This window comes from Schistocerca serialis, chromosome 3 (assembly GCF_023864345.2).
Source record: "Schistocerca serialis cubense isolate TAMUIC-IGC-003099 chromosome 3, iqSchSeri2.2, whole genome shotgun sequence".
Classification (NCBI taxonomy): domain Eukaryota; kingdom Metazoa; phylum Arthropoda; class Insecta; order Orthoptera; family Acrididae; genus Schistocerca; species Schistocerca serialis.
This window is the reverse complement of record NC_064640.1, coordinates 208,122,061-208,266,239: the sequence shown is the minus strand read 5'-3', so window position 1 is coordinate 208,266,239 and position 144,179 is coordinate 208,122,061. Positions and strand designations below refer to the sequence as shown.

At 42.4% G+C, this 144,179-nt stretch overlaps 1 protein-coding gene across 1 annotated transcript; it reads left to right on the top strand.

The window, feature by feature from the left end:
- Positions 1-47,465: 47,465 nt before the first annotated feature.
- On the top strand, positions 47,466-127,426 carry LOC126470750 (segmentation protein even-skipped-like). Its single transcript, XM_050098756.1, has 4 exons — positions 47,466-47,628; positions 105,579-105,772; positions 119,682-119,920; positions 127,207-127,426. Exons 1-4 carry the CDS (start codon positions 47,466-47,468, stop codon positions 127,424-127,426), a joined length of 816 nt encoding a protein of 271 aa, XP_049954713.1.
- Positions 127,427-144,179: the final 16,753 nt, after the last annotated feature.

Sequence of the window (144,179 nt, the reverse complement as noted above, 5' to 3'; positions counted from 1 at the left end):
AGTCGAGGATTATCTAATTCCACAAATTCACCGAGTCAACGCACCTAACAAACCCTACAATCCTGCTGCTGCGATGTGTTCTTACTATGTTATGTTATGTTAACCGGGGACCTAGAAACGACGGAGACGCCACGTCCCCGCCGCAGCCGCAGTGGTCCACAACCCCACGACGATTACCGCAGTCCACTTCACCCCTCCGCCGCCCCACACCGAACCCAGGGTTATTGTGCGGTTCGGCCTCCGGTGGACCCCCCAGGGAACGTCTCACACCAGACGAGTGTAACCCCTATGTTTGCGTGGTAGAGCATTGGTGGTGTACGCGTACGTGGAGAACTTGTTTGCGCAGCAATCGCCTACACAGTGTAGCTGAGGCGGAATGAGGGGAACCAGCCCGCATTTGCCGAGGCAGATGGAAAACCGCCTAAAAACCATCCACAGATTAGGCGGCTCACCGGACCTCGACACAAATCCGCCGGACGGACTCGTGCCGGGGACCAGGCGCTCCTTCCCGCCCGGAAAGCCGTGCGTGAGACCGCACGGCCAACCGGGCAGGCTATTCTTACCATAGTCAGAAAGCACCCTGCGTCCCTCCTCGGAGCCTGGAGCCTAGATGTAGTGGCCACTCCAAAGTGCACATCCCAGGTCTACTGGCCGCAACCAGAGTGTTTCTCTCTTTCGAGTCTGCCACTGTAATCATCTCTCTCTTCCGTGTCGCAAGCCAAAGCTCTCTATCCTCTCCAATGGCCTAAACCGAAGTGCCCCAAACACACAGCTTCCCTTGTTCTGGCAGCTGTTTTCCACACGTCCAAAGCTTTTCGAGCAATCGCTAAATTTACCGCCAATACTGCCCAACGGTATATTTTTGAAAGGATTGCGATCCCCACTCCAGAGGCTCCATAACACTATTCCACCAATCCACTGAATTACCGCCCCGCCCCCATCAGTCTAAAATATGTGCCACAGAATCTACATCACAGGACATCCATCAGTGAGTGCTAGTGTTCGCCAATGTGGTAAAACAAAAATGAATAATTCGTCGCACTTCCCCTGGCGTCGGCTTGGTGGGCCACCGGCAATACGATAATAATTCCAGCTAGGAGGTGTTTTCATACGATTTCTAATATTATCTGTGGCAGGAGCCTCTTCTTTCACAAATTCACTGATACCGACAGTGTTTGTTCAGCCGGCCGGGGTGGCCGAGCGGTTCTAGGCGCTTCAGTCTGGAACCGCGCGACCGCTAGGGTCGCAGGTTCGAATCCTGCCTCGGGCATGGGTGTGTGTGATGTCCTTAGGTTAGTTAGGTTTAAGTAGTTCTGATGACCGCAGAAGTTAAGTCCCATAGTGCTCAGAGCCATTTGAACCATTTGAAATGTTTGTTCAAATTCAAATCAAATGGCTCTGAGCACTATGGGACTTAACATCTGAGGTCATCAGTCCCCTAGAACTTAGAACTACTTAAACCTAACCAACCTAAGGACATCACACACTTCCATGCCCGAGGCAAGATTCGAACCTGCGACCGTAGCGGTCGCGCGGTTCCAGACTGAAGCGCCTAGAACCGCTCGGCCACATCTGCCGGCACAGTGTTTGTATGAAGTCTCTCACTTCATTAGGAAAGTTTTTCACATCATCCTGTGTGCACGTGCTACGACCAGACGACCAGCATGGTAAATTTGGGGGAACATCGTGGTGAGGGTGGTAGGAGGGGCTGCATTGTAATGCAGTGACGGAGTCTCAGTAGGCCTATATTGTCCCGTGGCTCTGGAGGCCCCGTTGCCGGCCTTGTGGTCCCTATCTGGCCGCAGATGCAGTGTCCAGTCTGAAAGCAAGCCGCCTCCCGCGTCCCTTGGGCCCATCCCGTGGTGCAGTTGGCGTCCTTCCCTGAGCAAGCGCTCACCCTGAATGGACTCCACAATTAAAATAGCATGCAGGGAACCCCATCAGAATGTAAAAAGTACAGAGAGTTAACAGTACCACCGCAATCACTGGCATATCCATCTTCTGCATGGCAAATCCAGTTGTCGAGTCTAATTGTCATTAACACGCTCATCCGACCCATCATTTCATACATGAAAGAGATGTGGCTAGCCGGAACAAGTAGTCACGCCTCATCACTCCCTCCTCCCAAATAAAATTTTGCACAGATGTCTACACAAAATTTTCTAGTGTGACATATTGAAAGCAAAATTTGGCAGTTCCTTACTTCCTCGTGATCTTTTGGTGCTACCTTCCTATATAGAAATGGTGGAGGATAGGAGAAGCGGTACAAAATAATTTCCTCGCCAACTCACAAACACAAATGTGCACGCAAAATATCCATTCATATTGTTGGGAACCACCCTTTTAATTCAGACTTATAACGTGGCATGATGCTGATGGCCAATTACTTGATGCTGCGGAGCTCACAACTGTGGTGTGCGTACTGTAAGAACTTCGGTACACACACCATCAGATTATTTGACTTCTCGCTCTAACGAAGTAGGCGAGTGTCAGCAATATGTCTCGTGGTCTTATCGTGGCGTGTTTATCTTCTGCCGTTAGGTCAGACGATAGAAATGCCACTTGCAAGCTTAGAGTAGCAGACTGAAGGTGACCAACTTTAAACAGAACTTGATTAATTTTCACACACATTTATTAAAATAATAAAAAGCATAGAAATAACTTAACTTGGTTCTGGATGCTATTTACAATTGACAATCTGAAGTTCCTTTGGTCTTGGTACATTAATCTTATTCTCACATATCTCTGATACTTGACAAAGTGTCTGCACATTTTTCTTCATGGCTATGTACAGGAATATGATAATCTTACTAGGCGGAGACTGAAACTGGACTGCAGACTGATGCAGACTAAGGCAGACTGATACAGACTGATCGGAGGTCTGTACACTCGTTGTAATACCTCGAGCGTTCAGGTATCACTGCGCGAGTGTCATCCGCGAGGAGAAAAGGTTCTACGTTAGCAGCAATCTCATTGACTGCGTTACATATTAACACGCGGATCGGCGGAAGCAGAATTTGGTCCGTCTTTATGGCAGCGCCATCTCGTAGAGCGGAGACGGACGAGCGCTGCGCCTGCGCTGTTGTGCTTAGCGGGGATGCCTATTGGGAAAGTTGTGTACGCGCTGACTACGCGGAACTATGTACACAATAACAACCTTCATGTAAACATCAATCACAAAATCTAAATAATAAACAAAACTAGAAATAAAATGCTGCTCAGTTCTTTGACAAAGACATTCACCCTGCAATGGAAGGAAAAATCTCAATCACAACATATCTACGCACTCATCTTCGTCAACGTAATTTATAGTCCCCAATGTCATGAATCATTTACCTGTTTCAGCAGAAAAAAGGTTGGTGTCGTAATGTTCAGCCATACTAACAGTTTATCTTACACGTTCATAGAAACAACAAATCAATATACACACTTTATTACTGTATTATACAGAAACTAAGACCAGTACAATAATTATTCTTACTTAATCAAAACACACAAATGTATAACTAAAAACAACGAGCAGAATATGAACTAGAACATTATATCGACACTACGACAGTGTGGTAATATTAGAGACCAAAATCGAGATAACCATATATACACACACATATCTACACAAGAACATTTCATCAGTCTAAATCTTGCATATTGTGCACAAGTGCAATAATAAAAACAATATGCAAGCACTGTGCAATTATTTTCAGTAAGAATAGTGCCCAAAAATGGTAAGATACAAAACACAAATCCATATGCAAGAACATCTCATCGTACTCAGTGTTTTATATTTTTCCGCAGTAAAAATTTAATCACACTTTCCAAGTGTTTCGTATTGACATCCAAGTGCCATGATAATCTGAATAAAAATATCTATGACATTTATAGTTACTAATTATGCTGGTGTTGGTACCAAATCTGAGTGTCTGTGTATCTTGGGAAAATAAATAATTTAGATAAAATGTGGTAAATGAATGGAGTAATGAAGTACCAACAAATCATACAACAACACGTGATACATACAATGAGTCAGGTCATAAGTTACCTAGAAAATCCTAGCCACACTAACAACAAATGAATGATAGTTTTCTGTGCTGATGTAGAATAAGTTACATTTGTCTCTGTCATTTGTGTCTGTCACGTTGTATTTATGGAGTGTTCACTTTCACTTGCGAAACTATTATGCGGTAATGGCATGTGAATTCATGTGGAGGCACAGAGTTCAGTTTGGGAGGAGAGCAGAGATTCGCCACTCATCGCCAGCTGTGCTCCTCGAACCTAGTCGCCTCGGCAGCATGGATGTGGATGGGTCGCGGCCTGCCTAGGAGTCAGGCTTTCTCCACTTCATAGGGCGACAAATGGGGGATGTGAGGGTCTCGTGGTTCAAAAATGGCTCTGAGCACTATGGGACTTAACATCTGTGGTCATCAGTCGCCTAGAACTTAGAACTACTTAAACCTAACTGACCTAAGGACATCACACACATCCATGCCCAAGGCAGGTTTCCGGACTGAGCGCCTGAACCGCTAGACCACTGCAGCAGGCAGTGTCTCGTGGGTGGTGATATACCTTCTGGGTCTTTACGGTTCGTGAGTGCCTCTAGCAAGGCAGCGTTTTGGCCAGGTTGGTTTCCCTTGTGTAATGCGACTACAGGAGTCCATCTACACTCTGTGGCCCGTTACGGTTGACATCTACGCTACGTAAACGCAGAATGGCTCACAGAAGAGCAAAAAACATGCGATAATAACAGAGTAGTGCTACCTGGAGTTTTATACACTACTGTCCATTAAAATTGCTATACCACGAAGATGACGTGCTACAGACGCGAAATTTAACCGACAGGAAGAAGATGCTGTGATATGAAAATGATTAGCTTTTCAGAGCATTCAAACAAGGTTGGCGCCGGTGGCGACACTTACAACGTGCTGACATGAGGAAAGTTTCCAACCGATTTCTCATACACAAACAGCAGTTGACCGGCGTTGCCTGGTGAAACGTTGTTGTGATGCCTCGTGTAAGGAGGAGAAATGCGTACCATCCCGTTTCCGACTTTGATAAAGGTCGGATTGTAAGCTATCGCGATTGCGGTTTATCGTATCGCGACATTGCTGCTCGCTTTGGTCGAGATCCAATGACTGTTAGCAGAATATGGAATCGGTGGGTTCAGGAGGGTAATAGGGAACGCCGTGCTGGATCCCAACGGCCTTGTTTCACTAGCAGTCAAGAAGACAGGAATCTTATCCGCATGGCTGTAACGGATCGTGCAGCCACGTCTCGATCCCTGAATCAACATATGGGGACGTGTGCAAGACAACAACCATCTGCACGAACAGTTCGACGACGTTTACAACAGCATGGACTATCAGCTCGGAGACCATGGCTGCGGTTACCCATGGCGCTGCATCACAGACAGGAGCGCCTGCGATGGTGTACTCAACGAAGAACCTGGGTGCACGAATGGCAAAACGTCATTTTTTCGGATGAATCCAGGTTCTGTTTACAGCATCATGATGGTCGCATCCGTGTTTGGCGACATCGCGGTGAACGCACATTGGAAGCGTGTATTCGTCATCGCCATACTGGCGTATCACCCGGCGTGATGGTATGAGGTGCCATTGGTTACACGTCTCGGTCACCTCTTGTTCGCATTGAGGGCACTTTGAACAGTGGACGTTACATTTCAGATGTGTTACGACCCGTGGCTGTATCTTTCATTCGATCCCTGCGAAATCCTACATTTCAGCAGGATAATACACGACTGCCTGTTGCAGGTCCTGTACGGGCCTTTCTGGATTCAGAAAATGTTCGACTGCTGCCCTGGCCAGCACATTCCCAAGATCTCTCACCAATTGAAAACGTCTGGCCAATGGCGGCCGAGCAACTGGCTCGTCACAATACGCCAGTCACTACTCTTGATGAAGTGTGGTATCGTGTTGAAGCTGCATGGGCAGCTGTACTTGTACACGCCATCCAAGCTCTGTTTGACTCAATCTCCAGGCGTATCAAGGCCGTTATTAAGGCCAGAGGTGGTTGTTCTGGATACTGATTTCTCAGGATCTATGCACCCAAATTGCGTGAAAATGTAATCAGATGTCAGTTCTAGTATGATATATTTGTCCAATGAATACCTGTTTATCATCTGCATTTCTTCTTGGTGTAGCAATTTTAATGGCCAGTAGTGTAGTTATCCGCGTTTACGTAGGGCAGACTATGGGTTGCTGTTCAAAGCTACCTTGCATGGTTGCAAGCGGAGGATCATAGATGTTTACTTCTTATCAGAGTGCTACTGTGAGTTGCAGTATGGCTCTTTCGACATCCAAGGAAAAAGTAAATCGTCTGTCTTTGCCCTGCAGGGTTCCTCGAGCCGGCCGGAGTGGCAGAGCGGTTAAAGGCGCTACAGTCTGGAACCGCACGACCGCTACGATCGCAGGTTCGAATCCTGCCTCGGGCATGGATGTGTGTGATGTACTTAGGTTAGTTAGGTTTAAGTAGTTCTAAGTTCTAGGGGACTTATGACCACAGCAGTTGAGTCCCATAGTGCTCAGAGCCATTTGGTTCCTCGAGGTATGTATGCAGAGCCTTAGCTTTGTATCGCCCTGTCGCAAGAGTGTAGCGTCACCTTGCGGCGCGGGCCAACGTTGTGTTGCAGGTGGCCGCTTGCTTGACCAGGTAAGCTGGCGGTGCCAACATGTCCCGCACTGCTCCCAAAGGTCCGTCGTAGTCGCAGTGTTGTGGCGCGGCCACCGTTGAGCCGCCCGAGGCGTGTGCCGGACAATAGGGCGGCTGACTGCCCACATTCTACCCCTCACAAGGCCCACACCAGCAGCCAGGCACCCTGCTGTGTGGCCATCAACTGGTTGTCGTTTCACCTCAGCTGGTCCCGCGCGTAGCTCTCTCACTCGAGTGTGCCACAGCAGCATCGTCAAGTACAGAGCTTTTCTCATTCTCATCAGTCCATATCTGCGCAATCTTCATACAGGGTGTTTCAAAAATGACCGGTATATTTGAAACGGCAATAAAAACTAAACGAGCAGCGATAGAAATACACCGTTTGTTGCAATATGCTTGGGACAACAGTACATTTTCAGGCGGACAAACTTTCGAAATTACAGTAGTTACAATTTTTAACAACAGATGGCGCTGCAAGTGATGTGAAAGATATAGAAGACAACGCAGTCTGTGGGTGCGCCATTCTGTACGTCGTCTTTCTGCTGTAAGCGTGTGCTGTTCACAACGTGCAAGTGTGCTGTGGACAACATGGTTTATTCCTTAGAACAGAGGACTTTTCTGGTGTTGGAATTCCACCGCCTAGAACACAGTGTTGTTGCAACAAGACGAAGTTTTCAACGGAGGTTTAATGTAACCAAAGGACCGAAAAGCGATACAATAAAGGATCTGTTTGAAAAATTTCAACGGACTGGGAACGTGACGGATGAACGTGCTGGAAAGGTAGGGCGACCGCGTACGGCAACCACAGAGGGCAACGCGCAGCTAGTGCAGCAGGTGATCCAACAGCGGCCTCGGGTTTCCGTTCGCCGTGTTGCAGCTGCGGTCCAAATGACGCCAACGTCCACGTACCGTCTCATGCGCCAGAGTTTACACCTCTATCCATACAAAATTCAAACGCGGCAACCCCTCAGCGCCGCTACCATTGCTGCACGAGAGACATTCGCTAACGATATAGTGCACAGGATTGATGACGGCGATATGCATGTGGGCAGCATTTGGTTTACTGACGAAGCTTATTTTTACCTGGACGGCTTCGTCAATAAACAGAACTGGCGCATATGGGGATCCGAAAAGCCCCATGTTGCAGTCTCATCGTCCCTGCATCCTCAAAAAGTACTGGTCTGGGCCGCCATTTCTTCCAAAGGAATCATTGGCCCATTTTTCAGATCCGAAACGATTACTGCATCACGCTATCTGGACATTCTTCGTGAATTTGTGGCGGTACAAACTGCCTTAGACGACACTGCGAACACCTCGTGGTTTATGCAAGATGGTGCCCGGCCACATCGCACGGCCGACGTCTTTAATTTCCTGAATGAATATTTCGATGATCGTGTGATTGCTTTGGGCTATCCGAAACATACAGGAGGCGGCGTGGATTGGCCTCCCTATTCGCCAGACATGAACCCCTGTGACTTCTTTCTGTGGGGACACTTGAAAGACCAGGTGTACCGCCAGAATCCAGAAACAATTGAACAGCTGAAGCAGTACATCTCATCTGCATGTGAAGCCATTCCGCCAGACACCTTGTCAAAGGTTTCGGGTAATTTCATTCAGAGACTACGCCATATTATTGCTACGCATGGTGGATATGTGGAAAATATCGTACTATAGAGTTTCCCAGACCGCAGCGCCATCTGTTGTTGAAAATTGTAACTACTGTAATTTCGAAAGTTTGTCTGCCTGAAAATGTACTGTTGTCCCAAGCATATTGCAACAAACGGTGTATTTCTATCGCTGCTCGTTTAGTTTTTATTGCCGTTTCAAATATACCGGTCATTTTTGAAACACCCTGTAGCACGTCTGTTCCTTATTTACAGCAACATATTTATTCTAATATCCATTAATTTAAACTCCAAGACGCTACTCCAGGCGGGTGTAAAATAAATGTGCGCAACGGAAAATATTGAACGCGAAAATCAAGATTTATCCCTGTCTGACTACCCCCTGAAGCAGATCTTAGTATCTCTTAGTTGTGATATTATTTCCTCCTTCTTGCTCTTTAACATATAAATTACAACATAAATGAATGATTAAGGGAAATAGCAACTACTAAATGATAAATGTTGTTTCTGTTTATACATTTACTGTAGATTAAAACCCCTGTATATTACAAATGTTGGTATTTCCTAACAAATATTACTGATTATTTGCACAAATCTGCCCCTTTTTATGGCTATGCGATCTAATATAAATAACGCGAGATGGCTGACATCATCCACGTACCAAACACTAGGAGACACTACTTTCAAAGATGATCTACAGTGGTGTGCAACCTCAGTGGAAATAAAACTTACGTAATCACAGCTGTTTAGTCTTATAATCCTAATAAGCCGAAGCAATTAACAATATCACCGTATGTACTGCTTCCGGCGCATCGGAGTGATGGTTCCCGTACACGTCTGTGATAATGGAAGAAATCCAGCCACAAAATAAACTCTTTCAAACAGTAGGATGGCAGAAGGCGGTCCTCTGACTAGTATACTCTAATACTGTCTTCTCCTCTCTGTGTTTTACAGACAAGAAGCGTTAACTCCTAGCCACAAGGACGGAATTCAGGTAACGTCTCTACGTGAGTATAGACAGAAGAAGTGCTCTCAATCATTGAACACTGCGTACTCAACGACAACACCCTACACGGAGGCGAAGTCCAGAAGCGTATAAGTTCGCAACAGTACAGTGCCTAACCGTTCTAACTATAAAATCTCCTGAGAGCAAAGAAAGTAAGTCCGTCTGTACCAATAAGAGCTGATACTGAGCGACCAACAAACATGGGCGCTCAAAACAGAAAACTTTTCTCTCCATTGCTGGCTTCCCAGAAAAGCTCGGCTCCCCTCCCTCGTAACTGCAGAAAGCAAATCATATTCTCGAAACAACGGAATATTATCTCGTTCTACAGATTCTTCCGAACGCCGACCAACCATATTTTAGTCTTTTGTCGTCCAGCGCGGAAAGTTTGCGAAGAAATACCTATCCCCATTAATTAGGAATACATACGATGGTATACTTCTCAGAGTAAAAATCCTCGGAAATAACCCAGCCTGAATGATTTCCGAGGCAACGCTTCCTCGTTCCTCTCTGCTGCATCCACGATTTTCAGAGTTTCCGAACTATTATCCGGTTATCCTTCCGGCATCGCTACAAAACCGGCCGGCCGGCACTGTATTGTGCTTCAGCGCTCAGATGCCCCGACCGTCTGTCTTAGTTACTACCTGTCTCAAGCAGGACCAACACACCTGTGCGGGCTTTTCCACCCAGGCCTTAAGTTACGTCTGCTGTTTCATTTCCATTGGCGTTCCAACCTCTACTAGTATAGGCAAGCATTCATTACGCCGTTTTGATAATGAAGACACTCCGTCACCTTTGACGCAAAAAGCGTTAACAAGTATTTACAAGGTGTCAGTCTTCTTTAAATATTCATATATATCGTGTACAACCTATCAAATGATACCTAATTCCGGTTGTAAAGCACGGCAAAGTATGTAGATGAGTGCTTGTAAGGTTCAGGATTATAGCCACCTTACAAAACTAGTTTCTTTTACATTCATTCAGGTACACTTTAATGTGAAACTTATCTCTGTTAGGTTTACATTCTTTTTAGTATATAGGGGGTTAGGAGATTCCCGTTACAGAGTTTTAGGCTCGTAGAGAGGAGTAAGTATATAATATTTTGACTGGAAATCCATGTCTGGAAACATCATCCAACACGGTCAAAATTATAGGCGCCGTTACCTGTCAATGTATGTATATACAGGGTGACTCCGTGATAATGTTACAAATTTTCTAGGATTATGGAGAAAGATAAATGTATCAATTTGAGGTAACGGTCCCTTTACTGGAAGCGAACGAGTCGAAAATTAGAAGCTTCTGACACTTCTTACAGTGGAATACATGGAGTGGTATTGTTGTTGCTAAGATTGTAGAGTGGACAACTTTCAGAGGTGGTAGTATGGACCAAAACAAGAACATATATGGATTCTAAAACGCGTACCCGAGGAGCTGTGAGCATTTGTTCTTAATCGTTACTGTGAAACACATCTCCCCTATTGAACAAGTGCTCATAGCTCTTAACTTACGCGTTTTACAGTTCATGTGTAGTAGATCTTTTTCTTGTTTTGGCCCATACCATCACCTCTAAAAACTGCCCATCCTACAATCTTAGTAACAATAGTACAAGTCCGTGTATTCCACTGTCAGAGATATGAGAAGTGTTTTCGCTTCTAATTTTCGAATCGTTCGTTTCCGGTACAGGGGCCAATACCTCAGATTGATACATTTATCTTTCTGCATCATCCTAGAAAGCCTGTGATATCATCAGGGAATTACCTTGTATAAACGAACATTTACAGGCACCAGCGCCTATTACTTTGACGCTCTGTAGATCGTTGGATGACGTTTCCGGACATGGGTTCCTATCCAAAATATTATGTACTCACTCACCGCTACAAGTACTAGAAGTTTGTAAGGGGTTTCCGAACACCTTGTGTTTTAATAGCATGACTTAGTACTTTATACAAAATGTATTAATTCATATCTTATCTATCTTCTTATAATGGAGCATACGCTGACAGGTTTCAGATAGACTACATAATGGTAAGACAGAGATTTAGGAACCAGGTTTTAAAATGTAAGACATTTCCAGGGGCAGATGTGGACTCTGATCACAATCTATTGGTTATGAACTGTAGATTAAAACTGAAGAAACGGCATAAAGGCGGGAATTTAAGGAGATGGGACCTGGATAAACTGACAGAACCAGAGGTTGTACAGAGTTTCAGGGAGAGCACAAGGGAACAATAGACAGGAATGGGGGAAAGAAATACAGTAGAAGAAGAATGGGTAGCTTTGAGAGATGAAGTAGTAGTGAAGGCAGCAGAGGACCTAGTAGGTAAAAAGACGAGGGCTAGTAGAAGCCGGCCGCGGTGGTCTAGCGGTTCTAGGCGCTCAGTCCGGAACCGCGCGACTGCTACGGTCGCAGGTTCGAATCCTGCCTCGGGCATGGATGTGTGTGATGTCCTTAGGTTAGTTAGGTTTAAGTAGTTCTAAGTTCTAGGGGACTGATGACAACAGATGTTAAGTCCCATAGTGCTCAGAACCATTTGAACCATTTTTTGGCTAGTAGAAATCCTTGGGTAACAGAAGAAATACTGAATTTAATTGATGAAAGGAGAAAATATAAAAATGCAGTAAATGAAGCAGGCAAAAAGGAATACAAACGCCTCAAAAACCAGATCGACAGGAATGCAAAATGGCTAAGCAGGGATGGCTAGAGGACAAATGTAAGGATGTAGAGGGTTATCTCACTAGGGGTAAGATAGATACTGCCTACAGGAAAATTAAAGAGACCTTTGGAGAAAAGAGAACCACTTGTATGAATATCAAGAGCTCAGATGGAAACCCAGTTCTAAGCAAAGAAGGGAAAGCAGAAAGGTGGAGGGAGTATATAGAGGGTCTATACAAGGGCGTTATCTTGAGGACAATATTATAGAAATGGACGAGCATGTAAATGATGATGAAATGGGAGATATGATACTGCGTGAAGAGTTTGATAGAGCACAGAAAGACCTAAGTCGAAACAAGGCCCCGGGAGTAGACAACATTCCAGTAGAACTACTGACAGCCTTGGGAGAGCCAGTCCTAACAAAACTCTATCAACTGGCGAGCAAGATGTATGAGACAGGCGAAATAGCCTCAGACTTCAAGAAGAATATAATAATTCCAATCCCAAAGAAATCAGGTGTTGACAGATGTGAAAGTTATTGAAATATCGGTTTAATAAGCCACAGCTGCAAAATACTAACACAAATTCTTTACAGACGAATGGAAAAACATGTAGAAGCCGACCTCGTGGAAGATCAGTTTGGATTCCGCAGAAATGGTGGAACACGTGAGGCAATACTGACCCTACGACTTAATTTGGAAAATAGATTACTGAGAGGCAAACCTACGTTTCTAGCATTTGTAGACTTAGAGAAAGCTTTTGACAATGTTGACTGGAGTACTCTCTTTCAAATTCTGAAGATGGCAGGGGTAAAATACAGGGAGCGAAAGGCTATTTACAATTTGTACAAAAACCAGGTGGCAGTTATAAGAGTCCAGGGGCATGTAAGGGAAGCAGTGGTTGGGAAGGGAGTGAGACAGGGTTGTAGCCTATCCCCGATGTTATTCAATCTGTATATTGAGCAAGTAGTAAAGGAAACAAAAGAAAAATTTCGCCGATGACATTGTAATTCTGTCAGAGACAGCAAAGGTCTTGGAAGAACAGTTGAACGGAATGGACAGTGACTTGAAAGGAGGGTATAAGATGAACATCAACAAAAGCAAAACGAGGATAATGGAATGTACTTGAATAAAGTCGGGTGATGCTGAGGGAATTCGATTAGGAAATAAGACACTTAAAGTAGCAAAGGAGTTTTGCCATTTGGGGTGCAAAATAACTGATGACGGTCGAAGTAGAGTGTATATAAAATGTAGACTGGCAATGGCAAGGAAAGCGTTTCTGATGAAGAGAAATTTGTTAACATCGAGTATAGATTTAAGTGTCAGGAAGTCGTTTCTGAAAGTATTTGTATGGAGTGTAGCCATGTATGGAAGTGAAACGTGGACGATAAATAGTTTAGACAAGAAGAGAATAGAAGCTTTCGAAATGTGGTGCTACAGAAGAATGGTGAAGATTAGATGGAAAGATCACATAACTAATGAGGAGGTATTGAACAGAATTGTAGAGTAGAGAAATTTGTGGCACAACTTGACTAGAAGAGGGGATCCGTTGGTAGGGCATGTTCTGAGGCATCAAGGGATCAACAATTTGGTACTGGAGGGCAGCGTGGAGGGTAAAAATCGTAGAGGGAGACCAAGAGCTGAATACACTAAACAGATTCAGAAGGATGTAGATTGCAGTAGGTACTGGGAGATGAAGAAGCTTGCACAGGATAGAGTAGCATGGAGAGCTGCATCAAACCAGTCTCAGGACTGACGACCACAACAACAACACGCTGTCATGTCGCCTGTCCTTTTTATGCATGCAACCTCTCCTTCGTGCTTCTCCTGTTAGTTCGTCTATACATTTACCTTCTAGTTATTTATGGTTTAATAGAAAAGAGCGAAGAGAAGATACCATCAACCTGAGTTACCCCGCATTTCCAAGCTTGGCTTTTCTCCTCCGCATTCTTATCCCTGTACGTTCATATTTTTTCATTTCTTTCATCATTCCGCAATTTTTACACTATCAGGGGTACCAAGCCCGAGACTGTCCCTTTCCTGTCGTCGTTACTCCAGCGCATTCCCTCGGTCAGACGCTCATTCGCGCACTTTCATAGTAGTACACTTATAAATTTGCCCTTCACCTCTATCGACTACTTACTTTTAAGGCAACATCTGCACCGTAATCTTCAACCCACTCTCGTACAAGATCACCGCCTTCTTTCCACACCGAGGGAGGTGACGCAGTGGTTAGCACACTGGACTCGCATTCGGGAGGACGACGTTTCAATCCCGGGTCCGGCCATCCTGATTTAGGTTTTTCGTGATTTCCCTAAATCGCTTCAGGCAAATGCCGGGATGGTTCCACAGAAAGGGCAAAGCCGATTTCCTTCCCCATCCTTCCCTAATCTGAGCTTGTGCTCCGTCTCTAATGACCTCGTTGTCGACGGGACGTTAAACAGTAATCTCCTCCCCTTCTTTCCACAATATACACAAAAATACTACACACATTCTGACCATGGACCACCACATTCAATCTTACACATTACGAAACACAAGTTTTCCGGAAGTCACTTACTTTCCTAAACATCGTGGTCTCCATGCCCTCTCATAACGCACTTTCTTCCCTTCTGTTAAGTCTCCTTGCAAAACATATGCACTTGATTAATATTCATCGTCCTTATTAACACTATTCCAACTTTACCATGTATCCGAAGCTGCGCACTGTAATCCCAACCACTTACATTTACGTAATTTGAAGTATCGTGTGTTTCGCTGTCTCCTGATTTCACTTAGCACCGACTCGATTTCATCACTCATTCCTGCCCCGAAGGCCCTGCACACATTTTTAAGTTATTCCGTCAAATGTTTAATATTGCTGATACGATGCTTTCCCCCATATTTACATGTCTTGAGCGTCTCCACCTCTATTACATACGCATGAATAATGCGCAGAATCCTCAGTGACCCATAACATAGCGGGAAAAATTTATGACACACCGCTTTCTGTCTGATTAATAGTCCCATATCAGAATCTTCTGACCTACTTCATAGCTCGATATTTTCGTGTTCGTATCCATCCTTCCTTTCCTCTTTGCCGCCATTGGTCGGTCTCATGTACTTTATGGATGATTCAGTCACTTCTTCGTGCTATTGGTGTTATCTACTCTGGAACTCTACCATCTCTGTAAGCTTTTCCGCTGCTGGCTTATTCTTCAGTACCGTGTAAATTTTGTGTCCAGGTAGCCTCTTTCTCCTCTAACTGTAACTCCAATAATTCTTCATGTTCGCCGGCCGGAGTGGCCGAGCGGTTCTAGGCGCTACAGTTTAGAACCGCGCGGCCACTACGGTCGCAGGTTCGAATCCTGCCTCGGGCATGGATGTGTGTGATGTCCTTAGGTTAGTTAGGTTTAAGTAGTTCTAAGTTCTAGTGGACTGATGACCACAGCAGTAAGTCCCATAGTGCTCAGAACCAATCCTTCATGTTCTATATAATTTATACATTCTTTTCCGAGCTTTACCACGAGTCTCATATTTCTCATGCCCGTGAAGTTCATGAGTCATTCTCGAGATGACAGACCTGGAGTCCGTATCGTATGCTGATCAGGACCCCGCAAATCAGTGACTTGCGTGTCCCTAACTAATCCCAGCAATTCTACAAGTGAAAGGGGACCTACAGTTTAACGTGGAATGCGAACCAACTATCAATCCTGAACACTCTGCACATCGTTGGGTAGTAAAAGTTAGATTAAATCAGACCGAAAATTTCGGCCGGGATTCGATCCCGCGAGCTCTCGGTTTCCACGCACGCGTTTTACCTCTCCACCACCAACACCAATCTCCACAGCAATTCGGTTAGTTGCTGTCTAATAACAACTTATTACCCATTGCTCACAAATCACAATTGAATTCTGTACAATCTCCTTAGCTCACTGACCTTCGAATTCCACTGTTCGGGCGCCACATCAAGATCTAACTGACCTCGATGTCCGCTGGGAGTAGCTAGCTAGGAAAACTGTACTTTCCTGTCTATTCCTAGCTTAGGGGATACCGGGACAGGTTGGCCCTCTTTTTCTTCTGGATTTTTTCCAGTTTGCATTTTATATGTTTCCGTTAACCTTTTTGAGTGTAAACATTGGTGTATTGTTTCAGAAGATTTAATTTAATAATTAAGGCTTATGACTGTTTGTCTTATCAAAAAAAAATTGGTGCGGTATTACTAACTGGGCCAACCTACCCCACCCACGGGGCAAGTTGGCCCATATGAGACGAGGGTAATCCCAAAAGTAAGGTCTGCTATCTTTTTTATAAGTACAGAACTCTGTTTGGGTGGCAATGGGTCACACTGTTATGAAAAGTGCTTCACGCGCCTCGTGTAAACACGCGCACGCCGCGCTGAGGCGCTCAGTCTTGGCTTGGCAGCCGTTGAGGATGGAGCTCCCGTTGGACGTTACCGCCAAGTGCGAATTGCGCGCAGTTATTCGGTTTTTGAACGCAAAGGGCACTGCGCCGATTGAAATCCATCGCCAATTGACGGAAGTGTACGGTGAATCGTGCATGGATGTCAAAAACGTTCGTAAGTGGTGTAGAGAGTTTGCATCTGGTCGGCCGGCCGGTGTGGCCGAGCGGTTCTAGGCGCTTCAGTTCGGAACCGCGCGACCGATACGGTCGCAGGTTCGAATCCTGCCCCCGGCATGGATGTGTGTGATGTCCTTAGGTTAGTTAGGTTTAAGCAGTTCTAAGTTCTAGGGGACTGATGACCTCAGATGTTAAGTCCCATAGTGCTCAGAGCCATGTCAATCATTTTTTGCATCTGGTCGGAGTGAAATTCACGACGAACAGCATGGCGGCGAGCTGGTATGACATGGGCATCAAAATCTGCCACAGCGTCTACAGAAATGCATCGACAGAAATGGTGGTTCTGTCGAAAAATAGCTAAATGTTCAAGCTGTAAACTGACATAAATCAGTGTAGAAATAAACAGGTCTATGTACTTATAAAAAAATAGGAGACCTTACTTTTGGGATTGCCCTCGTAGTATCATTTAATTTAGTTAAGTGCGCCCCCGGTAGCTGAGTGGTCAGCGCCACAGAATGTCAATCCTAAGGGCCCGGGTTCGATTCCCGGCTGGCTCGGAGATTTTCTCCGCTCAGGGACTGCTTGTTGTGTTGTCCTAATCATCATCATTTCATCCCCATCGACGCGCAAGTCACCGAAGCGGTGTCAAATCGAAAGACTTGCACCTGGCGAACGGTCTACCCGACGGGAGGATATAGTTACGATATTGGTTGTTTAAATGAAAATATATCGACGTTAATACTCACAGTTTATTTTAATATTAATTCCTACAGTTTTATGACTAAAACTATTGTCATAAATTGTGTTACCATGGTTGTAATAAGTGCGACAGAAAAGGATGTCTAGAATTTTTATGTCTCCGTCTCAGTGCACGATAGGGTCTCCACAGTTGAAACATAATTAAAAAATTCAACTTTCATTCCAATTTTAACACATGACAGATGTGCCCACTGCGTACAACTTGTACACTGTTTCAATTCATCTCCTGGCTTGCTGTGAGAAAATGGTTTAAGACACCTAACAGCTGGCCGCAGTGGCCATGCGGTTCTAGGCGCTTCAGTGTGGAACCGCGCGACCGCTACGGTCGCAGGTTCGAATCCTGCCTCGGGCATGGATATGTGTAGTGTTTAATTAATTCTAAGTTCTAGGGGACTGATGACCTCAGATGTTAAGTCCCATAGTGCTCAGAGCCATTTGAACCAAGCCATTTTAAGACACCTAAGACACAGAGCATCCGCATCTTTATCTTGAAGAACCTTCTTAAAAATACATGTTTTCTTTTATTGTTTTATTTGAAGAATTTTATCGTGTTATCTAGCTTGATCATGACCACTTTTCTAGAAAATAGTTTTTACGTAGAAAATCCTTATTTCTGTTTAAAGCGTTTTCTTTTCTGTCTGTGGAGGTTCGTTGTTCGTATTGTAACGCGTGTTTCACTGCAGTGTCTGCCAATATTACTAAAGCTATTCTCTCTCTCTTCTTTTCTTGGCAGCGATTTCTCAAATGGCGTGACTTCTTCAAGCGTTGGGAAGCACGGTGGGTTGGATGATGGGACGTTTAACTAAACAGGTGCTCTTACTGACAACACAGGGCTACAGTGGTTTTCTTGAGCTGTTGAAGGGCCAGCTGCAGCAATTAAACCACAAGCAACAGCATTAGGATGGAATTTGTCTGTTATGTACGATGGAATAGGTAAAAATCAAAAACTCGAAACGAAAAAAAAAAAAAATTAAGCTTCGCATAGATGTTATCAGTTTCAAGCCAGTGCAGGACAGAATTTGCTTACGTAAATGTTGCATTGGTTACGATCTACACTTCGGCTGTGTTGGACATACTGAACTGAGTAAGAGTACTTACAAAATGAAAGCGGGGCGGGTTGGCCATGCCGGCCGACGTGCCCCTGTTTAAGTGGACCATTGCGTCCCATACCCACACTGGAATTATTTTAGCTCATTTATGAAAACGTTTTATACATTTATCACTGTAATTTTCTTTGGTAACAGATTTTTCTTGGAGTATACAATAAAATATCTTGAACAAGCAATATTTACTTTCTTTAATAACAAATCATAAAACACATGCTCTTCCACGCTCGACAATCTGACTGCACTGACGCGTTTGTGGAAAGACGACCGTATCGTTGCTAGCAATCTCCTTAGTTGGTGGCGTATTCTAACGGTGGTTTAAGGAAATAATACCAGTTCCCCATCAAGCCCCTCAGGGCAATGTGGCCCGGCCTCCCCTACTTCTTTTAAAAGCGATTTCTTGTCGTCAGTTATCTTTACAACACCTCCCAGACAGTCAGCTGTATATGGTGAAGAACAGACATACTGTTTCCTGTGCACATACTAACTGCGAAACAAATACGTACTTCAAAATAGTCACATTGTAAAATGTCCCGTGGATCATTTGCACGATTTCTTTCGAAATGAAATGGAACGAGACAATTTACAGATAACGTACACATAATTTGTTTGGCTGTACAGGTGCAATTTGTCCGTTTACAGACTACTGAATAGCTTAGAGGCTTAATTTGATAAACATGAACATTTTAGTGTTTGATGAATGAAGCCCGTGGGTGTTTATGATCCAAATGAAGTTTTCTTGTTCCTATTTCAAGTGAAGTCATGATTGTAACATGCGTTCTGGCTGGTCCTTGTGTCTGCTACAACCTTCACTTATGAATGCATACAAAAAATCGGTTAGGTTTTAAAAGGTTTTAGGAGAAAGGTTGCTTACTATTTGTGCTGATGTAATACAGAAAAACGGTGGCGAATTCCTTTGCAGTCTGGGACAAAGTCAGCCTTCTGAAATAGTCCACAATTACTGAATAGAATTCAGATCAGAATACTTAGCATATTAGGCTGCACACATTATGTTTTACTTTTTAATCATAACGTTACTCTCAGGTAAACTATAGAGTATGAACGACTGCTTCTTCCCACTTCCCAGCCGGCTGGAGTGGCTGAGCGGCTGTAGGCGCTTCAGTCTGGAACCGCGCGACCGCTACGGTCGCAGGTTCGAATCCTGCCGCGGGCATGTATGTGTGTGATGTCCTTAGGTTAGTTATGTTTAAGTACTTCTAAGCCCTATGGGACTGATGACCTCAGATTTTAAGTCCCATAGTGCTCAGAGCCATTTGAACCATTTTTTCCCCACTTCCCACTGGTGACTGCTATTGACAGGGGATGTCAAACAGTTTCCACAGTTATAGATTTCTAGAAGCGTTTTACCACTTTAAAAATGAGCACAGTCTCGGCCGCAACAAAAAGAAAGAAAATGAAAAAAAAACATTTATTTTGTAGTAACCGGTTTCAGTCTGTTTTTGACTATCTTAAGACCTCATTACACGATGGTAGGCGGTGGCAATGAATGTAGCGGCTGTTTGAACTCCACGAACGTCCAGTGATACCACAAAATAAATGTTTTTGCGGTCGAGACTGTGCTCATTTTTAAAGTACTTTTTGCCAAATCGCTGCTCTCCACGAGAAATGTTCTCATAAATTACGAATTTGACACTGTTCCTCAAAAGCGACTTCTGATCAAATTTCGTGTCTAAGGAGTATCGTCTCAACTGTGCTACCGAATTCGTGACTTCCTTTCAGATAGGTCACCGTTCGTAGTAACTGACAGAAAATTATCGAGTAAAACAGAAGTAATATCTGGTGTTCCCCAAGGAAGCGTTATAGGCCCTCTGCTGTTCCTGATCTATATGAACGATTTATGAGACGGACTGAGTAGCACTCTTAGATTGTTTGCCGATAATGCTGTTATTTACCGTCTTGTAAAGTCATCAGAGGAAATATCATACTGATCTAAAGGCTGTAAATTCAATTAAATTCTTAGGGATTACAGTTACGAATAACTCAATCACACAGATCCCAATAACATAGATCGGGGAAAGCGAACCAAACACTGATTTATTGGCAGAACACATAAAAAGGTAACGGGTCTATGAAAGAAACTGCCTAATCACGCTTGTCCGTCCTCTTCTGGAGTAATGCTGCCGGTGTGGGATCCGCATCAGACAAGATTGACGGAGGGTATCGAAAATATCAAAGAAGGGCAGGTCGTTTGGTATTATCGCGAAATACGGGACAGAGATCCACGGATATGATACTCGAATTGGAGTGGCAATCATTAAAACAAAGACGTTTTTCGTTGTGCCAGGGCCTTCTCACGAAACTTCAATCACCAGCTTTCTCCTCCAAATACGAAAATATTTTGTTGGCGCCCTCCTGCATAGAGAGAAGTAGTCACTGTAATAAAATAAGATAAATCGGAGCTCTCACGGAAAGATTTAAGGGTTCAGTTTTTCCGTCAATGGAACGCTAGAGAAATAACTTGAAGGTGGACCATCTGCCACACACTTAATTGTGAATTTCAGAATAGTCATGTGGACGTAGGCACGTGTAGTGCTCACTTTTTATCCGTTCTTCACTAGCAGGCAGCAACTAAGCAGTCTGTAAGACCCTATAGCGCTCTGAATTTTTGTATTATGACATAACAAATCTGCGACTCACAATTTCTCTCGAAGAAGTCCAGGATCCTACTGTAACTCATCCACGTAGAACTTTCATTTTTTCTGTTTTATGGCGTCACTCATTATTTCATGCTTTATCAAACGTTTCTTAATTTTATGCGACACTTGCGAGTTGTCAGAAATACTTGTTTGATGCTGGAAGTCCTTCGCATGTCAGACAGAGTTGTCGGTCCTAGGGCTGCTAAATGTGTGTCACTAATCAAATCCAAAACAGATTAGTCGTCTCGAGACTTGATTCTTTTGATCTCAAGTCGGAATTTATCCTCTGGAAACCATCCTTCCAGTCTCAGTGACGTACTCTCATATTCTGCATCTACACTGTGCATCTGTACTACGCAAGCCGCATGATGATAGTTGGCGGAGGGTACTTTGTGTACCACTATCACTTTCCCCCTTCACTGTTTCAGTTGTCAATGGTGCCCAGGAAGAACTATTGTTGGTAAGCCTTTGTAAGAGCACGAATGTCTCTCATTTAATCTTCATGGTCTTTTCGCGAGTTGTAGGTAGGGTAAGGCCCATGGTCTAGGGGTGCCGGTACGATAACTCAGCGTGTTAGGCCGGAGAGCTAGTTGCTCTCTGTAATAAAAAAAACTGAGTGAAGGGATCAACGATGAACTTCAACGGGTGTCATGTGAAACCCGCTACGACGAAATGCAACAAAGAATAGCGAACAACATAAAAAAAGGTGGTAGCGTCTTTGATTAGTTAATCTGAACGTCCTCGGTCCCAGGTTCGAACCCTGCCACCGCTGAATTTCGAATAAAAACCATCAACATTGGCGGTCGAAGACTTCCAGCACGAGAAGTCATCCTCATTCTGCCAAGGATCTTCTCAAAGAGGGCGGAGGAGCGGACAGAGGTTCAGGGCTCTCTCTTGCCCATGGGTTGGGAAAATTCCCCTACAGGCGGAAGTGATGATCAACGGCATGAGGATGCAGCAGGCAATGGAAACCACTGCGTTAAAAACATATAGCATGTATCCATAGGACACGTGGGCTGTAACTCAAAAAGTGTCATGATGATCTCTCCACTGGTAAAAGATTCATAAATAGTCCCCCATTCGGACCTCCGGGAGGGGACTGCCAATAGGTGACCATGAGGAAAAGACTGAATAACCAACGAAAGGAAACAGCAAAACGTTCTACGAGTCAGGTCGTGGAATGCACGAAGTTTGAACGGGGTAGGGAAGGTATAAAACCTGAAAAGGGAAATGCAGAGGCTCAATCCAGAAATAGTGGAGTTCAGTGAAGTGAAATGGAAGGAAGACAATGTTTTCTGGCCGGACGAGTATAGGTTAATATCAACAGCATCAGAAAAATGGTATAACGGGATTAGGATTCGTTATGAACAGGAAGGTAGGGTAGAGTGTGTTTTACTGTGATCAGTTCAGTAATAGGTTTGTCCTCATCAGAATTGACAGCAAATCGGCACCGGCAACGATATTTCAGGTATAAATGCCGACGTCGCAAGCTGAAGATGAAAAGACAGAGAGAGAATATGAGGATATTGAACGACTAATTCAGTAGATAGCCGGCTGCGGTGGTCTAGCGGTTCTAGGCGCGCAGTCCGGAACCGCGCGACTGCTACGGTCGCAGGTTCGAATCCTGCCTCGGGCATGGATGTGTGTGATGTCCTTAGGGTAGTTAGGTTTAAGTAGTTCTAAGTTCTATGGGACTGATGACCACAGATGTTAAGTCCCATAGTGCTCAGAGCCACTTGAACCAATTCAGTAGATAAAGGGAGACGAAAATCTAACAGTCATGGGGAACTGGAATACGGCTGTAGGGGAAGGAGTAGAAGTATGGGTTACGGAAGAATATGGGCTAGGTACTAGGAATGAGACAGCAGAAAGACTAATAGAGTTCTGCAATAAATTTCAGACAGTTATAGCGAATACTCTGTTCAAGAATCACAAGAAGAGGAGGTATACGCAGAGAAGGTCGGGAGATAAGGGGGGATATCAATTTGATTACATCACTGCCAAGCAGAGATTCTGAAATCAGATACTGGACTGTAAGGCGTGCCCAGGAGCAGATACAGACTCAGACCACAATTTAGTAAAGATGAAGAGCAGGCTGAAGTTCAAGAGACTAGTCAGGAAGAATCAATCAGCAAAGAACTGCGATACGAGAATATTAAGGAATGAAGAGATACGATTGAAGCTCTCTAAGACTATACATATTACGATAAGGAGTAGCTCAGTAGGCAGTTCAGTTGAAGAGGAATGGACGTCTCTAAAAAGGGCAATCACAGAAGTTAAAAGATAACATAGGTAGAAAGAAGGTAACTACAAAGAAACCATCGGTAACGGAAGACATACTTCAGTTGATTGATGGAAGAAGGAAGTACAAAAATGTTCAGAGAAATTCAGGAATGTAGAAATACAGTTCACTTAGGAATGAGATAAACAGGAGAAGCTAAGGTGCAATCGCTGCATGGAGAATGTGAGTTAATCGAAGAAGAAATAATTGTTGGAAGGAAAGACCCAGCACGTAGGAAAGTCAAAACAACTTTCGGTGAAATTAAAAGCAAAGGTGGTAACACTAAGAGCGCAATGGTAATTCCTCTGTTAAACGCAAAGAAGAGAGGTGATAGGTTCAAAGAGTACATTGAATGCCTCTATGAGGCGGAGGACATGCCTGCTGACGCGATAGAAGAAGAAAGAAGAGTCCATAGGGAAGAAATAGGGGATCCGGTATTAGCATCAGAAAGTAGAAAAGCTTTGGAAGAAAAAACTAAGTAGGTGAAGGCAATATATTGACTGACTCTTCTAGGAAAGCACTTCCTCGTAATTTTAAGTGTAAACCACATCGCGATGCACAACGCGCTCTTGTAGCGACTGCCACTGAAAATGGACGAGTATCGCCGCAACGCTTTCGCGCTCACTAAAGGAACGTGTCACAGATAGCGTTGGTCTTCTGTGGATTCAAATGGTTCAAATGGCTCTGAGCACTATGGGACTTAACATCTGTGGTCATCAGTCCCCTAGAACTTAGAACGACTTAAACCTAACTAACCTAAGGACATCACACACATCCATGCCCGAGGCAGGATTCGAACCTGCGGCCGTAGCAGTCCCACGGTTCCGGACTGAGCGCCTAGAGGTCTTCTTTGGATCTTATTCAAAGAGTGCTTATAATTAAACTTCTTTCGTTACTTAAGCCAATGTAGACGGAAAGCCATTTGTCGTATGGGTACCCAACTCAATAGGAACAACCTCTCTTTTTCGAACCTCATTCTGCAATCGAACAGAGTCTTACAGGGTGACCCAACGAGCCCTTTGCTGTACATCCTTGCCACTGAAGCAGTACTCCGAATTGGAGAAAATGAAGAAGATGTATACGCATATACATACGCTGACGACATAGCCGTAGGTTCAACAGATATACAGAAGCTGCAGAAAATCATTGAGAAAACAGGCAAATGGTGCGGTGAACACAAACTACACATAAACATAACAAAGACAGAAATGGTGATTTTCAGAAAAGGGGGCAAAACACCCAAGAATGTGGAAATCAACATCAGAGGACAAAAAATAAAAATCTCATCAGACTTTAAACACCTAGGGGTGACATTGCAACCAACAGCCAAATGCTTCACAAAACTTACAACAGAACGTGCAGTCCAAGCGATAATAGCAATAATGGACATCAAAAACATCCGCCTACTCAGTCTAGAAACAGCCATGAAATTATTCAACGCAAAAATCTTGCTAATCCTGGGCTATGAGATGGAGGTTATTTGGGACCACCTGACAGAAAAAAAGTCTAGAAACACTAGAAAAGGCAAAATCGACTTATCTAAAAAGAGCACTAGGTCTCTCAAAGACAACAAGATCTAGACTAGTGTGCCTGCTAGCGAGAGAGAGATTCCTAATTGAAGACATCAAACTTCGATATATGGTGCCACACACCAGGGCTTTCAGAAATCAACTGAAGATCATGGAGGACAAACGAGAAAAAGTATGTCCGGAGATTTATGGCACCGAAGCAATGACGAACAGCCCATGGACAGCACCAAACTTCGAGCTGCGACATGTCGTAACTAGATTTTCTATTCACGGCTTTCATCATCTAATTTGCAAAAACAAAACTTATCACGACCCAACCACAACATGTGTATGTGAACTGTGTAACGTAGCCTGTGAACGATATCACATAGAAATGTGCAGTGAAAGAGTGAAATCGATAAATGAATATGCAAAAATGTAAAATGTAAATGTAAAATGTTAAGCAAAGTAACTGTATATGGCTATTTGGCTGCAATTTTATTAAATAAAAAAAATAACACTATAGGAATGATGTTCAGACTGTGTGCTGCAGAATTTTCGTTGTTAGTAGTGTTAGGCACCGGTACTGACACGGCGACGTAGGGTGAAACGCAAGCATCCGTGTTCATTACCGTCGCAGACAGGCAGCATGGGTCTGGACAAGATGAGCAAAATTGTTTCGTCAAACTTTTATAAGAAGGCATAAAACACCGTTCTGGCTGAAGCAAGTTTCTTTTATAAAAATCGCGACCGATTTCACGCCAATTTAGGCGCATTCTGATTTCAGTGTTCCTTATGGCCGTGACCACATTGCCACCAGCTGATAATATAGGACACCCCCTCCCTTTTTCATTTGTCAGTGACATGAAGGATAGCGCAAAATAATGTTGTAGACACAATTTACATCACCTGAGGATGCGCCAAAAATGGCGTAAAACCGGTCGTGGTTTTAATTAAAAAAAATTCTACACCCAGAGCGATATTTTTTGCCTTCTTGTAGAAATTGGCATTTGGCTGCGGTTGCCAGCAATTCAAAATAATATGTTTTATCAAAACGAAAGCAATAGAGCTGCTGCTCTTCGTGAGTATCGACGTATGAAAGGAGTACAGGGAGGTCCCCTTTCCTCACAAGGGTTGAAGAACTCGATTCGTAAGTTCTAATTAACTGGAGATTTAGAAACTGCTGACTGGAGAGGCCGACGGCCAATTGCACCACAAATTATTGCAGAAATTACGATTGCCATGGCCGAGAATTCTAGACGCTATGTACGATCTTCAAGCAGTCTACGAACTCTGCCACGACAGCTGAACATTCCATGATCCCCCTTTCGAAAAGTGCTGCGAACAACTCTGAACTGGTATCTCTACTGCGGTTGCAGGCTGTCGTGGATGCAGACTGTCGTCACACTTAGCAACGTTTGTAACTTGAAACATAAACACTGTATGTCACCCTCTCATGTGGAAATAAAAATGATTTATTCGTTATTTATCTCTCGCATGTCCTTACAAATGCTTCCACAAAGTTTTATTGTCATACGATAACTCGGGGGCCTCTCAAGTTTCATTATAACCTATCGGTCCCATCCGGTACGCGTCACAGACTGATGAGCAAGGTAGTGTTATAGCCCCTTTGCTATTCCTTATCTATATAAACGATTTCGGAGACAATTTGAGCAGCCGTCTTCGGTTGTTTGCAGATGATGCTGTCGTTTATCGACCAATAAAGTCATCAGAAGATCAAAACAAACTGCAAAACGATTTAGAAGAAATATCGGAGTGGTGTGAAAAGTGGCAGTTGACCTTACATAACGAAAAGTGTGAGGTCATCGACATGTGTGCTAAAAGGAATGCGTTAAACTTCAGTTACACTATAAATCAGTCTAATCTAAAAGCCGTAAATTCAACTAAATACCTAGGTATTACAATTACGAACATCTTAAATTGGAAGGAACACATAGAAAATGTTGTGGGGAAGGCTAACCAAAGACAGCGTTTCATTGGCAGGACACTTAGAAAATGAAACAGGTCTACTAAGGAGACTGCCTACACTACGCTTGTCCGTCCTCTTTTAGAATACAGTTGCGCGGTGTGGGATCCTTACCAGGTAGGACTGACGGAGTACATCGAAAAAGTTCAAAGAAAGACAGCACGTTTCGTATTATCGCGAAATATGGGGAAAGTGTCACAGAAATGATACAGGATTTGGGATGGACATCACTAAAAGAAAGGCGTTTTTCGTTGCGACGGAATCTTCTCACGAAATTCCGATCACCAACGTTCTCCTCCGAATGCGAAAATATTTTGTTGACACCGACTTACATAGGTAGGTACGATCACAAAGATGAAATAAGGGAAATCAGAGCTCGTACGGAAAAATATAGGTGTTCGTTCTTTCCGCGCGCTATACGAGATTGGAATAATACAGAATTGTGAAGGTGGTCCGATTAACCCTCTGTCATGCACTTAAATGTGATTTGCAGAGTATCCATGTAGATGTAGATGTAGATGAATATTCCAGTAACGGTCTAACGTTGTTAAACTCCATCTGGCATCTGCATTACCTGCAATTTCTCTTACGTGGTTGCTCCACTTTGAATGGTTCCCTACACACACTCCAGAATATTTCATGGATGTGACGTCTTCCAGTGATTATTGTGTAAGAGTGTAATCATACAACAATGGATCTATCCACTTATTTATGCGCAAAACGCTACATTTGTTTATTTTGAGGATCAACTGCCAATCTCTGCACCTACTGCCGATTCTCTAGAAGTCTTCCTGCATTTCGCTACGGTCCTCTAGCGTTGCAACCTTTCTGCGTATAACAGTATCGATTTGGAAGTATGCTGGCCATGCATTACGTGAAAGCTGGTGAAAGTTTCATTGTAGCTAACAAAACATTGTGATTCCTTAATCCCACTGCGATTACATTGCTTCACTGCAGGCAGAAGAAGACGCTGAGGGGTGGCGGCTGCCGTCGTATAAGAGCGTCAGCCAGAGCGCAGACTCATTTGGGCGGAGACGGGCCGTCCCCCTGGGACCACTAAATGCTCGGCTACGGCTCCACCCAGATGTCGCGCCGCCGTCTGCTGCCGGCGCGGTCCGTCTGCTGGTATTACGAGCTGCTGCAGCTCACTCTGTCGCACTACAGCGGTTGCTTACTTCATCATTACTGCAATATGACGGCTGAGACAGAGATGCAAAATTTCTAATGCAACGCGAGCCGAACTACACTACTGGCCATTAAAATTGCTACACCACGAAGATAGCGTGCTACAGATGTGAAATTTAGCCGACAGGAAGAAGATGCTGTGATATGCAAATGGTTAGCTTTTCAGAGCATTCACACAAGGTTGGCTCCGGTGGCGACACCTACAACGTGCTGACAAGAGGAAAGTTTCCAACCGATTTCTCATACACAAACAGCAGTTGACCGGCGTTGCCTGGTGAAATGTTGTTGTGATGCCTCGTGTAAGGAGGAGGAAAAACGTACCATGACGTTTCCGACTTTGATAAAGGTCGGATTGTAGGCTATCGCGATTGCGGTTTATCGTATCGCGACATTGCTGCTCGCGTTGGTCGACATCCAATGACCGTTGGCAGAATATGGAATCGGTGGGTTCAGGAGGGTACTACGGAACGCCGTGCTGGATCCCAACGGCCTCGTATCACTGGAATACCGTGTCGTGAAGAATTATAAGTAACACGTTCCTATACTTTTAACACTTAGGAATTATGTGGCTAAACTAAAACATCACAGTGTATCTCCAGAAGGCGGTCGATCTTAAGAAGGTATCAAAACTAAAGACCATAGATGGAGACATCCAGAAAGCACACAAGTGGTATTATATGAATTGCGATGTAACACTGGCGAAGCTGCTGCCTTTGTAGTCATATTGTAAGAGCATAATTAATTATAAGTGGGTGTTTCGTAAGATGGGTGCTACATTTGTTGAACGCTTATCAAAGGAAAATGTAGAAAAGAATTTCTCAACAACTTTTGGACTGTTTTAAACATAATCCAGCCGTTTTTACTTACTGTATGAGACATGGATGTATCATTTTACGCCAAAAACGAAACAGAAACCGAAGAGATGAGTGGAAGCCGGTGGCCATGCGCAAATAAACAAAAATTCTTTTCATTTGCTGGAAAGACTAGTGATTTCTAGGCTGTAAATGGATTCTAGTGACTCATCGCTTTTAAGTGAATGAGACAGTAACTGATAAATAGTGCGAAAGTCTACTGGACCAATAAAATGTAGAAGAGACGAAGCCTGGATTGTACGAGGGAAACAATCATCTTTCATCGCGGCAATGCATCTGACAATACAGTTCGTTTGGTAATGGGAAAAGGAGGATTTCGAAATACGAATTGTTGATTCATTCGCCCTACTGCCCAGACTTGCACCCTGTGAATGTGGTATTTGACTGTCTTCTGTAAATCGTCTTAAATGCTTAATTATGTCATTTTTTGCTCATAACATGCCTTTTTTCCTCTTGAATTTCGGTATTTAAAAAAAATTAAATGAAATTCAAATAATTTGAAAGCCCGCAAAAACGCTCCATTTGCGTTATATGATGCCTGTGACGTCACTGGCTAGCTCCCTGCTCCTTATCTTATATCGCAAAGCTCATTCACAGTGATATCTTGTTTTGAAACTCACGCTTCGAAAAATGGGTTACAGATGGTGTGTAGTCCCACACTGTAAAAATACATCTATAAAAAATTGTTCTGAGTGTTCCAAAGAAAAGGAAATACGTAAAATCTGGTTGCACTGTACCGGTAAAATGCCATCACATCGATATCAGATTCCCTAACTTAATTAAAAACCTCTTGTACTCTGAAATTAACGTGTAGTTTTCTCCGAGATATGCTTTCCCGCTGTTGCAAAGAAGGACAGCGACATTCAACGAAATTAAACTCATAGTGAAAATTTTCGTTATATCTTATGTTACATACGCTCTTCGGTTGCTAACTGGGTGCCGGGACGGTAACTAAGCGTGTTTCGTACTGAGTGGAGCACTCATCTATCAACTTGAATAGATGTCATGTGACGTCCGCCCAGGCCAAATGCCGAGAAAGCTAACACAAAAAAAAAATATTTTAACTTATTCTTAAAACGACTCAACAGTACTGTCATATGAAAACTAAATCAAAATTACAAAACTTCACCACATTGGCCAGAAACAGAGTAGTGTTGTGTTTTCCCTGCCGTTTACATGCGTTTACGTTTGCAATAGCTGTTCACACCAGTCATTTTCAAGTAATGTGACCACACACTCTTCACATTTTTGGAAACAATGCTTTTTTTGTCTTCGCACTGTCCACCTAGGATCCTTATTGTTTAAGCTTTTCGAGTTTAATCGTTTTACATAAAGATGAGATGAGACTGTTTCAGACACTGACGTTAGTTTCCACTCACAAACATCACAGCCCTTACGTTTGTGTTACCTGCATGTTATAATTACTTTATATCTCTCCACATACAAAACCTCATCGTCCTGTATCTCGTTGTACTGTGGGCGTATGGTGAAACCTTCACCACTAGCAATGCTTTCCAAAAAAAGTGAATTGTTTGTACGCACATTAAACGCATTTATCCTGTGTTATCCATTTCTCAGTCTACGATTAAAGTGAAGCTGTATGTAATATTTCCCACATTGAAACAACTGCCACCATGAATTACTGCTAGCTCTATTTCCGTATTTCGTGTGAAGCTTTTAAAATTTTACGACCATAACAGGATTCTAACCTGAAAAAGTCCCGATTCTTTGTCATAATCGCTATCCGTCGCGCCAGAGAGCGCTTTTTACCTGCGGTCTCTCTGCTAACTGTGTTATAAACGAGGAGACGAGCACTAAGATTTTCCAAGGATAATTCTATTGTGCTGAGGGTCTTAGTTCATGAGTGTTAGTCGACAAACCACATGTAAGATACGGACCTACTTGCAAAACGTTCTACAGTCCCTTAGTTTTGAGCGAGTTTGATGGTGCTGCAGGGAGCAGGGAAAAGAGTGTCCGTCGTTGCACGTACGACCGCTCTAAATCGGTGGAGCATAAACGCATGAACTTTCGTAAGGTTTCCACTATATGTTTTCACAAAATTCCTTTCCAGAGTTACTTAAATATTGTAAATGCGTTTTCCGTCACTAACCAGCTAAACTGTTGGCAAAAAAGTACGTAAAACCCTAGTAACTTCGGCTAACACTCCTACTACACACATGTAGCTTCGTCTTGCTCCTAGTCTGTGACATCACCAGAGCTTCAGCCAGTAACAGAGATTTTTCAACCACGTGGCAAAATCTTGAAATTTAATGACTTTTATGCTTTAATTACATAAAAACAACAAATATTTTGTGAGAATAGTCACTGTAAATGCTTTTTGAATATTATTATCACACAAAATAACAACAATCCGAAGCACATTTATAACATATGAAAGTAGCCTATTTCATCTGTTCACACATTTAAAGAAACTTGTGGTTGGAACTTGGTTTGAACTTAATAGTCAAGTAAAAGTAGACAAAGAAGCTTTTGAAATTTTGGGAAGTGTGAGAGACATTCTGAAAAATCTGAAGTGGAAGACACTCGAAGAATGATCGTACAAAAATTTACTTCTTTCTTAATCACTTTTTTGTGGTACTAGAAGAAACCTCAATGTATGGTAGGATCAAAGGAACCTTCTGCCATACGCGTAACGGTATACCGAGTATACGTCTAGATGCTCATGTAGAAGCTAATATCTTCTCACTGGAGATGAGGCATCAGTACAGAGACGATATCAGTTCTGTTTCCAAATTCAGAGAGACTAGCAGGTAAAACTAGGGAGGAGTGACCGAAATTCAAAAAATTTAACAAACGACTATTTCTTGAAGTGTTTTACGCTCTTTGAGATTAGTTTATTCCCAACAGGAATTAAAACCCGAATTATTGATGTTCACGTGCAATAGTCTTACCGACTAAGCCATTCTGACTCGTTCTACGCGGCGTCTTAACAATTTCACTCCACTAGTTTCCAAATTCCTTCGAAGCTCTTATGAAGACCTTGCTGGATTAGCAGTCCTGGGAGAATCGGTATGGTTTCGAAATGGCTTTGTTACATCATAAGGGTTGTTTGCAGAATGAACTATTCACTCTGCTGTATAGAGTATTCTGCTTTGTCTTATCCGACACTGTCAGTTTATCTGAATAACCGTCTAACAGGCTTTGAATTTTACACATAGCGTTCCCACACGAGAAATCTCACTGCTGAGTTTTCTGTAACAGCGCTTATAAAAAGCCAGATGTATAAATCAGTTAAACACATGTTACCTCACACCAAGCGAACAGCAACGAAAAAATTATTCATTTTTTATCTGAACCACTCAAACAGAACTGGAGTCAACTCAGGATTCGCTGCGTTCACATCAGACAGCATTAACTCCGAAGAACAGGACGCCTTTATAATCTTTGAAAATGGAAAAGTTCACGTGTACGACAACTGAAAGGCGTTAGTAAGACGCGCGGCATTCTAGGAACAAGACGCCAGGGATAAAATCACGCACACAGGACCTTTCGAGTGCATTAGTAACCAGAATGGCATTCTAGGAACGGACCGCAGCTCACGGGCTAGCAGTAGTGAGACATGACAGCGACCATCATTTGAGACGACCCAGGCGCCATTGCTGTGCGCTCCTGCATTCCGGTCGATAACGACATTAGACTCGTCGCCGCTACCACCAGTTCTTCGAATTTTCTGCGAACAGAGTTACGATCGTATGAGCCAGAAAAAGTGACGGAATGTTCACAAAGGAAGCTTCCTTTCTGCTCCTGTATTTTCCTGGCGTTGTAATCGTTTCAAGGAAACTTACTTTCTGCTTCTGTATTTTCCTGGAGTTGTAATCGTTTCTGTGTGCCTTCAGCATCGGTTTGACACTTACTTCTGTGCTCAGGATATCCTGCCTGTCATCTGCCAGCCTAACTTGAAACAAAGATGGATTTAGGATGTAGGTGAAGAGGGGGATTTCTTGAACGTCTCCCGTTTGTGAACAGTGGAATCTCTTCTTTCTAAGTTGAGAGAATTAATTATTGAACAAAACCTGCGTTAGTTTTTAGGCTGTAGGTGCAAAATAAATCAAATAAATCAGTAAACGAAAACTGGAATGCCTGGACGGTGAAAAGTGCTGTGTATGGAAAAGCTGAGGAAGAAAAGTTTTTCAGTTATGTTTGAAAGAGCAATGGACATTCAACGTGCTATGTGGTTACGCTATCATCTCCTTAGAATGTAGCTAGCAGAATGCTAAACGAAGCCTGCGTCTTTCTCATGTACAACTCCTCTGAAGGGATGGCTGCTGTTCGGGGTACGCCCAATCCCAGACTGTAACAGTTATGGTCGTCTGTGATACCCGAAGTCCATACGACAGGCACGCACATAACTATACATCTACATACACATCTACATCTACATGGATACTCTGCAAATCACATTTAAGTGCCTGGCAGAGGGTTCATCGAACCACCTTCATAATCCTCTATTATTCCAATGTCGTATAGCGCGCGGAAACAATGGACACCTATATATTTCCGTACGAGGTCTGATTTCCCTTATTTTATCGTGGTGATCGTTACTCCCTACGTAGGTCGGTGTCAACAAAATATTTTCGCATTCGGAGGAGAAAGTTGGCGATAGGAATTTCGGAAGAAGATTCCGTAGCAACGAAAAACGCCTTACTTTTAATCATTTCCAGCCCAAATCCTGTATCATTTCTGTGACACTTGCTCTCATATTTCGCGATAATACAAAACATGCTGCCTTTCTTTGAACTTTTTCGATGTACTCAGTCAGTCCTATCTGGTAAGGATCCCACACCGCGCACCAGTATTCTAAAAGAGGACGGACAAGAGTAGCGTAGGCAGCCTCCTTAGTAGGTCTGTTATATTTTCTAAGTGTCCTGCCAATAAAACGCAGCCTTTGGTTAGCCTCCCCCCACAACATTTTCTATGTGTTCTTTCCAATTTAAGATGTTCATGATTGTAATACCTAAGTATTTAGTTGAATTTACGGCTTTTAGATTAGACTGATTTATCGTGTAACCGAAGTTTAACCAGTTCCTTTTAGCACTCATGTGGATGACCTCAAACTTTTCGTTATTTAGGGCCAACTGCGAATTTTCGCACCATTCAGATATTTCTACTAAATCGTTTTGCAATTAGTTTTGATCTTCTGATGACTTTATTAGCCGTTAAACGACAGCGTCATCTGCATACAACCGAAGACAGCTGCTCAGATTGTCTCCCAAATCGTTTATATAGATAAGGAACAGCAAAAGGCCTATAACACTACCTTGGGAAACGCCAGAAATCACTTCTGTTTTACTCGATGACTTTTCGTCAATTACTACGAGCTATGAAGGCTTCGGGACGAAGAGTACGCGCGGATATAGTTAATGTCTTGCAAGGGGCGTTGCACATTGAACCACATTAACAATTAATGATGAAAATACCATCACGGATTACCTTTTCAAATGTGTCATTTGTTCGAAAAGTTGGTACAATTCAGTATGTTAGACACGAATCATTAGTGTGGAATACTATACGACGGCCATCTAGAGATTAAGTTACGTCATTTAAAAAAAAAGAGAGGAGGAAAGGAAAGAAAAAGAAAAAAAATAGCATACGATGAAAAGTATGGAAGTATGGGACACCCCTGCGTAATGCGTAATTGACCACTAGATGTCAGGAGAGGTGAACCAGCCAGTATAAAAGGAGGCGGGAAGTATTGCGTTGCCAGTACAGAAGCATGGGTCGGTCTGGAGAGCTCAGCCACTTCTAACGTGGACTAGTCGCTGGATGTCACCCGAGTACAAAGGAATCACGGACATTTCAACCCTGCTAAAGCTCTCCAAATCAGTTCTTGATGATGTTACTGTGAAGTGAAAACGCGAAGGAGCAGTCACAGCTAAATCAAGACCAGGCTGTCCACATGTACTCACGTACAGCGACCATTGAGTATTCCGGAGGGTGGTTGAAAATACTAGCATGCAGTCAGCGGAAGAAAACACTCGTGAGTTCCAAAGTGCTGTCAGCAGTCTGGCTAGAACGATGACTGCCCGTACGGAGTTAAAAATAATGGGGTACGAAGGTCGAGCAGCTCCTTATAATCCACTCATTTCTGTAGCCAAAGCTAAGCGACGCTTGAGGTGATGTGAAGAGCACCGCCACTGGAAGCGAGTGATTTGGAGTGATAAATCACACTCTGCCATTTGGCAGTCTGATGGAACGGTCTGGATTTGGTGGATGCCTGGAGAACTTAACCTACCATCGTGTGCAGGACCAGTACAGAAGCACGGAGGAGATGGTGTTGCGGTATGGGGATGTTTTTCATGGATAGTGTGTCGTCCCCTTACTGCGCTTAAGAAAATGTTGAATGCCTAAGTAAATGAACACTTTTGCAGCATTATGTACCGTGCACAGTAGAGGAACAGTTCGGAGATGATGATTGGTTGTATTTGTATGACAATGAAACCTGTCATAAAGCAGCATCTGTGAGAAATTGGTTTGTGGAGAATGATATTCCTGAACGGACTGACCTTCTCAGAGTCTCGGCCTGAACCCAATGGAACACATTTATGATGATTCAGAACATCGGCTTCGCTCCAGACAACAGCGTCCTACGTCACTGTCTTCTCCGATTTCGGCTCTTGAGAAAGAATGATCTGTCATTCCACCACAGACATTCACGCACCTCACTGAAACTGTCCCCAGCAGAGCTCAAGCCGTCATAAGGACTAATGGTGGACACACCCCATATTAACGTCCACTGGTACTAATAGGTGCCTCAATATTAAAAACTTTATTGGCAACAGATATGCCTACAGAAATGTTTCAGATATTTATTTCGATATAATCACCACTAGAATTGATACGCCTTAATTTCGTAGGATCAGCTTTTATATTCCTGTGCCATAGAAGTTTGACTCCCGTGAATGGAATCGGCATACGACAGTCGTCTTCAACTCTTCGTCATTGTGAAAATGCTAACCAGACTACAGGTGCAAGAAAATATTGTATTTGTGTGCATTAGGGGCGCTCAATGGCTAGTTCATCAACGCGGAAAGGTCACGACTGTACAGTGGTTGATCAAACAGCCACCAACCGAACTCTTTCAGAACAGTTGTTGTGTGGTGCACCGTATGTGGGCGAGCTTATCATGGAACAGCACAACACCTCCACTGAGTTTCCCACAGCTATTGTTTTGAGTGGCCCGTCGCACTTTTCGCACTCTTTCGTAGTAACGGTCAGCCTTTACTCTTTCTTTGGGCAGGAAGCTAGCCGGCCGAAGTGGCCGTGCGGTTACAGGCGCTGCAGTCTGGAACCGCAGGTTCGAATCCTGCCTCGGGCATGGATGTTTGTGATGTCCTTAGGTTAGTTAGGTTTAACTGCTTCTAAGTTCTAGGGGACTAATGACCTCAGCAGTTGAGTCCCATAGTGCTCAGAGCCATTTGAACCATTTTTTGGGCAGGAAGTCAATGAGCAGAAGACCATGCACATCACTTTCAGTACCAACAAAAACTTCGTCTTGACCTGAGATCCACTGTGACGCCAATGGTACTTGTATTTCGGGGTGAAGTGAGTAGCCCATGTCCCATCGACCATGACGATCCTGTCAACATGGCACCGCTGCAGAAATGTCAGTCCTGCTCCTAAGCGATTCATTTTGTGTATAGCATCCACCTGACACACACTTTCTTGAACAGCTGGTGGTTAGTGCCAGTGTCTTGCAACAAGGATCGCAGTATCTGCTTAGATTCATAATCATGGAGCCCCGGTTCTCCGTAACAGGCCCATGATCCTCCTCAAAATGGCCAACACTAGCCAGACTCTGATTGCTCATGACCTTCGGCCCGTGCACCTGACGCCGATGACGATGACTTTCCATCGTGTAATGTAATCAAGCCGAACACACATTGTGAATCCTACAGTACCAGAGGGTATCAATCTCTTCGTCTACAAAAGTTCGTACAAATATTATGTCAGCTAAAATTAATTATTTCGTACTTAAATACACTCCTGGAAATGGAAAAAAGAACACATTGACACCGGTGTGTCAGACCCACCATACTTGCTCCGGACACTGCGAGAGTGCTGTACAAGCAATGATCACACGCACGGCACAGCGAACACACCAGGAACCGCGGTGTTGGCCGTCGAATGGCGCTAGCTGCGCAGCATTTGTGCACCGCCGCCGTCAGTGTCAGCCAGTTTGCCGTGGCATACGGAGCTCCATCGCAGTCTTTAACACTGGTAGCATGCCGCGACAGCGTGGACGTGAACCGTATGTGCAGTTGACGGACTTTGAGCGAGGGCGTATAGTGGGCATGCGGGAGGCCGGGTGGACGTACCGCCGAATTGCTCAACACGTGGGGCGTGAGGTCTCCACAGTACATCGATGTTGTCGCCAGTGGTCGGCGGAAGGTGCACGTGCCCGTCGACCTGGGACCGGACCGCAGCGACGCACGGATGCACGCCAAGACCGTAGGATCCTACGCAGTGCCGTAGGGGACCACACCGCCACTTCCCAGCAAATTAGGGACACTGGTGCTCCTGGGGTATCGGCGAGGACCATTCGCAACCGTCTCCATGAAGCTGGGCTATGGTCCCGCACACCGTTAGGCCGTCTACCCCTCACGCCCCAACATCGTGCAGCCCGCCTCCAGTGGTTTCGCGACAGGCGTGAATGGAGGGACGAATGGAGACGTGTCGTCTTCAGCGATGAGAGTCGCTTCTGCCTTGGTGCCAATGATGGTCGTATGCGTGTTTGGCGCCGTGCAGGTGAGCGCCACAATCAGGACTGCATACGGCCGAGGCACACAGGGCCAACGCCCGGCATCATGGTGTGGGGAGCGATCTCCTACACTGGCCGTACACCACTGGTGATCGTCGAGGGGACACTGAATAGTGCACGGTACATCCAAACCGTCATCGAACCCATCGTTCTACCATTCCTAAACCAGCAAGGGAACTTGCTGTTCCAACAGGACAATGCACGTCCGCATGTATCCCGTGCCACCCAACGTGCTCTAGAAGGTGTAAGTCAACTACCCTGGCCAGCAAGATCTCCGGATCTGTCTCCCATTGAGCATGTTTGGGACTGGATGAAGCGTCGTCTCACGCGGTCTGCACGTCCAGCACGAACGCTGGTCCAACTGAGGCGCCAGGTGGAAATGGCATGGCAAGCCGTTCCACAGGACTACATCCAGCATCTCTACGATCGTCTCCATGGGAGAATAGCAGCCTGCATTGCTGCGAAAGGTGGATATACACTGTACTAGTGCCGACATTGTGCAGGCTCTGTTGCCTGTGTCTATGTGCCTGTGGTTCTGTCAGTGTGATCATGTGATGTATCTGACTCCAGGAATGTGTCAATAAAGTTTCCCCTTCCTGGGACAATGAATTCACGGTGTTCTTATTTCAATTTCCAGGAGTGTATTTATATTCTACGTCTTTAGAACAATGTTGAAAATTTAACATAAAATGCTGTAAATTCAGTTCTATTAAGTTTTGCTAAATATGTACAAGCTATTATCCCTGACAAAGGTGTAAGCTCTTTGATTTTTATAATATCTTTGTATTTCTTCATCGTGAACAGACTTAGCGGCAAGTTGTGGTGAATAGTGGTCACGTCATTTTGAGAGTATGCAGAAACCAGACTTACTGTTCAAATTATTAATTTAAATTGTGCTGTTATAATGTGTGAAGAGTTTCAGAATATATACATTTAAAAGTTCAGAAGCTTTACTTCATTTCGTAACTTGATATTTACCAGCCATTCGCAATGCTTACGTCAGTTAATTTTCTACGTACTAGTCCAGGCTGCGGACTTTATGGTGCCTCTAAAGAAGACAAAGAAGTCAATATCAAAACAATCAGCTAGGCAAAACTTTATGTCTTAGTAAATGAATATGCCCTTTAACGTATTTCACTTCAGAATAATAACCAACGTCCGGAACAAGTCATTGACTGCATTGAAAATGAATATTCCAATGCGCACTACGATTTGAGCATTAAGAAATTTTATCACTGACCAGAAATCACGGTCGACAGATGAAAGAATAAGAGCCACCACAACTTTCAGCCACTAATGGAGTGCTACTGACAGCAATCGAGACTTCGCTGGCCGTTATATAATTGTTACCTCGTATCTCTGTCGCGTATGCGCTTCATTTTCGGCTGAATATGTTTACTTAAAAAATTGAAACTTAATTTAAGGTTGACGCTAGTATAAATAGATACTTCTGGGAAGGAACAGCGATTCTGCTAAGGAAACCACATACAAGACGCTGTTATGACCTATCCCACAATACTACTATAGTGCACTGAAACCTTATCATGTCAACCTGACAAAAGCCGTCGAAGGAACTGAGTGACGCGCCACTGGAGCAGTAAAAGGTCGTTATTACAGTTCGGCATTGGCAGAAAGGCGGACTCTCTTTAAACATAGTCCAGGTAAATCGAGAGAGTCATTACTTGAGATACTCGTGCAAATACTTTACTTTCTCAAATGTAAAGTGTATTCCATACACTGACTGCGAAAAAAAGATAATAGAGGTTACATGGTGTATTAGCACCACCATTCCTCCTCCGTTCAAACACGTATGGAAACAGAATACGGAGTAAATAATATTGGTACAGAGTACTTCTCGCCATGCGCTGGATGGTTTCTTACGGGGTAAGTATGAGCGAGTGCTGAAAAGTAATGCCTCCAAATTTTTATGTGAATACACTTAAAGCATTTTGAATAGCAACGACCTATATAAACAACATAGACTGGCTATGGCACCGCCATCTTTGAAGCAACTTGAAAACTGAGCCGCCATGTCTTGTAACGTCAAGGTGCAGCCTACACGTCGTCTGCTAATACTGAATGTTGTTATTGTTTACTACGCATGGCGTAAAAAAAAGGCCACTCTCCACTGATGATCTGATTTCTCTACTGTAAAACATGTAGTGATGAAGGCTAAATGAAATGAAACACACTTCTGACATCGATTAATTGAAAAGTTTATTACGAAATGTTGCTGTTCATTTCGCTGCAATGACATATAGATTATGTCAAAAACCATTTTAAATAGTTCAGTAGGTCCAAAAACGATCAATTGACAGCGCAGGACCTTTCATTGTCCCTTAAACAATTTAAGTTTGTATATATTTGCCGAATATGTTTCCCTCTTTCTTCCATTGGCCTGGTTTTTGCACAAATGGTGTAATCTACAATTAAAATACTATCTTAACAGCATCCTGACTAGAAAAGAGTAATGTGACTCTTCTCCAAATTCAGCTGGCACCATTAGATGGTCAAAATGGAGTAAATAAATTCGGCCTGTCACCCAACATTCTGAACAATTCCACACACAACTACAGAAGGAAGGTCTTCTTCCATATCAAGGTTTGACAGTCCCTGAAAACCCTTTCTGCCACTGATAACAATTTGAATACACCCTTTGGAGCAGTATAAAAACTATTTTTGATGCATTTTATTGCAATGAAAACTGTTTTCCATCAGTTTCCTCCAATTTACGGAGGTACTGCTGCAGTAACTTAAGTTTCACACTTGCTGTTAAACCATTAAGAAAACAATAGCCAACAGGAATTTTCCAACACTTATTAATTCCAGTGACCATAAACACTAGTGCCTCTTTCGCTATTTGGCTATCATCACTTTCCTCACATCCTTGCCCTAAGTCAACATAACCCCAGACCTCATTACCATTCCATATTAAGTCTAGAGCCACCTCATCGCACATAAGTGCAGCTAAAATAGGTCCTGAACTACGATGAACCTCATCTGATAATTTTTTAAGCTTTCTTCTGTAAATCCAGGACTGCCATTTACTGTAGTTGCCCACCTGCGGAGTGTTCGAGGATGGGGTAATTTAACAGACTTCCTCAAATGATTATAAGCTTTGAAGGAGTAAAAACTGAGTGTAAGGGCAAACTGTCTTATTTCTTTAGGATATTCAGGAACTGAACATTTGTTTTGCATTGCAAAAAGTGCTTCACAATATCACTATTTTTGTCACATTCTATCACTTCAGAAGCAAAGTCCTGAAGTCTCTTATTTAGGCCTACAACCACTGTTTTATATGTCACAATTTGTTTCTTCTTTCTTGAAACACTTTGCCTTGCATGTTTCGCTTGCTTCCTCAGCTTCTCGGTCCTTTTCTATAGTGCCTCATAATTCTGTTTCAATTTTTTGGGGCTAGGCAAACAATAAGAACGATCTGTATGATCATTCTGATTCACTCTTTCACCTACAAAAATGAAGTATTATCATTAAGCTTTATTTTTCTTTAAACATACATTGATTAATAGTAAAATTCACACATAACCCATATAGCAAATAAATAACAGGAAAACTATCTTACCTGGTTCATTTGATAAGGAAGCTGATTGTTCAGTGACAGGCCGTTTCCTTGGTTGTCTCTATACTATAGTTGTTTTCTGCAGATGGTCAGGAAACGTAAATGTTGTCGGTACTGCGTTTGGCAGAAGTCGCCTTTTCTCGTTTGTACTATACATTTATCTATCTTCAAAGTGAAACGAGCAAATGTAGCTATATTGAGTTGGCTCCCACTTTTCTCGCCTCATATTGGCTACCCACCTACTTAACAGCTCTTTCTTTTTCAGAGGAAATCTAAAAATAAAGAGACGTGTATACAGTAGTTTATTTACATTTTGTATACAGCTTAAACACGAAAATGATGCACAAGACGCTAAATACAACACGCATTTAGATACTCACCTGAAATATGATATTCCAGTTGTTTTATAACTTCTATTAGCGCAATTGTACGCTGCACATACACTGGGCAAGGTTCGCGATCGGTCAATAAGACTTTTAAAACAAATTATAACCGGAAAACAGTGATTTTCTAACGCCAGTACTATACACCAAATGTAAATATACTGACATGTAGACGTTTCAAAAAATGGCGGCCGGTGTTGCTTTTTGCTGCCGTTGGGAGCGCTGTTACCTCACAGATAGCCACTCTATGTAGCTTATATACCTCCTTGGTGACCGGGCCAAATATCTCACGAAATAAGCGTCAAACGAAAAAACTACAAAGCCGAAACTTGTCTAGCTTGAAGGGGGAAACCAGATGGCGCTATGGTTGGCCCACTAGATGGCGCTGTCATAGGTCTAACGGATATCAACTGCGTTTTTTAAAATAGAAACACCCATTTTATTACATATTCGTGCAATACGTAAAGAAATATTAATGTTATAGTTGGACCACTTTTTTCGGTTTATGATAGATGGCGCTGTAACAGTCACAAACGTATAAGTACGTGGCACCACGTAACATTCCGTCAGTGCGGACGGTATTTGCTTCGTGATACATTATCCGTGTTAAAATGGACCGTTTACCAATTGCGGAAAAGATCGATATCGTGTTGATGTATGGCTATTGTGATCAAAATGCCCGACGGGCGTGTGCTATGTATGCTGCTCGGTATTCTGGACGACATCATTCGAGCGTCCGGACCGTTCGGCGGATAAATGTTGCTTGCCGTTTTAGTCAAGTTTAGTGTTGTCTCCTTCAAAGTAGTTCCCTTCTGATTGCACACACTTTTTCCACTGCCTCTGCCATTGATAGTAACATTTCTGGAACTCGTCTTCTGTAATATCCTCCAAGACCCTCGTCACAGCTTTTTGGACATCTTCTGTTGTTTGAAAATGGTGTCCAAATGGTTCAAATGGCTCTGAGCACTATGGGACTTAACTTCTGCGGTCATCAGTCCCCTAGAACTTAGAACTACTTAAACCTAACTAACCTAAGGACATCACACACATCCATGCCCGAGGCAGGATTCGAACCTGCGACCGTAGCAGTCGCGCGGCTCCGGACTGAGCGCCTTGAAAATGGTGTCCCTTGACCGCCGTTTTGACTCTTGGAGATAGAAAATAGTCGCACGGAGCGATATCTGGTGAATAAAGTGGCTGTGGTAGTACTGAAATTTGTTTTGAGGTTAAAAATTGCTGTACTGACAGATCAGTATGGGATGGCGCATTATCGTATTGCAGAATCCAATTATCAGCAATGTTGGCACGGACACGAAGAACTTTTTTACGAAGTCTTTCTAAAATTTCTTTGTAGTAATATTGGTTAACTGTTTGTCCAGGATGCACCCACTCTTTATAAACAATTCATTCGGAATTCCCTTGGAATCAAAGAAGCACACAAGCATGCATTTCACTTCTGACTTCAACATTCGTTCTGACTTTACTAAACATTTTATGCCAACGAAAAACGTAAGCTCTTGACATAACCTCCTCTCCAAAAGCCTTCTGAAGCTTACCGTAAGTTGTCGCGTTTTCACCCAATTTAACGCAAAAAGAAATGGCATACCGTTGCGCAATATTATGCGGCCCCATTTCCGTGACGAGAGACACAAACACATGTTAACTTATTACAGCACAACTCACGACTGAGCAGTTGCATCAATGTGCCACTTTGACTAGAGGCAGCTTATAGACCAAAGTCAAAGGTATTGTGCCTACGCAAATCTGCAGGGTTGCCACATCTTGCAAAGGAAATCAGTCTCATTCCTTTATTGACAGTGTCACACTGAAGGAGAGGGTGCTCCATGTATGGACGAACTCTTCGAAGTCGTGCTTTCAGTTTTCTGAGGGCCTTGCAGTACCATGCAGAGCTTATGGTGGTGCCTGCACATCTCAGAACACTGATAGCATGGCTTTGCCTGCTGATGAGATGGTCTTGAAATTTTTGGCGTCAAACGATCCGTTGTGGCGGAACTCCATTGATGCTTTCTTCAAAAATGGTTCAAATGGCTCTGAACACTAAGGCACTTAACTTCTGAGGTCATTAGTCCCCTAGAACTTAGAACTACTTAAACCTAACTAATCTAAGGACATCACACACAGCCATCCCCGAGGCAGGATTCGAACCTGCGACCGTAGTGGTCTCGCGGTTCCAGACTGTAGTGCCTAGAACCGCGCGACCACTCTGGCCGGCGATACTTTCTTGTTTTCGGGGTCAAAAAGGTGTCAGCACGAAAAGCCAAACGCCCTATTGATGTCATCACCCACACAGCTTCCATTCTTCTACGGATTTCAATTGGAGGCATATTTTTTGTGGTTAGAAACTCTATTACAGCACGCTGTTTCTCACGAACCGACACAGCTAGGTTGAACACCGCCATGTTACACGCTACAATTCGGGGCCCTCTAGTGGCAATGGGTACCAGTTTTCTTCCGCGAAGCAGGAAGGTCGACGGAGTAATATGCATTACATGCAGTACCTCAACCGATACTGAACACAGAATAAATGATTCGGAGGCATTACTTTGCAGCACGCCCTCGTATGTAGCTGTAGCGTGGCTTTCGAAGCGACCTAATGAGCGGGCTGGGGCAGTGGAAGCCCATGGTCTCATTCACGTGTACGGAGGTTAAAATCCTGATCTCATTTTTCCGTGATTTTCCTTTGAACGAGCACGGCCTATTTCCTTCCCAATCCTTCCCCAATTCGACAACATTCACTGTCTCTAATGATTCGATCGTCGACGGGGCGCTAAACTCTCACCAGCCTCCCATTCTTCGTATCGACTATGTGTCATAATGTCAAAAACTGGCACTTATCCAGGCTAAAATAGTGCTCTCCTGACATACTGGATTGGCATAAAAAATTTCCTTGTTGTAATTTGGGTTGGACCCTCAAAATATCCGTTATTTCGCAGTAATATAGGCCTACATGTATTACTCTGGGTCTCCAGCCGTGTATTTGGCTCCATTATTCATACCTCACGTTTTTTCTAACGACTCCTTCATGGCGTTGCATTTCTTATCCAGCTGTGTCTAAGCAGTGTAACGACACCAGACGAAGGCAGACAAGAGCAAAGCACCACACAACTAAAATATTTTAACTCAGTTTACAGAGAGGATACGATGTAAATAACACTGATATTAAGTATTTTCTGATACGCAATATGGCTTGTATAACGTTTGTGCAGTTGTAAAAGTCTGTGTTAGAAACATGGGTCCGTTTATTTATGCATTCGTTCATGTGTCGTACTCTTTGAATGAAGAAAAGACACAAATTCAGGGATGCATCAAGAAAGAAAAGAGACTCTGCGATGCTTATTCTCTACACTGTATTAACAGTTAATTGTGATTGATCTGTTGTATCACAAATGGGGTCCATGCTGTTTCACATCACGGCACTGACATCGCGCTGTAGTGTCAGTAAAGTTGTTATTACGTTACTTCCATATTCAACTAAAATACCGTTCTAATAAACGCATTAAAGTGCACTGTTATATGCACAATAGTTGTGTTAGTGGCTATAATTTAAAATATTAAAGTAACAAAAAACATTCCACAACAACATACTATTCTTTTAAGAGTTAGTCACTCGATGATTCGGACGCTTAACCTTAACTTCAGACGACCTAAGAGCGAATTATCCATCCCATGTTACGTGAAAAGAAATTAGCTTATTTATTTATTCTGCATCTAATGTAGCTGCGTTCCTGAGATCTTTACTGATAACCTAAAATCCAAGTTGAAATTAATCCACGGAAATACGTCGATACTGTCAAACACAGCGTTTAGTGACTGGTTACCTGGTGACTTTGTTGGTTGAACTGTAAAACAAAAGCTGTCACTATCACAAAATGTTATTTTCAACATAACAATGCCTTAGTAGGTGGATTATTGTTAGCCCTTTATTTGATCTGGCCTGAGAACCGGGTCTCCTCGCCAATTCTATGTGGATTTACAGTTAAACGTGATATTCGAACTACAATGAAACTTGATTTTTTAAATTCTTCAGTGCAACTGCACGTTAGCTGAGAGAAAAATGGCAACGTGATACATTACACAGTCAGTTTAAAGAATTTACAGCTATTTTCTGTACTTTCCGTGCGTAAGACTTCATCAGAAAATATGCTTGGAAAAATGGTGTTGTCGGTTAGTATGATACGTGATTCCACTACATCAAATTCCAACCATTTACTTCGTAATTCATATATTACATTGTTAGAAACGATTGCACGCATACGGTAACTTTTATGAGCGTGGCTTACCTAAGAAGCGGAGACGATTAAATCCAGCGAGAAACCAGCTGCTGTATTGGATCAAAGATTGACTACGTCCAAAGCTTTGAACTGCTTGTGCACCGATGTGATCAGAGATGGAAGGTTTCTTTATTGTTTTTTTAAGGTAGACACAATCCAAACAAATAGTACAGTACGTTAAAATCTGTCCTGAAAGACATAAGGCATGTACGGTTCGCGATCTTATGCGTACACCAACATTTGCACCGTACGTGATTGCGATTACCAAGTCTGTAATTTTCTTCTGCCTTTGCTTCATTTTGTACTTTCTGTTGTACTATATATATATATATATATATATATAATCAGGTCGGAATTATTCACTGTCTGTTTTTATATATATTTCCATTTAGATCTCTCCTACCACTCAATGCATACACGCGATAAGAGGGAAAATTTTTAAATCCATAAACATCCGAGATGTTTCAGCATCATTACTTATGTCTGGATCATTAAAGGCATATTATTCTCTGTCTGAAAAACAAAAAGGAAAAATTCTGGATAAAGTAACGCTTTCACATAAAGGGAGTGAAAACGGAAAATGTGGCAAATAACAGCATTTCACTATATACGATTAGCAACTGCAATGCAGTAATCGTATAAATAGACACTATCGAGTGTGGTGAGAGTTTGAGCATAGGAAAGACGTTTTAGCAACATAATGTTGCTAAAAATCTTGGCCAAATAAGATTTATTTCGAGACAGTATTTGATCAAGAAAAATGCGATTATATGCGTTTGCAAGGAAAAATTTTCACGGTGCATAAGATTGTGTCAGAACACCTTGTACAGAACTTGAAAACTGAAAAAATAGGTTTGTTTTAACCTTACTCTGCTGCCACATGCAAACGCAGATATGTTTGATTTCCGGAAACGATTCATTTGCGGGGCCAGTGATCGTCACAGTAAGTAGCGACTCGCGAGCCCGCTAATAATCCTTAAGAACTGACCGGGATTCAGATCATTCGCAGAGTCACAAAAAATCGATGAATGTGCGGACGTGAAAATAGCTTGTTCGGAAAATCCTTCGTGAAGCAATAGATCGGAAAACATCGATAACTGGGTGTTTAAATCAGGGTTTGGTATGGGACAGGCACGTCTATTGGTCGCAAGGAATGATCTTCACGCTCAATTCGAGCAACCATCTTTATTAACCGAATGCGGAGGGAATGTACAACCAATAACATCGCACTGCAGTAGATTATAGGATGAGAGGAGGTGAGCGAGAGGGGGGGGGGGGTCGGGAATGAAGAGGGAGAAAGTAATAGGAATTGCCTCGCCCGCATCAATCTCGGCGATTTCCTGGTCATCATTTTCCTTGATGGCTCGGCATCAGCTGTAGTTTTTGGGGTGCGAGGGGAGAGTACGGGGCGTGGCCGCTGGCTCCGCCCCTGCCGGCCGCCGACCAATGGCGAAGCGCGTCCGTCCCAACCAATTGGGAAGGCGTCTCTTTACGGGTCGCTAATACGGCTCCCCCAGCGGTGCTGAGCACGTAGTTAGTGTCCTGCGCCCAGCCGTTGCCACCAGCTCGTCGCAGCATGCAGCAGTCGTTCCGCGTGATGGAACACCAGCTGGTCGTGTCTTCCTCGGAAGACATCAAGCCTCCGCCGGCTGCACATCTAGGAAAGCCTACCGTCGTCGTAGACGTCATACCGCCCACGTACACCAGCCCGCCAGTCGCCAAAACCGAATCTATCAAAGGTACGTCCAGGTTTCAGTCTTAACGTGCCTCGTTTTGCTAGCTTCTTACAGCAGGGGCGTGGCACACTGCTTCCCAGGTAAACAAGTATCACTGAAACTGACTTCAGGCTACAATGAAAATAGTCAATATTTTATGTTTTGTCAGAAGCTGGTCGAAATTTATATTCTTTCCACCTTAAGATACTCTTCAAATTGCTCGTAGTTAAGTAGTCAACAGAGACATTTTACCTGAAAATTTTCGTCCTTCAACTCAGCTGGTAGCTTTTTATTTTTTTGTTATCATTATTATTTTTATTTTTATGTTGCCTTACATAAACATTATTTTTCCACCAAGCTAATTAGCAACGTATTTTACACATAGCACAGCTTGTTAGGTTATCCTGTATTACGGAGTCATAATTCAGTAGTAGTCTTTTCAAAAACGTTGTATTTAGCTTTCCAAAATTTATACAAAAATTCTAGCATGTAATGACATGAACAATCGAGAAATCTTTCACAGTCAGTTGTTCGTGGTACACTCTAATGACATTTCTTATGAAACTCGGCTGTTTTTTATTTATTGCCACCCATTCCCATAGCCTTCTTTCATTTCTTTCGCCTACTACATATATTTTAAGATAGTTCTGTAAATAATATAATGAACAAATTTTTGAGTTATTATTCTCGTTGTCGGTAGGTAGTGCGATGTTTCTACAGTCGACAGCCTGTGATTGCAAGGGTATGCCCAGCTTACGCAACTTCGCAATATTTCGCATTCGCTTAGTCCTTTTTGCTATGTACTGAAATAATGTTGCTGACAAAATATATCATGATAAAGGGAAAATATTTACTTGTGGGAATTCTGCTTCAGCGTGCAGTAAACGCGTGAAGTTACGTTTCTACTGTGAATGTCACTGTTTAATTCACATATTCTCTCACAGCTGTGTAATAAAGTTCATCGTATTGTCATTTCAGGATGCCGAAGGAAACACAGCATAATTCTGGGACATCTATGTCGCTATGTTGCTCGTCTGTTTTCTTCGAGCTGTGACCAATGAGATAAATTACTCATAACTTGGGAGAAACGTCTGTACCAAATATTGGTTCTCTCCGGATGTTCGGCAAATTTGCAGTGGCGCGGACCATAGAAATCACGCAGAGGTCTGCACGAGTAAAACTCGAGTCGGTTCCTCCTTGTGCCGCATTTATAGGCAACACACCGCACATGCAGGTTGTGCGGTCAATGCATCACACACGTATTAGGCGAGACAGAGTGATGAATTTTCTAATAGATGTTTTTGAGGTGTACCAGTTTGTGAAGTAGCCCTTTATGCCGCGTCTTGTCAAAGGCTCGCTGTATGTTCACGAAAATTACTAGGCTCCAGCGGCCTCCGTTAACTGCTCCCGAGATAGCGTAGTGAGCCGAATAGATGTTTTCCGGAGCCGACATATCTTCTGAGGCGCTCTGTTACGATAATTCATATGTTTTGGCTATGGTATTTAACAATGATATTAGTCGGTATGATTTTCCATTGATTGTAGGTTTATTCGGTTTTGTTATCATTATGATTCTGCAGCTTTTCCATGACGCTGGTTTGTTTCCTGTGTTATATAGAATTCAAATATATTTACTAGTGTCAGTATTATTATGTCAGTGGGGCTTACCGTATGTGTAGTCTTTTAATATCATTTTTGCCGGGTGCTGCATTTTTATGGTCATTTTTGCGTCTGTTGAATCGTCTCTGTGATGACACTTGTGTGGTCTATATCCGTTTCTGAATCTGCTTTCGGTATTGTGCGTATCCCTCAAAGAATGGGAATGAGAAAATGAGATTAACGAATTTGCGGAGAATTAGTGGGTTGTTGTTAGCTGTCAATAGTCGGACCGCGGAGCGAGGTGCGTTCACATCTGGCTACGGTTTGTCGTCCAGCCCACAGCTTCAGATTATTAGGGAGGTGGGCATTTCCCGAGTCTTTACAAGCCTTTCACAGTGAAATCATTCTTATGTATAAAGGTATTTATCGCAAAAAATTAATTTTTGTTGTGATTCACTTGATAAATGACGTTGTACTTGCATTTTCACGAAGCGTTCAAAGAATTTATTCTCGTTTTCACGTGCTTTACATATTTGCGTCTAGTTGGGTGTTATTCCCGAGCGTGGTGCCACATTTTAATCTTGGCTTCGTCTCTTTCGTCTGTGCATGCACTGTCGCTCCGAGGGGAAAATGTTAACCGTCGAGTGTCTGCATATTCAAAATGATTCTCACTGGTGCATGTATAATTTGCATGTTGTTAGTTATTTACTGCGCGATATAAATCATGACCAGGGAAAGATTTTTTAAACATGAAGTATCAACCGCAACAATGGGCAACTATCTTCTTTGCTTTACGGAGCTCCAAAGCGAAATCCGTAGAAGGCATATTGTGACTCTTATCGCAATTTTTATTCACTCTAAACTGTTTTATTTCTATGTCATCTTTTCATGATTACAGTAGACGTACAACGATTATAGCACAGGATTAGGAATCAGACAAAAATGGCTCTTATACTTAAAGCTTTTACTTAACCTTCTTCCTGACACTGGTTTTCAGGTCACATCTAAATTTGGGGGAAAATATTGTATGGCTAAGAGAGTCTGCTGTTTGTGAAAACATGAATCCCACGATATTGCATCTGTAGTTCGATACACCCTGAAAAGCAGCTTTTGTAATAAACGATTGCGTCGTTCGTTAAATGAGACCACAGCACCATATCAGCAAAAGACCAAGTAAATTGTATTTGTACATGATCTCCGTCTTTTGTTGTAATCTTTTCATTTCTAATTTCTGCCTAAAACAAAAAAATATCGGTTGAGCTGAACTAGTGCTCAAGTCTACTACTCCATTCACATTAGTAATGTGAGGAAAGTTCTGGTGGAAAATTACGAATTATTTATGAACAAAAGAGGCGACTCTCCGGAACGTAGTAGCGCTGTGTCGTCGGTAGGCACACAAACAAAAGGTACGGAGCTTGGCTAGGTTTCGGAATGCACTTCCTTTTTCTATGCATATAACTAAAACATTAATTACTCAGTGCTCAGTGGTGTTGATTCAGCTTTTAGTCTTTTTACCTCTATATTATTTTCTATTGAAAACGCCCGTTTTACGAAGTTACCAGGCAGTGGTCGAGCCACAAAAGCTGCACTCCGATTTCCGAGTTGCAGCGAATTCGGTGACGGCTTACCTAGTGTCATCACATCTAGAAATTTTTACCTTCCTCCGACTAAGTGCAGATTGAAATGTTGCACAAATTTACAAACATTTCGATTTACCAGTTTTCCGAAATGTGCAGAAAGAAGAAAAAATTAAAATAATCTTAGTAACCGCTAGCTACTGCTTGGATTACCTATACGTAAAAAAAGAGAAAAGATTACCTGAGTAAATTATGTCTAAGTTATTGTCTCTCTGGATACGAGAACGTCCATAACAACCGATTACGGGGCTGTGATTTCTTCCGATCTTGAAATCTAGCTGTCTACAAACGACAATATCAAAGTACGTCATACAAACATACTACCTTATTTGCCACTTTATTTTGCACATTTCTTAGCCTCTCTGCGTTAATAAAAACGTTCCAACTTTGTAAAAACGCAATAAATATCTTAAAATGTTATTAATTAGGATATAACTTTCATAGGTTTAACAAGAGAAGCTTTTTTTATTGCTTCATTTTAATATCGTAAATAAATATACATGCGCTGTCGAAACATGAGCAAAGTAGCACTAAATATAAAGATGTATAGCAGATAATATTCCATTGCATAACCATTGTTTTTATAAATAGGCAAAGAAGTGGAAGTCACTGATTTAATCTGAATTTCGACCTAAAATCATCACTCCGTTTCAGCACGACTGTGTATTTAGCAGTTTAGAATTTCTTGTATTGATCAGATTGTTTCAAAATTTCGGGAAGTTGATATTAAGCCCCGAAATCTATAGTGTTAATTAATATCAGAAATCGGGAATCTCTGAAAATGGTCCCGACGTTCCGATACTTGCCATCATCTGCTTGCGAACTTAACTGTTCACATTTTACGGTATGACTACCGCTTGCTTGTATGAGATAATTTAGTAATGTTATATGTCTAGGTAAAACTTCCGAAAATGTAAGTGAAACTACTGACGGCAAATTAATAATTTTAAATTTACATTCGCCCTTCACCTCAAAATAATTTAAGTAAAACAGGGCAAGAGTGGGAGGCAATCTCGTTCGTGAGATTGTTATTGAAACAGTTGCGAGTAATACACTCTTTCTTCAAATGAACTGTGCTGTAAAGACTATCGCCAAATCTTTCAATACTATTTTAATTAGAAATTATCAGATCTCATTGACACTGCGGGGAAAGGATCATTTACTATTTGTTAACAGGTATGGTATTCGTTATATACAATACAGAGACTTTTAATTTATCACATTCTCAGTATTCTTAAAATTTATGCCGATAATCTAAACAGATATTTATGGTATGCATTATTATGCAAGAAATTTAACAACTGTGTACTTTTCATCGCCAGAACTTATGTTCTGAAACGACGAAGTCGTTGTCCGCTGCATGGTCGGAGACTAACCATTTAGTGCGTGGAACATTATGCAAGAACAAAACAAAAATTTTGGTAAATACGCAACCGCTGAATTTATAATCGCACACGAGGTCATAGAACCATACGCTATGATTATATGATTGTTATTAAATTATTGACAGTGGAGCTATGATTTGGACGGAATAACCAAAAACATAGAAACATTGTTTAATGACACGGTGCTAATACGTTGTTGGAATGCACAACTCCGGAGCTTCGAATCGTTCATAAACCAACTTTTGCGGACACCTGCTAGTGCTTTCATTTACGCTACTCTCAATCGTTATGCCTGTGAGTTGTCAGCGTAGCTATACTCTTTATATTCTTTCCTTTTACTTTGATGAGAACTCCCCGAATTTATGTAATTTACGCAGTAGTCCAACATTGGTTATTGTTTCTTTACCATTTTCCAGTGCTCCCTTTTTACTGTCTTCCAGGAACCACATTTACGTGAGGTGTTTATTTACAGCGCAAAACCATCTAGCGATCGTTAACTTTCCTTTGTTGGCGTTTATCGTCGTTCCGAGTGGGGTGGCGCACTGGTTAGCGTGCTCTATACACACACTGGAGGAGTGGAGATCAAATACAAGTCCGGCTATAGTGATGTAGGTCAGGTATGGCATCCATAAATAGTGAATGATCCCACTGAAGAACAGAGCGATCCAATGTTTAAAAACTTTTGGAACCTAAAACAGTCTTTGATCGTAAGTTTTTCCTTGTTTAGTGACCGGTTTCAATCAGATAGATCATCATTCGATTACGTCTCCTGAAAGAGCTAATCTAATGATGACCTAACTTTTCTAAAGCGGTCACTGAATAAAGAAAAAATTTGCGATTAAAGACTGTTTTGGTTACAGAAATCGGTAAATAGATTACAATAATGTCGGAATAGTTTCTTGGAAAGGGACCTGTGTAATTTCTCTCTCAGTCCTTGTCTTATACGAGCTTATGCTTAGTCTATGATGACATAATCGTCGACAGAGCGTTACTTCTTAATAATCTGTCCTTACATATTTGATACCGAGAACACAATTCGAAAGCTTTTTAGTTCGTCATGGCTGTCATCGATTGCAAGTTTCTTGTGAATTAATGAAACTTGGCAAACGTATGTCTACATCTACTATATCTATACTCTTCAAACCACCTTGTGGTGTGTGGCGGAGGATATTTTATGTGCCACTCTCACTCCCCCTCCTGTCCCTGTCCCAGTTGCCAATAGTTCGAGGGAAGTACAATTGCCTCCGTGTGTGATTGAATCCCTCTAATTTTGTCTCCGTGGTCTTTTGGTGAGATATACGTAGGCGGAACGAAAGTACGCTCTCGGAAATTTAAAAATAATCCACACCACGATGCAGAATACGTCTCTTGCAACGTCTCCAACTGCAGTTGGTTGATCATCTCTGTACCGCTTTCGTTCTTAATCAATGAACCTGTAACGAAACACGCTGCTCTTCTTTGGATCTTCTCTATTTCCTCTATTTGGTACAGATTCCATACTGACGAGCAACATTCAAGTATTGGTAGAACGAGTGCTTTGTAAGATACTTCCTTTGTTGATGGACCACGTTTCCTGAGGATTGTTCTGATGAATCTCAGTCTGACATCTGTCTAACTCGCGATTAATTTTATGTGGTCAATCGACTTCAGATCGCCCCGTACGCATACTCCTAGATATTTTATGTAAGTAACTGCTTCCAATGATTGTTCTGCAATTGTATAATCATACAATAAAAGATTTTTCTGTCTATGTATTCGTAATATGTTACATTTGCTTATGTTGTAGGTCAATTGCCACTCCCTGTACCAAACGTCGATTTTCTGCAGGTCTTCCTGCATTTCGCAACAATGTTCTAGCGTTGTGATTTCAATGTATACATCATAATCATCCACGGAAAGCGTCGCGGAGATTCCGACGTTTTCTACTTCACTTAATTGTACTTCGGTTACATAGTTCCTAATGTCATAAAAACAATGCCTGTCTTGTACACTTGGATTAAGAAGACATCAGGGGAAAGGAGATAGTTATTGTTCACTAATATCGAAGTGGCCACATGACTGTGTTGACAGATTGCACGTCTATGGCTTGTAATTTATTTGACTTCGCAAGAATAGGACCATCAGTTCCTGTCTTATATGTAACCAGAAATTCTCAATATGTTACATTACATTCATTACAATAAGCATGTTATAAGTTACAGACCATCTAGTGCCGCATCAACGTTATAAAACATTTGATAATTAATATCGTACAGAAATAGAAAAAATAAACAGATTTTACAATAGTTCATGAGTAAAACAATAGAGAAAAGTTACTGGAAGGTAGTTTTAAATTATGAGGGTTAGCAGCAATGGGCGTAGTATGAGAGGTGCAAGAGGGGAGGCAGAGAAACGTGGTAAAACAAAGTTAATGAATCCAGGGGAAAAGAAAGTGACGTGACTGATTTAGAAATGAAAAGGGCATGAAGCGTAGAGGGCAGAAAATGGGAGTATTTGTTTTACTCTTTGACAAGGGGACACTGGCCGTATACGTTAATTTCCTGGGAAACATTACGAAGTTCGTAGGAGGAAGAGTTTCATATTGGTCTTAAAAGCAACAGGGCATTTAATTGTGCGCAGAGTGCAGTGTAGCTTGTTCCAGAGCCGGATGCCAGCAACGCAGAAGGAGTGGGTGAATTTTTTGATTCTTTCTGATGAGATGACGGTAATTTAATCTCTGATAGAACAAACTGGGGTTCATGTGCGCTGAAGAGCCGATGAAGTAAACAGAGCGTGTGGTAGTCACGTGACTTGCCTGGCATTAACCAACCTAACTACGCGTAATGAGTGGTTACGCGGATAAAACACGCACTACAAATCTAATAGACTATAGTTTAATCCTTGGTTATTCTTTGAATTTTTTCTGACACTTACTGTGACTTTCAGAAACAGAAATGACTTGGAGATGTAAAACAATGAAATTGTTTTTTTTTATTCCATTTTCTACTGTAGGCCCCTGCAATAACTGGATGCATGAGACGATTTTCAGACTGGAGGAAGGCAAGAGCAAACCACGTGCAATAAGACCATCCCTTATAATGCTCTGTGGTGTTACAAATCAAACTTCAGGATGATGACTGCTTTACCTTTAAACCAATACGTTCAGTTACTCATCTTGTCATTGGATCACATTTTGTCCTTGTTTGCTTTCAAATGTGCAGTTATCTACCTTGCGTTAATACAAGCTCTTCTTCTTTTACACCCAAACATGTTGATGTGATATTTCACCAACGCCAGTGGGTAGATTTATTTTCTCAATATCACATATTGATGTTACATGCAAATCTCAGTCATGCCAAGCATTTCCGAAAGACGAAATGGAGCAAAACATCAGCGGTTCTGCAAATGACAGACAGCCACGTGATCCTCAGTATCGCACCGCGGCAAGAACACAACTCAAAAATCAGTACTTGTTGAAACTCGATTTAAAGAATTAATTCTATAAAACTTCTGTTGAAACAGTGTAAGTTTCCTTTACATTTCAAGTAAGTACTGTTGGCCGCAAATTCTATCACATTTTTTTGTGGACGTTGCGGCACTTTGCATGCATTTTTCAGTGACATAAAATAAAGATGCTCTTTTTCGACTCGTGTCACTTTTCTTGCAGAGGTGCGATATGATGCTAACAAGGGAACCTTCCTATCGCACCCCCCTCAGATTTAGTTATAAGTTGGCACAGTGAATAGGCCTTGAAAAACTGAACACAGATCAATCGAGAAAACAGGAAGAAGTTGTGTGGAACTATGAAAAAATAAGCAAAATATACAAACTGAGTAGTCCATGAGCAAGATAGACAATATCAAGGATAGTGTTACGTAAGGAGCGCCGTGGTCCCGTGGTTAGTGTGAGCAGCTGCGGAACGAGAAGCCCTCGGTTCAAGACTTCCCTCGAGGGAAAAGTTTCATTTTTTATTTGCGGTTTATGTGACAAACTCTTATGTTTTCATCACTTTTTTGGGAGTGATTATCACATCCACAAGAAAAACTAAATCGGGCAAGGAAGGAAAGAATCTTTTTACCCGTTCGCCAAGTGTACAAGTTAGGTGGGTCGACAACATATTCCTATCATGTGACGCACATACCGCCACCAGTGTCGTATAGAATGTATCAGATGTGTTTTCCTATGGAGGAATCGGTTGACCTAGGACCTTGCGATCAAATGTTTTCGGCTCCCATTGGAGAGGCACGTCCTTTCGTCTACTAATCGCACGGTTTTGCGGTGCGGTCGTAAAACACAGACACTAAACTTATTACAGTGAGCAGAGACGTCAATGAACGAACGGACAGATCATAACTTTGCAAAAATAAAGAAGGTAAACTTTTCACTCGAGGCAAGACTTGAACCATGGACCTCTCGTTCCGCAGCTGCTCACACTAACCACGGCACCACGGGGCTCCTGGGCTCACAGTGTCATTGATATTGCTTATCTTGCGCATGGACTACTCAGTTTGTATATTTTGCTTATTTTTTCATGGTTCCACACAACTTCTTCCTGTTTTCTCAATTGATCTGTGTTCAGTTTTTCAAGGCCTATCCACTGTGCCAACTTATAACTAAATCTGAGGGGGGTGCGATGGAGAGGTTCCCTTGTAAGAAAATAAATGAACCCACTGACGATGTGTGTTAACGAACAAGAATTGCTGTTTGCTCAAAGCAGAAACGCATTTCCATAATTAGAAACATGTAGAGTGATGTTTTCTGGTTGCTAGAGTGCACTACTGTACCAAATATGATGTTCCTGTGAGTGAAGTAGCTACTGTCGTGCTTCAGACAAGCATTTTTCTTTTCAAAATAACTGCTAAAGCAGTTACTGCAGTTATATGAGTGATTATACGGTGTAAGCTGACACTTTTTATCAAAAGCGTTTGTTTTTTATGGCCTTTAGTAGAGCAGCTGGAGTAAACTCGAGCACAGCAGTAGGCAGCAGTATATTTCGGTTCTGTTCCAACAGCAAATGATCATTTATAGAAAAGGAAGAGCAGAGTGAAGTAAAGAACGTCGGCGCGGCACGTTGTAGGTGGCTGACTACCTCCGGCGAGCCAATAAATCAAGCGTCGGAATTCCTGTCTTACAACGGAACACGCCTCGCCACTCCGTCCCCCGCGTCAACAGCTCCAAATGTTGCCTGCGGCCCATATATCTCCCCGACAAATGACGGACGCCCCGCTGTTCCGCTCCTACCTGCGCTGACAGTTTAAAACTTCCCAGAAACACCTAAAACGCTTTTACCGCCCGTCAATAATTACTTATAATCGTCTAAAAACACCGGCGAACCTCTCTCGTCCCTTTTGAGTCTGCTCGTGTCACTAAATACTGTCACTTAGTATTTTAGTTACTTTCTTCTCGAAGTGTTATATACACTCAACATCAGCGTGTATGCTGTCTAAACATTTAAATGCATCTGTTGCTCCGATAATATTGAAGGAGTGAATTTTACAATATCAAGAATATGACAACCATTAAGCGAGTGAGAAGACACTGGACTCGCATTCGGGACTAGCGATGGCGGCTATCGCTAAAACAACCGGTTTTCAGTTATAACGTTTTTTTCAACGCCAGTCTAACCGGATTGTTAAAGCCACCCAAAATAACCTGTTTCCGAAATAAACGATTTTCGTTCTTTTAATCCTATTAGTTCCTGTAATCGAACAAAGATAGAAAATTTTTGACTCCCTCCGTTTCAGGGCTCACAGTATCAAAATATTAAATGAAATAATCAAATAGAAAAACGTAGTCCGTCCATCTTCGTTTTCTCGAAAAGACTACCACGAGAAATCACAAATATTATTCTACTGATTCTCATTTTTTCACACTGCTCTAAAATCATGTTTTAATCGGAGATCATACCACTATTTGGATATTGCGAGTACTCAGTGGTAAAGGGCGAAAACTGGTGTCGAAAAACTCTGTTTTTCGTGTTAATTTGCCTGTTTCCAAGGGCTAAAAGCAGTTAAAAGCCTGCTGTGTGGACACAGGCAGCAGATCAGACACTTTCTATTTTATTTGTAAACTGTGAACGAGCTGTTAAGTTTTCTCCTTGAATTATGTCGGAACTTTGTTGTGGCTCCTTCCATTTTTAGTCTTTTACAGCAAATGGAGCATTGTACTTCATTGATACCTTGCTTTGTAAAATACTTCCAGTCTAGAGGTGGTGACATTGTGCAATACAACTAATCTCCGACAACGACAGTGAGAAACTATCATACAGACCCCATAGAGGAAGTCTTTCACACTGCATGTACACGCGTACCGTCTGTTGGACGCCACATGATAACAGGTACATTACTGTCACAGCAGTGTTGTACCAATTCTCATGCCATTTGTTTGTTTCTAGTTTCTGTCGGCATTGTTATTAAAATAGCACTGATTGCATTTACCATTTTTTATAATATTTCAATGCTTCAAAGGAATGCAAGTTTTAGGAATAGAAATTATTCGTTCTTTAAAAAATGTTTATTTAAAAACGAAAAAAATTACCTCTGTTACTATGCTAATTGATACTTCGGTTTTTTACCTGATTATTAGTAAGAAATAAAAACACCTGTTATAATCTATACCGAACAAATACTGAATAATATCGGATATTCAGAAATAAAATACCGAGATAAATTTTAACCGGTCGGTCTTTCCCATCCCTATTCGGGACTACGGGTTTCAGGAACCCGTTCAACCATCCAGATTTACCTTTTCTGTGAGTTCCATAAATCGCTTAAGGGAAAAGCTGGGATAATTCCTCTGACAGGAACATGGCCCGTTTTCTTGTTGAGCCTTTCTCAATCCGAGCTTGGATTCCAGCTCTAACTACATTGTCCCCGACATTAGCCATTTAAGTTACACTTGTAACCTTATGAGAGACTTAAAAATACATAAGAAATAAACATGTTTATTCACTGTTATTCACAAAGAGTACATACTGGCATGTCTCTCATTGTAATCCTAGGAGAAACCTTCTGTCACTTTAAAGAAACCACACACTCTCACCTTTTCGTTGACAACTGTTTTCCATTAGACAGATGCTGCTGCATTGCTGAATTCAGAATATGATATACGAATATTCTAAGGTAAAGCCGAGAATTAGTTACTAGATAATGACATTCAAGGTACCAGCGAATGGCTAAAAAACACTTTATTCACTGCTTCAAATATTGCGTTGCGCTTTCTGAATCGTTACTGGCGGATACTTTTCTTCTTTGTAATACCCTGTTGTCCGCGCAACTTTTTCTTTTAATGAGATGATACACTTTCCCAGAAAAAAAGTATTTCCTCCAAAACTGTTTTGCACGGCCCCAAAGCTCCTCAACACTGCTGTAAACAAGCGTGCTTCATATGGAGATACACTTTTTATAAAGCAATTGGTTCGACTATATACGATTTCGTGGGCATTTTCTCTCCTGATCACCAATATCTGGTGCATTACACCATTTGTCACCAAAAATATTAGACATTGCTCTTCATAAATATTCCGATTGTATTCTGTGTCCAGAATGTGCTCAAATTTTTTCTGAACGGCCATGACTCGACTGCTATCGCGCTCGTCGTTTAAATGACGGAAACAATATGTTTTCTTGTTAGTTGTTGCTGTAGTCTAGATTGGACAAATGTAAAGTAAACACAGTGGGATCTTGTGTGTTCTTGTTATATGAGACCACCTGACCTCCTCTCAGAGCTAAGATCTTCGTTTAATTGTTAAGAAAAATCATGGGTTCCCAGTTTCTCGCATTTTATTTTGCTGAAAATTTTCTGAGATTTAAACTCCTTTCAAATTTGGCTGAAAGGCCAGCAGACAAATGTACCATCCGCCTAGTATGTTCGTCTTGATGCAAACACTATATATTTTTGTGCTCTTCCATCATCGCTCTCGCGGTGACTCTTATGCTGAACTATAAACAAGTGCTGATTCGCTCTAAGATGCGTAGTTAACTTTTAGCCAGTCAGAAGGATGTATGCATTTAATCAGTCTTAATTCAGAATACAGGTGCATAATTCTGCAGTAGCAGAAAAATGACAAAATGGCTCATGAATGAGCCATATCCCATTTTTTGTTTCGTAAGAAAATGCTCTTGATTCCTTTCTCAACTGAAAGTCTTTAGATTTCTTATTTCCAGTTGGGTGGTGACGTGCGAATCATTCAGAGAATTAGACTTTATATCTGACGGATTTTGGATTTCTTCGGTGTCAACCCGAATAAAAATCCAGCCCATTCATAATTTGCCAGTTCTGAATTATCATTGCCTCCAATTATCTCTGTAATAGCCCTGCGAAGAATATAGCTGGCTGAAAAATGAGACACAGAGAAATCTTTCATAGCTGCATGCTGCCAAAGAAGAAGCGGCTCCGACCGCTTTTCAGTAATACTGGCGAGTGTGGGGATTGTGCCAACTTCATCTGACGAAATATGGTTAGCGAATAATTGAGAGGGTGGCGAGGTTCGTTATTAGCTGATGCTTATTACACGAGAGTCTGGTATAGAATTGCTGAATGATCGCACCAGCCACAACTAGGAGCGAAAACGTTGCTCATGTGCGGACTGTATTGGTGCAGCATGACTGTGCTTCCTGCTGCAAAGCTGAGGCCATGAATCAAGGTAGGAAATTAGGTAAAACAGTCTTATGAAAGCACGCAAATACTGCTCGTCTTCTGCCGTCATGAAGTGATGGGAAAAATAAACTTCTAATAAGAAAGCACATGATGTTTGAACACCAGTTGTGATTTAATTGCCTTCCAAGACACCAGTGGCTGGATTGTTATGAGATATACAGTAAGCTGAATATTTAATCAAAGGAAAAAAGTGCTTATCTTAAGAGAAATAGTTAAAAATATATCAAATTTGAAAAAAAAATGCAGAAAAATTTAAGACAGACAATTACGATACTTGAGGGGACTAGTACGTGAATAAGTCTCAAAAAAACGATGCTTTAAATTTTTGTCTTTAAAAAATTCTTTGTAGTTTTATGCACAATAAAACGTTTACTTCAACGAAACTATACCGAAAGAAGCCCCAAAACTAGAGGAATTTAAAAATGTTTGCACTCATTACGATGCCTATGTCACGCACACATCTCTGCTAAAACAGATTTTTTTCTCTATTGTTTGTTTTTTGTGAATTTTAGTCTTTAATATCTTAGTCACCCAAGATTATTAGAGAAGTAATTCCACGGTAGGACACGGTAGTCAAATAAGAGCTTAACAACGGTATATGGGAGTTGTTACCAAAAACTGTTCTGGTAGGACTAAATACCTTGAAAATAGGTGTGTTGAACGCTCTACTATGTTTCAATGATAGTGCAGTGCCAGGGTTTAAGGTTACGGAATTGATGAAAGTGCGTGGTGGACTCAATATGCAAAGAGTTTTAATTGATAGACCGCAGGAGACTTTTGGAAACAAAGAAATCATTGGGTAGGCCACCAAAGAAGCAATAATAAGAGGTCTGAAAAAGAAAAAGGAGAGAGAACAATACCAGAAAAAAGATGACTGTGGACCTGGGACGCATTAGTGTTATGCAGGGTAGTTAGAGGTACAACTTCAACTTGAATTTCCTGGAAATTTAGTTTTCTGATGTTCTAGTACACACTGGTTAAAAACTGTTAAATACAGTGCGCTGAAACTTTGTATATTGTCTTAAAACACACATAACGAGAAGTAGACTTTTCGTATGACTTAAATTTGAAAATTAAAGACCTTTTTAAAGAAAAACTATGCGATAATTACTGAAACTATTATTAATCATTATTAAAAAATTTTGAACGATAATTTATGAAAGCAACATCTTTTTAAGAGTCTACTTTAAACATGGTAGTGTAAGGAACTTCCAGAAAAAAATCTGGCTTCTGCTTTCTTTTTATTTAGAGATTCGTGTACCTATGCTGTACATAAATAATTAACATGCTTTATTTCACTTGAAACACAAAACACAATTTTAAAAAGAGGCCAAAAGCTGTGGGTTGTACATTAAATTCTTCCCAAAAGATCTGTTAAAAATGGTAATCATTACACGGGCTTACATCTCTAATCTTTGAGTTACACTATTTGTGAAACTGACAATTTTTTTCAATATTTCCTTTGTATTCACGAACTAGTCCCTTTAAGCCAATATCATGTCTCGGTCAGTATTCGGTTTATACCTAATAGAGAAATGGTAATTTCTATAATAACTAAAGGAACTTAATGTACTATCAGACAACGATTTGCGTGTAACGTTCTGTCGACGCTGAGACCAGAGACGAAACTCTAGATAAGCTGAAAAAGGGTGAGGCTGGGAACCCGTCTCGGCATCTCGAAGGAGCCACCCGACCACTCCCCTCAATTAATTTAGGGAAACTAAAGGAGGCCAATATCAGTACTGACATTTCAGTTCCAGTTCTACCGAACAGATAATACAAAACAAGCAATTAACCAAATAAAATAAAATATTATAGATGTTTAACGTCAGCATCGAAGTCAATATAGCTGTGGAAAACTGTGTTTGGTAAAACAAATTGTAACTTCAAGTGATGAAAACAGGAACCACGTAGGACGGAACTAGCAGTCGGGACTCAATTCAATTTAGTCTCTAGTGAGTTAATATGAGGTTCTGTGGAAATTTAAATGCTCAGTAAGGACAGTACCACAGTGATTAGAATGATAAGTACTGAATGAGATTAATAATGTACGCCACTGATTTTTCTGCCTTGATGTCGTTCTTTACAGGGGGTAAACTCCATTACGAAGATATATTGATTAATCGGTGGGATTTTCGACTGTCCTGCTGACATTGGCAGAGAGCTACCAGGTCTGAAACGTTACGACAGAATAGTCGAAAATTTATTTTTTAATGCAGCGACCAAATAATTTCTTGCTCCATAAATTTAGAACTATGGATTACAGATTTCTCTGGAGTATTTGTAGCTTTAGGGTGATGTAAAATAGGGTATATGAAAGGCCCAGTCCATGTAGTACCATAGAAGTTGAGTTGTCTTTAAGCACTTTGGCCGAATAGGAAAGCAATAGAAATTTTTTTACTTGAAAACTGCTACTGACCAGGAAATAATGTCCCGCTGCTTCAGAATAACTATTTAAAATTTATTTACAATTCCAAAAAAGAATCCTGCAGCATGCGTGATTAATACTGTGCGGAGCAAAAATACATCCAGACAAGTTGAGACTTTTTTGATTTGCCATAGTGTCTGTTAATAGGTATTCAGTACTAGGAAACTACATAGACCACAAACGAAAGTTTTTATGTTTTACAAGCTAGCTCACTGGCGGTGTTATTAGTATATTTTCATTCCAGGTTGACGGAACTTTTTTTTTCAGCTGCGTTAATTATATGTCATTTCATAGTGTATGCACTGCGGGAAGGGAATTATTATGCCGAATAGATCTGTTTCTTCCTTCACAGGTTTGTGAGTTGATGCCCTGGTCATTACCAATGAGCCTGGTGCTTCGAGAGAACCGATGTGTTGTTACTGTAGTGTCACTCGTTCATAAGACAATACCGGCGATCGGACGTCTTCAAAAGAAGAAAAAGCAGGATTTTATGAAGTGTTTTTTAGTTTCCGCCAACAGAATTATTTCCAGAAAATTTAATGTTATGTTTACTTTGTTGTCTGTAGCGTACTACATAAATAACGTAAATTTAGATACAGCTTAACTAATACAGAAAAAACTTCCGTTCTTTATGCAACAATTATTTTATACTGTCATTTTAGAGCATTATGCTTCATACGTACATCTACACATGATAACCCTGTTGCCGAGTAGTTTTTATATTCTCCTAATGAAACCTAATAAAAGAAAGAAAAAAACTGGATTTCAAGGGTCGCCATTCGAACACAACGACATTTTAACGATCCAAGTGGTGTACGAATACCAGAAGAACGAATTTGAAATTAATAAGACGAAATATTTTCACACAACAGGAAACGAGTGCAATACAGACGTCAGAATTATAGCTGCAATTACGTACCATTAAAAACCTCCAAGGAGATCAATGTAATTTAGAATGTAGTCTGCGCATCAAAAAAGTAACTGTTTTTTTTCTGATGATAGCTCGTGAAACTTGCAATGGAAAAATAATATAAAATATATAAATCTTAACATTAAGCAAATACTCTGCTAATGGCATCAACGTTTCATTCTTAAAATTTCAAAGAGGGTTACTAATTTTGCGTCTCTCATTCGACATCTACTTATTTCTTCAAATCATTTAATCATATACTTCGTACCTTTGAACACTTTTCTTTTTACCGTCTGCCAGAAACAAAGTTCAAAATTTTTTTCTTGTTTATAGGTCTGATAACATTGTGTGCACTTTATCTACGACTTTATAGAACCTTGAGATATCTTTTATTTATTCCGTTTTTAGTTATTTCGTAACTTAGGACAATCGCAGCAAATAATTATAATTGGAGCTCACAAGTAAATTTGTCATACAGGTAAATATATCGTTCCATTCACCGTGCACTAAGATTTTCTCGTAGAATGCTAAGTGCCACACACCATGGACAGTTCTTCTACGACCTGGGATATATATGTTGCATTTACACGACGAGTATACGATATCTTAAGGTATGCAATATCCCTATTGTAGACTATAACGCAACTATATGCCTGTAAAAACATGAATCGCAACTTCAAGCGACTCTAGGTGACCCAAGTAGTTTTAAGATCGCCAAAAGATACACTACAACTAGCTTTATTATAATTGCTTTAAACGTCTTCAGTTTAATCTTTCCACTTCGAGGAGTGCAGCCTCTGACGGAAGGGATATTTACTTAATGTAATGCAGCTGTGGTTTATGACCGGGAATGACAATTATTTGGCTAGTTCAGAAAAAAAGAAAAAAAAAGTACAAACACTCAAACACACTTATTCACCATACATACTATGACCGGCTACTCTTACATCCGCGTCACTTTGACCGTATGAAATATATACATTTTTCCGGACAGCGACAAGTTAGTGTAGCTTCATATTCAAGTAAAAATTATAAATGCTATAGACTATTACTAACATAGTACAAGCACAAGCAGAATTACACAACTAACTGGCTAGCAGCAAATAATTGAATCATGGAAATAGCACATAAACTATAAGCTCTGCACGGCCTTTGCGGCATGAATAAGAATCCAACGCATCTGGTAAATCGCCATCACTGTAGAAGACTATACGGTTAGAATATGATGCGACCAACCGAACATACTAGAGTTCGATAATCCATTCCAAGGCCTCCAACTGCGGTTGGCGTTCATAGCGAGACTATTCTATCCCCTTCCTTCCCTCAAAACACTTCTACTCTTTTAACTAATTTAAATTTTTTTTAAAAAAATCATTATTATTACAATGGTGCAGTGAAAAGTAATGCTCCTAATTTTTTTCTGTTCTCAATATCGGCTGAAGTGTTACATGTCAGCCATATTACTCGGTAGATTTTTCCCCCTTCCCTGACGCAAGATTCAACCCTCTGCTATTAGAAGGCTCCGAACTGTAGCGTGGTGGTTTATAACGTAACTATGTGGGTGCGTGAGAATCTGCTTACTATTTTCTAACTACAGAAAACGTGCCTCATATTGAAAAAAAGGAGACCGGATATCTGTCAACAGTTTCTTTTGCGTTTCGAGCTTCAGGGTGATGGGTTGCTTGAAAACATTGTGACAGGTGAAGTAAGCTGGGTTCACCATTTTGACCCCCCAAAACTAGATACCATCAATGGCGTTCAACCACAAAGGATCACTGACGCCAAAAATGTTCAAAACCATGCCATCAGCAGGCAAAGTCATGCTCAGAGTGTCCTGGGGTGTTCAAGGTGTGGTGAATTTGGAATTCATGCCCAAACGCACCGCCATTAACTCTGCAAGGTATTGCAAGACCCTCAGAAAACTGAAAACACGACTTGGAAGAGTTTGGCCACACATGGAGCAGCCTCTCCAGCATGGCACTGCCACATCACACTCTAGCGCTGCGACACCCGCAACAATCCTACGCCTGTGTTCACTGTCATCGGATCATCCTCCATACAGTCCCGATTTGGCCCAAATCGATTTTCATATTTTCAAAGAACTCCTTCGAGGACTTCATTTTGATAGCGAGGTTATGGCTCCGTTAGCAAAGACAAACCTTGTACAATGACGATATCAACAAACTGATCTCACGTTGCGAAAAATTTATTCGTCACCGGCGTGATTTCACACAAAACATGTGGTGGTATTACTTTTCAGCTCACCCTAGTTGTGTAATTTGTATTAATATCTTTGCTAAGGCAATATATTTTTGTAGTATGTAGCAATTAATCCTAAAAAAATACTAAGAAACAGCCAATAAGCAAAACGAAAATTAAATAGCCCCATAAGAAATATGAATGCTTGTTTAGGAATGACAATAGATAATGAACAGTAACATGAAGTTCTGTCAGTTATATATGATGTTTCTTTCATGTGTGTATAAAATATTTCGGCGGTGTATCTAGGCTTGGGATCTAGAACGTCGCTATATCATCTCGACAAAATACTGGTAGTACTAATGCAAATTTTAACTGGCCAACAATTCTGTCTATAGTACGCACGTGTTATTGTACGGCTGGATTATTGCGCTTGCTGCATGATACAGATCTCGAGTTCAATTTGCTCTATTAGGTAAATTCGAAACAACAACGAGGTGTTTTAAACAATATACCATATCTCTAAATTTAACTAACTGCAGAAATTTTAAAATGCACTGTTCCTCAAATTTGCTGAATATAAATCCAGAAAATCGCGTAGATGGGAGAAGTTGATGAGAGGTAACGTGTGACACAGGCCATCATGGGATAACATAGTGGTGCAAAACCTAATTAACTTTACTGATTAACAACTTGCACATATTCTTGTTTGCGAATTAGAAGACTGTTGCTGACGACTCAAGTAACAACGTATAATTATCAAGAAGTTCAGGGGGTGGACAAAAATATGGAAACACGAAAAACACAACGCATTACCAAGCCCAATACAGCTAGGAAAACCATTAGCTTTCAAAACGGCTTCTAATCGTATCGGAGTAAATAAATACACGTCCTTTATAGTCTTCGCGGGATTCTTGTTCCGTTCTTGGAGAAAAATATTGACAAGCCCAGGTAATGATGATGGAGGTGGATGGTGATCACACACTCTTCTCTCCGAAACACACCACAAAGGCTTAGTAATACTGAGATCTGGTGACTGTGATGGTCAGGCAAATGGTTCAAATGGCTCTGAGCACTATGGGACTTAACTGCTGAGGTCATCAGTCCCCTAGACGTACAACTACTTAAACCTAACTAACCTAAGGACATCACACACATCCATGCCCGAGCAGGATTCGAACCTGCGACCGCAGCGGTCGCGCGGTTCCAGACTGCAGCGCCTAGAACCGCTCGGCCACCCTGGCCGGCGTGCCAGGAAAGATACGAAAATGTGAGACCTTAACTTTTCCCGGCGAATTGAATGTTCAGATAACTTACAGGTTTGCTGCCGGGTGCCGTCGTCGACCACTGCCGATATTTCGACAGGAGCACACCATGTGGCAGTTTTGGCTTGAGAATGGCAGGGTGTGCTCTTGTCGAAATATCGGCGGTGGTCGACGACGTCCGCCGGCAGCAAACCCATAAATTATTTGAACAAGATACGAAAACCTATCCTTGTAGTCACAAAAGCAGTTCAAAGCCATGTGATGTGTGTGAAGAACAGTCCTGTCCTCTTGGAACACAGAATCACCTTAGGGGAACACACATTGTACCATGGGAAGGACCTGATCAAATGAAATGGTCGCGTAATCCTTGACAGTGAGGCGACCTCGCACAATACCCATTGGGACCATGGAATGCCACGATATGGCTGCGAAAACCATCACCGAACCCCCGCCCTGTTTCACTCTTGGGGCGTAAATTCGGTCAGAAGTTGGAAACAGTATTAGCACGACTCACTCAAGCAAATGACATTCTTCCATTGCTCCATATTCCAGGTTTTGTAGCTCCGGCACCACATTTTCCTGTTATGGGCATTTGAATCACTGGTTAGTGGTTTTGGGATTCCAGCTCGCAACGGAATTCCCTGCAGCTGGAGCTTCCTATTGTTTTGATGGTGACAGGGTCCGCGGGTGCGCCATTCAGCTCTGCAGTGACTGCAGCTGTCGTACTCTTATTTCTCGTCACAGCACTCTTCAGTGACAGTTCGCCACGATCACTCAACCTGCAATACCGTTCGCGTTGTGACTTCGCGGACGATTTTCTTCCAGTTTCTCTATGTGCGGTATAAATATCGATACGGTGGCTCTTTGAACAGCAAACTCTGGCTACCCTCGTTATCGAAGCACCCACCATACGACCACTAACAATTTGCCCACGTTCGAATGCACTGAGCTCAAACATTATGCAGTTATAACTGCATGGAACACTTCTGACCACGACTGACAACTGCAACGTATTCAGGACATCGCACAGATGCCGTTCGAGGCCAAATACTACCCGCAGTCTTAACTAGGTTCTGCGTTTATGTTCAAGCACCATTTCTCGAGATGTTACAATATTTTTAAGTATTGGTTTTGCATCACTCATCGCGCTTATGAAAGAAAAACCTTACTTCGGTAACTCACAAGCCGTACGTGCCGCTGGTTCTTTTATCTACATCTACGCGATTACTCTGCTATTCACAATAAAGTGCCTGGCAGAGGGTTCAATGAACCACCTTCATGCTGTCTTTCTACCGTTCCACTCTCGAACGGCGCGCGGGAAAAACGAGCACTTAAATTTTTCTGTGCGAGCCTTGATTTCTCTTATTTTATCGTGATGATCATTTCTCCCTACGTAGGTGGTTTCTAACAGAATGTTTTCGCAATCGGAGGAGAAAACTGGTGATTGAAATTTCATATGAAGGTTCCGTCGCAACGAAAAACGCCTTTGTTTTAATGATTGCCACTCCAATTCACGTATCATGTCTGTGACACTATGACACTATCTCCCCTATTTCGCGATAATACAAAGCGAGCTGCCCTTTTTTGTACTGTTTTGATGTCATCCGTCAGTCCCACCTGACGAGGATCCCACACCGCACAGCAATCTCTACCAAACTGTAGTGATTTAAGGACATTCGATTGGGTATTTTTTAATGAACGTGATTTCTCTTGAGGATCATTTGAAACAGATGACTTTTAGTGACTTAGCAACGGCCAACAGGACAAATATACAGATTAAGAATATTCTGATCAGGTTATGTCAATGGATGACTGGAACGCTGCCACTGGGGGAAGGCCCAGTGGCCACCTCCATATCACATGTATGGTGAAAACCCATTCTGAGGAAGGCCACTCTGATGAGGAAGCGCTACGTGTGTACAAATAGCGTTGAGGATGTCGTCAGACCGCGAGGCCGGCCCTCCCAGCAGGCGGTGTGGGAACAATGTGCAGCGAGCACCCAGGCCGTCTCCAGGGAGCTGGCAACTCCGCCAGCTGCCGAGCAATGCTCTCCTGCGCCATGCCGTCCTTGCCTTTAAGGATACTCAGAAACAATAGACTAGCTTCTCAACATACACTATGTGATAAAAAGTATCCGGACACCTGGCTGAAAATGACTTACAAGATCATGGCACCCTCCATCGGTAATGCTTTAATTTAATATGGTGTTGGCCCACTCTTAGCCTTGATGAAAGCTCCCACTATCGCAGGCATACGTTCAATCAGGTGTGGAAGGTTTGGTGGGGAATGGCAGCCCATTCTTCAAGGAGCGCTGCGCTGAAGAGATGTATCGATGTCGGTCAGCGAGGCCTGGCACGAAGTCGGTGTTCCAAAACATCCCTAAGGTATTCTGTAGGATTCAGGTCAACACTCTGTGCAGGCCAGTCCATTACAGGGATGTAACTGTCATGTAACCACTCCACCACAGGCAGTGCATTATGAATAGGTGCTCAATCGTATTGGAAGATGCAATCGCCATCCCCGAATTGCTCTTCAACAGTGGGAAGCAAGAAGGTGCTTAAAACATCAATGTAGGTCTGTGCTGTTATAGTGCCACGCAAAACAACAAGAGGTGCAAGCCCCCTCCATGAAAAACACGACCACACCATAACACCACCGCCTCCGAATTTACTGTTGGCACTTTGCACGCTGTCAGATGACGTTCACCGGGCAACCGCCATATGCACACCGTGCCATCGCATCGCCACTTTGTATACCGTGATTCGTCACTCCACACAACGTTTTTCCACTGTTCAATCGTCCAATGTTTACGCTCCGTACACCAAGCGAGGCGTCGTTTGGCATTTACCGGCGTGATGTGTGGCTTATGAGCAGCCGCTCGACCATGAAATCCATGTTTCCTCACCTCCCGACCAACTGTCATAGTACTTGCAGTGGATCCTGATGCAGTTTGGAATTCCTGTGTGATAGTCTGGACAGATGTCTGCCTATTACTCGTTACGACCCACTTCAACAGTCGGCGGTCTCTGTCAGTCAACAGACGAGGTCGGCCTGTACGATTTTGTGCTATCACATAGTAGACAGTGGACCTAGGGATGTTTAGGAGTGTGGAAATCTCAGACGTTTGACACAAGTGACACCCAATTACCTGACCACGGTCCGCAGCTCGTGGTCGTGCGGTAGCGTTCTCGCTTCCCGCGCCCGGGTTCCCGGGTTCGGTTCCCGGCGAGGTCAGGGATTTTCTCTGCCTCGTGATGACTGGATGTTGTGTGATGCCCTTAGGTTAGTTAGGTTTAAGTAGTTCTAAGTTCTAGGGGACTGATGACCATAGATGTTAAGTCCCATAGTGCTCAGAGCCATTTGAACCATTTTTGAACCTAACCACGTTCGAAGTCCGTGAGTTCCGCAGAGCGCCCCATTCTTCTCTCTCACGATGTCTAGTGACTACTAAGGTCGCTGATACGGAGTACCTGGCAGTAGTGGCAGCACAATGCATCTAATATGAAAAACGTATGTTTTCGGGTGTGTCCAAATACTTTTTATCACTTAGTGTATTCCCAACTACTTCTTCAGATTTGTCATACATGTTGTGGTCTTCAGACTGAGGACTGGTTTGATGCAGCTCTCCAGGTTAATCTAACCTGTGTAAGCCTCTTCATCTCTGAATAACTACTGCAACCTATGTTCATTTGAACCTGCTTACTGTTGTCATGCCTAGGCCTCTCGCCACAAGTTTTATCCTCCAAACTTTTCTCCATTACCAAATTGACTATTCCTTGATGTCTCGGGGTGTGTCCTAACAGCCAATCCACTCTTTTGGTCAATTTGCGACATAAATATATTCCTTCCCCAATTCGATTCAGTACCTTCTCATTAGTCACTCGATCTATCTACCTAATCTTCAGCATTCATCTATATCTTCATCTAAATGGCTATTCTGCGAACCGCACTTAAGTTCCTGGTAGGGGGTTCATCGAACCACCTTCACATTAATTCTCTATTATTCCATTAGCGAATAGCGCGCGAAAGAAAAGAACACCTATATCTTTCAGTGCGGCCTCTTGATTTCCCTTATTGTATTATGATGATCGTTTCTTCCTATGAGGTCGGCGTCCAAAAAACATCTTACAACCTAACTTTTGTAAAGCCTCTATTCTCTTCTTGTCTGAACTGTTTATCGTCCATATTTCACCCCCATAAAATGCGAGACTCCAGGAAGTGACTTTCAGAAAAGACTCACTAACACCTAAATTCATATTCGATGTTAACAAATTGCCCTTTTTCTGAAATGATTTATTTTTCTACTACCATTCTGCATCTTCTCTACTTCAACTATCATCAGTTATTTTGCAGCCCAAATTGCGAAACACATCTATTCCTTTTAGAGTCTTATTTCCTAATCTAATTCCTTCAGCGTCACCTGATTTAATTCTACGACATTCCATTAACCTTGTTTTCCTTTTGCTGATTTTCATCTTACAACTTCTTTCAAAGACACTACCCATTCTGTAACTGCTCTCCCACTTCCTTTCCCGTCTCTGGCAGAATTGCAGTGCCATCGACAAACCTCGAAGGTTTTATTTCTTCTCCCTAAACTTAAATTCCTGTTTTAAATTTCTCTTTGGGTTCCTTTACTGCCTACTCAATATACAGATTGAATAACATCGGAAATAGGTTACAAACCTGTTTCACTCCTTTCTCGATTACTGCTCCCCTTTCCCGTCTTTCGACTCCTATAACTGCAGTTTCGTTTCTGTGCAGCCAGCATATAACTTTTTCCCCTATATTTTATCCCTGCTTTCTTCATAATTTTAAAGAATGTAGTCTAGTCGACACTGTCATAAATCTACAGATGCTGTTAACATCTTTCTTTACACTATGGTCTAAACTAACTCGTAGGGTCAGTATTGCCTTGCGTGTTCCTACATTCCTGTGGAGCCCCAACTGATCTTTCCCGACATAGGCTTCTACCAGTTTGTCTGTTCTTCTGCAATTAATTCGTGACATGGATTTCCTATAGTTAACAGAAGATTTCAGAGAAGTGTTTACTCATTTACCGCTTCCCCTTAACTGTTATTTCACCTTTTGACATCTCCTTTATTCATGAAATTTCCAGTAAATACGTTAGGGTTTTCTATGACATTAATAATGATTGTGGTTGCTAGATTCTCGAACTTACAGTTCCAAGAGCTCGCAGGTTTTGGCCGTGTTAGGTCAAATAAAGATGACGTACCCAAGAAAATACTTGTTGCATACTCCCTTATGATTCTCTCTTATAAATAAATAAAAATTGATTCATGTTTATCGTGATCTAAAACTTTCTGTCCCATGACGACGGAAGATGGTAAGCCGCAGTTTGTGCCTTGTCCTCCTATACGGTAAATTGAACTCAATAAAATGGTAAATGACGGCTGCAAAGCCCCTACACCGTACACATAAGATGACGCCGTTTGTTAGTTCTGTAGACTGACACCTTTTCTTGTGATTATCATAAATCTCTTACCCATTGCTTGATAAAAATCTCTTCCACAGTTTGCCACATATTAAGACCCTCCATGAATACCGTACATGTTTCCTAACGTATTATACCCTCATTCATAAATTAGTTGTTAAGGTCCTTACGTATCTCGCAAGAATGTGAAATATTATGTGTGTGAAATATTATGGGACTTAACTGCTAAGGTCATCAGTCCCTAAGCTTACACGCTACTTAACGTAAATTATCCTAAGAACAAACACACACACCCATGCCCGAGGGAGGACTCGAACCTCCGCCGGGACCAGCCGCACAGTCCCTGACTGCAGCGCCTAGGCCGCTCGGCTAATCCCGCGCGGCTATCTCGCAAGATCCAGCAGAGAATTTCCACAGTCTTTTTCCGTCAGCTCGTTGGGTTACGCTGCTCGCGCATCTCCATTTATTGGTACTAAATGAGATCCTCACATACGTGTTGATTTTCATTATATAGGCGTTAGACCTTGGTCTAAAGCAAAATTATATACTTAACATTTCGCCCCCTAGCACTCTACACATCCTCAGAGGCTATAAAGACGTGTTAGTTTACTTTCGAACTGAAGATGACTCTAGCATTACAAAGTGAAACGCTAGGTACAGAAACGTATCTAAGACCACGGCCTAATGCCCATAGGGTAGGTGAGGATAATGCCAAGCAATTTCAGTTTTTCTATTATTGTGGTCAATGAGGAGTAGATTTGCTAGTGATTTCAAATTGAAATCATAGACTAGGTTGTTACATGTAAGCTATCCAAATTCCAGCTCCCTCTGATTACTAATGAAAGAGATATTTAGCCGCGCGGGATTGGCGGAGCGTTCTAAGGCGCTGCAGTCGTGGACTGTGCGGCTGGTCCCGGCGGAGGTTCGAGTCCTCCCTCGGGCATGGGTGTGTGTGTATGTCCTTAGGATAATTTAGGCTAAGTAGTGTGTAAGCTTAGGGACTGATGACCTTAGCAGTTTCAGTCCCATAATATTTCACACACATTTGAACATTTTTGAAAGAGATATTTACAATTTAGCTAAAATAAAACTTGTGGGGTTTTGTTCCGCCAAATGGAGGGAGATTGTTCCCTCTGAGATAAACATGGATGAAAATTGCGTAATAAAAACACTTGAAAAAACCCTTTATAACATTGTTGTATTGTAGCCAAGTAACCCAACAAAATACTGCACTGAAATGTCTCTCAAATTTGAACATAATACTTCAAAATACTTGTACAAAAATAATGCTTTCTCCTCCACGACAGGAGGATTAGTAGAGTAACCTGAAAGAGTTAAATTACTGAGGCTAAACTATTTAGGTACCTAGTAAATAGTGTACTTTGTTAGGTCCTCTGACTTTTCCTTGAAGTCCCAGTCTCTTATATTTCTTCTTCTTCGAATACTTCTTTGCCAATTAGAAACTCCATATCTGTATCTGAGCAAATGTCATGATGTGAGAAGTCTGAATCTGATTCTGAATAATAATCAACTGGCTGTTTGATCTGTTTTCGTCCATTTTTTGGCATTGATGTTAAGAAACGTAGCTTACGTCTCTTTGTTTCTATAGCATGTTCTTTTCCTTCTTTGGCACGTCTTCTCTTCTTTGCAGTAATTTTTCTTTTCCCATGAATTCTTCTTCCATTTGTTCTTTATCGAGTGTCGACGCTAAAAGCATAGATTTCAATGCTTTTTCCAAAAAGTTGCCCTCAATCTTTATTTTAGACAGCGAAATTATATTTTCACGTGACACAGTCTCACGCAGTGAGTGCTGAACCTAATCTTTTCCTAGGATTACCATTAAAAAAAATTGTTCAAATGGCTCTGAGCACTATGGGATTCAACTTCTGAGGTCATCAGTCCCCTAGAACTTAGAACTACTTAAACTGAACTAACCTAAGGACATCACACACATCCATGCCCGAGGCAGGATTCGAACCTGCGACCGTAGCGGTCACGCGGTTCCAGACCGTAGCGCCTAGAACCGCTCGGCCACCCCGATTACCATTAAAGAACTGCCGTCACATAGTTGGAGCTGTGGGGATTTAACCCAAAACACCTGCGGGGATATGCGCTATTTCGCCACTTTCTGACAAACGCATCGTTGTTGACTTTAGGGAGGTACTGGAACAACTATTTCCACGCGAAAGTAAAGTTTAAATGCAGTAGCTCAACGTGTTTTTCGTTGATTCTTCTTTTCAAATCCTACATCATTCAATATTCAGGTGAAATATCAGGAAAGTTATGTATAAGTAGTAAAAAACAAATCTACTGCATTTTCTTACCTCAGGAGCGACCTGCCGGGAAGAACTGTCGTGGAACTATAAATTTCAATCAGACAAACCTGAGACCTGGTGGTCAACTCCTGAGGCAATGGCAGTCAATTCAAAAACTGGATGTAGGTTTTTACTCCACGTGGGGCTTTACCCCCAGCTACCCTGTAACTAAAATCAAACTGTATGCCAATACTGACCGTGAAATCTTACACTATATCGTCCTCATTTTCTGCCTTCTCATATAGCCATTTATTCCTTTTTGGCGTCCATTCTCTGCAATCACAACATACATCTTTCAGTTATGCGCCGAGCAACCCTCCCCGTATTTTTGAATCATTTGCGCAGTTAAGTACATATCTCATTTCCGTGGGATTGAATATGAACACGTAAGTGTAAGGAACCATGGTAAGTTATTTCTCTGTCCAGTATTTTCGAATTTGAAAATTTTTTGGCTAACTAATCTCCTTTCTTCTGACGCTCGTAAGTAAAATTTATGTAAAGAAGGCTACGACGCTGCTTCGTTGTATGTCAAATACGTCTCTTGATTTGAAAACGCGAAAGGATTCATTGTATTCCGGTAATTCGGAAGAAGACAGGTCTAAAAAATTTTCAAGTGGTGCATGAGTATACAAGCAGAACCTGAAATCTAAACAAATCCATTCAACAAATGAGTAGTATTGCAAGACGATGATACTGAATCTGACACAAGCCGTTTAAGACTTAATCATAACTTCTGCAAATTGTGCTATAGCAGTAAAAACATGGATTATTTTTCAGGAATTTCTTGATACACAATATTGCGCGATATTACTGGTATTCAAGCCGAGTTGCCTCGCTAGGATCATTCACTTTTGTAGTACTGCTCCCGATTGGCGTACATCTAGAGAGGAACGTACTAGAATCCACATTGTCTAGGACACGGTATTACCGCAAAACTTTCCTTTCTTCTTTAAATGAACGCCATATTTATCACTATTTGCAACTCTGTGCATGCACATCGCCTATCGTCTGAACTGTATGAAACTCGCTTTAATGGAACGTTATACAAAATCAGATTTAAATTTAAGATAGCGCTAGGTTTCCGTCGGCGTGTACGAGGCCGAAACGTATGTAGAATGATGCACATGAAAAAGCAATTACCTTCATGGTCGGTGAATCCGTTATCGATATGGCTTAAACCATGTTGAAGCCTCCTCGAAGTTTTCCGCCAGAGAGAAGTTTCGAATATTGTTGCACAAGCGAAATAATAGTTACAATAGCAGATATTCTTCACAGCCGAAACGTGGTACTGTCAAGATGATACAGCAACATAAGAAAGCTTTAAGCTGAAGAAAATGGTCTTATTTCAGTGAATTTCAGATTTATTAAAAAATCAGCGTTAGACTTATTTCAGGCATCGTTCGCTTCTTTCAAATTTGGCAATGGTTTGCTAATGTGAAAATGCCAAGTGACATGCGGTGATTCTCGACCCAAGTCCCTCCGGAACCAGGTAACTTAGTCAGTAGGCAATAGGGTCATGTCTAGTAAAGCACTACAGTGTTCAAACCAGCCTTCTGACTGAGGACAGTTTCACTATATAAAAATTACCACAAAACTGTACTATACTTTTACTTTTACAAAAATTCGTTGTTCCCAAAACAATTGTATTGATTTCTGCGTATCATGTCTTCCATGTCATAGATAAGTTGGACGAATTGGACACATTCGTTTCTGTATAGAGCAAGTTTCACGCGTTACACATGAAATGCCATATTCTCAATCTTTCGTAATACTTATGGATGAAAATAACTTTCAAAAAAAAATGGTTCAAATAGCTCTGAGCACTATGGGACTTAACTTCTGAGGTCATCAGTCCCCTAGAAGTTAGAACTACTTAAACCTAACTAACCTAAGGACATCACACACATCCATGCCCAAGGCAGGATTCGAACCTGCGACCGTAGCGGTCGCGCGGTTCCAGACTGTAGCGCTTAGAACCGCTCGGCCAACCCGGCCGGCAAAATAACTTTCGCTTGATGTGTCACTGTCAAGTAACATAGCTCGATGAAACTTAGACCGTATATAGAAAGAACTGCTACATTATAGTACACAAGGTAACGGAAGAAATACGCAGTGAGAGGCACAGAAATGATACTTTTGTTGAAAGACAGTACTCACACGGAAGCCACCGCGATTCATGATTGCCCCTTGGACATTATAAAAGGGGGAACATGGTTCTCAGCACGGTGCGTGATCACCACGGATGGCTCCGCATGCCCTGAGGCGTGTCCTCTAGATTGCCACAAAGTTGGTAAGGCTTTCTTATGGTAGGGCGCTCCATTCCGCCAACTGCCGGGTTGACAACTGCTGGAATACTGAATGGACGTTTTTGCGTATGACCATGCTGCCGTACGTTTCTCCCAAGCATCCTACTATGTGCTCGATGGGATTTAAGTGGGGGGGAACATACATATTCTCCCGTTCCAACAGCTTCTCAACCCGCACTCTTCGATGCGGTCGCGCAGTGTCGTCCATAAAAATGAAGTCAGAGCCGAATGTACCCTCTAAAAGACGCACACAGGGAAGGAGTACAGTGTCACTATGACACTGACCGACGAGTGTTCCGGGTTCGAAGATTTGGAGATCAGTGTGTGAATACAATATTATGCCTCCTCACACCATATCACATGGACTACCCAAGCGATCATGTTCGAGAACGTTCGTGGGTGCTTACTTGTTCCCACATCTAGCCATATGACAGTGCATCGAACACTGTCGAAAGAAGGCGATAAGGAAATTCAAATGCAGTACTATATATTTTACCGAGTACGGGACTTGAAGTACAGTTACGAGATGCAGCAGACATTTTATGAAGTCCGTGAAAAGCATTGTTCAGTCAACAAGCTTATTGCCGGATCAGTTTATCTGAGTCATTAAATTTAATGGGTCATAGTCGTATGATGAATCTAAATCAAGTCGACCAAGTAGAGACGATTACGCAGCTGTCACTTAAATGCAAAGACTCCCGAGTTTGCCGAAATTTTCCAGTCGGTGTGGAGGAGATTAATGTTTAACGTACCGTCGACGACGAGGCCATTAGAGACAGAGCAAACGCTCGGATTAGGGTAGGAAGAGCAAGGAAATCGGCCGTGGCCTTTCAGAGGACCCATTCCGGCATTTGCCTGAAGCGATTTAGGGAAGTCAAGGAAAACCTCAGTGAGGACGGTCGGACGTGGGTTTGAACCGTCATCTTCCCGAATGTGAGCCTAGTGTGCTAACCAATGCGCCGCCTCGCTCGGTCCCGCCGTTGTGCTAAGATAAAATTTGTGTTGACAGCCACAGCAACAGATACTGATTTGCACGGCCCCATCACTTGTGCGACGCTGAAATGCTAGTTTATACGCAACACGCCAGGTGCTTTCGCAGCCAAGTTATTTGCAGTTCTACATTCCGATATCGGACCTGGTAATAGACTCTAGTGAATATGCTTGTTTCTTGCAAACAAACTGTCCATTCCGAGCTTCGTTTGTGTTTTCGAATTTGCTTCTGTGGCAAGACTTTCTGTTATCTTCACTAGCTTCTACAAGTTTATAAATATCTGTTTTTTCTCATAAGTGTGATGGTCGTATCTGATGAACTGGTCATAATTGCAATCAGCTTAACACACAGAAGTTTACTGCGTGTCGAAATGGTTGCTGCCCATTTCATTTATTTTATGAAATTACATTCTGTTAGGAGAAAAATATAAACTAAAAACAATTTGTTAAAACAGACAGTAGTATTTGAATCGATATATGTGTAAAGCAGCTGAAGAGTCAATTGTATTTAATAAATGTTTGTTCACCTCTGCAGCTTCCTCCACAACAATATTTGCCCCACACTCAGGCTGACTACTTCTACTGGTCATTAATTTATCCTTTAGCCCAAAAATGTGCAAATATTGCCTTTTTAATTTTTTCTAAATGCTTTTTGATTACAGTAATTAAGTTTGAGAAATTTGATGTCAGTTTGATAAATGGTTTATGGTGAATCGATCCACCGACAACAAGATCGATTCCGTCTAAGAAGGGGACTGTGCCAATTAGTTATTTTTGGTAGCCCTATATCCAGAGGTTGGCCAAAAATTAAGGTGATGGAAGCGGAAGCCAAGCGTTTAGAAAAAATACCATTTTTGGAGCATGTCGGGCGAGATATGAGTCATTTATGCTATACAGTTCCCACCCAGCGGTTGGCGCCGCGGAAAGGATAAAGAACCGTTATATGAGGGCCGTGCGAAAGAGTCCCTCTACAAGAACTTTTTTAAGTTCAGTTTTTATATTGCTTGCATTATAAATAGAAATAATAATCACTACATTGTATGTATTAATATATTCATAAGAGGTGTGAAAAGAAAAGGCAAAGGAAAATTCGGGAAAAGAAATACATTTCCAGCCAGGGATGTACAAGGACTTCGTGTATAAAATTACACATTTTTGATTATTTTACAGTTGATCATTTACACGTGCCAGGGTGATAACGATCATAAAACAGGGGAAGCAGCAACTCTCTCAGCAGCTTGTACTCGCTATAAACACCGCATGTTTACAGTTGCATAGTTGTTTTAAAGTTTCTATAGAAAAACGAGCTTGGTTTACATTCATAAAACGTTCCCCTCATAGCACAACTTGGCAGCAAACGACGCGTAGCTGATCATTTTGACAAATATTGACGAGTGTAGCTGGGGGTGCACAACGGAATGCATTCTGGTGCTGTATTCTCTGAAAGTGATTCCCTTTTCTTTCTCGACAAGGTAAGAGCTTTTTGAGAAAATTCTTTACCTTACGATAAAAAAAGACATCGCAGGGTTTCACTAGCGGAGTGTGAGGAGAATCACATTAATACTGTACAATGGCAATCGTTCTTCCTATTGAACATCTCGAAAAATCTTGTCGTATAATTGTGGATTTGTTTGTCTTTCCAACGAGTCAATTAACAGAACAAATTTGTTTTGCTGTGTGGTGTGTTTCATCATATTAGGTTACCAGATTTTGACGAAGTAATAACGATACACCTATATTTTGTCGCACATTCATCCACCATGATTTGAATCCTCTGTGCAAAAGAGGCAGTACTTTCTTGTAGGCATACGTATAGTGTTGGTAATAATTTTCCGGAAAGGATTATAGCATATTATGCAGTATACGAGTGGACTAATTTGTTCACAATTCGGTTTATAAGTAGTGTAAGTAACGTAAAAATTGGAAATAAAAAAATGTTTCCGCATAGGAACTTGACGCCATTATCACCGGAGTAGCGATCGGCACTCTTTCCGCTTTGTTAACCGCTCCCTGGAAACTAAGCTAACGTAAATGACTCATGACTCTCTCGACCCGCGCCAAATTGATATTTTCTCTAGAGTCTTAGCCATCTGCAGCTCACACTTTTGTCACTTCCATTTCTAACCAGGCCTCTCATATTCCATAAAATTTGGACTAAATCGGTGATGACGGGTAGAAGTGAATCCCTTGAAAGCCACTTCGCTAGGTAAAGCTTATTAGAAGTGCGCTACACTCATGTCCTTTCAAGCCTGACGTTATATTTTCCTGAATGAAAATCGGTGGTAACATATACAGAAACAGAATTGTAGCGAACTTTCTCTACTGATAGAGTATAGCTTTTCATAGCTCAAAGCAGATATATAAAACACTTCAGTTTTATGACTAGGCTTAATTAACAAACAAAGAAGTATACCTGTTAGGCTGGAGACATATTTCAAACACACATATGAAATAAAACAGTGTCAAAGTGAAAGATATCGAGTTAACAATTGTAAAAGCTGCTACTTTTTTCAATAGTAACTAGGAAAACGTAATAATTATCATCCCACAGCACAGTTAACTTACAGAGGTTATAGATGACAAGATTCTGTAGTTAGACACATAGGCCGTGGTATAATGACATTAATAGTTAGTCATTTTTCTCTTTTCCCCTTTGCAAAGTAATTCTATGCGAATGGCAATAACTAGAGACTTCATGGATTTTCCGCAACAAGTGGTTTTTGGCATCACAGATCGTTACCAATCGTTAACGTAGACTTCTCATGTAAGATAATATTTCGTTAGAATAATCATCAAACTTCACATGAAAGCGCACCAAACCGCGAACAGAGTATTAAGAGGCAAAGCAAAGCAAGCACAATCACTTTGTCAGGAGTCCGCAGAAATGAACTGGAAGTACAGCTGCGGAAAGAACGAAGGAAATGCAGAAGAGAAAAAAGCAATATAATTAAATTCTGCATGTGTGTGTGTGTGTGTTTGTCTGTGTCTGTGTACGTCTATGCATGCGTGAGTGTACGCGTTCCTTTAATACAGTTTTCACCAAATAAATTGTTAGTTTGTGACAGACTACGTATAAATACAGCAAAATGTAAGGAAATTCAGTGGTCATACAATTCTGATTTCATCAAGGATTAACGAAAAAGGTCTAGAAATATCAACGCAATATGAACATTCACGATCGTGAAGTTAAACATTCTGTTCAAACATTACTTTTCTTCGTAGAACTCTTCTTACGTACCTTGTTGATGAAACCCTCAGTGTTAGCACACACACACACGTGACACAGTGATTTATCGGCTGCAACAAACAATGACTGGCTAGATAAAGTCATTAACTTAAACGTGTTTACTTTCTCACCAGCTCTTTGATGGGAGTGTAAATACTTGGACGGTTACAGCACACCGCACAAACAGACGTAGAGCTGGAACATTGCCTTCTGATTCGGCAGGGGTAGCAGCCAGTAACGGTCAGGCCTCTTTTATTTGGGACTTCCGATTTCTTTAGTATGGAAAAAGAAGATTCGTTATTTCACCTTTCAAAGTTGAGCAGATATCTCGTCCCCACTGGTATAAGGCTGCACAATCGTATATTATTATTCACTAGTGGAATATTTTATACTGTTAATTGCTTTTACCGTACAACTTATAACTGAAGTTTATAAACGAACGATATCATGACTCCACAGTGACAATGTTCTGATATTGAAATTGAATAACAGACTGGTACTCCAAACTTGATGTTTTTCGTTTGGCGGGCAGTATCCTACCAGCTATACAGTGCTTGTTACAGATTTAACTGAAGACAGGAGACATGCTTATTACTTCATTTATCGTCAGCTTTTCTCCCACAGAAAATGGATATGAAACTTCCTGACAAATTCAAACTATGTGTCCCGCAAAGATTCGAGTCCTTAACGTGGCTTTCACTGGTGATGATGAGCGATCTGAGCGTTCCTCTGTAGCTACAGAGTGCACACAATTGCAGAGTTAAAGATACATACTTCCTCCCAGTGGTGCTAGTCGAGTAAGCTAGGCAAGAGATCCCCGGTAAAGTTAATAAAAACGGGAGAGCGGTACTGGCGGATGGGAACTGTGAGGATGGGTCAGGTGAAAAGTCGTTATCTATGAAAGTCAAGCTCAGGGTTCAAATCCCAGCCGGTCCTACAGATTAAACTTGTCAGGAAGTTTCACACCTACAGTTACCAGTGTAAGAAAAGGTGACGAACAATGAAGTAATAAGTGTGCCTCCTGTTTCCAGCTAAGTCTGTAACAAGTAAAGATTCCAGAAAATATCTTCTTTCAACCTGTATAGGTCTGGCGAGTTCTGTACCCAGACTGAAAGTTGGCTCAGCTGACGATTATAGGCCTACACGGACTCTGATATCTGCATTATTTTATATCTCAGGTTAGAAGTAAAGCATTGCTGATACCTTAGTTTAGCTCAGAGCACCATAACTGTACACCCCGCCCGGATAGCCGAGCGTGTTAGCACTCCGCTTACTGGAGGCGGCGAAGCTCGCCGGTCCCGGACCGAATACTCCAGGTGGATTAACGACAAGGTCCGGTGTGCTGGTTAGCCTGAATGTGATTTTTAGGCGGTTTCCCACATCCTACTTGGTGAATACCGGGGTGCTACTCACGATCCACCTGAGTTACACCATATGGGAACATCGAGAAAAATATTCTCACGCTTTCACATACGATAACACTAGACTAACGTTACCAAATCCACAAATTAAGATGCCGATGACATCAATATATGACGAAAAGGAACAAATGAACGAGCTAATGCAGTGAAAAAAAAAAGAGTGCGAAGCCAACATCAGGAACTCGTCTGACTATCCGCCTTTAGATATTCCGTGCTTCCCTTAATCGCTTCACGAGAATGCCCGGATCATTTCATCAAAAAGGTGAAGGCCAATTTTTATTTACTATTCTTATCCAATCCCAGCTAATTCTCTGCCTCTAACGTGTTTGATGTCGACGAAGCGTCAGACTAACCTTCCTTACTGTAGTGTGGTGCCATTATTAGTTCTATCGTTACGCAAACCATATCCCCTACCACCATCTCCAACCTACTTTTCTACGGCTGTGTGTGCTTCTGTAATATAGTTAGAAACGGAGAATGTTCAGTCTTTTCTTCGTTATATGGATCTCTCAGCTTGTTAAGGAGAAGTACATTTTTTCATATAATGTGAAATAAATGGACAGTAAAACGAAAACGAGACAGATGGATAAAAGTGAATAAACTGTTTATCACTTCCAAAGTAATCGCCATTACTCTCAATACATTTATCCCACTGTGTGACAATGCCTTCATGAAAAATGTTTGCGGTTGCCTACGGAATCATGATTGCACCCAGACGTACACCTCTTCGACCGAAGAAAATCGACAGTGCGCGGGCTCACTTGTTGCCAAGGTTGCTTCGTCTAGGTTGCAGAGCTGCACTTCCTCCACACAGTCCCCGAGCGATTTTTACAGTTTTGGAGCCCCGACGAAACAAATTCGTGGCCGTTGTTTTGCTTCGTACGAAGAGGTGCACACCTGAGTATAATCACGGTTCCATAGGCAGCTGCAAACATTTTTCCGTGAAGGCATTGACCGTCTCGGGCGCGATAAATATATTAACAGATATGGCAATTACTTTTGAAATAATAAACAGATTACTTACTTTTTCCCATCTGTCTCGTTTTCCTTTGACTGCTTCTTATATAACATGGTGATGCGGCCGTACTACGCCACTCGAACACACCTAAGATTCTTCATTTGTGTGGCCGTAGAGTTCGTAGTTGCTTTATAATTCATGAGGGTATTTTTGATCCGTCGTTGCAACTACAAAAATGGGTGATTTTTTCATCAGACACGTTTCGCTTTATTGAGGTAGAGCATCTCAGTGGTCTGTAATTAAGTTTAGTTGCATTTTGATTTGCTTTTTATATCGAAAAACAGTTCGTTAAGAATAGGTTGGTTTGTACTTACGGTGATTTTTCGACTGCTTTCTCACTTACGGCATTTCCCGATGTAAGCGGAAAATCAGCCGATAAGTCACCGTATGTACAAACCAATATATTCATAAAGAACTGTAAGCGGAAAATCAGCCGATAAGTCACCGTATGTACAAACCAATATATTCTTAAAGAACTGTTTTCGGCTGATTTTCCGCTTACTTCGCTTGAAGATGATGGGTACGAAACCCTTCGAAACGTTGCGAGAAGACGACGCCTTTACTCGGCTGATCACCCGAGAAGATTTCACGAATGGAATACGCCGAGAAAGTCTCAAATCACACCTAAGATACATGTGTGTGGACAGTCACGGAACATTTAGAACGGTGTTGTAAGAGCTGAAATTGCACAAATAGTGTAAAATGCCAATTATTGCTGCTCTGCATCATAGGCGCTAGATTTTTATCAAACTGAGTTGAAAAGCAATCAGCAAGCGCACACTTCGGTTGAAGTTCACAGTCTTTTTCAAAGGCATGGTCATATTTCCTGTAAAATTTTGTCGTCCTCCCAGTTGGGAGAGTTTGCGGGGCAACGGAACCTGAAACACAGCTATTTCTTTCTTTTCTTTTCTTTTTTTTCTTTTCGCAGCGTATGACTAGGGATGAAAGTTGTTAATTCCCAGAAAACTGTTAGAACTAACGTATGAAACACGCCAAGACATCTAGATCTATACATGGACACTTATCTCTATAGGCACCAAGCTAGACTGAAATATTAAAGTGAATTAATCTTGATGCCAGAAACTCAAGAATCGTGGCATTTCATGGGTGCTGTTAGAGGTCGATCAGCAAACGGAAGTTACATATCATTATACTTATCCTAAGACGGCTGTGAACAATGTCCATTAACTAAATATGCGAAATTGAGTACACATCTTAGCACATTAATGTATTTTGGTAAAACAATGGTTCACGAAATCAATTTAAGAACAGTAAAAGTTGTCCATATGCTTACACTGACAGTGACCATAATCTATTAGGATCTACTAATGAAACACCAGTTGAAATGCGAGAAGTTAATTGTAGAACTGCAGTTTTTATAGAGGACAAATTTAGTAAAAAAAAGGATACATACTTCACACCCAGAGATTTGAGAAACTCTTTCTATTGTCGAATCGAATAAAATGGTTTTCATTCACAGCAAATGTGGTATTAATTAAAGAGATAGAAGAGGAATACTTTCTATTTATGTAACACAAGCTACAATAGCCAGTAAGGACTGAGTCATACAAGAGGGCAAAATCAGGAAAGCTCATTGCAACCGCTAATATTTCATTTATACACCTATGAGCCAAAACATTATGATTACCAGCTTAACAACGTTTGGTCCACTCCTGGAACGCAATACAGTAGCAGTTCTGTGTGATACGGATTCGACAGATACTTGGTAGGTTTCGAGAGTTATGTGACACGAGATATCTACGCACAGTTCACGCAATTCCCATAAATTACGGACCGGTGGTTTCCGGGCGGGGAGCTGGTGCCCAATAGCGTCTTAGACGTGTTAATTGGGTTCAGATCAGGCGAATTTGGTGACTAAGACATCAACGTGAGCTCACTCTCACGCTCCTCAAACCACTATAACATGGTCTTGTAGACGGACAGTTATCCTACTGGAAGATGTTATCGCTGTCGGCGAAGACATTAAGCAGTAAAGGATGCAGACGGTCCACAGTAATGTTCACGCAGTCCACAGCTTTCATGGTGCCTTCGCTTACGACCACAAGTCCCTTGGAAGCCCAGGTGAATACGATCCATAATGTAACATTTCCCCCATCTGAGAAGGTGGCGAGGTGCATGTTTCGAGCAGTCGTTCTCCTGGCTGATAGCGTATCCGTTTACGGTCATCGACCTGAAATAACATGAAACGGGATTCATCCGACAAGACGACACGATCCACGCTCTAAGTCTGATGATCCCGTTCCCACAGAAATCACAGTTGACGAGGCTGTTGCGTCAGCAAGCGAACACGTAGAGGTCGTCTGCTGTGAAGCACTGTACTCTGTTGTCATATCTTCCACAGATCGTCGCCTATCCTGCTCTACAGGGCGGGCAAGCCTCCAACTTCTACAAGGTGTGATGAGTAGTGGACGTCCAACACCTTGTCGCCTACACATGGTTTCACCGCCCTCCAGCCACTTTCCATAGATGCTCACCGCAGCAGCAAGCTAACAGCCGAACTAGCTTCTCCATTTCCGAGTTACCCGTTCCCTGGCGCCGGGTCATAACAATCTGCCCCTTGTCTAAGTTGCTTATGTGAATCGATTTCCCTATTTGCGATTTGTTCCTTCGATAGAGTGATTCTCCATTCGCCTCTACACATAAACTTCCCTTGCCGCCTCACGTGGCTGCAACACCGCCAGCTCCACTCAGTTTAACGACCAGTAGTGGCCATAATGTAATAATTTTAAGCCACATTGACAATTAATCGACCGTGACTATTTCAAAAATATAAAAAGATTTTCAAATAGCGCGACGAGTCTCAAAATTTGTTAACAACTAAATTATTTATTTAGTGATATGTTTCGAGGTGCTACCTCGTCATCAGGCTATATTGGCATTAAAAAAGCATTTAACACAAGCGTATACCGATATTAAAGTTTCTTGTCGTGACTGCTGTGATCATCCTGTGTATCGTGCTTTAAAGACACTGTTGCGACGTTTGTGAACAGTGGTAAAGAAGTCCAAAACAGCCATGGAAATAATGGGGCCTCAGTACATAACAAGAAAACTGCCACGCCACAACAATAAAGTGAGTCATTGTTCTATATATAAAAAAAGTGTTCTTGTGAACGGATGACCAATACACAAACTAACATCGCATCTTACTACGTTAGCCGGCCGGAGTGGCCGAGCTGTTCTAGGCGCTTCAGTCTGGAACCGCGCGACCGCTACGGTCGCAGGATCGAATCCTGCCTCGGGCATGGATGTGTGTGATGTCCTTAAGTTAGTTAGGTTTAACTAGTTCTAAGTTCTAGGGGACTGATGACCTCAGATGTTAAGTCCCATAGTGCTCAGAGCCATTTGAACCATTTACTACGTTATCCTTCTCTCTCTCTCCTTAGGATGATCAGAGCGGTCATGCCAAGAAACTTTCATATCTGCATGCACGCGTGTTAAATATTTTTGTAAAGCTAATATAGCCTGATATGAGGTACCATCCCTAAAAGTGTCGTTAAATAAATAATTTAGCTGTCAACAAATTTTATGACTGGTAGCGATATTTGAAAGCCTTTTTCACATAATGTTTTAGCTCATCAATGTGTATCGAAGAGGCAACGAGGGATGTACAGGAGTTGATACTGGGGTTGTTTCTCAGGAATAGAAAATCAGCATGATACAGTTCGCTGATGCGGTTTATAAGGCGATTGTTCGACCGATTTTTGAGTGCTGTTCATCTATCTGGGTTCCCTACCAGGTAGGACTGATAGAATAGATAGAGAAGATCAAACAAAGAGCGGCCAGTTTGTCTACCTGGCGCGAGAGCGTTACGGAGATGGGCAACAAACTCCATTGGTAGACGTTACATGAGAGACGTTGGGCACCACGGAGAGATTTACTATTGAAGTTTCGAGAGAGCACTTTTCGGGAAGAGTTGGACAACATATTACTTCTTCCCATATACGTCTCGCGTAATGACCACGAGGAGAAAATTCGAGAAATTAGAGCCAACACAGGCTTGCAGACATTCTTCCTACGCGCTATTCGCGAGTGGAACAGGATTGGAGGACTCTTTTAGTGGTACGAAAAGTATCCTACGCCACACACAATAGGTGGCTTGCGGAGTATGGTGTAGATGCAGATGTAGATGTCGTAGCAGTGATACTGTACTAGCTCATGGGTATAATATGCACATTCAGGAAAAGGAAACTAAGTTAATGAAGGTAATGGTATACACAGCTGGTAACACGAGGTAGACTAAATGTGAAACTTCGACAAGACGCTCTAGAAGAGGGGAACAATGTGTGCTATCTCGGACGTTCAATAGAAAAAAAAAGACAGATGCACAAAAGATATAGTAGCCAGCATTACGAAAAGCAACAGAGCTGATTTCTCGAAAACGGTTTGGTTGTCTGATACTTTTACGAAGGCCGCTCAATAAAATATGCAATACATTTTCTTGTCGGCCAATATTAGTTAAAAATTTCGGAATTTGTTGTGGGACATCGTGGAATGCTCCTTCTTCGGCCCCGATAGCTTTATGAAGTTCCGATAGGTGGCGGCGCTGTACGTAGTCTTCAAAATGGCGTCTGTGACGGAAGTGGGTTCCAGGCAGAGAACTGTCACTGAGTTTGTTTTAGCGGAAAACCAGAGCATCACAGATATTCATAGGCGCTTGCAAAATGTCCACGGAGACATGGCAGTGAACAAAATCATGGTGTGCCGTTGGGCGAGGTGTCTGTCATCATCGCAGAAAATTCACACAAACTGTTCTTCCTTTTCTGCCCTACAGCCCCGACCTCACACCTTCCGACTTCGATCTGTTTGGCCCAATGAAAGATGCACTCCTCGGGAAGCAGTGTGTGGATGATAGACATGTTATTGATGTAGCAAGACGTTGGATCCGACGTCGACCAGTAGAGTGTTACCATGCGGGCATACAAGCCCCTCCAGTAAGGTGGCGTAAGGCCGTCGCACTGAACGGTCATTATGTTGGAAAATAAGGTTTTTTAGCCAAAAGAGTGGGGAATGATATGGAGTACCGGATTTCTTTCAGAAAAAAAAATTGCATTTCTTATTCAACTCTCCTCGGAGATATAAATGTATGCCATCGAGTTCGAAAGGCTGTGCACTATAAACAATATGCTCCACATATCTGCAACTTATTTCAGTGTAAGTTAATCGGTCCCCTTCTGTCACTTCGAAAATAAAGAAGAAATATGTGGGTTTAATGTCCCGTCGACAACGAGGTCATTAGGAGCCATGTGAAACAGGAGCGCAATGCCGATATGTCGAATTGACAACGCTTCTGAGAAGACCAAAAATCAATTCCTCGATATTTCCTTAGAAAAGCACACGGTCGAGTTTTTTCTTATTTTTCCCTTACCCGAGCTCGCCACATAGGCATTGCGCTTCATGTTTCACACGGAAAACGAGACAAACGTTGTGCTGAACCATACTCTAACTCTGGCTCTGGGTACTCTGAGCAATAGTCTATATTTCCTTGAGGTGCCCCACTCGCTGCAGACCGTTCCAGCTCTAAAGGTGGAAAACCAATGTAAAAACAGAAGAAATTTAATTTGTATGAGAGTATGAACGCAGTGCATACAAGTACGGTACACACGAGAAAGCTTTCGAAGGAGAAACTAAAATTACTTTTCTGCGAGCGAAGGGTTGGTTGTTACGAGTTCTCCACCTAGGTGCCTTCCTTGAATCAGTTTGATCAGCTATCATTCGTTTGGAATACTAGTTTTCATAAATAATGTTTCACTCACAAGAACGCGCGGTCCGAAAGAACAGATACCACACATTCATGTAGTTGATTCGCCTCGATGGCAACGAATCCACCACCGTCAGTGCGGATGCACAGTTAAGTTCGACCTCATGCCAGATCTCAAAGTAGCGAGCACGAAGGACATGGGACAGGTGTCACTAGGTGGGAATCTGGGTCGGCCAGGAGGAGTGCCGAGACAGTCCGAGACGGTCGCTGTGGCCGAGCGGTTCTAGGCACTTCAGTCCGGAACCGCGCTGCTGCTACGGTCGCAGGTTCGAATCCTGCCTCGGGCATGAATGTGTGTAATGTTCTTGGGTTAGTTAGGTTTAAGTAGTTCTAAGTCTAAGGGATTGATGACCTCAGATGTTAAGTCCCATAGTGCTTAGAGCCATTTGAACCATTTGAGACAGTCCGCGCAATGACGGTGAACACTGAGTTTGATTGGCGCAATGGTTTCCGCAAGTGCCGAGTAAGTAGGAAATCCACGGTTCGAATCCAGATCCGTCACACATTTTTTCTCGTCGCCTTTGATTCTGCATAAGTCCGGATGCAGCTGACATCATCAGTTCCTTCCCTTTCCTTTCCTTCCCCTCCACTCCACCTCCAGTGTACATAAAATGTTTCACTCGTTAGGTGGTTTTCGTTCACGTAGGCAACCACTTGACATCTCCCTGTTCCGGCGAGCCTGCTTCAGGGGAGGAATTATATTTACTTTGGGACCCATCCTCGTGCGTGTCGATTCAGGATAGCTGAAGCATAAAACGGAAGGAAATCCTGCTTCCTAAGAAGCGGAAAATTCATTGTATGTGGGAATAGGGGATCCCGCCCGGATAGCCAGGCTCGTTTGCACGTCAGTTCTGTGAAGGAGCCGTGGCGGCCCCGAATCGAATCTACCCGACGGATTAACGACGTCGTCGGTGTGCTGGTCAGCTAGATGTGGTTTTCAGTCGATTTACCACATCCGACTTGGTGGATACCGGGGTTGTACTCACGTCCTGCCTCAGTTACTCGATACATTTAGATAAAAGTTTTCTCACTTTCACAGGGGATAACAACAGACGTAGACTGTTGAGGTGCACAAATTTCGTCTCGGGGGAAAGGAGTGGTGACGGGAAGGGCATCCGATCTCCCTCTAACGCGAATATTGCCAAATCCGAAAATTAACTGGCTGAATCCGTGAAGAAGCGGGATAAAGATCAGGAAAATGAATAAGATGTGGGGACGAGAACTGCAGTAGACAAAAAAAAAAAAAGATCCTAATGTGCGTGAGGACTGGAAGCGGCATGTGAAGCGCCTAGGGAACTAGCAGACCTCTCATTTGTCGCTTGCGGTCGGCGCCGCCGCTCCGGAGAACGCACAGATGTTCCTCCAAATCGCGGCCGTAAATAAGTGTTTCCGGTAGCTAACTATCAGACGGGTAGCACCTCCCGCCTAGTTAAGGAGACACATGTGGCTTATCTGCATTACAAGCGGTACTTGCGTCGGGCACGGGCGCGGGCCCCGCCCGAATATATACTGTACAAGAAGCGGGCGATAAGGGCCCGGCGGCGCATTAAGACACGTCGGCACGGCAGGTAGCTGAATGGTGGCGGTATAATGCCCGCTAAAAGACGGCGGCTAGCTACTAGTATCTGTCCGGCGGCTGGCCGGGCACTCAGCCTTATCGCGCGGCCGCTTTCATCCCGGCCGCACTAAATCACACCGCCATGTGGCCATTCAGTAGTTGAACATCGGCAGACGCTGTCGGCGCTTATGAAATCTCAAGCCGCACCCGGCCTCTGCCTCCGACGTGCGCTCATCCTGTCTTGTTGCTAGACGAGTGTTCGTAGTGACGATTACTACACACTGTTCAATAAATATTGCTAGTCTAATGCTCGCTGCGGCATGTCTCTCAAATACCGGGTGATCAAAAAGTCAGTATAAATTTGAAAATTGAATAAATCACGGAATAATGTAGATAGAGAGGTACAAATTGACACACATGCTTAGAATGACATGGGGTTTTATTAGAACAAAAAAAAATACAAAAGTTTAAAAAATGTCCGACAGATGGCGCTTCATCTGATCAGAATAGCAATAATTACCATGACAAAGTAAGACAAAGCAAATATGATGTTCTTTACAGGAAATGCTCAATATGTCCACCATCATTCCTCAACAATAGCTGTAGTCGGGGAATAATGTTGTGAACAGCACTGCAAAGCATGTCCGGAGTTACGGTGAGGCATTGGCGTCGGGTGTTGTCTTTCAGCATCCCTAGAGATGTCGGTCGATCACGATACACTTGCGACTTCAGGTAACCCCAAAGCCAATAATCGCACGGACTGAGGTCTGGGGACCTGGGAGGCCAAGCATGACGAAAGTGGCGGCTGAGCACACGATCATCACCAAACGACGCGCGCAAGAGATCTTTCACGCGTCTACCAATGTGGGCTGGAGCGCCATCCCGCATAAACATCGTACGTTCCAGCAGGTGTTTTATCAGCCAGGCTGGGGATGATGTGATTCTGCAACATATCGGCGTACCTCTCACCCGTCACGGTAGCAGTTACAAAACCAGAATCACGCATTTCCTCGAAGAAAAAAGGCCCGATAACGGTAGATGTGGTAAATCCAACCCATACCGTGACTTTCTAGTCGTTCAATGGAGTTTCAACGACAGTTCTAGGATTTTCGTTAGCCCAAATTCTGCAGTTGTGGGCGTTGACAGACCCTCGGAGCGTGATATGAGCTTCGTCGGTCCACAACACGCTACTCAACCAATCGTCATCTTCCGCCATCTTTTGAAACGCCGACACCGCAAGTGCCCTCCGCTTCACTAAATCGCCAGGTAACAGTTCATGATGCCGATGGATTTTGTACGGATAGCATCGGAGGGTACGCCTCAGTGCCAACCAGACAGTTGTGTATGAATGCCAGTGCGACGTGCGACTGCACGAGCGCTGACTTCCACGTGCATAGACGAACCCGCTACAGTCTCCATTTCTTCCTGAACTGTCTCAGCAGCATTACGCCTTGTTCTCGGTCGGCCAGTACGGGGTCTATCGTCTGAACAACCCGTGGCTTTGAACTTCGAAATCGTTCTCGCAGCTGCATTTGTCAACGGACCTTTATCCGTTCGAATCCCCTTCCTATGGCGATAGGATCTTAACGCTGAACTAGCACATTCCCCATTCTGACAATACAGCTTAACTGAAAGCCCCTTTTCAGGTAACGTCAACATGCTGCGACTGCTGGCGCATTTGATTCTCTCTCTCATAACAGCTCCTATTAAACACGATTGTCATGCGCAGTCACTGACGTTTTGCTGTCCAGTGCCATCTGTCGGATATTTTGTGAACTTTATTTTGATCTAATAAAACCCAATGTCATTCCAAGCATGTGTGTCAATTTTTACCTCTCTATCTACATTATTCCGTGGTTCATTAAGTTTTCAAATTTATATTGACTTTTTGATCACCCTGTATACTGCCCATGTTTCCAGCTTTACCGCTGTTCAAATTTACACGGTACAATCATATTAATGACCACCGCCTATGTTCGACCACAACGTGCTATAGCCACTCACCGACGCAGGTGGCATCACTAACAGTGGTGGGCATATAAAGACTGACGGGGGGACGCGGAAAACAGTGCAGTCGTTGTTGTAATGTGGAAACGGAGCAATTTATCTGACGTCCAAAAGGCCATAACCATTGGCTTTTGGAACAGGGTGGAAACATTTCCGAAACGACTAAGATAGTAAACTGTTAGCGTGCCGAAGTGTTTAAAGTACACTGTGCTTGGCAAAATGGTGCTTTCCAAAACTGGCGACGAGGCAACTGTCGTGCACCACAGGCCATAGATGACAGGGGTGAACGACGGCTGTGGGGATTTGTACGGGCGAATAGCTGTGCAACTGCTGAGCAAGTGACTGCCCGGATGAACCAAGGAGCTGCCAACAGTGTTTCCTCAACGACCGTTCAGCGAACGTTGCTACGTATGTGCCTACGAAGCAGTCGCCTGGTTCATACACCCACGCTGTCGTCCATCGCCGATGAAGGCTGGAATTTGCACGCCAATACCGCAGCTGGACGTCCACTGAGTGGCGACAGACGGCCTTTTCAGATGAATCACGTTTTATGCTCCATGGGACAGATGGCCGTTGGCATGTACGGCGTGAAACGTCTGGAAGCAAACACCCTTCAACAATCGCCGGCAGTGTCTACGGCGAATGACGGTTAATTATTGTCTGGGGAATGTTTTCGTGACAGTCCCTTGGTGATCTCGTAATTCTGGAAGTCGCAGTGGATCAACACAAATATGCATCTATCCTTGGGGACCGCGTCCACCACTACGTGTTGTTTGTTTCTCATCGGCACGATGGCATCAACCAACAGGACAGTACAACGTGTCACACAATACGCAGTGTACGTGCGTGCTTCGCATAGCGCGAGGATGACTTTACTGTGCTCCCGTGGCTACCAAACTCCCCGTATTTAAACCCAATCAAGTGTCTGTGGGACCATCTCGATCGGGCCGTTCGAACCTTGGATCCTCAGCCGAGAAACCTGATGATCTCAGATGTTAAGTCCCATAGTGCTAAGAGTCATTTGAACCATTTTGAACCGAGAAACCTCTGTCGGCATTTGCCAGAACCTCATTGACTCTCTTCCTGGAGAAATTTAATTATTAAGGCTTTTGACAGGCGGTCACATTAGTGTGCCTGGACAATGTATTTGCAGGTTAAACTGATCGATAAGTATAAAACTGACTGTGCTGAAGCAATGAGTAGTAACTTGAATTCGAAAGGAAAAGGATGCAAGCTTAGGGTTTAACGTCGTGTTGACGACGAGCTCATTATAAACGGAGTTCAAGCTCTCTCTGGGGAAGGAAATCACTTCTGACATCTCAGAGGAACCGTGCCACAGTATTAGCTTTATTCGTTTAGGTGTATCACGAAAAAAGTAATTCTGGATGAGCAGACGGGCAGTTTAACCACCGTTTCCTGAATACGAGTCGATTACGTCGTTATGAAACAGCAGCTTACCTTCATTTAGATTGCCTGTAGAATTCCTGTATCCCTTAGGATGAGCCGGCCGGGGTGGCCGAGCGGTTCTAGGCGCTTCAGTCTGGAACCGCGCGTCCGCTACGGTCGCAGGTTCGAATCCTGCCTCGGGCATGGATGTGTGTGATGTCCTTAGGTTAGTTCGGTTTATGTAGTTCTAAGTTCTAGGGAACTGGTGACCTTAGATGTTAAGTCCCATAGTGTTCAGAGCCATTAGAACCTTAGGATGAATACTGACTTGCTGGGCTGTTGTGGGGGAGGAGACCAGACAGCGAGGTCATCGGTCTCATCGGATTAGGGAAGTAAGTCGGCCGTGCCCTTTCAAAGGAACCATCGCGGCATATGCCTGGAGCGATTTAGGGAAATCACGGAAATCCTAAATCAGGATGGCCGGACGCGGGATTGAACCCTCGTCCTCCCGAATGTGAGTCGAGTGTGCTAACCGCTGCGCCACCTCGCTCGGTGATGAATACTGAAATAATCCCTTAAGAAGAAAAAGGTCGTTTCTTTCCATGTCATTCTCCAAATGAAATAATGCTCCATCTGTAATAATTTCTACGATGCCCAGGCAATGAACTCTTTAATTTTTCCTCCAGTCTGCCTGTTGGGGAGGTACCGTGCTGAAACCACGCTGTGTACAAAACCTAAGGACGAAAGCAACTTCCGCTTGACATGTTACTACCAAGTAGAATATCTACCAGAACATCTACATTTATACTCCGCAAGCCACCCAACGGTGTGTGGCGGAGGGCACTTTACGTGCCACTGTCATTACCTCCCTTTCCTGTTCCAGTCGCGTATGGTTCGCGGGAAGAATGACTGTCTGAAAGCCTCCGTGCGCGCTCTAATCTCTCTAATTTTACATAGCTCGATGAAACTCAGACTATGTGTAGAAGAAAATGCTGCACTATATTACACAAGGTAACTGAAAAAAATACGCAGTGAGACGACCAGAAATGATACTTTTATTGAAGGACAGTAATCACACTGAAGTCACCGCGATTCATGATGATCCAGTGGACATTAATAAAAGGCGGGATATGAGTGTGATCGCCACAGACGGCACTGCCAGCTCTGCAACGTGCTCCGTTGCTGGCCACAATGTTGGTAAGGCGTTCTCTGCCGCACAGTACGAGGGGCGTTTGTAAAAGTCCGTGCAAAAACAAAAATTACTCACGTGTTTGGGGTAAACCTTTTTTTATTTTTCGACATAGTTTCCTTTTACACTTAATCACTTCGTCCTTCGCTGTTCTAATTTGTTGATCCCTTCCGAATAATAGGAATTGTCCAAGTCTGCAAAATAGCTATTAGTTGCTGCAATCACCTCTTCGTTTGAATGAAATCTTTGTCCCGCCAGCCATTTCTTCAAATTGGGGAACAAACAGTAGTACGAGGGAGCCATGAATGGTGAATAGGGGGGGGGGGGGGGAGGGGGGATGTGAAACGAGTTGGAATCATATTTCCATTAATTTTGCGACCACAACTGCTGAGGTGTGTGCTGGTGCATTGTCGTGATAGAAAAGGACTTTTTCGCGGTCCAATCGCCGGCATTTTTCTTGTAGCTCGGTTTTCAAACGGTCCAATAACAATGAATATTATTTACCTGAAATAGTTTTACCCTTTTCCAGATAGTCGATGAGGATTATCCCTTGCAAATCCCAAGAGACAGTCGCCATAACCTTTTCGGCCGAAGGAATGGTCTTCGCCTTTTTTGGTGCAGATTCTCCGTTGGTAACCCATTATTTAGACTGTTGTTTGGTCTCAGGAGTACAGTAATGTATCCATGTTTCATCCACAGTGACGAAACGACGCTTGAAGTCCTGCAGATTCTTCCTGAACAGCTGCAAACCATCCTTGCAACACTTCACACAATTCCTTTTTTGGTCAAGTGTGAGCAATCGCGGAACCCACCTTCCGGATAGCTTTCTCATGACCAAATGTTTATGAAAAATATTATGTATCCGTTCATTCGAGATTCCCACAGCACTAGCAATCTCACGCACCTTAACTCTTCTGTCATCCATCACCATATTATGGATTTTATCAATAATTTCTGGAGTCGTAACCTCCACAGGGCGTCCAGAACGTTCAGCATCACTTGTGCCCATATGGTCACTCCGAAAATTTTGAAACCACTTATAAACCGTGCTAATCGAAGGTGCAAAGTCACCGTAATGTTTATCAAGCTTATCTTTAGTCTCCTAAGGCGTTTTGCCCTTCATAAAGTAATGTTTAATCACCACACGAAATTCTTTTTCGTCCATTTTTTGACAGTCACTCGACTTCCTTGATTCACACGAATGCCAAACACAAAGAAATAGACCAATATGGCTGAAACTTGGTGTGCATTCTTTCCAAAGATGCTACTAACTAAATATGACTTCGATACGCGCGGGTGGTGCCATCTCTCGGACTTTCCACGGACTTTTCAAACGCCCCTCGTACTTCTCTCCAACGCATCCCACCACGTGCTCGTTGGAGTTTAAGTAGTGGGAACGGACAGGCCAGTGTGTTCGCCGAATATTCTCTCGATCCAAGAGCTCCTCCACGTGCGAAGTTCGATGCGGTCCGCATTGTCACCCATAAAAATTAAATCAGGGTCGAATGCTCCCGGGAAAAGAAGCACGTGGGGAAGAAGTACAGTATCACAATAACGTTGAGCCGTGAGTGTACCGTGACCAGAGATCTGGAGGTCAGCACGCCCACGCAACGTTATGCCTTCCCTCACCATAAACGGTCATGTTCGAGAATATTCCTGGGTGCTGGCCACCTCTCGTCATATGAGGGTACGTCCAGAGGAGTGGAACGCCCTACCACAAGAATTCCTTACCGACTTTGTGGCCAAAATGGGAGCAAGGTGCAGAGCATGTATTGTCGTCCGTGGTCACACACACACACACTATTGAGAACCACAATCCACCTTCTGTAATGTCCAGGGGACCATAATAAATCGCGAAGACTTCAGTGTAATTACTGTCTTTGAATAAAAGTGTCTTTTCTGTTCGTCCCATTTCGTACGTCCTCCAGTTACCTTCTGATCTGTACTGTAGCAGTTTTCTATGCATGGTGCAACTTTAATGAAGATATGTTACTTAGCAGTGACACAACATGAGAAAGTTATTTTCGTCTTTAAGTTTTGCGCACCAGTGTACTCTCTTACCATATTTATTTATGTTTCCTGCTGGCTCCGTAATACAACGATCCCATGCCACAATTGTTCCTCTGCTACGATCATCGACGGTTTCTTCCCTATACTTAGCCATCCAAGTTACTGTTTCGTCCAGAATTACCTCCATATAGACTTGTCGATGAACGTTAACTTTGTTTCTCAAAAATTATATGGACCAAAATGGAAGTCTTAGTTGAAAAAAGGGTTTTAGAAGACACGGACCAGTCAGTAACAGTCAACAGCGTATTTTGAACTCTTCTAGAAGCCGGTAACTCGATATTTATTCTTTTATTAAACTGAAAACCACGCTATTCTCACAGTACATTATATCGAATACAAAAATAGTGTTAACTCCCCATGATCTACTCAGTCTCATTGGGTCACCTGTTGTGAGATCCTGAGTACTTCAAGCCTGTTTTTCATGGCAGTTATAATGCGAAAACATGGATATTTGGTAGGGGAAAGAGCGGCAGTACTCGTTATCTGCAGGTGGAGTGGCGGTAGTGGCTGGTTCTCCCGGTAGGTGCCCTGCTATAAAATGACCAACCATTATCGGTGCAGAACCTCCGGTTATGTTGGAGTCCTTATTTTTTTAAACACTGTTGTGCAAGTTCGGCGATTTTAAAATTGCAAACATGAGAGGACGTCAATAATTATTGCAAACGACGAGTCTTGATGTTATGGATATGCTACTAGAAGCCAAGCAACAATTGAGAGCGTGGAAGACCTGTTCATCACTGCGGCCGAATAAACTAAAACTGGTGAGAATCAACGTGAAAGCAAAATTGCTTTATTTTCAGATTGCGAGTAGGTAGTAGCCTATGAATTTGTTCCCCAAGGAACCAGCAACAGTAAGTTCGCTGGTCGGTGTGGCCGTGCGGTTCTAGGCGCTTCAGTCTGGAACCGCGTGACCGCTACGGTCGCAGGTTCGAATCCTGCTTCGGGCATGGATGTGTGTAATGTCCGTAGGTTAGTTAGGTTTAATTAGTTCTAAGTTCTAGGCGACTGATGACCTCAGAAGTTAAGTCGCATAGTGCTCAGAGCCATTTGAACCATTTTTGAACAGTACGTTCTGGCACTATAATGACTACCTGAGGCACTGGTGGGACTATGGCTTTTATTGCGATGGTAAGGTATTGTATCCTTCAACGCGACAGTGTTGTGTAATTTTTGGCGAAAAACAAAATAACACTTTCGCACCTCCCCTACTCATCGATCCCGTAACTTTTCCTCGTCTCCTATCAAGAAAAAGAATCTTAAAGGAGAAGCATTTTCGGAACATAAAAAGACGAAAAAAATCTCTGGAGGCACTACACAGCTGGGTTAGGCGCTGGAACAAATGCTCACTGGACACTGTTATAAACGTGCTGCAATTATGTAAATGTTCTGTGAAGTACAAAATGCGTAACCGTATAATTCTCATTTATTTTGGATCACGTCTCGTACAGCGCACTCTTAACACGTTCCGTAAACGTACGAGGCTTGTTTTTTAAGTAAGTACCGTTCTGAAAAAAAATACGTGCAGAGATATCTCAATAATTTTATTTTTACATGAAAGCCTGTACCTTAATCTACGCATTGATGCCATTGTGTACTGAGTGTTTAAGATGCCTCCGATAATCGTGAGTCCCGCCGACTGTGAAGTACGGGCTGTTATAAGATTTCTTAGTGCTAAAGGCCTAAAAGCGATCGATATTCATCGTGAGATCTGTGCAGCTTACGAAGAAAACATTATGAGTGATGGAATGGTACGAAAGAGGGTGAGAGCATTTAAAGATGGCCTCACAAATGTGCATGGTGAGCAACGGAGTGGACGTCCTTCGGTCGTTAATGAAAGTTTGGTGCAGGAAGTAGACAATAAGGTGAGAGGAAACAGATGCTTTACGATTTCCTCCTTGCGGGATGACTTTCCAAATGTTTCTCGTAGTGTTTTGTATGGCATTGTGACCGACCACTTGAATTACCGAAAATTGTGCTCACGTTGGGTACCGAAAATGTTGACGGATGTGCACAAAACCAAACGTTTAGACAGTGCATTGACTTTCCTTGAGCGGTACCACAACGACGATGATGATTTCTTAAGCCAAATTGCTACGGGCGATGAAACATGGGTGGTCTACGTCACACCAGAATCAAAGGAACAGTCCATGGAATGGCGGCATTCAGATTCACCCACAAAAGTGAAGTTTAAGCAAACAATTTCTGCCCGGAAAATCATGTGCACAGGTTTTGGGGACAGAAAAGGAGTATCGCTTTTGTAATTTCTGCCTCGTAATGGGACAATCAATGCAGCAGCTTACTGTAAGACATTGCACAATCTGCGCCATTCAATTCTGAACAAAAGACGTGGCAAGTTGAGCAAGGGCATCGTTTTGCTGCAAGACAATGCCCGTCCGTATGTGGCGAATCAGACCAGAGATCTCATCACATCTTTTCGATGGGAAACTCTAGATCAGCCTCCGCGCAGCCCCGAACTTGCACCCAGTGACTACCACCTTTCCTGCGCTTGAAGAAACACTTGGGGGTCAGCGTCTTCAAGACGGTGACGAAGTCAAAACAGTGGTGATGCAGTGGTTAACAAGTCAGGCGGCAGACTTCTATGAGGAGGGTATTCAAAAACTGGTACAACGTTATGACAAGTGCCTCAATATTGACGGAAAAGTAGATTAAGGTACGGGCTTTCATGTAAAATAAAATTATTGAGATATCTTAGCACGTCTTTTTTTAATTTCAAAACGGTACTTATTTAAAAAACACGCCTCGTATGATTTCCTATCCTACCATCACACATCAAAATGACATACTGTACGACATTCAATCTCAGAAGACAGTACCCGCCCGGATAGCCGTGCGTGTTGAAGTGGCCCTTCCTGGACGGGGTGATGCGCCGGCCCCGCATCGAATCCCCCTGGCGGATTAACAACGAGGGACGGTGTGTCGGCCAGCCTGCATGATGTCTTTAGGCGGGTTCCCACATCCCATGTAGTTAACACTGGGTTGGTACCTAAGGCTCGACGTTTTTAAAACTTTCGCTCACTTTCACATGAATGACACTAGACACAGGCAATTCCGGTACGCATATTCGGCCCCAGAGGGTTACGGGGGGAAGCAAATCTGACCACCCCTTACATTAACCATGCTATATCCGTCTAATAACTACGCTAAACCCTGTGCCGATGCGGTACAAAGACACAAGAAGAAGCTGTTTCAGAAGACACTGCCAAAAACCACTCACAAAACAAAAAGTAGCCAAATTCAGGCGCCCACTCTAGAAGGGGAGAATATACAACAGAACACGGTTAAAATAATTTTTATGTGCAGCCTCTCAGGAGATATTGTTCATCATCTGTCAGCCCGGAGACCTTAAATTCCCAATACGAATTCGCAGTCTGGAATTCGCTATCTTGAAGGAAAGATTGTCGGTACCGAGGAAGGAAGGAAGATTGGGGTTTAACATCCCGTGGTCAGCAAGGTCAACAGAAACGGAGCACAAGATAGGAAGGATGAGGAAGGAAACTGGCCATGCCTTTCCACAAAAATCACCCTGATATTTGCTACTAGCGATTTAAAGACATAATGGAAAAATTAAATCTGGATAGTCGGACACTTGTGCTAACGACTGCACAACCTCTATCGGCCGGTGCTGTGACATAATGCCCGAATTTCTCTAATTTTGCGCCGGTGGTCATTACGCGATATATATTGCAACTAAATTTTTAGATGGAACCCATATGTGAAGCATAATATCTTTCTTGTAATGTCTGCTATACAAGTTTGTCACGCATTTCTCTGATACTCTCGAGCTAACTACAAAAATCCGTGCCGAAGGGTACAGGTCTTCCTTAAATCTTTACCATCCCTTTCCTGAAACCTTCATAGTAAAGCAATCAGAACGATGAAGAATACTGAAGATTTGTTCAGTGAGGGAGTTGTATACTACCGCTTTACGAGATGAGCTACACTTTCGAAGGATTATTGCAATGGTTCTTAGGCTGACATCTAGTTTTTCCACGGGTAAATGTATCCTGGAAGATTTCTGATAGTAACGTCGGAATGTCCGTCGTTGGCGAAAGGTAAAATCAAAACTCCATTTTTACATGCCAGGGTTTCTCTTATTACTTCCTTTGTTTGTAGTGGAATGATTCGTGTTAACACGAATAGAAGTAAACATTTTTGCCAAACATTCTTCTTTATTACCTATAGGAGCTAATGCTAATTTTAGCTAATTTTATAAACAGTAAGACATATAGTTATTGATATACTACATTCGTACAACCTGGCTGCCTCGAAAAGATTGCCATGCGGAATAAGGTGTTGTCAAAGGCGTTTCTGCAGTCTCAACAGTCATCGAACAAACGACTGTTTCACGGGGAAAGCCAATTATTTAACTTTTGTCCTTCTCCTTAAGGACTGTAAACACTTCCGTTTGTAATTATGAGCTGACAGTTTATCATAAGATCGAGGGATACAGAGAGTTGTCTATCGTCCTGGAATCCTTCACGTTTGTAAGGTGATTAAGGACTGGTAATTATATTTCCCAGCTGACGTGTATTTACAAGAAGCAAACAAGAGTAGACTGTAACTACAATGTTCCCTGCCGTAGGTGTACTACTTAATCAAGTCAGCTGCTCTCCGAAGCTTTTAATACCAACTCTCCCAACACCGATAACTCTAATTATTTTGGGTCACCAGCCTCGCTATAAAAGAAGCACCCCTTGAGACACGGGGAATTACTGTAATGAGAAATCAGTGACCCATCTGACAGTCGGGACCCATCGTCCGTCCATAAGAGTCGTCGAACCGTAGGGAAACCAATCCAGAAATACAGACACTATATACGAGGCTAGCCTAGAATCACACAAAGATTACTGCGGACACCGAAAAAGGAATGACGGCACGTAGGACATTTAACACTTACAGGTGGAGAGATTAACTGTTACTTGCACGAGGTTTCTATTCACATCCTTTAATATTCATTTACATTCTTTTACGCATTGGAAAGTAAGGACTCCTCTAGTCTCTGTGGTCATATGGTCTAATAGACGCTCCTTCTTTACACTATGACAAATAAAGTTTAGACTAGCCTGTGTTACAACTTTAGACACTTCCAGTCCACCCTGACATGAAACAACAAAAAGTTTTTTTACGGGATTTCGTAAGGGACGAAGTCAACAGTGGGCTGTCAGTTATGACGATACGGATGTAAAGACAACACAACACCCAGTCTCCTACCTTACGGAAACCGTACCCGGGCCCCTTTGTTTGACAATCCGCCGCGCTGACAGTGCTGCTACAGGGGCGGAGGCTACAGAAAGCTTACTATGGCGATTTATTTCACAGTGAGTGCTGCGCCTCTCCGTTCTCCGCCGGTCCTTACTGAACTGCCCTTGCGTCCTCCATACTGTATCCAACCCCTCACGCAGCTAGTCTTTTCGCTTCTGTACTCTGCTACTTTTGGCCTTTGGCGTCTTATGGCAGGCTGTCTCATAAACAACCTCAGCGACGAGTTATCATTAGTCACTCTGTCCCCTGCTACCTCCACTGCGCCGGCCGGGGTGGCGAGCGGTTCTAGGCGCTACAGTCTGGAACCGCGCGACCGCTACGGTCGCAGGTACGAATATTGCCTCGGGCATGGACGTGTGTAATGTCCTTAGGTTAGTTAGGTTTAAATAGTTCTAAGTTCTAGGGGACTGATGACCTCAGAAGTTAAGTCCCATAGTGCTCAGAGCCATTTGAACCATTTTTGAACCTCCACTGCCTCTCATGCTCCTTGCAGAAGAATTTTCGGTATAACGGAGGCCAATCACAGCTGTTAGTGTCCAAGGGAAAGCGATACTTGGCAGCTACCGACACACCTCCATTCTGGGATTTGCCAAACATCCTCGGAGTTCCCAGAACTGACATGGTTCCACAGCGACTCCAGGGGTCGCAAGGAGTCTTGAACGCATTTTCGAGAACGGGACAAATTCTCTGTGTCTAGCGTTCCCAGGGCTCTCCGTCACCGAGGGAGTTGCCAGTCACCCTCCTCAACAACGGAAACCGCCATCCAGACAACCATTCTCCTCGCAGCCAAAGCAGCAAAAAAAGAAGGCAGATTGGGTTTAACGTCCCGTTGATATCGAAGTCATTAAAGACGAAGCATAAACTCGGGTGGCGTCAAGTATGGGGAAGGACATCAGTCGTGCCCTTTCAAAGAACCACCCCATTTGCCTGGAGCGATTTAGGGAACTCACAGTAAAACCTTCATATATCGAGCTTAACCTTATCTCCAGACTGTAGTCCCACTAAATGAGCTTCTAGGCGCTACAGTCTGGAACCGCGCGACTGTCTTAGAGAGCGATATAAATCTCGTAGAAATGTAGATCATGGATTCAGCCAAGAACGGAAGCTGACCTGTAACCATACTGTGGTTAACCTATTTCTGCAGAAGCCTCGTGCGCTTCAGTCGAGTCAGTTAAAACAACCACTTCACTCCGTCTAAAGGCCACAAGTGGCCCATCGGGACCACCCGACCGCCGTGTCATCCTCAGAGGAGGATGCGGATAGGAGGGGCATGGGGTCAGCACATCGCTCTCCCGGTCGTTATGATGGTATTCTTGACCGAAGCCGTTACTATTCGGTCGAGTAGCTCCTCAGTTAGTATCACGAGGCTGAGTGCACCCTGAAAAATGGCAACAGCGCATGGTGGCCTGGATAGTCACCCATCCAAGTGCCGACCACGCCCGACAGCGCAACTTCGGTGATCTCACGGGAACCGTTCAGTTAAAACAACACATGCAGTAATCTCAATCAGTAATGTAGTGTCTCACATGGTGAGGTTGATTAATGTGTGTTTGTTGGCAATCAATTATTTTACTGTGAACAGAATGAACTGAGCGTTTGTTCCGTTGACTGGGAGCGTAAAATTAAAATTGTGCGGATGACCTGCATTCAAACCCAGATCCCCACCTGTCACTGTCGGTACACCGCCAGCTGCACCATTCGCACGGTTCACGGACTAGTTCAGAACATCAATTTATCACTAGCTCTTCTCCGACCCCTTCAGAGGCTTTCTCACTGAACTGTGAGGGTTGTATACTACAAATGTTTCCTACGCTTCATTGGAAGAAGTATTAATGAGCGTTCAGTGGCACTATGATAGGACAATTGAAGTAGTAGTTGTGGGGACAGCAGCGAACACAAGTCTTCTGATCGCAGAGACTCCGGCTATGTCGACGGGCAGCACGGCGACGAGCAGCGGGAACGACCAGAGCATCCGCCGCTACCGGACCGCCTTCACCCGCGAGCAGCTGGCGCGGCTCGAGAAGGAGTTCTACAAGGAGAACTACGTGTCCAGGCCACGCCGCTGCGAGCTCGCCTCACAGCTCAACTTACCAGAGTCCACTATCAAGGTAATTTACCTTCCCTGCACTTTTATTTCTATCAAGCGCATGCTCTGAGCTGTGTTCAGGTGCTATCCGGCCGCCCTGGAATAACACTGCCGTGATTTTACTACATCACGCGATGGCCAGAATGCTTGCTTCAACGACACACTGTAAATCACATTCCCCCAATCTCCTCTACATGATATATGGTTCCTTTTATAAGGATTTTTCCGTCGACGAAAACCTGAACACTGATGACACTAATTTTTGTGTAATAGTAGGAACAACGGCAGGACGTAGTAGGAACATTCGTTCGAGCACCTCCCACGACGGAGTACATCCGATCAGGAAATCCAGGGTGAATTCTCGTCCTGCTTATTTTCAGTGACGATATCGAAAGTAATAAGTATGTACTGATTTTATCAAAGATTTCACTGGACGTTTCTCGATTTTTCTCTGACCTACTAAACGCTTTAATGGCTACCGAACGGTACGTGAAGGTTTTGGGACATGATTTCATCCCCATTATCCAAAGTGACCCTAATTTCGACAATACACTACTGGTCATTAAAATTGATACAACACGAAGATGACGCGCTACAGACGTGAAATTTAACCGACAGGAAGAAGATGCTGTGATATGCAAATGATTAGCTTTTCAGAGCATTCACACAAGGTTGGCGCCGGTGGCGACACCTACAACGTGCTGACATGAGGAAAGTTTCCAACCGATTTTTCATACACAAACGTCAGTTGACCGGCGTTGCCTGGTGAAACGTTGTTGTGATGCCTCGTGTAAAGATAAAGATCGGATTGTAGCCTATGGCGATTGCGATTTATCGAATAGCGACATTGCTGCTCGCGTTGGTCGATATCCGATGACTGTTAGCAGAATATGGAATCGGTGGGTTCAGGAGGGTAATACGGAACCCCGTGCTGGATCCCAACGGCCTCGTATCACTAGCAGTCGAGATAACAGGCATCTTATCCGCACGGCTGTAACGGATCGTACAGCCACGACTCGATCCCTGGGTTAACAGATGGGGACGTTCGAAAGACAACAACCATCTGCCCGAACAGTTCGAAGCCATTTGCAGCAGCATGGACTATCAGCTCGGAGACCATCGCTGCGGTTATCCTTGACGCTGCATCACAGACAGGAGCGCCCGCGACGAACCTGGGTGCAAGCATGACAAAACGTCATTTTTTCGGATGAATCTAGGTTCTGTTTACAGCATCATGATGGTCGCATTCGTGTTCGACGACATCGCGGTGAGCGCACGTTGGAAGCGTGTATTCGTCATCGCCATACTGGCGTATGACCTGGCGTGACGGTATGAGGTGCCATTGGTTACACGTCTCGGTCACCTCTTGTTCGCATTGACGGCACTTTGAACAGTGGACGTTACATTTCAGATGTGTTACGACCTGTGGCTCTACCACTCATTCGATCCCTGCGGAACAGCACGACCGCATGTTGCAGGGCCTGTACGGGCCTTTTTTGGATACAGAAAATGTTCGACTGCTGCCCTGGCCAGCACATTCTCCAGATCTCTCACCAATTGAAAACGTCTGGTCAATGGTGGCCGAGCAACTGGCTCGTCTCAAAACGCCAGTCACTACTCTTGATGAACTGTGGTATCGTGTTGAAGCTGCATGGGCAGCTGTACCTGTACACGCCATCCAAGCTCTGTTTGACTCAATGCCCAGGCGTATCAAGGCCGTTATTACGGCCAGAGGTAGTTGTTGTGGGTACAGATTTCTCAGGGTCTATGCGCCCAAACTGCGTGAAAATTTAATCACATGTCAGTTCTAGTATAATATATTTGTCCAATGAATACCCGTTTATCACCTGCATTTCTTCTTGGTGTAGCAATTTTAATGGTCAGTAGTGTATATGGTTCACGGAAGATGGAGCTCGACGCCATTGAAGCAGGAGAGTGTTTGATGTTCTGCAGGAGCAGTTTGGGGCTCGCATTCTGGCTCTTGGGTACCCAGAGGCCACTGGCATGGTCCTTGATTGGCCGCCATATTCTCCGAATCTGAACACACGCGACTCTTATGTGGGGATATACACTCCTGGAAATGGAAAAAAGAACACATTGACACCGGTGTGTCAGACCCACCATGCTTGCTCCGGACACTGCGAGAGGGCTGTACAAGCAATGATCACACGCACGGCACAGCGGACACACCAGGAACCGCGGTGTTGGCCGTCGAATGGCGCTAGCTGCGCAGCATTTGTGCACCGCCGCCGTCAGTGTCAGCCAGTTTGCCGTGGCATACGGAGCTCCATCGCAGTCTTTAACACTGGTAGCATGCCGTGACAGCATGGACGTGAACCGTATGTGCAGATGACGGACTTTGAGCGAGGGCGTATAGTGGGCATGCGGGAGGCCGGGTGGACGTACCGCCGAATTGCTCAACACGTGGGGCATGAGGTCTCCACAGTACATCGATGTTGTCGCCAGTGGTCGGCGGAAGGTGCACGTGCCCGTCGACCTGGGACCGGACCGCAGCGACGCACGGATGCACGCCAAGACCGTAGGATCCTAACGCAGTGCCGTAGGGGACCGCACCGCCACTTCCCAGCAAATTAGGGACACTGTTGCTCCTGGGGTATCGGCGAGGACCATTCGCAACCATCTCCATGAAGCTGGGCTACGGTCCCGCACACCGTTAGGCCGTCTTCCGCTCACGCCCCAACATCGTGCAGCCCGCCTCCAGTGGTGTCGCGACAGGCGTGAATGGAGGGACGAATGGAGACGTGTCGTCTTCAGCGATGAGAGTCGCTTCTGCCTTGGTGCCAATGATGGTCGTATGCGTGTTTGGCGCCGTGCAGGTGAGCGCCACAATCAGGACTGCATACGACCGAGGCACACAGGGCCAACACCCGGCATCATGGTGTGGGGAGCGATCTCCTACACTGGCCGTACACCACTGGTGATCGTCGAGGGGACACTGAATAGTGCACGGTACATCCAAACCGTCATCGAACCCATCGTTCGACCATTCCTAGACCGGCAAGGGAACTTGCTGTTCCAACAGGACAATGCACGTCCGCATGTATCCCGAGCCACCCAACGTGCTCTAGAAGGTGTAAGTCAACTATCCTGGCCAGCAAGATCTCCGGATCTGTCCCCCATTGAGCATGTTTGGGACTGGATGAAGCGTCGTCTCACGCGGTCTGCACGTCCAGCACGAACGCTGGTCCAACTGAGGCGCCAGGTGGAAATGGCATGGCAAGCCGTTCCACAGGACTACATCCAGCATCTCTAAGATCGTCTCCATGGGAGAATAGCAGCCTGCATTGCTGCGAAAGGTGGATGTACACTGTACTAGTGCCGACATTGTGCATGCTCTGTTGCCTGTGTCTATGTGCCTGTGGTTCTGTCAGTGTGATCATGTGATGTATCTGACCCCAGGAATGTGTCAATAAAGTTTCCCCTTCCTGGGACAATGAATTCACGGTGTTCTTATTTCAATTTCCAGGAGTGTATTAAAAACAAAGTGTACAGCAATAACACCAAAACCATTTCTGAGCTGAAAACAGCCATTCAGGAGGGCATCGACAGCATCGATGTTCCAACACTTCAGCGGGTCATGCAGAACTTCGCTATTCCTCTGCGACACATCATCGCCAATGATGACAGGCATATTAAACATGTCCTAACCTAAATACGAATATCTGTAGTGACGTGCACGCCATAGTTTGCTTCTCATTTACGTTTTTTTCACATAGTTCAATAATCGTCACCATGTACACATAATTTAATGGCCTAATACATGATGTTTCAGTAAGAATGCTGTGATATCGAAAGGTCTTATTTTAAGGGAATTATCTTGTAATAGCAACAGTGTTGATGGGTAAAGCAACTTCACGACAGAAACTAAAGACTAAAACTGCAGTCACCTGTGTCGCGTGATGAATATTCCGCACATGATTTTTAATTAGGATCAAATGCCACATTAATAACTCAGCACAGCCTGGTTCTTGTATTTCATGGAAATCGTGTAATTTCATAAAATCTGCTGCATTTATCCGTCTTTGCTCCACTCATCAGTGTGTTTACTATACAATCCGGTGGTTTACTTCAGCGCTAGAACCGTTGACCTAATGTTTTCTTTGCTAAAAGAGCTTCTAGAATGAAGACTTTTTGTGTACTAAATGGTACAGTAATGCTATTTAGTGTGTTATTTGATAATAATAGAGAACATTTATGCTTGAGCTGGACAATGCCGAAACGGTCACAAGTGAGAGACCAAGTAGTGAGCAAGGCCTAGCCGAACGATGGGGAACTATTTTGTCCTCTATTCTCGCAATGAATAATGAAGCTGTCGTTCAATATCCTGAATGTGATTCGTAGAGTTTCCATTTGACCACACAACAGACTCAAAAATTGGATTTTTTTTTTCTACAGATGCTGGTTGTCTAAAGCATTTAGGTAGAAGTTATCAATGAGTTCCTGCCGCAGATGAATTCTGAGATACGTTGTAGGTATTACAATAATTTATTTTTGAGGTTTTATACAAATTGTGAAAGTGAACGTCATCCGAATTCGCGCTCTCCCATGATAGACCTCACATTTTTCAATACAAAGAACAGTTTTCGTTGTCTCTTGAAGGATTTCCAACCGGAAGACTCACGAAGTTCTGTCAACGAGTACTGCATGAATTTCCTGTTCGGGTGGTGTTTCATCGAAGCAAAATTAATTACTGCTGGTAACTTCTGATAGGAACTAAAGTAAGAGGAAGGAGAGTCGAAATAAAGCTCCCCTTGAACGGTAAATGTTCTTTCTAAACTAGTCAACTTTCACGGTGGTGGAGTGAAGTGAAGTGTATAACGGTAGCCTGGGACGCACCACTTGTGTGTAGAAGAAAGGCAGGGGGCGAAAAGTGAAATAAAACCGCACGGACCGAGCTTCCGAAAGGTTCAAAGGGATGCCGCCCTGTTCTCTTTCAGTATCTCTCTCTCTCTCTCTCTCTCTCTCTCTCTCTCCCTCTCCCTCTCTCTCCGTCTGTGTGTGTGTGTGTGTGCGTGTGTGTGTGTGTGTGTTAATGTTGTTATTTTTGTTTGATGGCTCTTAAAGGATTTTACAACCCGCGAACTCAGCTGGCACAATTAGCATCGCCGTGATAAAAGTTTCGGTGTGCCTGCTGCCCCTACTGCCATCATTACACAATAACTGGACAATCGCTCACACAAACGTACGCACCCACGCACACACACACACACACACACACACACACACACAAAACACGAGATTGCCGCTCTGCCATTATATTATAAAATGTTATCCGAAAAAGTAGCTTTTATTGGCCGTAGAAGACAACCTTTTAGACAGCTGTTGTCGGTGTTTTACGCCGTGTATGCGGCAGCCGAGAAAAGTGATAATTGTTTTATGGTAACAGGTTACAACAAGAAGTAAAACGCTTGAGCAAGAAGCCATTCAGAGCCTCCTGTGATGAGTGTGGGTATTAATTGAATGCTACTTCACGATCCCGACTCAGTGACGAAACTTGCACCGTAAGCTCCGACAGGTTACGTATCTCGCGTTATAACACTCCTATCAACAGCAATGAAGCATCTGCCCTAATTTTAGCTTTAAGTCATCTATCAGTTCCAGCAGATATTTCCAACACTTTTTCCAGTATAAGTACTTATGTTCTCATTGCTGTGAAAATTAAGTGCGCAAAAGTAAAATTATCTACAAACACTTGGAAATTATTTTCATGGTAAACAGAACAGAATAGCAGAAGCTTGTATTACAAAGCGTTTACAAGGTTCGTGATTACCAATAGATGGCGTAGATATTGTGTAAATCATTCCATTCCGTTAACTCTTGCAGACGGATAACGAAAGTAGTCAACTACCATATTGGAATTTTAACCTGTTCCCACGCTTGCACAAAAATAATAATGAATTGAAGAGGGTCCACCTATTTGCCAGTCACAATTATTGTTTTGCTTTAATACCCAAAGATGATTCACCACAACTGTGGCATCCTCAGAGGATTTTATCTCCTTTTATTGTTCCTGAAATACGTATGTACCCTACACAAATTATGTATGTATACAGAAACACATGAATAAATCTCTGTGTATATATTTCAGGAACAATAAAAGGGAAGACCCATTGAGGATGTCATAACTGTGGTGAAACGTATTTGGGTATTAAAGCAGAACCATAATTGATTACTAGAAAAAAGGCGAACTCTCTTTAATTCATTATGAAAGTAGTCAACGTTATTCTGTTTTTGTAACTGCGCCACTAGCAGATATCAGTAAATCTCTGTTATTAACTAATTCTCAAGTATATGCTAGTAGATGATTTTAATGTTTGTTCCTTTCCTGTAGCCCGTCTGGAAATATTACGAGCTCGGGTTTTCTGTTGTTAGAAGGAAAGCTATATTGCATTACAGACACTTGTCTGTTTCTTTCAACTCATAAATCCAGAAGCTTTTAAACATCTCTTTAAGAAAAGGAAAGAAAACTAGGGTGTAGCGTCCCGTCAAGGAAGATGTTATTAGAGACTAAGGGCAGATTCGGATTAGGGGGAGAATGGAGAAGGAAATTAGACGTATGTTTTTAAAGGAACGATCCTGGAATTCGGGCTAAGCGATTTAGGAAAACCGAGGAGAGCCTGCATCTGGATGAGGATTTGAATAAACGTTCTGCCGGATAGCCTCATTAAGAGGATCTGTGTATTCCACGATACCTTCGACTTCCATTTGCATCCTTTACAATTATAGATACGTGTCTTCAGGTCTGTAGATTGGAATGTAAGCCTATTAAATACGTTCTTGTTATGGGAAAAATATCTAGCATGTGCTTTATTAATCACTAATTCAGTAAGACATTTATCAGTCAGTTACTTCCGTTATGTAAGAAATATCATCAGAAATTCGGCGTGTTCCTAACAAAGAGCATACGAATCTAGGTGTGATTCTGATCGAAATAGATATCAGAAAAAAACAGCGTTACGTGTTGCCTATGTATTCAGCAGCCAACAACTAATTTGAGTATTGTATGATTTAATTTTTAAAATTTTCTTGTTTTATATATAAGTTTTGTGTAGCAACTACTGAGAAGAGAATATGATTGTCATTGAAACCGGTCAGTTCAGTCGGTTGTGAATCCACGTCTGTAAATGTGCTACTTCCTTTGCAGTAAACTTGTTTGTCTGTACTGTTATCGCATGAGTTCCTCTAAACAACCTAACTCAAACCATCAATATTGTTGTAAGATGCCATACAAAACCTGTACATGATTTACAGACTTTGACACCTTTTGGGAACAAATGCATAAAATGTAAACACCATTTTCAAATTACAGAAAAGGACGATCAGAATAATAACCAAAAGCGGTAATGGAGTCCATTGTAAAGATCTGTTCAAAACGCTGGGGATTTTAACTACACTGTGCGAGTACATTTACCAACCACTTGCACACATAAAAAAAAACATTGATAATTATTGCAAAAACAGCTCTGTCCATGGTCGTGTAACAAGAACTAGAGTGAACTTTAATAAAACTGTACGATAAATTGTCCAAGGAGATTAAAGACATTACTAAAACAAACTTATTTAAAACGACAATTAAAAAGAACCTGTTAAACAATACAGTCTATACATTGAAAGAATGCTTACACAACACAGAGTAGGAGCTTGGTAAAAAATTTAAGACATATAAGTAGTAACAGCGTTAATAAAACATCTGTCATTTCACATGACAGTTTCACAGCATGTTTATTCCTTCCTATTTTTCTTATATGGAGAAACGTACTTCCATAGCTACGCAATGTGTAATACCAATACTTTATCCTCTTTCTGGGCTATATATCTCAGTTGTTATAGAGAGATGCTGACTCAGTTTTTCAGACTAGCAAATGAGAAGTTCCGTTACTCAAAATGGAAACCAGAGATCGTCGCTATAGTCCTGAAATCAGCCGATAGTGCAGTGTAACATTATGAAGCAATGTGCGTATAGAGTGTACAGTGACAGGGAACCAGAAATGAATATGCAGTGTTACACTAGCCTTTTGCATTATTAAATAACTTCTTTGTAAAACAGTATTGTACACTAGGGACAAACCGAGTGACGTAGGATGGTTTGAAACATATTAGCGCTGTGTTCGGGAAATTTGGGACTTTAGCTTTTATCCAGAAAATGTGATTTACGTTTTACGTGGTTTCACTAAATTTCACCACACAAATACCGGGATGATTCCTACTATAAGGCTACGGCAAACTTCCGATTCCATTCTTGTCAAATTAGATCTGTATGTATATAAATGCCTATATATAAGAATTATATTTTTACTGCTCTTGAATTGAAATACCAAGACATTCCCAATATCCTTGTAAACCTGATATACAAATGAATAAAATTACTACTACTACTACTACTATTGCTACTAATACACTTAAAATTTTCGATTATTAAATAATTACTCTATTTTCCCAATACACCTAATTTACTTTCAGACTCTTCTTTCGAGTATAGTTGAGGTAGTTTGCTTCTTGAATATTTGCTTATTGAATATTACATTTTAATTCTAAACATTTAGATTATGTTTTTGAGTCATGCTGTTGTCTTTCTAATGTGTAATCTACAATTGCTGATAAACCTGGCAATTTCATATTTGATCAGCGAGTCTTGACGTTGCTGCATCTCCCATCTCCTCTCTGCTAGTTTTCGTTGTAGTTCTGAGATTTATTTCGATTTTCCACGTTTTAGTGCCATTAAATAATGTAAACAGCTGGAACTATTAACAAGCACGTGCCTTGGGCTATTATTGAACTCATCTTTACAGAGCCAAGATTATGAATGGAAAGATTGTACATAACGACGAATGAAAGGTTCATCCTCCAGCGCAGTACGGGTTGATGAATGCTCCTGTCACATCAAATGTTTGCCGCTCGCCATTCGAACTTGGATCTTTACTGTAGCAGACTACGCTTTGCCGTTATGTCGCTAAGTGCCTCCGAGTTGGCTGTGCTTGGTGTTCAGCCAGCAAATTTAATTTTCAGAATTTGGTCGACAAGGGCGCCTATGCTCTAACCTAAATTCGAAACATTTTCACAGAATGGGGACAGTAGTCATTTCCAACTTGGATCTGTATGTCCAATGAGTACGTTAAGCGTAGCAGCCCTTTGATGTTTCCAGAAAAAATAAGTTATACGCACCTATTTTTTGTACTTACTCAAAACGAAACAAACATTGCAATACGTAAATACTTATCAGGCATCGATTCCATGCAGTTTCACAACCAAAGTGCACTCCTAGGATGGTACTAAGTTGGTGTAGTCCATACAAAAGTGTAATTATGGTACTCAAGAAAAGCAAATGTAGTACTTCGAAGAAAGGCAATCTTTGTTCTCAAGAACCTTTGGTGGATAAATTTAGAGGACTTGTTCTCGAGGTATATGATACATTTCTCATACATATCATAAAATTAGCAGGACAACAAATGGCTAATGTTGGTACGAGGTATTTTCTGTTATACGGTGCATAGTCGCTGGCAGCGCCTCCAAGCTTCAATGTGCCAGAGACTTTTTCTTATGTAGAAATAACACACCATCCCCACGAACGAAAAGTTAAATGAGAAACCTTTTCCACTTAAATCTTACTTGGAACCACAATGTGGATTGGTGTAGTCACCAGCGTTCATTGAGCAGGAAACAGTTATCTCTCAAGAATACTGAATGTTCACTTCCTTAGGTATTCTCTGAAACAAAGCTTTCCGAATAATATAAGGTGCTGATAAAAATACGTCCCCAACGCAGACATCAGAGCACAATTGGGGTAATCATTTATGTATTCCCTCATTCTAGAAAAGCCAGTAAAATTTTACGAAAAATCACAAATTTAGTCCCATAACTTTATCAGAACTTCCGTTACTTTTTTTTAAAAAGGCGAAATTTGATCCACGCATGACTTTTGAGGGAATAAAATAAACTTACACACGGCACTAGCAGTTACACGCCTAGTACAGTTTGAAGTTCGACGCACACAGCTCAGTAAGGCTTCAAAATAACTTATGCTTTATGAGTTCGGTCATCAATATCATTATCGCATATGTTGTGTATAAGATTAACTTGTAATATTGCTAGTAAAGTACGAACGATGGACAGCTGGTCATGTTTCTAACTAAATTAGCTGTGACGCTGCTCTCTTCGTAGTGTTTGTTCGAGCGAGGTAGCACAGTGGACTCGCATCCGGGAGGACGAAGACTCAAATATCTGCCCGACTGTCCTGCTTTAGGTTTTCCATGATTTCCCCAAATCGCTTAAGGCTGATGCAGGGAAGGTTCATATGAAAAGGTACGACCGATTTCTTTCCCCATCCTTCCTTAACACGACTTGTGCTCCTTTTCTGATGACCTCGATGTCGACGGTACGTTACACCCTAATCTTCCTTTCTTTCCTTTCTTATAATATATATATATATATATATACTGTATCTTTGTGGTGCATGTGTTGTTTACAGATAGGATGTTGTGAGTTTAATGGATATAGCAGGGTGTTTCACAATGATTAATTCCATTTCACAACAATGTATCTTCTACATGAAAGAAGATATTAAGTTGGGGAAAACTTTATCGTACGCATAGGACTACAAATCTGTATTTTCGAAAGATCCACCTGATTTTATAAAAGCGTACCTTTCACATTCATGCGATACAGCTTTGGCTTACTTTTTACAAGTACGTTTAGGGTCAACGTTTTCATTTACCTTTCACAAAAGTTCAAAGCGCACTTCTCCGAGCCCACGACAGACATGCAGTTGATAGTCAAGTACGTCCCATACGTTTCCCAGCGTGTCTGTAGTTGTGCATTCACTGCTGTCATTATGCGGCGTTGCACTTCACCCAAAGTTGTTCCAAGGGAAGTCACGTAGACAGAGTCGAACAAACCGTCAGAACATACGACCTTGGAAGTCAATGGTACTACGCAAAATCCATACTACCTCCACGGCCGGTGGCTTCTGCCCGCAACCGCGCTGCTGCTACGATCGTAGGTTCGAATCCTGCCTCGGGCATGGATGTGTGTGATGTCCTTAGGTTAGTTAGGTTTAAGTAGTCCTAAGCCTTGGGGACTGAAGACCTCAGATGCTAAGTCCCATAGTGCTTAGAGCCATTTGGAACATTTAATCTACGGCCGCTCCAGTGCGGAGACAGCTCATTCACAAGAAAATCACACCCCACGGTTGAGACAGAATTGCACTTGTTGAAACGGAGAACGGAAAATGACTTTTGTTGTTGTGTTATCTCCACCTCGACTCGATACACTTTGGCTAATGAACGAGTGAGCTAGCTCCAGCAGGAAGACCTCTACTTCAGCCGGCCGGAGTGGCCGAGCGGTTCTCGGCGCTACAGTCTGGAACCGCGCTACCGATACGGTTGCAGGTTCGAATCCTGCCTCGGTTCAAAATGGCTCTGAGCACTATGCGACTTAACTTCTCAGGTCATCAGTCACTAGAACTTAGAACTAATTAAACCTAACTAACCTAAGTACATCACACACATCCATGCCCGAGGCAGGATTCGAACCTGCGACCGTAGCGGTCGCTCGGTTCCAGACGGTAGCGCCTAGAACCGCACGGCCACTCCGGCCGGCGAATCCTGCCTCGGGCATGGATGTGTGTGATGTCCTTAGGTTACTTAGGTTTAAGTAGTTCTAAGTTCTAGGGGACTGATGACCTCAGAAGTTAAGTCTGATAGTGCTCAGAGGCATTTTGAGCCCTCTACTTCAACCACATGTACCATTAGCCTACAGCTGGCGCCAAGGTGAACTTCCAGTTTCGATGCGCAAGTTAAAATATACCCAGTGTGTCAGTCTTGGTTAATAAAGAAGGTTGGATTAATAGAAAAGATATACAAGACGCAATGAAGAGCAGTGCGCTTCTTTACAGGATCCTTTAGTTGGCGGGAAATCTTTACAGATATCCAGAATGAGATTTTCACTCTGCAGCGGAGTGTGCGGATATGAAACTTCCTGGCAGATTAAAACCGTGTGCCGGACCAAGACTCGAACTCGGGACCTTTGCCTTTCGCGGGTAAGTGCTCTACCAACTGAGCTAACCAAGCACGACTCACGCCCCCTCCTCACAGCTATACTTCTGCCAGTACCTCGTCTCCTACGTTCCAAACTTTACAGAAGCTCTCTTGCGAGCCTTGCCCGCGAAAGGCAAAGGTCCCGAGTTCGAGTCTCGGTCCGGCACACAGTTTTAATCCTGCCAGGAAGTTTCTTTACGGATATGTTCAACGAAATTCATAAGAGACGCTATAAGAGAGGCGTTATGCATCGTGGAGAGCTCTACTATTCAGATTACGAGGGAGTACGTTCCAGGAAGAGTCGGACAATATGCAATTTTTTCCCACACACGTCTCACGACATGACCGCAATGAGAAAATTAAAGAAATTATAACTAGTTCGGAAATTTACCGACGATCAATCTGCCCACGCGATAATGGAACAGGGACTGGGGAATCAAATAGTGATACCCGAAGTACCCTCCGTCTCACACCGACACGTGGCTTGCGGAGGACAGATTTAGACGTAGATGTATCAGGTGTACCGGTATGAAATGAGCTTTTTTTGTGAAAATGAAACACTAATTTTTAATAGAAAAGTAAAATCATTTTATTCAAAGTACTGACTATTGCTTTCTATACATTTTGACCACCTTTCTGGCGATTTGTGGACATCACGCCAATAGAAATTTTCGTTGAAGCATACCAATCAGACACCCAATTTTCGACTTCTTCGTAGGAATCGAAGTGTTGATGAAAACAAATGGTAGCCGGTAGGGGCTAAGTCTGGTAAATACGGCGGGTGAGGTAGCAGCTCCCAGCCAAGTGTTTTTATTGTATCCTGAACCAGTTTTGCTTTGTGTGCCGGTGCATTGTCGTGTAAAAAAATTACTTTGCCATGTCTTCTGGCCTATTCTGGTCTTTTTTCGATCAACGCATAGTTCAAATTGATCATTTGTTGTCTGTAGCGATTAGTATTCACAGTTTCACCGGGTTTTAGAAGCCCATGACACACCACACCTTTCTGATCCCACCAAACACAGAGCATTGTCTTCTTGCCGAATCGATCTGGTTTTGCAGTCGATGTTGATGGTTGTCCCGGAGTAACCCATGATTTTTCCCGTATAGGATTCTTAAAATAAATCCATTTTTCATCGCCAGTAACAATTCGATGCAAAATTGGTTTTCTTTCAGGTCTTTCAAGCAAAATTTGACAAAAGATTTTTCGGTTTTCCATCTGTCTTTCATTCACTTCCTGTGGCACCCATTTTCCACACTTTTGGATCTTTCCCATAGCTTTAAAACGGTTGGTAATTGTTTGTTGTGCAACATTTAGCATTGCTGCCATTTGCTTCTGACTCAAAGTGTCATCTTCACGTAATATTGCTTGCAATTCGGCGTCTTCGAACCTTTTTGGTGGTCTACCACGTTCTTCATTTCTTACATCAAAATCATTATTTCTGAACCGTTGCAACCATCTTTTGCATGTTGCTTCTGATAGAGCATGATCACCATGTGCCTCGACAAGCATTCAATGCGACTCTGCAGCACTTTTTTTTCAAATGAAAACAAAAAATTAATGCTTTCAGCAAAACATCCCTTTCTCATACAAAATTCGACATTGTTAACGCGATGAAAACATATGATGTTGTTTGTTCCATGACTTGATGTATACTAAATATCTTTGACAGATGTCATACCAACCAAACAAAAAAAATTAAGGCTCGTTCACAACAAATGTTCCCTATCGACACATTTGTATCTTAACGCTCATTTCATACCGGTACGCCTGGTAGTTGTAGAAAATGTAATGTTGTGAAATGGGAGTAATCTTTCCGAAAGACCTCGTACTTTGGTGATTTATTTTGGCGCGAGTGCTAAGTGGATGTGTCGGCGCAGGTGTGGTTCCAGAACCGGCGCATGAAGGACAAGCGGCAGCGCATGGCGATGGCATGGCCGTACGCGGTGTACACGGACCCCACGCTGGCGGCGAGCCTGCTGCAGGCGGCCATGTACGTGCCGTGCCCGCCGTACTACCCACAGCCGCGCTACGCCTACCCGTACCCCAGCCCCAGCCCGAGCCCCAGCCCCGCGCAGCCGCAGCGCCAGGACGACTGCGACGGCTCGCCCAGCTGCAGGTAAGCCGCGTCAGCTAGTGGTTAACCTACGGCATCCCTGGCTTCTGCCTCGGTGGCCCCGGCTTCCATTCCCACTGACTCCCTCAGTTATTTCTTCACTCTGCACTGCAAGAGACTACCATGGGGACCACTTGGCTTCGCCAAACCAGATTTGAAACGATTGGTGGAAAATAGCTCCTAATTTTCAACCGATAGCTGTTTCAAGGAAACGTACACCAGTGTGTACTGATCCAACGGCAAGAACAGTAATATCCTCTTGCAACAACAAGTTAAGGGGGGTAGGACGTCAAACGGTCCGACTTGGAGCAGGAGAGGAACCACACGACATTTCAATTTCCACTGTCTATACTTTTACAAATAAATTCATAAAACTTTGTCAGCATGACCAGGAGGGATTCAGAATTTACACTCATAGCAGTGGAAGTTCTATAACATAACGAAGTAATTTTTTTTACGTGTGAAATTTCATCATTTTTTTCACTTACTAATGGCAGCATTTGTTGATATAGGAACACGTTTCTTCATAAGTAACAGAGATTCTTCGATGAATTTTGCACAGCATACAAACCATACTTAAAGGTGTATGAAACTCTAGAATTTTCCAAATCTATTAAAAACTGTGGTAAAAATTGAGGTAATTATCAATAAAATTTGTGTTTTTTTTTCTAAACATGAAGTTTAAAATATAAAAGTTCATTCGTTTTTTCATAAATTAAATAAATCCTAGAGTTTCATACACCTGTGAGTATGGTATGTATGCTGTGCAAAATTCATCGAAGAATCTCTCTAACTTATGAAGAAAAGTGTACCTATAGCAACAAATGCTGCCATTAGTAAGTGAAAAAAAGGATGAAATTTCACATGTAAAAAAGGATTACTTCGTTATGTTTTACAACTTCCACTGCTATGTGTGTAAATTCTGAATCCGTCCTGGTCATGCTGACAAAGTTTTCTGAATTTATTTGTAAAAGTATGGACACTGGAAATTAAAATGTCATGAGATGCCTCTCCTGCTCAAAGTCGGCCCGTTTGACGTCCTACCCCCCTTAAAGTAATTTGGCGATTCTTAACCAGCAGAAAAATGCTCCTATAGGAGCATAAAAATGTGAATATGTTCCTGTTTATTTAAAAGACTGTGACTGAAATGTGGGGCACCAGCTACCTCTTTCTACCTTCCTCACTACCTTTAAAAATTTTCCCGAAAATTTTCGCATGCGAACATATTCGTGCATTTTTAAAGGGGAGGTTTACTATCATTGGCCGGAAAAAAAGCATGTTGTTTGAGAATCCTTTTCTCGCGATGTGTTGTTGTTGTTGTTGTTGTTGTGCTCTTCAGTCCTGAGACTGGTTTGATGCAGCTCTCCATGTTACTCTATCCTGTGCAAGCCTCTTCATCTCCCAGTATCTACTGCAACCTACATCCTTCTGAATCTGCTTAGTGTATTCATCTCTTGATCTCCCCGATGACTGGGTGTTGTGTGATGTCCTTAGGTTAGTTAGGTTTAAGTAGTTCTAAGTTCTAGGGGACTGATGACCATAGACGTTAAGTCCCATAGTGCTCAGAGTCACTCTTGATCTCCCTCTACGATTTTTTCCCTCCACGCTGTCCACCAATGCTAAATTGGTTATTCCTTGATGCCCCAGAACATGTCCTACCAACCGGTCCCTTCTTCTTGTCAAGTTGTGCCACAAACTTCTCTTCTCCCCAATTCTATTCAATACCTCCTCATTAGTTATGTGATCTACCCATCTAATCTTCAGCATTCTTCTGTAGCACCACATTTCGAAAGCTTCTATTCTCTTCTTGTCCAAACTGTTTATCGTCCATGTTTCTCTTCCATACATGGCTACACTCCATACAAATACTTTCAGAAACGGCTTCCTGACACTTAAATCTATACTCGATGTTAACAAATTTCTCTTATTCAGAAACGCTTTCCTTGCCATTGCCAGTCTACATTTTATATCCTCTCTACTTTGACCATCACCAGTTATTTTGCTCCCCAAATAGCAAAACTTCTTTACTACTTTAAGTGTCTCATTTTCTAATCCAATTCCCTCAGCATCACCCGACTTAATTCGACTACATTCCATTATCCTCGTTTTGCTTTTGTTGATATTCATCTTATACCCTCCTTTCAAGACACTGTCCATTCTGTTCAACTGCTCTTGCAAGTCCTTCGCTGTCTCTGACAGAATTACAATGTCATCGGCGAACCTCAAAGTTTTTATTTCTTCTCCATGGATTTTAATGCCTACTCCGAACTTTTCTTTTGTTTCCTTTACTGCTTGCTCAATATACCGATTGAATAACATTGGGGAGAGGCTACAACCCTGTCTCACTCCCTTCCCAACCACTGCTTCCCTTTCATAGCCCTCGACTCTTATAACTGCCATCTGCTTTCTGTTCAAATTGCAAATAGCCTTTCGATCCCTGTATTTTACCCCTGCCACCTTCATAATTTGAAATAGAGTATTCCAGTCAACATTGTCAAAACCTTTCTCTAAGTCTGCAAATGCTAGAAACGTAGGTTTGCCTTTCCTTAATCTTTCTCCTAAGATAAGTCGTAGAGTCAGTATTGCCTCACGTGTTCCAATATTTCTACGACTGTGTTATAGATATCAATGTCAAATTTGGTCAATATGTTTATTGGTATTTTCTCTACACTGAAATTTTTTCGACCGGAAATGTCGAAGAGCAAAGGGAGAAGTGCCGTCGGAACGAAAGAAAATTTCGGTGTAGACTTCCACGCGCGGCGTGTCACAGGTCAGCCGGCTCGTCTGAAATCAAAACTGAGTTGACGTTAGCAAAGCATGCAAGATTCTTTAAGAGTTGTACCTCGCTTAAGTTATTTGGACCACAGGAAACAAAATGGCAGCCATTTGAAAAAAATAGGTTTTTTTCATCAATTTTTTCGAATTCGTCGGCCAAGTAAAACTATTTATAGTTGATGGATCGGAATAAAAGTGGTTCAACTCCTAGACAATTTAGGTAGCTTCGTCGGAAACAAAGAATCATCCCAATCGGTTCGGTAGATTTGAAGTTACCCTACCACGCGATATAAATGTCACTTCGAGAAAAACGCGTCTGAAGTTTTGACTACATGTAAATGCAGTATTATGCAACTTACGTTCAATCTGCTATTCTGGGTCCATAAACTAGTCCTTCCTCTTCCTCATAGAGGGCGTTCTGCTCAATCCGAGCCATCCTGCGCTGCTCCAGAGCCGCTCGTACGGCCGGTGACAAGCGGTTTTCTGCCGCTTGTATCCGGTGGTCGCCCGAATGCTTGGCGAACTGCGTCGAATAGAGTCCCGGGCTGACGTCCATCGTTGTCAAGCTTTTCAGAATTTCTGAATACCCTTCGTTGAAGCTGCTCTCTGTCAGGAAAGTCGCAATCTCCACAGCCTTCGCACCAGAATGCAAATGGTTGGGGGCTCACTTCCAAACACACGCTTTCAAACTTTCATTTGAATTTTGTGTGTTCCCTCCCAAGCACCGGTACAATAACTCGTCGTCCGAAAGAAAATAAAAACTGGTGTATGAAAAAGGATGATTTCAGCAGGTGCATTTGTTTGTTCAACCGCGAATAACAAACAAAAAATGGTTCAAATGGCTCTGATCACTATGCGACTTAACTTCTGAGGTCATCAGTCACCTAGAACTTAGAACTAATTAAACCTAACTAACCTAAGGACATCACACACATCCATGCCTGAGGCAGGATTCGAACCTGCAACCGTAGCGGTCGCTCGGTTCCAGGCTGTAGCGCCTAGAACCGCACGGCCACTGCGGCCGGCGAATAACAAACATTTCCGTTCCGTATTCAGGGGTGAATTCTGAACACTTTTATGGATCCAAAAATGCAATTAAAAAAAAAACAATTTTTTGAACCAAAAGATAGTAAACGTCCCCTTAAATATGAAACTCACCCGCATGCGAACATATTCGTACTTTTTTTAAAATATGAAACTCACCTCAAACTCCCACAAGCTTGCCCAACTGTAATGCGCAAACACCCACTAGTCCATCACTCTAAGTCGCTCATACCCAGTCACTCCCAGTTGGCCTTTTTCACTCAATGATTCAGCCCAGCTCATTGTGATTATTTCTTTGTGTCTCCCTGCCATTGTCTCCTGTGTCACAGTCACAGTTCCCTTCGTTCTGTCCCACTACTATAGTCGCCTCTCACTGTTGCTCTCTCCCTCTTGGTCCCTATCACTGCTAATGTCTCATTTCTTCCTTCCTACTTCTGCTGCCTCATTTCACTGTCAATGTCTCTCTCTTCCTCGTTGTCATTGTCATATATTCTGTCTCTCATTGTCATTGGCTCTCACCGATGTGCACTTACTTCCTCTCTCTCTTTATTCTTCCCCCCTCCCCCCGGCACTGCCTCCATCAGTCTTTCCTTAGCACGGTTCTGTCGCTGTCAACTACGTTCGATCATCATTGTGTCCCTCTCTCTCGCATCACCGTAGCCTCCTTCACTATTTCTATAACACGGTCACTCTGTACTATCTTCCAGTATTTATTACTTTTCCGTCTCTTTACCACTTCCACTGTCTTCTTTTCTCTCAGCATAAAATAGAGCGTATTTTTGGGAAAATTTTGGATGATACTGTTTTGTGATAGTTAGGCAGTCGTACGTTGGGTTTAGTGGGTTCTCCTGTCACACTGAAAGAAGGGATGACTCTTACGTTAAGTGAAATTCGTGGGGCAGATACTGTTCCCTATGGAACTTACGTTTACTGGGGTGATAATGCCCCAAATTATTTGCTCGGGAATTTCAGTGACTGTTTCGCGAATACTTTGATGCAACAACACATAGTCCCATAATTCCTTAATCAGTGGATTTGCATATTGCTGAGCCATTATGATCTGTGCTAGAAAAATAGTTAAGTGTCTACTGCGTTCCTCAGTATATTTAAGCAAACTGAACTGGATACGTTTGTCTGCAAAATTTGTATGAAATTCCATAGATTACGATTCAAAATTTGTGTAATTCGAATTTCAGGAGGATTCAGGGTGTCTAAAGACCAATATTGGCCTTATACGTTATTATTTTAATGTTCTTACTACATTGACATCGCTTCTACTCGTATCATGGGTCTTTTGCCCAAAAAAATGTGTTCAGAAGAACTCTTCTCGATTTCCATTCTCCCAACATTTTTTTCAGGAAATATTGTTGTGTGTACTTCATAAAAAGACCCCGCTAATTGAAAAATTAGCAACAGAAAGCAATTCTCTTCCGTTTAGTGGTTAGTCAGTGAAGTATTTATTACGATAAATTTTAGAGAAAAACGGGAACTACGCAGTTGTATATGCATTTTAGCGAAACTTTTGGTTCGATCCCCAGAGATCACTCACCGATTCCCAACGGAATTCATGCTGTTTTAAATGCCAAACACCACGCAGGGAAGGCTTTTTTTTTCATTAACTTTCCGCTAATTTTGAATAGAAATTTTGTGTGTGGTTTCATAGCTGATAAATTATTTTTACGGAAATAATAGTTCCACAGTTGCAGTTTACTGTTTTTATTTCATTTCATTATTATTATTATTATTATTATTATTCGAATTTGGCTAACTCAGGACCACGTGAAACAGCTGTTTGATGACGACATATTTTTCACCTTTGTTTGACTTCTCAATACTTCTTTATTCTTGTTCAATTCTGTTCTCTTTTTTTCTTTTTTTTCATGACCCTCGTCTCTTCTTTTGTGTTTTCTTCTGAAAACCCTTGAAATTTTTGTACTTTTTCAGTTAATTAATCTCTTTTGTATGTCTTTGTTATTCTCTACTCCTGTAAATCTTTTGTCCGCCTCTTGTAATCTATTTTCTTTAAGTGGCAATAAAATATAAGTCTCGACTTTCTCGTTGTGTGTTTTATGCTCTCGGGTGTATCACACTCTTTCTTCTTGCTTTTCTATTTCCAAGTCCCATTTTCGTTTAATTATATTTTTATACAACTTACACATAATGTTGGGGCAGTCAATATTGTAATTTGTAACATGAGAAACCTAGATCGCTTGATGTGACATTGTTTATTTTATGACCAGTTTCGACAGTAACTAGTCATCATTTTCAGATTCTCAGTTCTGCAATGTACGGATAAAACAATGTTAGTGTAGTAATCTGCATGCTCTTACAATAATTATACAAAAGGGACTCTATTACCTGAATAATAAAAAAGCATATATCTCCCAGGAATATAACTGTACGTAAGTCTCGTCGACATACTGAGAGTATGCTCCAGTTACAATAACACAGATCCACATCGGTTTGTCACACCTATAAAAATTGCTAAATAAAATATCTATGGCAACAATAAGGAGTACAGGAGCAGAAACAGGTATATTAGTAAACATGATAGTGTATTAGTAAAGATGATGTCGACGACAACTCAGGAACACCGAGCTGATGCGCTTAACAGCCCATGTTGAGTAGTTACAAGCTTGGTCGCCAGGCAACGCCACCGCACTAAGGCGACGATGTGTATACGATTAGTTTGAAGACCATACAAACATATAAAGAGGAATGTAGTTCCAACTGGACGATAAACACTGTCACGACTCACAACACGAACAAGCATATAACCTGGCATAGAATCGAATATACACATGTCTGTAATTATTATATACAGGCATTACATGTACATAGTTGGTCTGTACAATTTTCGAAATAATCGTGTACACGTCGCCGCCTTAGTGCGGTGGCGCTGCCTGGCGACCAAGCTTCTAACTACTTAACATGGGCTCTAAAGCGCATCGGCTCAGTCCTCCTGAATTATCGTCGATGCACCATCTTTCCTGATGTACCTGTTTTTATTCATGTACCCCATATAGGTCATATGGATCTTTTATTTAGCAAGTTTTATATGTTTAACAAACCAGTGTTGGCTTGTATTATCGTACTTGGAGCATGTTCACATTATGTCGACGAGACTTAGTGTAGTTTTATTTCTGAGAAGCGTGTAATTATTATTATTCAGATAACATGGTTCCCTATGTATAATTGTTGTACGATCATGCACGTTATTACTCTGACGTGGTTTATACCGTATGCTGTAGATCTGAGAATCTCAAAGATGACAGATAGTAACTGTCGAATCTGATCATGAAATTAACAACTTTACATCAAGCGACCTTTGCTTCTAATATTAGATTTTATATCTTTATTTATATTGTGTGAAGTGTGTCTTTTAATAAGCCAAGTTGTCAAGCTGGAACGTGGACTGTCAGCGATCCCTGTTAGATTTTGTTTTGAGCGCGGCTGTACGTGTGTGGCAGATGCGGCATCGTGAACTGCGTGGCGGCGAGTTCGCTGCCCACGGCGTCGCCGTCGCCTTCGCCGCTTCTGTCGCCGCCGCTGTTCGCGACTGGCGCGGCTGTGGCTGGCGCGGCTGCTGGCGCCGGCTCCACGCAGCTGGCGCGCCAGCCTCCCAAGCTGTTCCAGCCCTACAAGAGTGACGTCACGCCGCACGCCGACCGCGACCGCGACCGCACGTAAGGCGCGGGAACCAGCGCGGCGTCTCGCGGCGCGTGTGTGATAAGGACACTCAGGGCAGCTTCTCTGGCAAATTCCTAGACATAGCTCGGACCTGCTGCTGGAAAATACTGCCCGCTTGGCTGGTTGAGAGTATGGTATTTGTTGTGGACTGCAAAGATTTTACCGAAGAGTATTCTACCAAAGCAATGATTCGATTCCTAACGGACTGTAATTATCTGTTGGAATGACGTCACTGTAGAAGGGTGGTAGCTGATCGGAACTCAGTTGCAACCATAAAGGAAAAACGTTCTATCTGCTTTTCGAGGTTTCCTTCAAGATTGTATTTCCATCGTGGAACCAGTGAGTCATTTACCCATTTCCTTTGTTTCTACAGTATGTACGCTTGCAACAAGGCTCAGCAGTCTAACCACAAAGTTTTCCTCTGGAAAGCTGGAGGAGCACATCTCTGAAGATGTTGTGCATCCATTTTTGTGAAATTCTCAATGTAGGAGTCGTAGGTCCAACTGGTCAAAGACGGAACTCGTACGTTAAGTATAGCAAAAGCGCCCCGCTTACCGAATTTCGCGTTACTCTGAAGACACCTTGCACTGAAATGAGTACTACTGCTGGTCCAACTCGTACGACAGATGTCAGTCAACGGTTAGATACATTCCAGCGTTTCAGTTTCTCTCGAACATCTAACATAGGAGTGGCAATAGATGGTATTCTATGCGCAGCAGCTTCACGCTATAATAAGTATTTAAATCTTCCACAATTCGGTGGGCTCGGGAAGCGGTAGACGTCTCCTGAAGTGTGATGAACTGTTGGCAGACTAATTCTTCAACAGTGCTTTTTGGGCCATTTTTGATGCTTAGCAGTTGCCAATAACGAACACTAAATGGTTTCCTATGACAGCAAAATGTTTGTCCCACTTTGCTCCAGTTTGTTAGAAAGTTGTGCGCGTGTTCATGATACAACACTGCTACTGAAAGACGCTTATTGGAAAGAAATCTATGAAAAACAGGTTTCTTGTTGCTCTACTGTCGCTACGATCCTGTGTGTTAAACTGCCTCGTCTAAACATAAACCGTGCACAGAAAAATACGCGGTGTTTTATCTCCTGCTGAATGTCTTTCTTGCCATTAGGGAAGCTTTGCTTCGCTAGGCTCACAGGGTATAGTATTGTGTACCTTCATGTGGATTCTTTCTGTTCAAGTTTACCTTACAAAGGACTTCTTCGTATAATAGTTCCGTTGAAATATATGTAAGAATTTGTAACATATGTTTATAGGCTTATATTTTATATGGTAAGCAAGGGGTGATGAGGATACAATCACGCCTATATAGAAAAGGAAATTAATACAGTTCGCGAAAGCAGAAGCATATAAAAGAGCGAGAGTGTGAATGTTGTAAATACGACCTTCTACAGTGACATCAAGCTAAAAATAGCAATTTCGACACTTTCCTATGTATAACTGCCGCTCCAACCTTGTCCACAGCCCATCTACACTCGAATGCGAATATCGTCTCTGTCGCTAAAGGTAAGGAAAATCGTTAGGAGAACTACATAGCGGACCTTATCTGCTTTGTCTCACCAAGTTCTCTTTATGGATGCTTGTCTGTTTTTATATATCCAGTTTGAATAAGTTCGCTTCACAGGAATTAGTCTCTCCTGTAGAACTTCAATGCCACCGAAATGTGACAATATGGTACTTGTACTGAACAACAGTACTTCTATGTATTTTTTACTTCTCTGCTTAATTTTAGTATTATAAATACTTACTATGACTGAAGCACACAGAGTTGTCCATATGAGCTCTATCAGAGTATGTCATTCGAGTTTTCCTGTTCATCGATTGAGCTGTATATAGAAAGAAGATAATACGTAAATGACTCTATATTATGTACATCATAGTGATAATCATCGTGTAAGTTGTGTAATATATGGCGTTGTCATATTTCAGTAATGTGCCAAAGATATTAAATTATGATTTAAGATTCCTGTGGTCTTCTTTTTTTTTACAGTTCTTTCTTACAGATGCTTTTACAATAAGAAGTTCTAGCATTAAATCTTTTGTATCTGTTTTATTGTATTATTGAATTTTGCATTTATGCTATTGAAAATGGTGATGAGGAGGAGAATGGACATTAGATATGTGTGTTAAAGAATATATTGCACTGTATTTGTTATTAAATAAACCTTCTGATATATGTTACTATATTTTACAATTATATCATTTACATACTGTAAATAATGTTACTGTGTAGTTGTAATATTAATTGCAATAATTGCAGGTCAAAATACATTTAAATGGATTTAGATTATTCTTTTCTCTGGTGGCATTTTCCTGTCCTAGAATAGATTCTTGGAAACTGAGGCAGTGACAGTAAAATAAATTGACAACTGTTCACATTTGGAAAACACAAAAGAAATGAACTGTTAACTATCAAAAATTTGGAAGTTAATATTTCTGTGTTTCATAAAGCTTTGAAATTTGATAAGAAAATTCATTTTCCTTGAGCATGTGATTGTGGGAATGTATTTATGATGAATGTCATGGGACAAGTATTGTTTAACTGTTGTTTGGATTTGAATGTAATTATCGAATATTGAGTTCAGTTGATGTAGCCATAAATCGAATGGGAGTGAATAAACATGGCTCTTTAATACTACAAATTTGGTCATTATATTCCTTGACCTCGGACCTGTTATGTGTGGGTATAATTATTGAAAATAGTAGAATAAACATGTGGCAGTATTCTCTATGTCTGTTAAATTACATATGGTTCATACAGTTAATGCGTTTAACATTTAGCGGGAGTAGGGATACGTAAAAGGTTTTCATACATCCATAAACTCAATGTATGCCACAGTGTAACAGAAAATTTGACAAAAAAGTATCTACAGATACTTTGGTAGAAGAAAGAGAACACGAACGTTGTCATAACAGTGGAAATGTGGCAGCAGTCTGCTTGATAGTGTTCAGCAATAGTAATCATAGACAATTATAGAAGTCTATGTAGTTTCATACTCTATTATCATGACACAATACTGATGCGTTTGATTACAAATATATTCCATTACGCAAAAACAGAACACCAGATCATGGTTAATGTCACTCAACAAAGTCGCAATACAGGGAACTATATGCAGAAATCAACTTCTCATGCAGGGTTTTTCCATCTCTTTTCATAGTACGTGATTGTTGAAACCCTCGAGGAAGCAAAATGATACGTAGTCAAAATTCTGTCTAGCCATACTGACTTATGATTTGAGACTTAAATAAAAGTAGAATCAAATTACTCATAGTTTCTTTAACAAGGTCACGATCGATTTCTTCCTCTATCCTTGTATAAACGAAGTTACTACTTTGTTTCTGACGGTCTTTTCTCCACCAGTTAAATACACTACATAAGACTGAACAGTCTGGAAATATAAAGTATAGACGATAGTAACCTGGTCTCTCCCACTCCTGACAGGGGCTGATATCGGTTAAGCGAAAAGACCGCAAAGATAGAGGCACCTTTTCTGCCGATATGTAGAGGGAGCAATCGTTATTAAACTACTTTACCCTCTTAAATTTTTTGAGAGAGAGGAATCTTTACTTAATCGCTCTCAAATGAAAACTACTTATTTCACATTGTCACAGTACTTGTTGTTAAACATTAAACAGTTTGCCAATTACAGATAGTTGAAGAAATACTAGCTCAATTCAACTGGAGTGCTATTCACGTCAGTGGGATCAACAACAGGGTGGGCTACATCGGCTATCGACATTATGCAAAGAAGTTCAGAGTGATAGTCAGACGGCCGTGGTGGTCGTGCGGTTCTAGGCGCTCCAGTCCGGAGCCGCGCTGCTGCTACGGTCGCAGGTTCGAATCCTGCATCGGGCATGGATGTGTGTGATGTCCTTAGGTTAGTTAGGTTTAATTAGTTCTAAGTTCTAGGGGACTGATGACCACAGCAGTTGAGTCCCATAGTGCTCAGAGCCATTTGAACCATTTTTGAAGTGATAGTCAAGGGCTTGTTTCCCTCATGGGGGGAAAATAACGGAAATGCTGAAACATCTAATTTTCCAAACATTCAAAAACAGACATCTAATTTCGAATGAAAACTTACTTTTAAAAAATCCTTACCGGTTTCTAGGGGAGAATTGTCGTAACTTCTTATGCCTTGCCCCCCCCCCCCCCCCCGCCACCTACATTGTCCATCCGTAAAAGAAACGGAAACTAACCTGGTATATGATGCAATTCAAAGCTTTGGTATGTCACACTCTTTGCAGAGATTCGCAAGTAACATATGTGGAAGTGCTTTCGAATAGCAAGAAATCTGTTGCGGAAATCCGAGGTTAGTTACTCTACTGTTTATGGCCAAGGTTTGAGACTATGAATAAATTCTTGCTCTCCTACAGGACACATAATTGGATCCAATAATTATAGTTTAACCGAGATAAACAACATCAAATTACACAATGGTTCTACAAAATTACCTCTGCATAGTTATTCGCTAACCATTAACTGAGCTTCAGATGCTTGATGAATTGAAAAGCAGCTACAATGGCTTAGTAGCGGAATCGCCTCAGGACCAGATGAGATACCTATAAGATTCTATAAAGATTATGCAGAAGAACTTGCTTCCCTTCTGGTAGTAATGTATCGTAGATCGCTTGAGCAGCGAAAGGTACCTAACGACTGGAAAAACCGTAGGTCATTTCCGTTTTTAAGAAAGACTGTAAGACAGATCCACACAATTATAGACCTATATCGTTGACGTCAGTATGTTGTAGAATTATGGAACATGTTTTATGCTCAAGAATTACGACGTTTTTGGAAAATGAACATTTCCTGTATAAAAATCAACATGGATTCCGCAAACAGAGATCCTGCGTAACTCAGCTCGCTCTGTTCCTCCATGACATCCACAGCGCAGTGGACAACGGCGCTCAGGTTGATGCCGTGTTCCTTGATTTCAGTAAGGCATTTGACACCGTCCTGCATTGCCGTTTGATGACAAAAAAAAAAAAAAACAGCTTACGGAGTATCGGAGCAGGCCTGCGATTGGATTCAAGACTTTCTTGCAGATAGAACTCGACACGTCGTTCTTAACGGAACTACATCGACAGATGTAAAGGTAACATCCGGAGTACCACATGGAAGTGTGATAGGACTGTTGCTGTTTACAGTACATATAAATGATCTAGTAGAAAGCGTCGGATGCTTTTTAAGGCTATTCACAGATACTGTAGTTGTTTATAACAAAGTAGCAACGCCAGAAGGTAGTAAGAATTTGCAGAATGACCTGCAGAGATATGATGAATGGTGCAGACCCTGACAATTGACCCTGAACGTAAATAAATGTAACATACTACGCATACACAGGAAAAGAAATCCACCACTGAACAGCTATATTATTGACGACATACAGCTGGAGACAGCGTCTGCCGTAAATATTTATGCGTAACTATCCAGAGGGACCTTAAGGGGAATAACCATATAAAACAGATAGTGGAAAATGTAGTCACTAGACTCAGATTCATCGGAAGAATCTTGAGGAAATGTAACTCATCCACGAAAGAAGTGTCTTATATGGCGCTTGTTCGCCCGATTCTTGAGTATTGTTCATCTATCTTGGATCCCTATCAAGTAGGACTGATTGAGGAGATAGAGAAGATCCAACGAAGAGAGACCCATTTCGTTGCGGGATCGTTTAGCAGGCTAGAGAGCGTTACGGAGATGTTACACAAACTCCTATGGCAGACGTTACAAGAGAGGCGTGGTGCAGCACGGAGAGATTTACTACTGAAATTTCGGGACAGCACTTTTCAGGAGGAGTCAGACAACATACTATTTCCCCACACATACATCCCGCGTATTGACCACGAGGAGAAAATTCGAGAAATTAGAGCGAGCCGGCCGAAGTGGCCGTGCGGTTAAAGGCGCTGCAGTCTGGAACCGCAAGACCGCTATGGTCGCAGGTTCGAATCCTGCCTCGGGCATGGATGTTTGTGATGTCCTTAGGTTAGTTAGGTTTAACTAGTTCTAAGTTCTAGGGGACTAATGACCTCAGCAGTTGAGTCCCATAGTGCTCAGAGCCATTTTTGAATTAGAGCGAATACAGAGGCTTACGGACAATTATACTTCCCACGCACTATTCGCGAGTGGAACAGGGTTGGAGGGATCACATTGTGGTACCGAAAGTACCCTCCGCCACACATCATTAGGTGGCTTGCTAAGTATGGTGTAGATTTTGATGAAGATACTTATGGGTTATCGTATATCAAAAATGTCACCGAAACACACTAACAAAAGAGTTAGTCTATGCTGCAGTGTTCCTTCGGAGATGATTAAGACTGTTCACTAACTTGCTTATTACGAATACGCCAGAGCAGACTATAATACAGAACAAGACTCCATTTCCTTATGAAAGAAAGCCAACTTGTACTCAGCGATGGAACTTTGTCTAACGTTTGACGATTTATTGTAGACATCTTAACCGTAGAGTTACAGTATTTCTGTAGAAAAAGAACGAGCAAGAGTAACACTTATTTGAGCAGACATCCACAACATTACTAGTTCATATAATTGATGCTTAAGTGCTGTATAATTTTGAGTTCAAAGATGGCGATAACCGTAGGTAAACTGAAGTCCACAATACTAATTAAGATGCTTTTCTGAAACTACGAAACTCAGCTTGTTTTCTTTACGAACGCTAACACAGAATGAGTACCTTCGATCTAGTCTGCAGCATAAATCATTATCTCTTCCAGTGTACAATTTCCCTTTTTTGTAGTCAGCGATTGTTCGACTGACAAAGAGGTGTAACGATATGAAATATTTATTATATAGCACGTAGTGTGCATTTAACAGTTTGCGCAATTGCCACTGAGAGATGATACGAAGAAATGCAGTCTGAATATGCCAGATAAATTGAGCTACAAAATATAGATATTATAGCACGGTTACAAGACATTGCAATTTTTGTAATCCATGCGTGTATACGCGAAGATCGGAGTTTGAAGCAACCCGTGAAAACTGTCAAAATCGAATGAACGGGTGACTAGTCAGAGTACTTGTCACGATGAAACTGCCCATTGGTAAAAATCTGAAAGAATGTATGTGTGTTTCGAGAAAACAACAGTTAACGTACAAGAACTGGAGATTTTTGCGGACAGGAAATTAGGAACAGCTCTCTTCTTCTTGAGATATTAAGAATTGTCACAAATCACGTTTTATTCGTGGTAAAAACACCATACCATATTAACAAACGTGTTATATACGCTGTTCCTACTACGTTGTTTCAGAATCAAGTATTCCATGCATATCTGTAATTAGGGTGACCACTTGCTCAATGTTAGAAATCACTAAATTGATATAATTACAATTCATCATAGGCATACGCTAAATCGGAGAGAATGAAGGGTGAAACGAGCTATGCTTTTCACATTATGGCTAAATGATCTTGTAAACAATGCATAAGCTGTTCAATCCGAGTGGCAACGGTACCACATTTGTGATAGCGACGTTATCATGCAAAAATTGATATGACAACGAAATTTTCGGTTAAATGCAACATAAAATAAGCAAAACTACACAAGTCTCAAAAGTGATTGCTCAGAAAATGAGTGAGAAAGGATTGTAAACTTTCACGTTAGTAAAATTAATCGAAGTAGCCATTAAGAAACTATACAAATCACGCAGGAAAGAAATGAAGCGACAACCGAAAGTTTTTTTATGATAATGATACAAAAATGCAGTGTGTGGAAAATTAATCGATCACAAAAATTCAAGTAGTATTTTGCCTTGTATTTTTCTAGTCTTTATGGATTGCTGTTGATTTGCATTAGTGAAGACATTGAAAAACTGAAAGGGCAGTACGTAATTTTAGACGAATTAGTTTAGAGCACAGGAAAACTGTAGCCAAATATTCGTAAATTTGTAAAATGATAAAGTAACAAAAGAGATATACTTTAATCGAGGAAAACTACTGCAAAAATACCATTAACCCTTGCGGGCGAGAACACAGGGCATAAATTACACTACACTTCTATGTTCTTTTCAAGGTATTAGACAGAGGCGCGTCAAACATTGTTGCTAATCCTGGGACTCGGAAGGGCATGACGAGAGATTTAAGAGAAACAGGTGTCGGCTTTAGGGTGGCAAAGGGGCGAGCTTCATTCTGCGTGTGTACCCCTTGCTCGTGGCTGGTGGGCGACTTCTCCCCTCGTAAACACCGCAGACTGGTTTTCATACAGCGATCACAACGCTTTGTTCGCACCCTCGGCTCTTGACAACCCGCAGTAATTCACTCTGCTTCCCCCCATCGCCGATTCAACGTGCAGCAGGTCAGCTACTTCCTACTTCATAAATAAGGTTTTAATCACTCAAGAGTTCTATAGCAACTTTTAACAAATGTAAACTATAAGCAGTTATTTAATCGATAAATCTCTTCAATTATCCATTATTAAAATGAGATGGTTATCGAGTTTCCATGCGACCGTCGAAATCTTTTCGTTGCTGTAAATTTGGTTGCTGAGTAATTCGTTTTTAGGAAACTATATTTCAATTTGCCGCGAAACGTTTTGACAATCTAAAGGTATCCGAAGTGTGGCAACTGCTGTGTAAAACGTTATTTTAAAATTATAATCTTATCGGAAAGACAGTTACGTTACATCATTCATTATCCTAACACAGCCTTCTTCACTTTACGCATTAGGCTATTCGTTACATTCCACGGTCCATATTCTACGTATACTTGATTTATCAATACCTCTTTACTTCTACTGGCAGTATTCTTTTGTCCACACTCTACACCATGCAGAAATTCATTCCATCTTTTGCTCTCCTATAGCGTCTCTTGTACAACATCTCAGTAAATTTATTAATTTCTCGTTTTACCTGTCTTTTTATCTGCTTTCGAATCTCTTTAAAACTTCGTGTGCTAATAATTGTGGTAAGAAAATAAGAGAGAAACAGTTTTTTTAAAAAAAAATGGTTCAAATGGCTCTGAGCACTATGGGACTTAACATCGAAGGTCTTCAGTCCCCTAGAACTTAGAACTACTTAAACCTAACTAACCTATGGACATGAAACACATCCATGCCCTAGGCAGGATTCGAACCTGCGGCAGTAGCAGTCGCGCGGTTCCGGACTGAAGCGCCGAGAACCGCTCGGCCACCGAGGCCGGCCAGTTTTTTTAATTCCATTTTGGTTTCAAATATTAATACCCGTGAAGCTGTTACGCTGCAGCAGACGTCTTGATCAGTGAAAGAGATGTGTCAAAGAACGCATGCTACGTGAACTCGTCCGTGCCGTAATACATGTCATTCACTGTCATTTATTATTTAAACTATTTTCAACAAGTTCTCAGGTATGACGTTACTTTTCCGGTAATAGTGAATAGTTGATGCTGTGGTTTCCTAAAAACCCTTAACAGTCAAGATCGAAAATATAATCTTATTGATTCCTGGTTTCGGCTTGACTACTGGCCATCTTCAGATCTGTAAGATAGAAAATGGAATCTAAGAAGTACGGAAGTGTAAATCGTTAATATAAAAGTTGCGTCACACGATGTATACCATAACAAAATACACTGATTAGTGTAAAACTGCCAAACAGTGGGACATCTCGTCATAATTTGCGGGAGCAGGAGGTCATGATTGACTAGAAACTAGTACTAAGTAACCTCCATAAGTGAAAATAAACATGATGCGTCGCTCATGACACAGACCTCGGTAGACACGGAAATGCACGTGCTGCGGAAGGCAAAAGTTAACGACGCTGTGTTTCAAGGCTTACAGGAAGACATGTTCAGCCACATAGCGCTAGTATCTTATTTTTCACTTGGCAGAACTGAAGAACAATTACAATAATGGTAACATGAATAATTAATAATGCAGAAAAAAAGAATGAGATATACCTGATATTAAATAACTGAGTGTCATAAACAAGGTGGCATGAAAGTTTTAGAAGTACCAGTAGAGATATGTATTATGTATGTAACTTCAACAAAGTATAATTACACTTCAACTGAACTATAAACAAATAAGAAAGCATAGGAGAATACAGGCAGAAATCCATAGCACTTTCTCTTATGATAATGCAATATGTAACCGTTAAAAAGCAAGGCGTTCGTCAATGTGCCGTAATTTTGACATGAATACTGAAAGAACTGGTGTAATTGTTGTTGTTGTTGCGGTCTTCAGTCCTGAGACTGGTTTGATGCAGCTCTCCATGCTACTTTATCCTGTGCAAGCTTCTTCATCTCCCAGTACCTACTGCAACCTACATCCTTCTGAATCTGCTTAGTGTATTCATCTCTTGGTCTCCCTCTACGATTTTTACGCTCCACGCTGCCCTCCAATGCTAAATTTGTGATCCCTTGATGCCTCAAAACATGTCCTACCAACCGATCCCTTCTTCTACTCAAGTTGTGCCACAAACTTCTCTTCTCCCCAATCCTATTCAACACCTCCTCATTAGTTATGTGATCTACCCATCTAATCTTCAGCATTCTTCTGTAGCACCACATTTCGAAAGCTTCTATTCTCTTCTTGTCCAAACTAGTTATCGTCCATGTTTCACTTCCATACATGGCTACACTCCATACAAATACTTTCAGAAACGACTTCCTAACACTTAAGTCTATACTCGACGTTAACAAATTTCTCTTCTTCAGAAGCGATTTCCTTGTCATTGCCAGTCTACATTTTATATCCTCTCTACTTCGACCATCATCAGTTATTTTACTCCCTAAATAGCAAAACTCCTTTACTACTTTAAGTGTCTCATTTCCTAATCTAATTCCCTCAGCATCACCCGATTTAATTTGACTACATTCCATTATCCCCGTTTTGCTTTTGTTGATGTTCATCTTATATCCTCCTTTCAAGACACTGTCCATTCCGTTCAACTGCTCTTCCAAGTCCTTTGCTGTCTCTGACAGAATTACAATTTCATCGGCAAACCTCAAAGTTTTTACTGCTTCTCCATGAATTTTAATACCTACTCCGAATTTTTCTTTTGCTTCCTTTACTGCTTGCTCAATATACAGATTGAATAACATCGCGGAGAGGCTACAACCCTGTCTCACTCCTTTCCCAACCACTGCTTCCCTTTCATACCCCTCGACTCTTATAACTGCCATCTGGTTTCTGTACAAATTGTAAGTAGCCTTTCGCTCCCTGTATTTTACCCCTACCACCTTCAGAATTTGAAAGAGAGTATTCCAGTTAACATTGTCAAAAGCTTTCTCTAAGTCTACAAATGCTAGAAACGTAGGTTTGCCTTTCCTTAACCTTTCTTCTAAGATAAGTCGTAAGGTTAGTATTGCCTCACGTGTTCCAACATTTCTGCGGAATCCTAACTGATCTTCCCCGAGGTCCGCTTCTACCAGTTTTTCCATTCGTCTGTAAGGAATTCGCGTTAGTATTTTGCAGCTGTGACTTATTAAACTGATAGTTCGGTAAATTTACATCTGTCAATACCTGCTTTCTTTGGCATTGGAATTATTATATTCTTCTTGAAGTCTGAGGGTATTTCGCCTGTCTCATACATCTTGCTCACCAGATGGTAGAGTTTTGTCATGACTGGCTCTCCCAAGGCCATCAGTAGTTCTAATGGAATGTTGTCTACTCCCGGGGCCTTGTTTCGACTCAGGTCTTTCAGTGCTCTGTCAAACTCTTCACGCAGTATCTTATCTCCCATTTCGTCTTCATCTACATCCTCTTCCATTTCCATAATATTGTCCTCAAGCACATCGCCCTTGTATAAACCCTCTATATACTCCTTCCACCTTTCTGCCTTCCCTTCTTTGCTTAGAACTGGGTTTCCATCTGAGTTCTTGATATTCATACAAGTGGTTCTCTTCTCTCCAAAGGTCTCTTTAATTTTCCTGTAGGCAGTATCTATCTTACCCCTAGTGAGACAAGCCTCTACATCCTTGCATTTGTCCTCTAGCCATCCCTGCTTAGCCATTTTGCACTTCCTGTCGATCTCATTTTTGAGACGTTTGTATTCCTTTTTGCCTGCTTCATTTACTGCATTTTTATATTTTCTCCTTTCATCAATTAAATTCAATATTTCTTCTGTTACCCAAGGATTTCTATTAGCCCTCGTCTTTTTACCTACTTGATCGTCTGCTGCCTTCACTACTTCATCCCCCAGAGCTACCCATTCTTCTTCTACTGTATTTCTTTCCCCCATTCCTGTCAATTGTTCCCTTATGCTCTCCCTGAAACTCTCTACAACCTCTGGTTCTTTCAGTTTATCCAGGTCCCAACTCCTTAAATTCCCACCTTTTTGAAGTTTCTTCAGTTTCAATCTGCAGTTCATAACCAATAGATTGTGGTCAGAATCCACATCTGCCCCTGGAAATGTCTTACAATTTAAAACCTGGTTCCTAAATCTCTGTCTTACCATTATATAATCTATCTGATACCTTTTAGCATCTCCAGGATTCTTCCAGGTATACAACCTTCTTTTATGATTCTTGAACCAAGTGTTAGCTATGATTAAGTCATGCTCTGTGCAAAATTCTACAAGGCGGCTTCCTCTTTCATTGTTCCCCCCAATCCATATTCTCCTACTATGTTTCCTTCCCTCCCTTTTCCTACTGATGAATTCCAGTCACCCATGACTATTAAATTTTCGTCTCCCTTCACTACCTGAATAATTTCTTTTATCTCGTCATACATTTCATCTATTTCTTCATCATCTGCAGAGCTAGTTGGCATATAAACTTGTACTACTGTAGTAGGCATGGGCTTTGTGTCTATCTTGGCCACAATAATGCGTTCACTATGCTGTTTGTAGTAGCTAACCCGCAGTCCTATTTTTTTATTCATTATTAAACCTACTCCTGCATTACCCCTATTTGATTTTGTATTTATAACCCTGTATTCACCTGACCAAAAGTCTTGTTCCTCCTGCCACCGAACATCACTAATTCCCACTATATCTAACTTTAACCTATCCATTTCCCTTTATAAATTTTCTAACCTACCTGCCCGATTAAGGGATGACATTCCACGCTCCGATCCGTAGAACGCCAGTTTTCTTTCTCCTGATAACGACGTTCTCTTGAGTAGTCCCCGCCCGGAGATCCGAATGGGGGACTATTTTACCTCCGGAATATTTTATCCAAGAGGACGCCATCATCATTTAATCATACAGTAAAGCTGCATTTCCTCGGGAAAAATTACGGCTGTAGTTCCCCCTTGCTTTCAGCCGTTCGCAGTACCAGCACAGCAAGGCCGTTTTGGTTAATGTTACAAGGCCAAATCAGTCCATCATCCAGACTGTTGCCCCTGCAACTACTGAAAAGGCTGCTGCCCCTCTTCAGGAACCACATGTTTGTCTGGCCTCTCAACAGATACCCCTCCGTTGTGGTTGCACCTACGGTACGGCCATCTGTATCGCTGAGGCACGCAAGCCTCCCCACCAACGGCAAGGTCCATGGTTCATGGGGGGGGGGGGGGGGGGGTTCCTGGTGTAATTATACTTCGTTAAACTTACACATGGTACTTCCAACACTTTCATTCCGCCTTGTTAATGGCACTCAGTTATCAAATATCAAACATATTTTGTCTTTCCTTTTGTGTAATTAATTATTCATGTTAATATTAAATTAATTGTCCTTCATTTGCACTAACAAAAAATTAGTTATTAGCGCCATCAGGTGGAACTTGTCTTCCTATAGGCCTCGAAACATAGCATCGGTCAGTGCTCTGCCCGTCGCAGCACATGCATTTCCTTGTCTGCCGAGGCTTATGTCATGAGCGACACAGGATGTTTATGTTCACATATGGAAGTTACATTGTAGTAATGGTTCAAATGGCTCTGAGCACTATGGGACTTAACAGCTGTGGTCATCAGTCCCCTAGAACTGAGAACTAATTAAACCCAACTAACCTAAGGACATCACACACATCCATGCCCGAGGCAGGATTCGAACCTGCGACCGTAGCAGTCGCGCGGTTCCGGACTGCGCGCCTAGAACCGCGAGACCACCGCGGCCAGCCTACATAGTAGTAGTTTCTCGTATGGAACTGGCATCTGGTTCTACAGATTCCACACGAATAACTGCTTCTGGCGTTACTTTACGGTAACAAAACGTGGCAAGCATGACGTCTACCTCCTCATATGCAAACTGTCTGATTCTGTCAGCGTGCATTACATATGACGACTTCTATTCTGGGTAAGGATTGTGGTCTCCATTGGTATCATGTCTGAGATGGGCACTGAACAGGACCACCGCGACCAGTTCATCGTTGGCCAAACTATACATCAATGTGGCTCCTAATGTCGAGTGCAAAGTGTGCCGTCGATCCGTCATGATGAAACAGCCTAAACTGTTGATTTGCTGACATTTGCATAATTTTGGAGGTGTTTTGGGTCTAACACAGATACGACAGTAGAGGGAGCTCTACATCGACATCTGCATGACTAATCAACCTGGAAGAGGATTCATCGAGCCACCTTCAACCTATTTTTCTACCGTTCCACTCTAGAACAGGGCACGGGAAAAACGAACATTTAAATCTTTCTGTACGAGCTCTCAGCTCGCTTATTATGACGACCATTTCTTCCTATGTAGGTGAGCGCCAACAAAATATTTTCGCGATCGGAGGCGAAAGCTGGTGATTGAAATTTCATAAGAAGATCCTGCCGCAACCAATGATTTAATGATTGTCACCCCAACTCGCGTATCAAATCCGTGTCACTCTGTCCCCTATTTCGCGATAATGCAAAACCAGCTGCTCTTCTTTGAACTTTTTCAATGTCGTTCGACAATCCTACCTGCTAAGGTTCCCACAGAGCGCAGCAGTACTGCAGAAGAGAACGGACAAGTATAGTGTAGGTACTCTGTTTAGCAGATCTGTTGCATCTTATAAGTGTTCTGCCAATGAAACGCAATCTTTGGTTCCCCTTCCTTATAACATAAACGAAGTTATCATTCCAATTTAAGTTATTTGTCGTTGCAATCCGGAAGTATTTAGTTGAATTGACAACCTTTAGGTTTCTGTGATTTGTCATAGAACTGCAATTTAACGAATTGATTTTAGTACTCTCGTGGAAGACCACATTTTTCATTATTTACAGATAATTGCCTCTTTTCGCGCCTTATAGATGTCTTGTCTAACTCATATTGGTATTGTTTTTTATCTTCTGATGATTTTACTCAACGGGAAATGACGGCATCATCTGCAAACAAACTAAGGAGGCTACCCAGATTGTCTCCTAAATCGCTTGTAGAGATTAGGAACAGCAGAGGTCGTGTACTGGATGACTTTCCGTCAGCTGTTACGAACTGTGACAATTCTGACAGGAAATCATGAATATTCGAGGTGCATTCAATTTCTAAGGCCTCCGATTTTTTTTCTCCAGACTGGAAAGAGATAGAAACATGCGCATTGTTTTAAAATGAGGCCGCGTTCATTGTCAATACGTCCCAGAGATGGCAGCACCGTACGGCAGATGAAATTTTACCGCCAGCGGCCAGAATGAGAACTGTTTTAAATACTTAAAATGGCGACGTTTTCCTTACTTGAACAGCATGCAATCATTCGTTTTCTGAATTTGCGTGGTGTGAAACCAATTGAAATTCATCGACAGTTGAAGGAGACATGTGGTGATGGAGTTATGGATGTGTCGAAAGTGCGTTCGTGGCTGCGACAGTTTAATGAAGGCGGAACATCGTGTGACAACGAACCGAAACAACCTCGGGCTCGCACAAGCCGGTCTGATGACATGATCGAGAAAGTGGAGAGAATTGTTTTGGGGGATCGCCGAATGACTGTTGAACAGATCGCCTCCAGAGTTGGTATTTCTGTGGGTTCCGTACACACAATCCTGCATGACGACCTGAAAATGCGAAAAGTGTCATCCAGGTGGGTACCACGAATGCTGACGGACGACCATATGGCTGCCCGTGTGGCATGTTGCCAAGCAATGTTTGACTCGCAACAACAGCATGAATGGGACTTTCTTTTCGTCGGTTGTGACAATGGATGAGACGTGGATGCCATTTTTCAATCCAGAAACAAAGCGCAAGTCAGCTCAATGGAAGCACACAGATTCACTGCCACCAAAAAAATTTCGGGTAACCGCCAGTGCTGAAAAAATGATGGTGACCATGTTCTGGAACAGCGAGGGCGTAATCCTTACCCATTGCGTTCCAAAGGGCACTACGGTAACAGGTGCATCCTACGAAAATGTTTTGAAGAACAAATTCCTTCCTGCACTGCAACAAAAACGTCCGGGAAGGGCTGTGCGTGTGCTGTTTCACCAAGACAACGCGCCCGCACATCGAGCTAACGTTACGCAACAGTTTCTCCGTGATAATAACTTTGAAGTGATTCCTCATGCTCCCTACTCACCTGACCTGGCTCCTAGTGACTTTTGGCTTTTTCCAACAATGAAAGACACTCTCCGTGGCCGCACATTCACCAGCCGTGCTGCTATTGCCTCAGCGATTTTCCAGTGGTCAAAACAGACTCCTAAAGAAGCCTTCGCCGCTGCCATGGAATCATGGCGTTAGCGTTGTGAAAAATGTGTACGTCTGCAGGGCGATTACGTCGAGAAGTAACGCCAGTTTCATCGATTTCGGGTGAGTAGTTAATTAGAAAAAAAATCGGAGGCCTTAGAACTTGAATGCACCTCGTAGTCTCACAACTGAGGCGACACTTTGTAGGTATGCAATTTAAGTAGAAGTCCCGTATGAGAAACAGTGTCAAAAGCCTTCTGGAAACCTAAGAATATGGAATCAATTTGACATA

Coding starts and splice junctions, on each gene's coding strand:
- LOC126470750 (XM_050098756.1), top strand. CDS start 47,466: ATGCAGCAGTCGTTCCGCGTGATGGAACACCAGCTGGTCGTGTCTTCC. Junction 47,629..105,578: donor CAAAACCGAATCTATCAAAG/GTACGTCCAGGT, acceptor TTCTGATCGCAG/AGACTCCGGCTATGTCGACG. Junction 105,773..119,681: donor TACCAGAGTCCACTATCAAG/GTAATTTACCTT, acceptor GTGTCGGCGCAG/GTGTGGTTCCAGAACCGGCG.